The sequence below is a fragment of the Xylocopa sonorina genome, chromosome 10 (assembly GCF_050948175.1).
Source record: "Xylocopa sonorina isolate GNS202 chromosome 10, iyXylSono1_principal, whole genome shotgun sequence".
In the NCBI taxonomy this organism is placed as follows: Eukaryota; Metazoa; Arthropoda; class Insecta; order Hymenoptera; family Apidae; genus Xylocopa; species Xylocopa sonorina.
Genome location: NC_135202.1, coordinates 9,115,656 through 9,217,993, shown reverse-complemented (window position 1 = coordinate 9,217,993; position 102,338 = coordinate 9,115,656). Strand labels below are relative to the sequence as shown.

General features: G+C 46.3%; 6 protein-coding genes and 1 long non-coding RNA gene across 10 annotated transcripts; 2 read left to right on the top strand and 5 right to left on the bottom strand.

Annotated features, from left to right (window-relative positions):
• Positions 1-619: 619 nt before the first annotated feature.
• Positions 620-45,942, top strand: LOC143428019 (uncharacterized). Its single transcript, XR_013102386.1, has 3 exons — positions 620-725; positions 18,452-18,558; positions 45,702-45,942. It is a non-coding gene; the product is annotated as an uncharacterized LOC143428019 (long non-coding RNA).
• A 2,416-nt stretch (positions 45,943-48,358) lies between these two features.
• Positions 48,359-58,312, top strand: Oamb (Octopamine receptor in mushroom bodies). Of its 3 annotated transcripts, none has more exons than XM_076902589.1 (10): positions 48,359-48,549; positions 49,776-50,104; positions 52,692-52,829; positions 53,254-53,352; positions 53,440-53,567; positions 55,554-55,691; positions 56,135-56,417; positions 56,958-57,119; positions 57,285-57,595; positions 57,990-58,312. In XM_076902589.1, the coding sequence occupies exons 2-10, from the start codon at positions 49,844-49,846 to the stop codon at positions 58,105-58,107; spliced, it is 1,638 nt and encodes a 545-aa protein (XP_076758704.1). In that variant the 5' UTR covers positions 48,359-48,549; positions 49,776-49,843; the 3' UTR covers positions 58,108-58,312. The 3 variants fall into 3 exon arrangements, with proteins under 3 accessions (XP_076758704.1, XP_076758703.1, XP_076758702.1); XM_076902588.1 differs by having other exon boundaries at positions 48,359-48,667; XM_076902587.1 differs by lacking the exon at positions 48,359-48,549 and having other exon boundaries at positions 49,013-50,104.
• Positions 58,313-60,786: 2,474 nt separating this feature from the next.
• LOC143428212 (uncharacterized) lies at positions 60,787-76,968 on the bottom strand. The gene is made up of 6 exons (XM_076902934.1): positions 76,841-76,968; positions 75,103-76,104; positions 74,866-75,021; positions 63,433-63,625; positions 62,056-62,363; positions 60,787-61,315 (listed from the first exon to the last, which is right to left on the bottom strand). Exons 1-6 carry the CDS (start codon positions 76,850-76,852, stop codon positions 60,833-60,835), a joined length of 2,154 nt encoding a protein of 717 aa, XP_076759049.1. The 5' UTR covers positions 76,853-76,968; the 3' UTR covers positions 60,787-60,832.
• A 3,449-nt stretch (positions 76,969-80,417) lies between these two features.
• Htra2 (HTRA2-related serine protease) lies at positions 80,418-82,227 on the bottom strand. The gene is made up of 7 exons (XM_076903239.1): positions 81,810-82,227; positions 81,609-81,732; positions 81,464-81,550; positions 81,207-81,401; positions 80,991-81,141; positions 80,739-80,907; positions 80,418-80,655 (listed from the first exon to the last, which is right to left on the bottom strand). The coding sequence occupies exons 1-7, from the start codon at positions 82,208-82,210 to the stop codon at positions 80,493-80,495; spliced, it is 1,290 nt and encodes a 429-aa protein (XP_076759354.1). The 5' UTR covers positions 82,211-82,227; the 3' UTR covers positions 80,418-80,492.
• Positions 82,228-83,090: 863 nt separating this feature from the next.
• On the bottom strand, positions 83,091-85,059 carry LOC143428211 (rRNA N(6)-adenosine-methyltransferase ZCCHC4). Its single transcript, XM_076902932.1, has 4 exons — positions 84,926-85,059; positions 84,280-84,833; positions 83,502-84,201; positions 83,091-83,419 (listed from the first exon to the last, which is right to left on the bottom strand). The coding sequence occupies exons 1-4, from the start codon at positions 84,972-84,974 to the stop codon at positions 83,091-83,093; spliced, it is 1,632 nt and encodes a 543-aa protein (XP_076759047.1). The 5' UTR covers positions 84,975-85,059.
• A 920-nt stretch (positions 85,060-85,979) lies between these two features.
• Positions 85,980-93,486, bottom strand: Sp3 (phosphatidylinositide phosphatase spermathreecae). Of its 2 annotated transcripts, XM_076902251.1 has the most exons (12): positions 93,265-93,486; positions 92,452-92,828; positions 92,114-92,377; positions 91,882-92,036; positions 91,627-91,799; positions 91,370-91,562; positions 90,952-91,279; positions 90,495-90,565; positions 89,946-90,170; positions 89,347-89,568; positions 88,950-89,263; positions 85,980-88,880 (listed from the first exon to the last, which is right to left on the bottom strand). In XM_076902251.1, the coding sequence occupies exons 1-12, from the start codon at positions 93,359-93,361 to the stop codon at positions 87,715-87,717; spliced, it is 3,585 nt and encodes a 1,194-aa protein (XP_076758366.1). In that variant the 5' UTR covers positions 93,362-93,486; the 3' UTR covers positions 85,980-87,714. The 2 variants fall into 2 exon arrangements, with proteins under 2 accessions (XP_076758366.1, XP_076758367.1); XM_076902252.1 differs by lacking the exon at positions 89,946-90,170 and having other exon boundaries at positions 93,265-93,485.
• A 350-nt stretch (positions 93,487-93,836) lies between these two features.
• On the bottom strand, positions 93,837-95,614 carry Ublcp1 (Ubiquitin-like domain-containing C-terminal domain phosphatase 1). The gene is made up of 2 exons (XM_076902993.1): positions 95,304-95,614; positions 93,837-95,020 (listed from the first exon to the last, which is right to left on the bottom strand). Exons 1-2 carry the CDS (start codon positions 95,461-95,463, stop codon positions 94,188-94,190), a joined length of 993 nt encoding a protein of 330 aa, XP_076759108.1. The 5' UTR covers positions 95,464-95,614; the 3' UTR covers positions 93,837-94,187.
• Positions 95,615-102,338: the final 6,724 nt, after the last annotated feature.

Sequence of the window (102,338 nt, the reverse complement as noted above, 5' to 3'; positions counted from 1 at the left end):
TGCGGGCCAAATCCCGCGTAGCCCCGGGGACGGGTCGTGCAAATTGCGAGCACCCTGGTTGCGCAACGAAAAGACGGGGTGGTGGACAGAAAAAAGGAAGAGAAAGAAAGGAACGAGATAAAAAGGGGTCACGGAGTAGCGATCTCTCGCTGGCTCGTCTCTAGCGTTTCGTAGCGAGAACTAAACAGGCTACTTTGTATTGCGCTCGCCCGGTTCTTCCGAGACAAATGGCTTCACCCTTCTACCCTTCCTACTCTTTCGTCTTTCCACAGGTCCCCTTCCTTTTCGTTCGCTTTTTTTTCTTCTAAATCTCCACCCCTCTTCCCTTGTGTGTGGTTCGCGAGAGAAAAAAAACGGGGCAAGTAGAACGCGAAGGTAATGCTCAGGCGGCCTAGTAATTATTTTCTCAACCGTCTTGGCGGAGGGGTTGAAAATGGCCTCGGTTTCGGCTCGTGGCGGTCACGCGGTTCAACAAATATTTCTCGTTTCTAAACCTTTTTCCTTTTAAGTATTATTAAACTAATATGCATCAATAACAATGCCCTGTTCGATAATACTTCATTTTATTTTTTAATTTTATGTTTCAGAAGGTAAGAATAAACTCGTCCAGATCCATTCACCCCGCTTTGGTACCCTCGCACCAGCAGACGCTCGTTTCCAATGGCGCGAGACAACCAAGGTGTGGCTGGAGGAAAAAAAGGGGAGAATCGGCCGAGGGAAAGAAGGTGAACGACTGAAGAACGTTAGGGGATGGTTTACGCGGTCCCAGTCCACGGTGCGAGCAGTGCATTCGATAGTCCTCTTAATTGCCGCCTAAATTATCCTTCATTAGCAAAATCAGGAGTGTGGCATGCAGCCCGCACGCCTACGTGGCTTCTCCATTATCGAAATCAAATCTACCCGAGACTGCGTTGCTCCATTAACAGATGATTCCGCTCGATGATAGATCGAAACGAGTGTCTCTCCTTTCCGCGGATGCGGGATCGATCGTTCGATTAAATCGAGTTCCACGTTCCCAGAAATCTGATCTGAACGCCTCGAAGTTTCGTTTCGAAGTCACGTTCACGTTAAAAAGGTGTATTAGTAGCCGTCGTCGATTCGTAGAATTTTCGACATGGAAAAGATCGTCAGAATTCACGGTAAATTCGTTTAAGGGAAGTTTGTTGAAAGCGACCGCTGGGCCATTCGTAGCGCATCGAAGGTATTCTCGCAGGAGCGTGGCGAGGAACGAGAGAAAGAGAGGAAGGTATACAGCGGACTGTCTTAGGACGAAAACAGAGCTCTGGAAAACAATGGAACTAGGTGAAAAAGGAAAGTTTCCGCGAACTACCCTCGCTGACTTCTTTCTTTCGCTTCCTCCTCGCTTACTTGTCTCTTCGTGTAGCCACGAAAAGTCTGTCCAACGACGAGAGAAAGCACGTAGACCGTTTGGAAAATTTTATTTTTCCGCGCAGCTTCTTTCTCCCACGCTTAATCGGGGCACTGATATCCCTCGAAGGAAATTCTTGCGACAGAGAAAGGGGAAGTGTCTCGTCCCTTCAGTGTTTCTTTTCAAGTAAAAATACAATCCCAGGTCTTTGAATAATATTTGAAACTTTGATCGGTTAAAAAATCTTGAATAAATTTCGTTTTCAAAACTCGACTCCCCGGCAGAGACGAGTGAGAATAGAAAATCCAATAAAGAAACTCTCTTGAGTGATCGTAGAAATAGTGCAGTCGAAGAGAAAAAAAAGATGGAAAAGATAATTTCATTCGATTCGACGCCGAAATGTTACAATTTATCCGAGCGACTCCTTGAACGAGGAGAAATCCAAGAAACTAGTGCAGGCTCAAAGGGAACGAGAGGAATCGGATCAGACGGAATGAGGAACGTCGACGTGGCGAAGGGAACGGAAGCGTGAAAGTGTTGGAAAAGCAGCAGACGAAAGGGGTGGAAATCGGTAGAGCAAGGCGAGAGGAAGGCGGCAGGCCTGGAAAATACCCTTTTATTCCGCCTCTTTAATACTCCTCTCCGCTTCATTTTTCTTTTTATCATTTCCTCTTGATTTTTCGAGCTGTTCTCCCCCTGCTGGACGTTCTCACCGTAGTCGACGCCATTAAAGCTCGCACGAAGCAGCTAGACACGCGTTGCTGCTCGAAGGATCGAAGAGACATTTGCAATCGAGGCGCTTTCGAACGGAAAAGCCTCCACTCTTCCGGTTTAACAAGTGTTCCCTTTGGCGGAAATTATTACGACTGGATGCTCATCGTTTGAAATTTGTTATTTCTCTTCGATATGATCGTCGATTCGATTAACGAACGCTTCGAAAAGCTAAGAGCAGGGGTTGAAATCCTTGCTATCTCCACTGTTATTGCTTGAAGCGAACTGTAATCTCGAACAATCGACTCTAGCACAGTTGTGGCGTAATATCCTCCCCTAATTTCTTCGGATGCGTTTCTGCGATCGACCATTTCTGCGATTAGCCGGGGTCCGAGCTTATCGCGCGTCAAAGCGTCTTCCGGTTGCGGTCAGAGCCACCTGCCTGGTCCTTGATGGCGCGTATTCACCTTGCCAGAACCGAATCCTCCGTATCTCGAAGATAAACAGATTTGGGAGACCGTGTGGTCCCGGGTCGCGTAATGGCGACCAGTAGTTAGGTGTGCGAACAATTCTAATGCATGCTATCTTCCTAACGTGATGATCGATAGGCTTGCACAACGAACTCGACAAACTCCAGGGACTACGATCACCACGTCCTCGCCTGTTGTTCTTGTCTGATAGTCCTTGGAGACTCTGGTGTGGACTGTCATTGGCTACTGACCGGTTTAAAGCGTTTACTGTGCGCTTCAATTCGAGGATGCTGCAATTCTAGATATTCAGATCGTCTGGGTATTTCAGAATTGAGATCGAAAGTTGGAGCTAATTTTTTGGAAGAAATAGGACATCATCGAAGCGATCTTGACGTTTTTAAATTTGTCCAATCGTTAGGGTATTTGTAAAGTTCTTTATCAAGTTAGTTGGACAATATTTTGTCCACGTTTCGGTTGTTAAATCGTAGTGACCGATTCGAAGAAAAGCACGGAGCACAGCGAAGGGTAGATAACACGAGACTCGATTAGGGTTCGTTGTTTGTCAAACAAAGGTATCACATGGTTAACTAATGAAAGAGGAAGTCGCCTGTGTACCTACGCGGGGTTCTAACGCAATCTAATTCCTCGAAACCGCGTTCACCCCATACACGTACAGATATCCTAGATATTCCACGTGCATTGTTCCGCGAGTCAAAACGATAATTCTAAAATACTTAAAAATATCAATAAAAATCCACTCTTCGTTGTCTAAAAAATCCTTAAAGAAATCTAACCTAATTATTCCAGTTCTTTTATAAGCCAACAAAAGAAACCAAGGATCCCATTTCATCCCCTCGATTCCAAGGAAGAGGAAAACCAGTCTCAACTAGCAGTCCCTCGATGCATATTCACACGAAGTCGTAGACACTTGGCGTAAAACGGAAACTACCGCATGGATGGTCGAACAGTCGGTGGAGTCGCCATTGCGATAGCTCCAGGGGCGCGGTATCGCGTTTCGATCGTTCGATGAAGATCGGTGCGTCGACACCGATAGCCGCGCGTACGTTGCGTGCAGCACAAGGAGGCGCGTCAATATTGGCTGGCAAACAATCGTGACGGATGATGATTCGCGATCAATCGCGGTATTGTTTCGTTTGCGATGCCGATGCCGCGCGTCGACGATGATACAGCGACGCAGGACGTGGACACAGCCCCGGGTGAACGCAAACGCCGGGTTCGCACCGTTGATTTAACAGCAGCGCTCGACGTTTAATTCGAAGAGGGAATCGGTCGCGTTTAATAAGTTTAATTAGAATCGCGTGAACGCCCGGGCTCGTCATTTGGGGGTTGTTTCTGATAACAACAAATGGGATTGCGGTTTGTCGATTACAGTATAAATAATCGGGGAACGAGAGTGAAGAGGTAATCGTCTGAAAATGGGAAATCGGGATATTGTTTTATTTAATATTGTTATCGACAATATATGGAGTATGTATCGTGGTGATTAAGTTAATTTTATCGCGCGCGGTCGTCGCAAGCGTTGCCTGCAATTTTAAGGGAAAGTATTTCCTCTTCCAGATCAATTTTTTTGGATCGAGTTAGCTCTGTAAATTAATAGTAATCGTAACCCCCGTGTTAATAGGTATTTAGCTTTATCAGGGAAGTCACGAAAAAGTGGGCACATTATCTCCCTTGGTAGTCTAATACTGTTAAAAGTCCTAATGCACCCTTTTAGCCAAAGTGCCTGCTCATCGATCCACCCTTCAACCGTCCGGTATCGACGCAATTTATCAGAAAAAGTGGCAACCATATGCACTGGCAGGCACATAAATTGCCATTCCGGCAATTGGTATTCCTTTAAAGAATCTTATTTTTAAAAGGGTTTCGAAAAGTGGTTTCTCTCATCGATCTTTCTTTTTTTTCTCCCTCGTTCTTCCCTGGCACCCTTCAGAGGGTAACCGAGTGGTCACGAGCTCCACTGAAAGTTTCGAATAGCTGCCCGAGGGTAAAAGTTCCGGCACGGACAAATGCGTCTGCGGAATTTTGGCGATTTCGCGTGCTACAGGACACGGGGATGGGATAAACTGTAAAATTTGTCGAATAGCATCGGCCCTTTGGGACGACTCCTCTCTTTGTTTCGTCGTTGCCTGTGACACGTAAATTGGAGTTTTCTTATCGTTCTGACAAAAATACGATCCTTTTTATTTCGGACAAATATTCCTCTATGACATTAATCGTAAAATTCTGGTGAAACATCGCGAATAACTCCTCGCATTTCGTACAATTTTGACAGCTTTTTTCTGCTATATTATGATATAAAAAGGAATCGAAGAAATTTATGCTTAAAAGCATCGAAACATATATTACGCGAAGGAATCCGTCTCGAGTATGGTTGTACCGTTCGCAGAGATCGAGCGACAGAGAAATTCCACCCCAATCGCGAGCGTCCCGCGACGTTCGAACGCGGCTAGGAAAATATTCTACGACGGGGCAGCAATTTTTCTTCCGACGTCATCTCTTTTTACGCAACACGGTCATAATTCACGCGAATTAACGGTAAACTCGTCGCGATCACCGTTCCTCGTTTTCTCGCTAATGCATCGCGGGGGTGGCGCGCCCCGAGCGACGTGGAAATTTTTTATTCCTCGAGCTCGCGGCTCTTTGAGGGCTGGAGTATCGAGTAACCTTCCAGTCGACGTTGTTATGGGTTTCCATCGTTCGCGAGGATTTTTTATTTTGCCCTGATTAGAGTCTCCTGTGGTGACTCGACTATTTATAACTTCTTGCCTGTGGAATACGGGGTATGATATTTTTCTTCAGGGAGACACGGAGGAGGATTTTACACGAATCTCGTTTAGGATAAGGGTGAACTCTGATGCAGGAGGATCTTTTCATATTTTAACGCTTTAATGTTTACTTGGGTTATGGGGATGTTTAGCTTATCTGATAGGCAAGCCTGATGCTCGACATATTCGACGAAAATATCATCTCAGTATTTATCTTATTATATTAAAAAATAATTCTCTGAGAGAATTGAGACTTTATTTTTTAATCGTTGAAAACGTTTCTGGCATGGAGCAGCCCTTATTTTCTCCTCACTTTCGCTGTCCGTCGAGAGACTTAGTCTTCATAGTCTGGTTACAAGGTGAACTCGGTATAAAAGTGGATCCCACCGTGTGGTAAATTGCAGAACGAAAGTGAAATGATCGATACGCGAGAACATTGCGTGGACGGCGCTCTTCAATTGTCTGTTATGTTCTATTAAAGGGGACAACTGCTTTCCGGTGGTAAAAACCAAGGGAGGCTAACTCGCGAGAGTCCTGTTTCATCGAAGCGAGCATACTCCTTTACCTCCGGTAAACTTTGGCAAAAGGTGATAAAACGGAACGAGAAGATGGAAAGAAAACTAAGTGGCTTTCAGAAAATCGACTTTTCGCTTATCCCTTATTTCTGGGCCCTCCTTTGTGTTTTAATGTTGCCTTTGACCTCCCTTTCCCCTGACCGTCCGTCGTTTTAAATCTATCCTCGCTCAATTTTTCACTTTCCTCTGGTTCTTTACACCCCTTACATAATTGAAGTTTTTTTTTTTCTGGAACCTCGAAATATTTTTCAACGATAAAATAAATTACGCGCAGTTGGTATACAGAGTCTGTTTCATTTCGAGGGATAAACAGAGTTGTTCGCACGAGCAAAGATACGAAGGGTATAAAAGAGCGTTGGGGAAGGTAAGAAGGGGTTGGTTACACGCAGTTGCGCGTGAACTGCGGCGGGGCAGACGTTAAAGGGGTTGGCGTGGGCAAATGAACATTTTTGTTCCGAATCACGTTCCCGTTAGTGCAAGGAACAGTGGCAGGATCGTTTGCGATCACGTTCCTGGTACAGCACGAAGCAATTGCGGCGTTGTTGAATAATCCCGTCACGTGGCCAACCCGAAACCCCTGGAAACCTCGACGCCACACGTTATTATTTCTTTGTTACGCAATCCACCGCGTCGTCTTCCCTAAAAGCCTCCCCAGGGATGATTTCGTCGCGTTCTAACACCAGAGTTTCACCTGCAAATGTTATCTCGCTATATTCCTCCCGGCGGGATACATTTTTATTTACTCGATACGCGCTGCGATTGTCTTAACTCCCGCCTTTTTATGTCCGACTGCTTTCCCCTTTTTATTTTAGCAGAGAAATATTTTTCATCGAAGCGGCTGCCTCGCAATGTTTCCTTTGCCACAATATTTTTCATTATAATACTCCCAAATTTTATTATAAATAATCTCTTTTAGTCCCTTCTGTTCAAAATGCAAGAAGGAACATCCCTACAAAGAAACGCTGCTATCTACCACCCTTATTTATTTCTACCATTCTAAAATACTCCATCAGCAGCAGCGAAGTACTACCCGAAATGTTGGGAAATCGAGAAACTCCACCTGCTAACCCGAACCACGAACCCTCCGCAGCGATAAGCCCGCACGATACTCGGTATCTCCGGCGATATCCACGAAATCACCCCCCCAAAACGTCTTCTAACGTCTCGATCAACCCCGAACCAGCCCGGGACAATACTATATCGCGACACCGCGTTTCCACTCGACTTTTCACGTCGATTCAACGGCCGTTCTCCTCGGGAAAAATCCTCTCCCTCGTTATCAACGCTCTTCGTCACGTTTATCGCGGGCAACGAAGGGGGCGGGCGTAGTTTCAGCGATCGTTTCTTTCTGTCTGCGCCGTTGATACCGTGTTTCCCGATCGTGGCGCTGACAAAAGACGAGGACGACGAGGAGGGAACGCTGGGACCACGGTCGCGTTACCAGTCGTGGAAGAGGAAAGAACGAACCAGGAACGCGGTGGAGGGTGGGCTCGGTGAAATGGGACGGAGGGGTTGGAATCGACTCTTTCCAGTGGTTGACGGCGTGGAAACGGCTGGGACGATGGAAATTGTTGCGTTGCACTGGTTCGAGGAGATTTTCAAGGGATAGTCTACCGTGGAGGACAGCGGGGCGGTTAAGGTGCTAGCATCCCCTCGCGAAACACTTTGTCCTCGTAAACGGGAACGCTTATGGTCGGCGAGATTGAATTTCGCCTCGTTCCCGGTTCGAGGAACGGTGAGGACCGTTTATGAGATCGTTGGCAGGGAATGGCAGGTGGTTTCGCCGGTTGGATGGGCCGCCCTTCACTTCCGCCTCTTTTTTCCATGCGTTCCTTTGGGAAATTTTTGCGGAGATCGCGTAGGCGTTCGTACGATTTCTTGAATACGCTACTCCTTTTCGTTCCTCTGCTATCCCGTTTCCTTTCTTTATTTCTAACCAGCGACCGAGCTGGACGATTCTCCTTTTCACTTACCACCGTTTTTTTCACATCGTGTTTATTCAGCGTTCGCGTGGATTCGTGTAAAACGTTAATTACCAAGATGTTTTGTTGCCGCAACGGAGCGTCGAGTTGAAACGCGCGGTGTAAGTGAAACAGCGAACCGGAAAGACTTTTTCTCTGGTTAAAGGATTAGGAACGCGGCTCCATTTGTATAAAGCTCATCCAATTGCGAAAATTCCAGCCGACCTTGCGCGGCTGCTTAAGGTCTCTCCTAAATGGAAAAGCTTTTACCTCCGTGAATTTTCGAGGCACCGTGTTCGAGTGTCCGGATAAAAGTTATAGGAACACAAATAAAATAGCGCGGTCGAGAGTGGACAGTGGTAGAGTCAGCGGAAGTAGCGGAGAACCGTGTGTGGTCAGACGCACGGTGCACTCCTTACGCCGTTCCTTGTGTCTCTAACTTTTCCTCTGCGCGCTGTTTTCGAAATTTCCTCGTATAAAACCCTTCGCGGAACGAACCACCGGAATAACGTTCCACGCGGAACACAATTTAACGCGAAATAAAACATGGAGATCGAAAGGTTCGACGCAACAACGCTCAGAATGGAACGGAGCGAGATACGTGGAACACGATGCAATTATAATGGAACGAAGCACGATTTACGTGGCAAATAGAATTAATAGCTCCTCCTGGTGATAATAATTTCTACATTCGCATTAAATAAAATACGCGGTACACAACGAGACGTAGATCAAATAGTAACGCGCGCGAGCTTTAATGTAAAATAGGGGATAATATATACGGGGACGAAAATTGAATACCAAAATGGAATACGATCGGAGCACAATGTAATACGGAATTATGTACGATACCGGGGACAATCGAACGCAAATTGATACATGGCGTAGAACGAAGTACAATATCCGGTATCACGCGACGCGTGAACTTAACTCGTTTAAACTATGCAGATTAATTGTCAACACCGTTGCAAAGCCTCAAAAGCGGGAACCGCCATCGATTGCTCTCGCCCCTTTGGAATTTATTCCCCTCGAGATCGACGAGGCGATTCGAACGATAGAATTTCTACGGGAATCATCGACAATAGGCAAACCGCGGCGGTCGCGAGAACCGGAGGAACGAGTCGCATCCGGGGAGACGAATGTGGCAGCCGTAAAGCACAATCATCGACGAGTTACGGCCGTTCCCGGTGTTTACTGTCCGTTGTTCACCAGGCGAGGAAATATGGGTCGAGTGGCGCGTGGTACGGTTCGTTCTTCCTTCTCTCTTTCTGAATCATCGTCCGCGGCTGCGGCGAACTTTTGCGGCGGACGCGTCTCTTCCATCGGACAGAAGGCAGAGGCAAAAATTCTACGCGAAGGATAAAGGATGTTGAACGTGCGTTACCTGCCGTCCCGTTGAAAGTGAAACGCGTTACAGCAAAGACTCCAGGAGGGATGAAAAGCGGAGAACCCGGGAGATGCGATAACGATAATAGCGCAGGGTAGTTTCACCTTCACAAAAGGAAAACCATTAAGCAACGGTGGGTGAAACGGCGCAAAAAGTGGGGCAACCACAACAGAAAAATTGAAAAGGACGAGGGAAAAAGACGATGGAAGGTAGAGAGGAGAATGGACAGAGGATGTCAGGAAAAGGGGAATGTGAGAGGAAGATAACGAATAGAGAGATCCAAGAAAAATGAGAACGCAAAGGTAATCGAAGGGGAACAGGACGCGAAACGCAAGAGATTTTTCTTATCCGTACGATTTTTTGAAAGAACGGTTGCGGAAGAGAGAGGAACGACGGCGTCCGCTATTCGAGAGGGCGTTGAATGGACGCGAACCATGACATTTCCGGGTGGAACACGGGCTTACTCGTAGAACACGGGGTAGAAACTCATCCGCGGGTAATTTCATATCCGGGAAGTTGTTTCCGTCGCGCGCAAATAAATTCTAATGTCTCCGCGCGTGTCGCGGCGACGCGCAGTGCGCCGGATGGCGCTTCCTTGTCCACCTAGATTGGCCATCCGGCACACCGTGATGCCGCGGCGTGGCGATAAATCGGCAGAGACGCCAGAGAATGTGGAACTACTCGTGGAAGCGAACTTACCAAACGTGAAACTACATTATTCACTACTTACATGCAAAAGAATACCGTAACGCAATAGTTTATTGGTATCGAGAAAATGCAGATCGATTTACGCGAGAACAATTATGTTCTGTTTCAATAAATGGACGATAAGGGATTGTAGAAGTTTATAATTTTATTATATAGGAGAGTAAGGGACTTGGGGAATTACATACATATAAAATATATAAAAGTATCTATAACTATAATCGAGAACGTAAACTTGACTTAACTTACACTATAATTTAACTAATAATACAATTTCCAATCCAACTGAAAGTTTCAAAGTCCTGAAAAGGACTTGGAAACTTTCAACTGAGTTGCAAATGACTTAAATCTAGGCACGTAGTCCTTAGCATGATATCGTTTTCGAGAGACCGGTCTCTCGGAAACGCTACCAAGTGTCCAGGTCCACCCCGTGGAGGTGACTACGCAGGGACCCATCCCTATGTCCCTAATCCCATCCACCCTCCATTACATATGTGTGTTCTCGGCACAGAAGGTGCCGAGGACCGACTCTACTTCTGAATTTCAAACAACCGGGATCCATAATGCATTCTCCAAAATCTAACATAGATTTTAGAAATTGCAGTACGGACTTTTGCGAAGGGGATGACGAGAAATGCCATTATCTTACACAAAGTGAAATTTCTAAGATGACTCTACAAACACTTTAGAGAAATTAAAGTGTTTCGCAAAGGGGTCTACGGTACGATACACTAAACTTAATTTAACTATTTACTGACTCGAAAAAATTATGATTGAAAGTTAATCCAATCAAAGTTAAAGAAAACTAATAGAAGCAAAATTGAAAATAAAATTCGCGACGCGACCGAAACGAATAAGTACCAATGAACCTGCGTTACATCCTCGCGAGAGAATTCTAACCCGATGGTTCAGCACTAGCCACTAGGCGAACCGTACCCGACGCGAATCGCGAACAAGTTATGTCACGACTTACGTCGAAACAATCGAAACCACGCTCTCCCCAATGGTGAATGCGGGTACCACCAAGAATTCAGCGAGACTTAGCAGTAGGACGCATTGCCCAACGACAAGAACGAACTTCGCAGACCGCCCCAAGTCGTCTTACAGCAGGTCCGAAGACCCCAGCGACACGGGGTAGGAGCTACTCGGAACGAACCCGCGTGAGCGCGTCCAATGTGCTAAGCCTATACCCAAGTCGAGTACCCAACGGGCGTACCAATCGACAAGGGCTGCGAAATCTCAATGGGCACCGAAAACCACATCAGTTTGATTGAGTCTCGTCTGTTTCGTTGCGTGACGATGGAAGACGGAAATTCGAGTGAATAGAAGAGAAAAGGAAAGCTACGTGAAGCGATTGCACGCAGCGGAAAACTAGAATGCTCAAGGGAGTGTGTAACGCATTTTCATTGGTACAGACTAAACGCGAACCGATTTAAGTTAGAACAATTTGTTCTACTTTGATAGATGTACGGTGACGGATTGGGGAAGTGGTTGTTTCTCACTTTGGATAAGAGAATGTATTTCTTTACAATTTTATTATGTAGGAGTTACATATAATATACAAAAATAATTAAAACTAAGTATCGCACGCATCCATCGGCGAGAACGCAAACTTAACTTAACTTAAACTCTACCTTAAATAACTATACAATTTACAATCAAGTACAAAGCTTACAACTAACTCGACGTTAGAACTACCCGCACTAAAAGTATTTTAATTTCATGCGAACAAAGTAGAGTGATAGTTGTGCGAAAAAGTAAAGATACTCGAAAAGGAGAGCAAGGAATAGAAAATAGAAAGTGAGAAGCAAATTTAAGTTAATGGAATATTATAGAAAATTCTAAAAATTAATTGTATAAGGTCTATATAAGACAATCAGTTTAAATGCTTTGGTAGTTCTAACATCGAGTTTACAATTATACTTATGTCTACGTGCGTAGTCCTTCGCATGATATCGTTTTCGAGAGGGCAATCTCTCGAAAACGTTACCAAGGGCCCAGGTCCACCTCGTGGAGGTGACTACGCAGGGACCCATCCCTAATTTCCCTAATCCCATCCACCCTCCATTACATCTGTGTGTTCTCGGTACAGAAGGTACCGAGGACTGACTCTACTTCTCAATCTCAAATAACCGGAATCCATAATACATTTTCCAAAATCTAACATAGATTTTAGAAATTGCAGTATGGACTTTAGCGAAGGGGATGACGAGGAATGCCATTATCTTACACAAAGTGAAATTTCTAATATGACTCTACAAACACTTTAGAAGAATTAAAGTGCTTCGCAAGGGGGTCTACGATACGATATACTAAACTCTATAATTCTATTGTAAGAAAAATTGATAAGAATCATAGTAAAAATGGAAGCAAAATTAAGTTAAACTAAAGTTAAGCAAAGAAATAGACTAAATAAAATTCGCGACGCGATCAAAACGAACAAGTACCAAATAAACCTGCGTTAGATTCTCGCGAGAGTATTCTAACCCGATGGTTCTACACTAGTCACTAGGTGAACCGTACCCGACGCGAATCGCGAGCAAATTAAGTTTATGCCACGTCTTACATCGAAACAGCTGATACCACGCTCTCCCCAATGGTGAATGCGGCTACCATCAAGAATTCAGCGAGACTTAGCAGTAGGACGCATTGCCCAACGACAAGAACGAACTTCGCAGACCGCCCCAAGTCGTCTTACAGCAGGTCCGAAGACTCCAGCGACACGGGGTAGGAGCTACTCGGAACGAACCCGCGTGAGCGCGTCCAATGTGCTAAGCCTATACCCAAGTCGAGTACCCAACGGGCGTACCAATCGACAAGGGCTGCGAAATCTCAATGGGCTCCGAAAACCACATCAGTTTGATTGAGCATCGACTATTTCGTTGCGTGGCGATGGAAGATGAGATTTCGAGCGAACAGAGAAGAAAAGAAAAGAAAAGAAAAGCTACGTGAAACGATTTCACGCAGTAGATACTTAGAATGCTCAAGGAAGAATGTAACGCATGTTTACCGGTACTGACTACACGCGATTGTAGAAATGGCTATTTCTCACTTTGCATAGGAGAATGGAATTCTTTACAATTTTGTTACAATTGAGTTACAATTGAATTACTTAAATCTAAGCGCTTATAACTAAGGACGCACGCATCCCACGGCGATCCAACGGCGATCCAACGGCGATCCAACGGCGATCCAGCTGTGATCCAGCGTCGAACGTAGAAATTGAAATGAATAAGGAACGAAATGGATATCAAACCATCGAATGACGAGAAAAACACAACATTTACGTGAAACAAATCTTGGAAAATGTTAAACTCCAACGCCGTATTCAGCAGAAATGCTATTTTCTTGTTTCCAAATGAAAAGAGAATAGTGAAACTGCTTTACAGAACAACCCTCCGTTGAGAACAAACACCACAGAGAGAAAAATAATGAAAATGATACCCAATGAACTGATTAACGACGACCATAATCATACTCGATTGAGATAAATTAGGGAAGACAGGACAGAAGGGATTCAGGTTACACAGTTATAATATTATATTATGTGAGTGTACAAATATGTTCGTTAAAACTAACTTATACTATTTGCAATCCAGCTTAAAGTTTCAAAGTCCTGGAAAGGACATGAAAGATTTAAGTTGTACTGCAAAAGACTCGATACTAAAAGTACCAGTGATTAAATTATTCTAATCTACTGCAAAATTAATGAAATAATAGTTGGATAATAAAATAAATCAATGAAATAATAGTTGGATAATGAAATAAATCAATGAAATAATAGTTGGATAATAAAATAAATCACTGAAATAATGAAAGTAAATCTATGAACTCTTTACACAAGACAGAAGTTACAAATCGTAATCGTTTAACTGATTCTGGTACTTTTAATATCGAGTTTACAATTATACTTATGTCTACGTGCGTAGTCCTTAGCATGATATCGTTTTCGAGAGACCGGTCTCTCGAAAACGTTACCAAGGGCCCAGGCCCACCCCGTGGAGGTGACTACGCAGGGACCCAATAACGCATTTCAGAATAGTTAAATCTTTCATTTGTTCACTCACCAATCGTCAGGCAAAAGTCGTTGTCATCACTGTCCACTATTGTTCACAATCATCCATTAGTGTTCACTATCCTTGACTTCTTCACCAGTGTCCACCATGGTCCACTAGCCTTCACAGTCATCCACTAGTGTCCACAGTCATCCACAAGTGTCCACAGTCATCCACTAGTGTCCACAATCATCCACTAGTGACCACAGTCATCCACTAGTGTCCACAGTCATCCACTAGTGTCCACAGTCATCCACTAGTGTCCACAGTCATCCACTAGTGTCCACAGTCATCCACTAGTGTCCACAATCATCCACTAGTGACCACATCATCCACTAGTGTCCACATCATCCACAAGTGTCCACAGTCATCCACTAGTGTCCACAGTCATCCACTAGTATCCACAGTCATCCACTAGTGTCCATAATCGTCCACCAGTGTCCACTACCCTTGGCTCCTCCACCACTGTCCACTGTCATCGACCACCATCCACAGTCATCCACCAGTGTCCACTACCCTTGGCTCGTCCACAGGTAGCCACCAGCAGCAACCATTCTCGTTTCCACCCTGACCTTATCGCCTCGACGTCCAAACAGCCAAAAGGCCCTTGACAGTCTAGGACGCCTTTTATACACCCCTTCCCACTATCATCACTCTCCCACTCCTTTGCAGGTGACGAGTTGTCATAATCAATTTTCATAGTATATCAGCCCGGAATTTTTTAATTTTTACGTTTTTATTGTAAATTTACTCTCTTCGCGACTTATCGCAGTAGTGCACATCATTTTTTTATAATTTTTTTACAAATTAAACCTACGTTTATACAGTTACAAGGTAAATTTCTATCAATCGTCGAGTATTTCACTGAAAATTGTATCGTTCCACTCTGTGCTCTTACCAATCAATTAGCTATCGATCATATTAATCCAATTAACATTAAAATACTATATTAAAATATACATTTTGTCATGTTCACATACTTATTCTTCAACTACAGCATACGTAGTCCAGTTTCAACTTTCATATATCGCGTCGTTATCCGAATTTTCACTCGTGCTTAATCTTAATTAAAACAAACGTTAGCGTATCCTCGAAAGAAGCGGAACGCGTAATGCCAAGTGTCCCATACGCGGAAAGCCGGCGGCTAATATCATCCGGGACGCGAGCAGGATTTCAACGAGCACGGTCCCGCGCGAGAAATATCCCATGAAGCGTTATGGCGGGCGGCGCGATTCCGCGAACGCGGCTCTGCTCGGTGACACGGTTCGAGGCCGCAGTTTCCGGCACGCTTGCCGCCACGTGCCTCGGATCCCGTTCACGGCGCCGGAGCGCATCCCCGTTTTCCGACAGCGGGAGACGCGAGAGAGGCTTGAATTTACGAGCGTTCTACCAAGCGCGTGCACGCGCGGTAACCTCGTGACCCGACCAGAGGGCGAGCTTAATAAATTACTGCCTTGTTCCAGAAAAGAAAAAAAAAAGAAAAACGAGAAACACACGGACGACGAGCGTTTCCATTCACCCCGCGAGCCGTTCGCTTTTTCGCCCTACCGTTCGCGAGTTCCTCCTCGCGTGGGTCGCAATATCATCGCGACCCCGCGAATTTCCGCGACGAATATTGCTGCCAGTTGAAATTACGAGCGATGCATGGCGCGCTAGGGGTTGCCTCGAATTTTAGGGGCGGAAATATCGCCGATGGACAGAATTAGAAGAGAAGTTGACTCTCTGACCGTGGTTCAGGGTAGTTTATGGGGTTGGAAAGTGGTCTTTTTTGGTGCGAACAGTGGAATTGATTGGGGAGATTGATTAGAGGATCGTAATGGGGTTGAGTTGGTGTTCAGATAGGGTAGGAGAATAAATATGAAATTGGTTTGGAATGAAATTCACTCAGTGATGAAATACATGATTTATTTATGAGGACAAGAGATACAAAAGTTTCCAGAAATAATTTATTCATTTTCTAAATAGACACAATTATTTCATCCTGCTGCTTTGAAAAGGAAAGCTGACGTGTCATCAAGCTGACGTACAGGTGGGTGAGGATGCAAGATCGGTCGTTTGCGGATTCCCTTTGGTCAAAAGCGAAGGTATCTCTGTTCTCAGCGAGGGGATTGATGAATTTCTGGCGTGAGCGAAATCGTGCAGATCTCCGTGGCTAAATAAGCCATGGCGGGCTGGCTGGTATTCGTGCTGTTAATTAAGCGGGGAATTAGTCGGTCGTGAAATTCCGTGGACCTTGCGGAATTTCTGCTTCGTTCTCTTGTCCGAGTTCACCATCGACTCCGTTCTTTCACCCTTAAGCTTGTCTTCTTACTCGATCTTGACTCTTTACGGACATATTTTCCGTTTCTGCTATCAGTTTTATCTCTCTGCTTAGCTTTCTGAAGATGGATCGACTGATTTACTAATTACAGAAGAAACGATCGTCTACGCAAAGTAATGGCACGCGCGAGATAAATATCTCGAATAGCGTGGACCATCCGTTCCACTGTATCTTATCCCATATCCATAACGCCATGAAAGTCGTGGCTCGTAATTCACGATCTTCCAGAGCGACGCAAGAAACAGTATCGACGCATGTAAACGCGATCGAAGGGTGGCGGATAGGAGCGTTTGAAAATTCAACGGCGAGGCGAGCTCCCGTTGGCCGGTCTCTAATTTACGAGACTGCCGTGACGGGCATCCACCGGGAAAGAGTTTACAGAACGTGTCTTTTGATCTGCCTCGCCTTTCGCCGTGTATACAGACTTCGTCTATTTCCTCTCCAATTTCCGTTTCCTTGTTTGCCGTTTGCCGTCCTCCGATGACGGTTCGATAAATATTTTACGTGTCGTCCATACCGTCGAACGCCGATTTCCCTGCACACCACGGGGACCTACGATGAAAAATGACGGATACGAAGGGCTCTGTAAACTTTTCGAAGGGAGGAGCTCGGCTATTTCCTTCTCGATGTAAAGTTCTACCGTTTCTGCTCTTACGTATCTTTTTACAAACGAGCGCTATTTTTTATTCAGACTCGGTTCGTTTGCAGAAATTGTTTGCTTCGTTAATGGGTATAGTTTGATTTAGGGGATGACTTACAAAAGTTTCGCGTTTATTCCACAGAGTCTCTCTTAGAATCGAGATACTCCTTTACATTGGAAATTTCATTCTACTTTGCGATATAAATTATTTCATGAAAATTACCTTGTATATCTTAGCATCTTTTGATTGACTACTAAATTAATCTACCTTTGAAGGGTCTACATTTACTTTGCCTACGAGTTGCTCGAGGAGATCTCCTCGCGGGGACTTGAAATGCCAAAGGAAGCTTTCCAGGCAATTTCCCGAATTTTCTACCCCAGCTTTGTCGCAAACAGTAATTTAAATTTCGAAAACTTTCCGCGTCACTGTAAATTATTTTCTCCCTAGAAGTTGCCCGGAATTTCTTCCGTTTAAGAAACTTCTGCGTATCAAAGCAAACTTCCCGAACGATTTCCCATATTTTTCATCGGAAGGGGAAACAGTGCGGTCTTAATTAAAAAAAAAAAGACAAAAATAAGAAACAAGTGGTCGAGAACTATCTTAGAACGATTAATTTCTCGTTTCCACCCGAACGAAAATGCGAAGAGGAAGGAAAAGAATCGCCACGGATGGAAAGTTTGGAGTTGCCCGTAATAATTGCAAGTGTTTCGCAGAAGTTGCGACGGAAAGTTTAATCTCCGAAATGGCAGGGAGACCACGTTAGCGGTAACCGTCTTTAGCACGGCAGGGGTGGCTCGAGTGTGTCGTGCGGGACCAGCGAAGGGATTGGGAATCGAGGGTGCTTAGCACGCGACTTTGCAAGGCCGCTACGTGGGAGGCCATTTTATAACCAATTAGTTTCCCTCTTTAAGAAACTGCCTACGGAAGTAGCACTCCACCGTCCTTCGCCTCGGTCGAAGTGGCTGACCAGAATAGAAAATCATTCGACCGGCGATGACTTCGCGGGCAGGATTTGTCACGGACGAAAAACCGGGAGAACAATGCCTGCCGGTTATCGCGATCGTCGATCGGAGATTAGACCCGAGTGATTCCTTTAATTAATTCCGTTTAACCCCTCGGAGACTCCTCCCGTTTCCACGCGAGATCCAATAGAAATTCAGGGCTGAATGTTCCATTTGCCCGTTTCTTCTTTTTCTTTTTTTTTTTTAAATAACAAATTGCTGCTTTTTGATAGGATTCTAACGTGCACTGGTATCTCGAATGTAACAGGGAACCGTGAAATGGTACGCGAGAATTCTACCCCTAATGGAGTGGAAACGAATTTTAATCGGGGGTTGGAAAAATAAAAGCTCGCCGTTAGAATAGGGGATAATTGTAATTGATCGATTCGAACGGCGCGATGGGAGGGGTAAAAAAAAATTCTCGCAGCGAATTGAATTCGATTTAATCAAGTCTCTTAACCTTCTTTCAGATCCCTGACCGCAGGAAAAAATCAAACGCCGGCAGTTTCGTTCGATCGCCGCTGGATTATCCTGTCCTGTCGTTCCAGGGATCCGATTTTAATGAAAGCCTTCTTCGGTAAGTCCATTCACCAGCCTCGAATTCACTGACGATCATGGACGAGCAATTATCGAGAACAGAAAAAAAAAAGGAAATCTCACATCTCGTCCGGTTTTCGAGTAGAAAAAAATTCGCGATGGTCGAGGAATTCCACGATCGATATCAACGGCTTGAAAATCAAATCGTTTCGAGCTTCTCGAGAAAGAATCAACCCTCTCGTCGAGCATTTCAGCGGATCCGTTCGAGTTAATTGAACATAACAGCGAAGACAAACTGGTGAACGAGTTAAGAACCCGTGGTGATCGATCCCCGGGGTGCAAAGAGGGGCTGGCTGGAGGATCCTCCCTCGACGTTTCTCGCCGCGTGTACCTGCAATCTGGTACGCGATACTCCCTTATCCCGCGTGTCTGGTCGAATTCGTGTCGGTAGGGAGAAATATTCTCGTATTCAGCGTCTTCCGTGCTCCCGCGTGGTAAAAACACGCACGGAATCCACGATGTTGCAACCCTCTCTCGAGCTTATGCTCGATGATAGATACGAGGGTAGCTCGAAATCAGGACCACAATACGGACGGAGATCGAGGTTCGCGGGGTGGCTGCCGCCACGACTCGGATCTATGCATCCTCCAATTTACCAGGGCGGCTCTATTTGTGAAGAGGAAACGCTCGTTTAACGAACCGCGTGTATACTCTTCTCATTTCCCCCGCCTCGCTCCCTTTCCAACACGATCACTCGTTCATCGCTCGCGATTCGCCAGCGTGGCTGATCAATGACCGACTCGTATCACTTAATCCCGTTACGATACTCGTGGACGTCCCGCGCATTACGTAAAACGAGGGCAATTTATTAAATCGCCCCAGGGTTGTCGCGTCGCGTATCCTCGTCGTCGACGATCCTCCGTAACAGAGGGTTAATTAACATCGATGAGAGAAGAATTTCACACGTCGAAATTTTCGACGAACGAGTTATCGCAGGTCTTGATAACTTCTAGTTTACCCCTTTGCGAGCCTGGTTTATAGAGAGTCTAGGTAAAGACGATCGACAGAAGGCAGGGAATCTCGAAAGAGAATTGCGGCACACAGAGTCGAGGAACGTTCGAACGACGTTAGAAAAACAGCGAGCGATTTAGCACGGGTCGACGATTCGAAACAATGGGGCGGCGGGACAGGGTGCGGGACAGTGGAAACGGTATATACGTGTTCAGACGAATCCAGGCCAGATACTGATAATCCGTGAAGGGATCTCCGAGCGATTTGTCCTAGTCCCTCGATCCACGCTTCCTCTCCGCCCTTGCTTAGTTATCTGCCGTTAGTCCCGCCCTTCTGTTCTGTTTCTACGGTTCACGGTATTATCGGTGACGGTAACGAATCGCTTGTCATTCCTGTCGGCGAATACGTAATGCGCGACATAATTTACGGCCCCGACAGTCGCTCGAATAATCGAATTAATTTGATCGTCCGCCGCTATGATTGCCCTAAATTAATTCCGTCTCTGCCTCTCCCGCGGAACCGATATATTTTCTGCCTTTAATGGGTTCGTTTCGCGCACCTCCGGCTGAGCAATCGATGGATTTCATTTCCTAATCGTTCGTAATTACTTTAGCGTTAAATTCGTTGCCTTCGCGAGCGAAGGATTCCAGTTACAAACGACTAGAAGCGTACGCGGTGCTTTTTATTGAGTCGCACTACTTGCATCGACTCGAAGACGCTTATGGTTTATCTCTACTACTTGAACAATCTTTCTTCGTCGATTTCTATGCTTTTCTATTTGAGAACTGAATCGGGGAGATTGTTTTATGTATTTTGCGTGAAATTACTTTCGTTTCACTCGGACAGTGACTAATTAATCGTAATTATGCTCTAGAAACGATGGTTTAAACGCTCGAAGAACTTCTCGCTTCAATTGCGAGTTTCCTGACGGATTCTTCCGCAGAAATTTTTCGTCCAGTCTACTTTACTATCCTCCACCGCGAGAAAATAATGAAACTTGCTCGATTAGTCAGAAAGTTCGTAAACGAGACTGGCCTGCTGGCCAACCGACACGGGGATGTCGCTTAAACCGAAGAAAACGACAGGAGGGACAAAGAAGTTATAATAATTCAGACCATCGACCTAATTTCGTGATCTCCCGGATTTCCCACGTAATCCTAGGCTCAATCAAAACTTGGCCTAAGTGTCCTGATCCCGATTACATCCGGAAATTGTCGTTCCGGAAACTTTCCGAGAGGATTTCGACGCCCGTGGAGTCTGACCGTGCGACCTTTCACGGTGTTTCGCCAAGTTAATGCAACCCAGAGGTTAGATCGCTGCCTGCGTTCTTCCTGTATATTTCTATCCACCATGGCGTCCCTCCTCGGGTGCCGGAAGTGCCTTCTGAAACCTCCCTCGAACATCGTTCGAAGGTACCATCGCTATCGATATCTTTTTTTCTAAATTCTGAAGGTACAAGTTTAATATCCAAAATAAAATCTTCTACGTTGCTTAAATTTGAAGGAAGGACGATGCTTCGAACGAAATTAAAGTAGAAAGTTCTCGCGATTACAGAATAATCTGTTTGCTCTCGTGTCTCGCAGTTGCAAGGGACAAAATGATCGTTCGCTCGGCGAGCAAAGCTCGAAGGCTGAAGGGAACGTTCCTCGAGGCAGGGCCACTCGAGTCGGTCGAGTGATTTCTAGGGGGTGGGAATTTTTTTTTTTTTAGAGGCGACGGTCTTCGCGCGATTCCACCGCGGCGGAACAATGGCCTCCTCGACGAGCGTCGCCCTCCGTTCGAACCCGCTGGCCCCTTTTGTACCGGAAACAATGGAGCCCTCGGTTGAAAGAAGCCACCTCTCGTCCCCGCCGCGACTTCCGTCGCTCCTTTCGCGTGCACTCTGTCCTGACCCGCGCGGAACTCCCTTCGAGACCGCTTAATTCCATTCGCGGTCGAACAATCGACCGCTCGCCGACCAGGGAACCGCGATTTCGATCCCGCGACTCGAGCGTTCTCCACCGCCGCGAAAAGTTCGCGGTTACGGAATTTCGCGGGGGATGCGCTGCAAGTGTCGTGGGTTGATCGCGTGTCCTCACGTTGCTTTCATTTCGAGGGTTGTTTCTACCACGTTGAAGAAGTCGCGCGTCGAATCAATGGAAATTGACGGGGTGGTTTACGAAAAGGTTGAGGAAAGTTTTGAGGTCTCAAGTTTTACCGTGAAAGGGTTGTGCCAATCCCAAATCTCGACAAGTTCGCGGTTACGGAAATTCGCGGGGGATGCGCTGCAAGTGTCGAGGGTTGATCGCGTGTCCTCACGTTGCTTTAATTTCGAGGGTTGTTTCTGCCACGTTGAAGAAGTCGCGCGTCGAATCAATGAAAATTGACAGGACGGTTTACGAAAAGGTTGAGGAAAGTTTTGAGGTCTCAAGTTTTACCGTGAAAGGGTTGTGCCAATCCCAAATCTCGACAATTTCGCGGTTATGGAAATTCGCGGGGGATGCGCTGCAAGTGTCGAGGGTTGATCGCGTGTCCTCACGTTGCTTTGATTTCGAAGGTTGTTTCTGCCACGTTGAAGAAGTCGCGCGTCGAATCAATGGAAATTGACGGGGTGGTTTACGAAAAGGGGAAAGTTTCGAGGTCTCAAGTTTTGCCATGAAAGGGCTGTGTCAACTACGAATCTCGACGCGAAACAATGGTGAAATCGATCGAAAAACCTCGTTCGATCCGTTTGAATAATTTCGAGGGCTGTCAACGCGGAGGGACGCCACCCCTTCGCGTTTGACTTACGATTTCCAATCGATGGCCGGTGGATAATTAGCCTAATGACAAAACGTGACGCGCGACGAATAAACGAGAGATTCGGGCTGTCGTGCGCGTTATTTCCGACGAATTACGCCATTTGATCGCAGCCTGGAAACGTTTATGGAGCCTGTCCGCGGCCCGTTTCACGTTTCCCCTCTCTCTGGGCCAATATCCGGTGATTACAGGCTCGCGGTTTAAGATCAACTAACCGAAACGCGAGCCGTGTCGTCCCGTTTCTGCTGCTGGACATTGTTTCCATATTTTCGTTTCCTCTCTCTATCGATTTTACAATTGCGTTTAACCTTTTTGGTGAAGGTGATCGTGATAAAAGTTTGAAGCTTTTTTTGGAGGTGATTCATTTATTTAGAATTAATCGAAATGTTGTTTGATCAAATTTAATTAGTTCTCGGTTGCGATGCGGTAATCCTGTTGATTAGTTAAGGAAATTGTACCCACAGAGACTATTAATTATGCTCTCTAACGTAAAACACCCCAATCGCGTCCATATAATCACCGACTTTCTACCTGGCTAAATTTGTCACCCTTGGATTTCGATCCCCATGAAGCCCATCCTACGAGGCATAAGCTTCGACTAATTTGCGCTAATTTCCCACTGCGACACATCTTACGAGAACCACCCACGCGTGTACGTATCGAGAACGTCCTACGCCAGGAGTGTTCTAATTTTATCGCTTTTCCATCGAACCTGCTACCGATTCTAAAGTTTCCTCATCTTCGATTCTCGAACATTTTCCGCCTAGATTCAAAATTAGAAAGACAAATCCCGCGCTAATAAAGTCTCACGTCTCCCATAATTTAATCCACCACCACCCTTCGCATCAATCTCCACTATCTTCCAATTCAACCCCATCATAGATCGCAATTTGGAGTAGCAAAATTTTACCACCAATCTCTCCAAGCCTGCAAACATTTAGTCGAGAGTATCTCTGAATCCCGCACTCCGCGGAGCTTAATTAACGAGACACAACACCCGTCGTGGCAGCGTCAATTTTCAGCCGCGGATCAGCTGGTCGGATCCACGAGATGCTCGCGTCGGGTGGCGATAAAACTCGTCTCGGTTTCGGGTGTCCACTTTTGACCGTCGATCCGTGCTTATTGCTTCCGTCTGTCCACGCGAATTGTTCATCAGCGTCGATCCACTCCAGCCTTATAACCGAGGAAGGGTTAACGAGGCCGTGGGACGCGATTGGACCCGGTTCGTAACCGGTTATCGAGCGGGCCAGCGCGGCAAAGTAGCCGCGCGGATTTTTCCGCCGCGACCACCGCGTGCATTACCGCTCGCCCCCGTCGATAACGAACCATAATGGCGGCGGTGTATCCGATTAAACCTGGCGAGGAGGGCTCCAATCCGGGGAATTTGTTCGCGCGTCACCGCTCGAGCGAAAATCCGCGCCCTCGCGGCTGGCTAACGTAATGGAACGGGGGTGGCTCGAGGGGGTGGAAATAACGCGACCGCGCTCGGGAATCTTCCTGTGCGGAGACCTTTCTGACCTGCGTTTCGCGAATAGAGGGATGAATGGTGGATAACTAGGCTAGGGATGTTTATGCATTCATGAGAAATTTAGATGCGCTGAAAGCGCGGCGTGCATCATGTGTGCAGGGGTGTGTGAAACGTCCGACCGGTGACGTGCGAGTTGAACGAATGTATTTGGTTTTGGGTATCGTTTTTTTTACTTTTCTCAGTTCTCTGCGTGGGATCGTACGAGCGTCCGATCGATTAGTCCATCGTGAGTCGGTAGATTCGATGCGACTGATATTGATTTAGAGGATCGTTGCACGTGTTGAAATTTCAATTGCGAGAGTCGTGTAGGAGACTTACGCGTGGTCGACAGTGACGAAGGACTGCGATATCAATCTTCGACGCCACCGTTCACCTTCCAAGAGGTATCCTAAAAAGCATTGGGAGGACGTGCAATTTTTGTGTAAAATTAGTTAGATGATGTCGTTTGTAATCAGAGGGAGAACCGCAAGGATTGGTATTTAAGCGGATTTGCCTTCTCTGATCGTTCATATGCGTCGATGCACAATTAGAGCTCGTCGTTTATGGGATTCATCGAAATTAATTAACAAGGAAAGGACACGTTTAACCAGTGGATAATTCTAGTTACGGCCAGACAAAGAGTCTGACCGTTGCCACGATTGGTAATTAAACTACTTTCTCTTTGTGACCGCCCCCGCGTGTTCCACGGTAGAGATGGACAAACAGAGACAGACAAGAGGGAGAAGACCGGCTCTGAATGCCAATGAAGCATATTAAAGTCAATACCAAGCGTACAGACTGTGTTTGCAGCGTGCTTCCGGGTAACGTGGACGCGCGAGGGGTGAGAATGGGGAGGAAAGGAGCCGCGGCATTTTCGTTCGTTAATTTACCAGTCTGTCCATCGTCTGCTTCGTTTTTCTCAAATTTTTTTCTAATTTCCACGAGCATTCGTCGAATTTTAAAAATCTCCGCCTATGCGAACGTCACATCCGCGATGACGTCTACCCTTTTTTTTTTTAATAGCTTTGACGACGAGTTTTTCAGTTTTACTTCGGGTTTCCCTTTGTCGGTCTGAATTTTAGTGGAAAGTGGTTTTTTGATCAAATTTCAGGAACAATGAACCAGCATTACCTTTCGAGTAATTTCATGCAGAAATTCGTTCCATTTTTCATTTCGCGACTGCGTGGCAGATCGAAACTTGTCGCTCTTTATGAAGAGCATTTGAAATCATAAATATTCGTAATATAATTTCTCGTTATAATTCTTCCATTAAAAATTCGTAGATCCGTTTCATCCCGTTCGTTAGTAGAATCATAATCGGCGGAAGCTTCCGTTTCCTCTCGCGTGCCGTTCAATTTACCATTCAGTCATCAGACTCGCCGTAGTTGCATCGAATTTAATTAATGTAATCGGCGCACGAGTGGAAATTAATTAAATTAACGGTTGATTAAATTGATCGAGTCGTCCATTTCTGTATTGCAGTACTTAATCGAGAGGTACGACGGGTTACCGTTTTTTTAATACACTTAAAGGGACTGCCTTTCTGATCAATTAGAAGAACGTAGGGGCGCTGTCGAAGGGTTGAATTTTTTTAGGAATACCTACGATGAAACGTTTGATTCGATGTTACTTCTTTTACATATAGATCGAATTCGTGTTATTTGGCAGGGAACTCGACATTTTCTTACGCTCTTATGCTAACGCAGACTCTACCCGGGGGACGCTTCCCTGCGGGACCGTGAAATATCGCGTTCGTTGGGTACCCGAGATTCGTTTAACTTTTGTTGGGGATACGTGTTCCATAAAGGCTTCTGTGCATCAATATTTTAACAAACACTTCTTATCGTGCTACAAGTTGCGAAATTTCTCCGCTTTGCAAATTCTCAAGAAACAGAATTCTGAAAAAGGGAACACGATCTCGCTCTCCAATTATCTCGAAACGCAAAATCCACTGTCAAGTAAAAAAAATTGATGCAGTTCAAGCGGCAAATACGAAGAAAAGTCTGTAAAGGCCATTGTCAAAAGTAATTCGTTGAGAGGAAGAATAAAGGGGATAGAAACGAAAGAGGTTTCGGTCGCGAAACGAATCAGAAGGCGGAAGGTCCTCGCGCGGGGGTTGGATCCTCGCGAAGGGTGGTCGCTTCCGGTGGGACGGCGCGTGAACGCGTAATTATGGCGGCGCACGAAGCACGAACGCGTGCACGCAATCACAGGGCCGGCTATTGCTGTTTGGCCATTGACAAATATTGACATTCGAGTGACGTCCCGTGTTAGGACCACGTACAGGCTAACTCGAGTCAATTGGGTTAATTGAATCGCAGCGCGGCGCTGGAAAACGCGCTCGGGACAATCCGCAAATTGTCGCGCCGCCCCATCGGTCGATTCGTCGATTCCGTTCACCGCCAGAAAGAAATTTCCCGTTCTCATACCCGAGGCTCGACGATCAAGATTAAATTGCGCTCCTCGCGTTTCAACCCCCTTCGATTTTTTCGTGAAATATTATTTTTTATGAACATCGCTCAATCGCGAGTACGGCAACGAGAAGGGAACCAGGTCAGGTTTGCTTTCGCGGATGGAATTTTCCGAAAAATCGAGGGAAACTCGCGGGAGATTTCTGAAAACGTAGCGACCTGAGATAAAAATAGTGTCTGAAGGATGTCCCAAGAAGCATTGGACTAGTTTCCGAAGCAAACACCACGAATGGTCGTTTCTCGATGGCGTGGTGGCCCTCCATGATCGTCTAGAACGTTGGCGCCGTATAACTTATAATGCCCGCGCTCTCATGGCGGCGAATCGTTCGAAAGAGACGACGGGACCGAGAAAATCATACGAAATCGTGCGTCACGTTGACGTTGACGAAGAATCCTCCCGCGTGGACGGCGAATTTACGTTTGCAAGGTCGGCGCCGCGCGTGTTATGCCACCGTGGCTCGTAATAGTAAAATCTGAGATGACTGCGGCCAGTCCCAGGATCCCGACGACGTTTATCGGTCTCTGCGTTTGTTCAACACTTTTATAGCTTAATTGCAAACTGAATTCTTGGACCGTACAGTGGGAACGATATTTTTTAACTTGCATGTGACTTTCGAATACCTCTCCATGGTTTAAAAGAATTAATCGCGACGATCGAACCCAAGAAGACGAGGCGCTTCCGTAGCAGAAGAAAGAGGGTAGTTTCGTACAATTTCTGAATAAACTCGGACGACAAGGAAAGGTCTAAATTAGCCAACGATATTTCTTAACTTGCACATGACTTTTAAATACTCTTCCGTCGTTTAAAAAATTAATCTCGACGATTGAAGCCAAGAAGACGGACTTCCGGTAGCGAAAGAAAGAGGGCAGTTTCGTACAATTTCTGAGTAAACTCGGACGATAATTAAAGGTCTAAATTAGCCATGGTCCGTAGTAGCCGTTCATCAGCGGATTCCATGGAAATTCGCGGTTTCGCGAAACGAAACAAACGCGATTATTAGGGTCGAGCACGGGGGTGGTCTTGGCCGCAACGAGGGGTGGAAATCTTCTTCCGTATCTGCTTGGGCCCGGCGCCGGCGAACTTCTCCGCAGACGTACCGTAGTTAATAATACCTTGTTAAGTGGCTGGCCTTGTTCGGTGCACTTAAGTCATGCATACTGTATGCGGGGAAGCGTGCAATGTACAGGCTCGAAATTACAGCCCTGATTTACGTCAATATTATCGTCCGCGTGCGGGGAAACACGAGCAACGAAAGTTCCGCGCTCCCAGAAACCAGACGGAACGTAGAAATTGGATCGAGAGGAATCCCTGTGTGATTTTAGCCGGTGAATTTTCCGAAATTATTCGTTTCTCGTGCCAATTGCCGATAATGGTCCTCGAGTTGACGTTGCTCCTGGCAAAATTGGAATTATTTGGAAATTAGTATTATTCGCAGTGGTAATTTTTATTCGATCACGCATACTCCTCACGTTCTCGTTATTCAATTGTAATTTTTGCATACTTCGTACGGTTCGCTTTATCGTTAAATGTCTCGGATAGTTCGCCGTCAAAATTCAACGACGGTTACGTCGCGATGACTTCATCTCCTGCACGCGTTCCATCTACGAGCAACATTCCCCGTTTCCGTCGGATCCACCGCTGGCAACCCTTTTGTTCCACCGAAGGAAATTGCATTCTTAAAGCCGCTGAAGGAGCGTGCGCGTGTACGTACGTATATATCAACGAGGGGTGCACCGCCGCGTCTTTTGTCTTCGCTCGCCAGGCTTTAATCGTTTGCGCTTGAATTATTTCCCTCGCTGGAGGACCGTCTCGACTCGGACACGACGGAACGCGTGACCATCTTATCCGAAAACCGTTTTTCGTCCCCTCGAGAGACGGAGAGTCCGTCAGACAGTCAAATATTTGGACGACGCCATTGAAAAAATGTCGAATCAGAGCGATAAAGCTTGGGTAAAGGATATTTTTCAGGCAGAGAAGATTGCAGGGTTTCACAAACATTCATCAGAGAATATCAATCAGAAGACTTAAGAGAATGTTGAACGATTGAACGTATCTCGAAGATTGTTGTTAAAAATGAGATACACGAATTTGCAGGAGGGTGTAGTCCTCGTAGGCAAAGGGACAGACTGAATCCACGAAATGAACCAGCTCGATTCAATTATGCCTTAATTTAACTCGCTCTGTAGATCTATTCGAAACATCACTATCATCCCCAACGGCGACGATTGACCCGTGAACTTCGTATTCGTAACTCGACGCGAGCGCAGACGTAATACCGTGGGCTGCCAGGGTTCGCATCCAAACAGAGAGTAACCGCCCTAATGAAACCGAAATTGCTCGCAGCTTGTTTGAGTCAGACTGTCGCCTGAAGGGGGTTCAAGCTCGCACCGTTTCTCACCCCCCGTGAACTTCCGTTTCTTCGAACGTCCTCGGTCGATCGACGTCCGATCGAACTCTGACAACTCGACGCCTAATTTCGCGAGCATTCCTACTTTAATGTTCCAGCTAAACGTTTGCATTCGAGGAGCCAATTAAAATTAATTTTCGATTAGCAAACCCTCGAGTTGCGTGAAAATATTTACTCGCGATATTCACTGGCGAGTTTATTAAAGAAAAATGCGTGGATCGCTCCAGAACGAACCGGATTTCCGGCATATTTTTCGGGGAACCTGCGAACTGGCTTGGAGGGGAATTTTTAGTAAGAGCGGTTGCGTGTTATCGCGACGAATCGCGGGGCTAAATAGAGTGAAACGCTCGTTTCAAAGGAAGAGCCAGACAGAAAAGGAACGACGGCCAGACAGTTTTTTCCCGCGACTCTAATGGTTTACCCGGGCACCGGAAGTGGTGCTTGTGCGAGTTGCGCGCGATGTGGGCAAGCTTGATTAAAGCCCGCTACGGGGTAAATAGAAATTTCCTTTTTTTTTCCACCCTCGCTAATTTCATATCAGACGCATGGTAATTCGCTGTTAAAAAAAAATCCACCATATTCTGCTATACCGTTGAGCGCTTTCCCCTATTTACACGCGTAAAGTGTATACGTAAAAATGGCAGTGAAACGAATATTCCTCGTAAACAGTATTTCTCAACTATCGTGTATCTGACACGAATCGCTACTATTCTCAGAGTTTCAATTATCCACAGCGTTCCATCGATTGATTTCGAGTCCGTTGACCGCGATCGATTCCAATGTCCACTCGTTTCATCGAAGAACCATACCACCCTCTCGAGGAACGTTGCGTTTTATGGTCACCATACGTTCGTCGTTCCTTCAGCAATCATAAACTTCTCGAATCATGGTCAGGTGAAATATAAACGGCAACAGAAGACTCGAATAGCCTTCACCCAAAAGCTGATCGGCCAATTAGCGTTAACGAACACGCTTTTTCCCCGTTGGCGAACGCGGGACGATCAAAGGGTTTCTTCTCTGCGGTTCTCTTTTTTCCCCCAGCCGACAAGAGGAATAAAATGTTTGCGATCCGCGGACGATGAAGGGAGAGTAATAACTGGCCAGCTTAATAACCGACATCGTAGCCGATTAATGAAAAGGTCGGTGGAGCCTTTTGCTACTTCGTTGCGCCGGCTCGTCCCGCGGCCATTGTGCGATCCATGCCTCCATTATGAGGGCCCCGCAAAGATCAACCGCAATTTCTGCCTGCTTGATCGTCCGGCTCGAGACGATGCCGTAAAATTAACCAAACGGAATGGTAGTTAGCTTTTTCGTCCGACAATAGGGTGAGACAGGGGTTGGCGATGGCGAAATGTGGTTTGGATCTGTCGCGCAAGGGCTGCTCTCGAGGATCGCTTGGGTTTACATCCACTCACTTCGCGGTGCTGATGTTTTTAGTTCATTTTCTCTGTACCTCCAGCAGATATCGATTTTATAACACGATGCTGAGTGGATTAAAAAAAAATGTCTCTGATAAAAACACACGAAATGTGTGTAGTCTCTCGATTTTGTTGAAAATTGGAATTTCGAAGAAAAGTAGCGGCAAAGTAGCGGCTAACCGCGTCGCGTAACCCGTCGGGGTTGATCTAATCGTCGGAAACAATATTGCCACAAGCGTTGGCCGCGTTTTGCCGCGAGCACGCGACTGTTTCCTTGACAAAATGCGCGGCGTAATCGCGCCGGATCGCTGCTGCTACCTCCTGTAACGTAAATATTAACGTAGCACAGAGAACAAACTGGAGATCGGTGTTTACGGACCCAGTGTGCCACCACGGCTTCCTGGACACGGATCGATCACGCGGATCGCGCTGCCATCCACCACAGGCGACGATCCTCCGGATTCTTCGCCTGGGTTTCATCTCGACAGAAGGGGTTGTAACGCGAGGTAACGATTTTAGAAATCGAGATCCGGATTCGTTTCTATTTCGACGAGATGTAATTTCATTCCACAACTGGTACGAATAATTTATATATTTTTTTTTTTTGGAGAACGAATCGAATTGTAGTTTGAGTTTGTTCCTCGGACAGGATCAATTTTATTTCGCGCGGTTGGAAGAAACCTCAGCCTTCACTGCGAGATGAAATAATCTTTCGAATATCGTTCGGAAAAATTGTTTCGCTCGTCTCTTTGATATTCATGAATATTTTTCCATCTATGCTTCAGACATTGAAATATCTGCTTACCCAGATTCATGGATGCGATGCGTTCGGAATAGCACCAGCCTTACGTCACTTCCAACGATAGATCGTAGAGTGCAACTCGACGAGACCGCTTTAGTCGACTTCCTTAATTAAACTTAACTCTATCCGATACCGTTTTGACTTAATAAAAAAAAAGTATGTAATCCAAGGTACAAGATCATTAACTCGCGAAATTGTACACTTTCATTAATCATTATAAGCGCCAGCGTGTTATCGTTGGAAGAAAAACCCACTATCTCCCCATCAGAGTTACCAAGCAAATGCCACCCTAACGAGGGTCGATGGAAAATTCAACGGCATAATGAGAGTCGTGGAGCACAGCCGAAAGAGGAGTGTGTCATTAAAGAAATCCAGGTCTCTGGACATTTTTCCACGCTTTTTGGACACTCTTCGATGGGTGTCGCGCAGAAGGGGTGGGTGACAATTCAAGGGGACGACGCGAGGAATTTCTCTCGACCGTGGACGTAAATTTTGTATCCACCGCCACGCGAGAAGAAAACAGCTGGAGGTCTCTAAAAAATTCTCAGCCTGCAGGCTAAACCAACGCGCGACCGGGTGAATCGAAAGTTTCGCGTGATCACGAGTGCCAGCCAATTTACGTTCGCGTCGTCGTTGTTTCAGCCCACGTTTAGGCACCTTTGACATTTCTTCCGCCCCGTCCCTTCGATTTAACCGGATCCTTCCCAGCCAACTTTCTCGCAACGGTTGTTATCGAAGTTCCCGAACGTGTTGGCGGCGAAGGAGGGGCAGAAAAAAAAGAGAAATTTGCCTTCGATGATTTGTACGGCGGTGCGATCGAGTGGTGGGCGGATTTTAAACGTCAGAATAAACCGAGGGTAGGAGACAACGTTTACTTGTAACGCGCTTGGTTCTCGAGGAAATTGAACCCAGAGATTGCTCCTATAGACGCTCGTTTCGCTGTCTGGCTACTTCAACTCTCGGCTCCGTATCTACTTGCGCGATACCATCTCTCTTTAATCAGATCGAAGCGTTTCCCTTTCAAACAATTTAAACTTCTCCTCATCTCGAACATTTTTTTTTTTAACGTATTAACCCTTATCCTTTAAAGTGATCTTATTACACAATTTCTGTCCCACTTTTGCCCCTCGTGGAAGAATATTCCTCCGACTAAAAGCAATCGTTATTACCTTCCGAAAGATCTTTTTAATTACACTGTTCCTCGTTATTTCTCTCGGTCAATTAAGTCGCTCAGTCTCCTCGTTATTTTTTCGTTATTCCTCGAGAAGCGAGAAGGGGGGACGCGATAGAGGGCCGCGTCGTTCGTTACCATCGAGCGAACCGTGTTCCTCGCCGTCAGGACTGACGCGGTTCCTCAAAGGCAGCCGCGAGCAGTGAGCCCTCACGGCAGGGTTAACACACCGTTCGAGCCGTTCTTTATTCGCGGATCGTGGCTCGAAGACGAAACAGAGATGTGACCGATATTCAGTGGGGCGCGTGGGACGCTGCTGCGGGGGTGTGCGCTCGCGGCGCACGAGCGAGCGCTCCGCACGGGGGTGGAACGCGAACGCGCAGCGACGGCAAAGCGGAGGATACACACGGGACGGAGATGCGAACAGGATGGATCGAGCGTGGGGAAAATAAATAGACACCCTGGATGCGGTAATGATGAAACTGTTCGGCTCTAGTTAATGCGCGATACCGTGGGGCTTTTCAAAGGGAAATATTTGTGGGAGATTTGTTGATTGGAAATAGACGCGATTAACTCGTAAATACGAGCCTGCACGCTCGAGCGAACCCGAATCGGAACGCTGGTATTCGCCGGGAACATTGTCGAGCTGCGTTCCGCGCGATACTTAAAATCGCGCCGGATTTCGTTTGTTTGATTGATGACAGAGGCGTGTAGTTGATACTAATTATCGTCGAATGATACAGAGATATGCTCGTGACGTTCGGATATGAGAAATGAGATTTTGATGACGGTTAAATTTGACTCGCGGTAGCGATCGAGGAAGAGTTGGGGGTGGGTCGAGCGAGAGGGGAGCTCGATTGAATCCTACTGAAAGGTAGAAGTGACCGTCCGCTCGCGACGAACACCTCGAATGTCTCCTAAGGCCTCCTACACTCATTCCCAACATAGTTTCTCCCACGCAGTTTGCATTCTCGAGACACACGACGTTACAGTCGTGCCCGTGCCGATCTTCCAGCCTGCATCCCTCTCGATGGCCAGACATGTCGATATCGCGTACCAAAAGGAACCCTCGTCACGTGTTATTGATTCTTGCAAACGTTCCACCTAACGATCCGCACAAAAAGATATTACAACCCCAAATTTCTCCACCCTAAATCTCCTCGAACGCATCTCCTCTCTGACTGCTCGAATTTTTCGAAACACCACCGCCACGATCGTCTCCACGCTGACGTTTAAATCTCCGCCAGACGGTCGAAAGGAACCAGGCGCGGCCGAAACCCGCGTCGAGCCACCCTCGGACCGCGTTAGCTTTACCACCCCCTCGCGTCTTCGCGAGCTGGGATTTAAAAGCTGCGTAAAATGCGGATAAATTGGAGTGAAATGAATAGAAAAAGGGAAAGAGCGAGTGTGGGAGGCACGGTGGGTGCCTCCGGAAGGGCGAGAGGGGAACCAGAGGGAGAGAGGACGCGAGTTCCGACGGCGAGGCGCGCATGCGGGTGCAGCGGTGTCGCGCGCCCGGACCCTCAGTGCGCTCCTCACTCGCGACGCGTCCAGGACGATTCTCTCGGCCCTCCCGGGAGTCCCGAGGGACTCCGGGCATTCCTCGCGATCGCGACTCCCTCCTCGACCGCGGTTTCGACCAATCGCGCGCGGATAGTGCCGCGGATCTGCCACCAGAGAATCTGCTCCACGAGACCGTCAGGGATAGACGCAGGACATGTGCGATTCGACGACGATCGCGGACGAATTTTACGGTGAGGGATTGTGGAGCTATCGGTGAGATCGATGATCGAGATCGATGCAGGGATATCTGCTTCGAATTTTCCCTGCTCGACGAGTTCTCTCCGTCCCTGCGATTTTTCGATCATCCGTTTGTGGAAAGTATCGAGCCTGGATCGTATCGATGTACGATTTATAGTATGAATCGTGTAAAATGATCTATCGTGGTTTTCTGAGGAAGGAGTATTGTAAGTGCTTGCGAACAATGTATTTCAAATATCTGTCACATGTCAGTCCACCGGAAAATTCATTATTCCTAGGCTGATTTAATCATTCTAAGTTGCGTCCTTTCAAAGATAACTTCCAACTGCAGATACAAGCAAACAAAAAAAAATTAGAAAGGAAGAATAATCAAAGGTCTCGCCAAAGAGCTTCACCTATTCCCACGTCGAGCGTGGTTCTCCAATTGTTCCCCTTAAAAACGAACGATTGTTAGCGGAGAGCCCTCGAGTATTCGAACGCCGTTTGTGGGGCGGCCTTAAGCCCTTTTGTTACAAATAATTACACCGCGGAGGAAGCGAAAGGGGGACGCGTGATCCACGGCCATTAACGTTTAATCCAGCCGCGGCACTCGTTTGTTATTACTTTGTTTCTGTTCGAACGTTATCGTCGAACGTTCGTCGCCGATCGTGCACGCAACGCGAGCCCCTGAATCGGAATTAAAAACGACGTCGATTGCCGGTCGTACGCGACGATGCTTAACTCGCTGCCATCGTTCGACGTTGAATTATTCATCGACTGTTTCCCCTGCTCTATGCTGGCTGATACCAGTTGATACCCGACTCTTTTCCGCTCGCTTCGCCGCGGTTCTTTCGCGTCTCGTCGCGCACGCGGTGGATTCGCCCTCGAGAGTTCCGGAAGACGCCGTCTTCCGTCGTCTCGCGACTGGTAGCCCTTCGAACGATCCAGTTCAAGAGACGAGGATAGAAAAGATAGTTTTCTTCGACAGATTTTGTCGAGATTCACCATTTTCAGCTGATGTTGATATCTAAAGTTCAAGTGGGAGTTGAGTTTCCATCTTGAATAAGGGTTGAAACTAATATCGAACTTCCATTCACAGGATTCTGCTAATTTCTCTTCAGCCAAGGCGAAGCATGTTATATTACTATTAACGCGTTGAAGCCAACTGAAAATCGAAACGAACCATCTTGGGATAAACGGGAGGAAAGGGAACAGGAAATTGTAGACACTATTCGTAGAGGAAAGAAACGAATCCCAGAATTGTTACGAGGCGAGCATACGAAATGGTAAATCGAACGCAAAACTGGCATCCGTTATTTGCCATAAATCGACTGATAATACGGATTTATTGGTAGTATAATATCCGACCTTTCGCGACGGCGAATCGAGCGCGATTCGATTAGGGGAAGTGGGAGAGAAACGGTACCCTATAACCTTTCGCGGCAGAAGCGGAACGTTAAATACCGAGTATCGAATGGGACTGAGGGATGTTTCGACAGTTAATTTTGTAACAACAAGATCCGGTAACCAGATAAAAATAATTGGCAAAAAATACGTGGCGCGAGTTACTAGGCGATGCACCAGGGGGATGAAACGGGGGTGGAACGTGACGAATAATCGAACGAGCGCAAGGATTAAAATCGCGCGTCGTTTAATTAGCCGTTCCGTGATCGCTGTGTAACGATCCAAGTGGTGTTAATTAAAAAAAAAGAAAACAATCGTTCTTGTTTATTAACACCTGTCTGTAATTTTTATCAACGCAGAAATCTTTTAATTGGTCCGCAGCGAAATCGACGATTCGATGTATCGAGAACAGTTTCAATTTAAATATGTTCTCCAAAGGAACGCGTAAAAGTAATTCTTATTAAGTTTATATTTCGAGATAGCCAGAATTCGAAACGCTTGAAATTTTTAGGGTTGCTCGCATGGTGGGCTGTTAAAATTCTAGGCACTCCTAGTCCTCCATCTTTCAACGTCGATACGCGCCCTCGAAGGGCGCGTTGCTCCTAAAATTAGCTCGAAATTAAGGGACCCCTGATAATTTCATTCGAGATCGATCGAGACAATATCACGCGAAACAAAAGCTGATACGTTCCGAAACGTCATTAGCGGCGTGCCTTCGTCTCGATCGAACGGATCACGTGTAATCGCGATCTCGATCGGACCGTGGAAAATAACCCTTAACCCAGTCCCAACGAACAATGATATCGAGCTGTTGTATCAGCACCTTCTTTATCTATCCGCGAATCCTCGAGACGAGCCGAATATACATCGTTTTGTTCGATGACTTCGGTTGAAATACCATCGACGAACATACTTTCGAGCATGTCCAATCAGAGCTCATTCCCCCTCGACTTCTAAAATAATTCATGAACTATAAAATGGAACCGTATCCAACTCCTTCGAGCAATCTATAAATTTTCATTTTCGAGTTACGAAAAAATATCTCGAACACCTGTAGCGTCTCTTCTTAATCGAATTTCGAGTTGTTCGAGTTTCGTTTAGGGAAGCTGAAAAAATAGCACGATCTCCCGGAAGACTGGATAGAAATTTGCCCAAAATTGGATGTTGGGAAGAAATTGGAGCGGGCGAACACGCGCGGGTAGAATGGATCACGCGAGGTTAATATCGCGAGTTAAAAGACACTTTGCAGACGGCTGATGCGGAATCCATCGCTGGTAATTGACGGATTCGACAGCTGCCTGCGCTTTCGATTCGAGCAAATATTTTCCCAGCCGTAACCGGCCGCACGGAGGCAGCCCCGCTTCATCCCCTGGCTGGGGATCACGTGGCGAACGCTGGATACGCGCGATCCTCGTTTCCGTTTTATTTACCGCCCCTACGCCCGGCACATTACGCCGCGAATATTTCTCACCTGGCATCTGGAGATTCTCTACCGAAGATTGATACGGTAAACGATGTCTGCGCGGAAAATGGGAATTTTCGTTTCACCAACGACGCGCACCCGTTCGATCCTCCACGCTGGATTATTTATCGCGCTCGCGCGAGCATCGGAAAAATTTGGATCTCGATTCGACGCGAGGAGACGTATCCACGGCTGAAATTCTGTTTCAGCGTCTCGCGTCATTTCGACGATCGTTTAGCTCGCGATTAATCGCGCGGCTTCCTCGCAGCGGAATCCCCTCGCGATGGGAGCTCGCGTTCCAAGAAAATCGCTGTCCGGTCGGTTCTGTTTGCTCATTCACGCCGCTCGTAAAAATCCATGGAGCCGTTGCGTGGCGCGCGGGAACCAGGGGTGTTTTAACGATAAATGTTCCGATTCGTTTAACGAGGCCTGGTGTGTTTCCGTTGTTATTACCGGACGCAACGAGGCTACCGGATCGGTTTTAATGGGGACGAGGGGAAATGACGAACGAGGCGAGAGATTAAAGAAATTGAAGTAAAGACTGTAAAATGGTGAACGGGGGTGTATTAAAAGGGGGAAACAGGAAGTGCGAGCTGTTGACTGTGCGATTTCTATTATACTTTCTCGTTGGTTCCAGTATTTTATTCTTAGTCTTGCTCTTGTCGTTAGTATTATTATTTTTACTACTATTGCTGATTTTATTCTGGTTCCTCTATTGTACATCATTTTTTCAATTTTCCACGCCATCTTTGTTATGCTTTTTCTTTGCCTTTCTTGTGTTCTTATTTTTTCGCGATATTTATCGCCCATTGTATTCTTATATTATCCCCTCGATCGTACCCTTTTCCTTTTCTCTTTGCGCGTCGCCATCTGCAAGGTACCTTCGCTTCGCGGGTAAAAAATGGGCTTCGACCGTTTCGTTGAAAAGGGCACGATACACGAGTTTCGTGGAGATCGCCGATTTACACGCACACCGGAGAAAATAGTCTCGAAACAGGCTCTTGGAGCGAATGGAGAATCCGGATTCTTCGAGTCAACGGTAATTTCCGTTAAAATAATCAATTACGGAATCCAATCGCATTCCAATCAGAGTGATCTGTTTATGAAAGGGACTTCCGTTATCCTCTGGGGACGATCCTAAAGCCTGCGGAGAGACTCCTCGATAATTTCTCGAAATTATATAATTATACGAAACGGATAACTTCTCAACTCTACAAATTACTACGATCTCCCTGTTACGATAATTCTCCCATTCAAAGAGAAAAGTTTCCAGCTTCCCTCGTGGTCCCCATTACCCGCCGCGGTATTAACAAGATTTATACCCCGTGAATTAACAAGATCCATCTGAAACGATAATACTCGGGGCTGAAACGGGTTGTCGTATAATTCGAACGCGTTAATGGGTGGCGTCAATAGACGTAGCTTGAAACCGCGACCTCAAAGGCGCCTATGGAACCAGCCATCTCTGCACCCACCCCTTTGCCACCCTTTTTAAGGAGCCCAGTTTCGACGACTTCGAGGGACGCGCCTGCCCCGTCGCCTGATCGAGTCGCATCGACGCGCTAATCGACAATACCGTTTAATGGGAGTAACGATTATAACTGCGCCTGTAATTAACGAGTACGATAATTAACGCTCGAGCGTGCGCGGCGCTGATTACAATTTCGACGGCCGTCCTGCGGGAAATCGCGCGTCAAAATCGAACCGAAACGCGCGTCTCAGACGGGCCACGTTCTCCGTGGTAATTTGCGTAATTAACGCCACGCCAGCCTCGCTACAAACCTGGTTCTCGTCTGCGTCGTGGGATCGTTTTTACGCGGACGAGGAAATTGCGAGTTTTTTACCTGCTCGCGATCGACGCGGACAAATGTGTGGCGTTTAAACGGAGATTAAACGGGGTTTAGCGAGATTCGAGTAGAACCAGAGACGGTACCCTGGTAGACACGGTTCGAAATATATTCAGAAGAGTAATGAGACTTACTTAAAGTTCAGTCGCGCACATTTCGAGGGCATTTTCTCTGGTTTATCGCCAGTAATAAGTGGAACAGTAGTATAATTGGTCGGACGTTCGCGAAGAAGTATCGATAGCTTGGTTAAATCCTGGGAAGCTTTAATTATTCGCTTAGTGGAATGAGAGAATATTTAGTCAGATGTACATAAACCACATCAAAGATTCGTATAAATCAACAAAATTCACAAATAAATTTTAATTATCCATGTATCGAGACTACTTTTCATTGCACGTCGATGTTGCGAGTAGAACAGCTCCCTATATAATCAGACACGAATGCAAATATATTCAAAGTCATCGAAGACGATGGAGATGCATGTCTGCTTGGAATACACGTAATTCAGTAACTAGAATGGGTACGTCCATGGTCATTCTCGAAATGAAATGCCCAATGGAAGCAAAATACAATAGGGAAGCGTTCGCCATAATGGCCTGAACGGACGCTTACGCTGCTATACCGTGTATTTGATCCTGAAGGGGATGAAGATCCTCAGCGATCGGACGGAAGGCACGGAACATTCCTCGATGGTATTCGAACGGAAAAATATTCGTATCTGTTTCAGCTTTCCAGCTGCGCGTCTCTCGATTGTCAGGAATTTTCATCGTATAAACATTATCGAATCCCAGTTCGATATTTCACGGTGAAAAAGCAGGAAAACAGGACCGTTTTATCTGGTCGGAAGTATATCGAAGTTTCGAAAGAATAACTCGCTGAAACTCGATTCCAGCGGGAACTTTGTCGACTCCGCAGCTTTTCCGGGATTCTATTTACGTAAGAGTAACTCAGCATAATGATTCGTTGCCCCGATCACGTGATCCTCGTCTTCCGGTGTTAAGGCGAGGATTCTTTGCCCAGCGAGGCGGCTGCGAGGCGGGACGAGGCAAATATTAAGTTAAGACGTCGGCGGAAAAAGTTTCGCCAGCTCCAGAGGGGGTGGGTGGGGTTAATTTAAAGTCACCTTTGGAAATTGATAAGCTCCTCGCCCGATTCCCGTTTAATTGCTGCTTGTTTCGCAGCTACGAGACTGCCTCGTCGTTTCCAGTCGCGTCCCTCTCTTTCGCCATCTGTGTTCCGCTCGTCTCGTTCGACCAAGTTCTGCCTTAAATTAAGCAGCTTCTTTGGAAAGGGAAAAACTGTCCTCGACGAGACTCCCCTCGAAAGTCGAACGAACTTTCTCGTACCGTTTCCAGGAGATTTGCAGACGGGGAAAAAATTAATATTCATTGCCGATGTTACCGGGAAATATATTGACTCTGGCATTCCGCCTGCTGGTGCAAAACGGACCCGCCAGGCGGACTGTTGATTTTCTTTGGAATTTCTTCGGCTCCCGTTGAATCGTAAATACACTCCCCTCGAGATTCCTCGAGTTTCGCGAATTATAATAACGACGCGGTTTAATTAGCGTTTTCTCAATCGTTGCCTCTGTAAACTCGCGATTGTTTATCAGAGCCTGTTGGAACGTTCGCCACCTTCGTTTAAAAACCGCAAAATTCCAGCTAAATCAACGCCGCTGTGTTCCTATCTCTGGATTCCAGAGAGAGAGAGAGAGAGAGGAAACTACCATCCCGACCTCGCTGGAATTACACACCGCGTCTTTCCAAACACGAAATCTCTCTTAAACAAACCTGGCTGTCAACCTGGCCGCGAAATTTCGGGACCCTTTGTCCGCGATTGCCACGAGAGTTTCCTGCGGGACGTTCTCAGCCAGAAAATTATCCGCTAATCAACGTCCTGTTTTCCTGCGGCGGAAAAGTTGCGCGCGAGATCCGCGCGAAGGCAGCCTCGTTACCCTCGCGGCCTAAAATCCCCAAGAATCGACCGTCTAATTGCTCTGGAACTTTGGCCAGCTCCTGTCCAAACACAAAATCTCGCCCAAACTAACCCTCTCCGCGGGGATCGAAGTTTCGAAAGCCGGCAGCGAGAACAACGTCGTCGAGAACCCACAATTTCCTCCGATGGATCGCGTTGGGTACACCCTGGAACTTGGTTGCTACCCCGCGAGTCAACATCCTCCATCATCAACGCCGCTGGTCAAAGAACCGCCACTCATTGCGCGGTGTTTATTATTGCAACGAGTATCACTTTGGGGTGGGAAGCGAAGAAAAGGGTCGCGCGGTCAACAGAGCCATCCCTCCATCGCATCGTTTTCCTTCTCGTTTCCTCTGTTGGAGCTGAGAAGCTGAGGAAGAAGGGTAGACCTTGAGCTTGCTCGTCTGACGAAGCTTCCAATGGCGACCAACGCGTATCGTTGATATACTAATGCAACGGAGAACGCTATGAGGGTGGAATTTGGGGTAGTTGCGACTCGAGGGGTTGAAATGTATTTTTTTCTTATTTTTCAGGGGAAGATATCGTCTAATGGCGTAAAGAATAAATAACTTGCTGTAAAATCTTGTTCCCAATCGAACGTGTACGATGGAACCAGCGATGTCCGACTTTACGCTGACTGTTCTACTTACTCGGTTCTAACTATGGATCCCCCCACTTCGGTTTAATTCAATTCAGCCGTAGAATTTGGAATTTCTTAACCCTCTGAATTAGATCCTCCGCGTGGATCCAAATTAGATATCCTTGTAACAGTTCTAGGAAGCGAGGAAAGTAGAACAGTCCGCGTATAGTCGGACATTCGGAGTTCTGTTAACTTCCACGATCGAAAACAAGATTCTGCGGATAAATTTTAGCGATATTATTCTCGAACGCTCTCCGTTCTCTTAGATCGATCAATTCTCAGCAGAAAACAGGTTCGCGAGTGTACAGATTTTTTCCATAAATCGTCTAAATCTTGGAGAGCAACGCGTTCTCCGTCGCTGCTCGCCATTATCGCGCGATATTTCACGCCCGCCAGCCCTCGTGGGACGAAAACAAAGCCAGTGCCTGCTAAAAAGATACGTCCCGACATTGAGAACGTCTCATTGTCAGCATCGCATCAAGCGTGAGACAGCTCTGCCCGCATTACGACGCGCGCGATGCATCGCGCTACATTTTCCGCGAGAGGATCCCCCTTTTTTCCCACCGCGATGGCAGCTCGCGGGGTTTCTGATACGCGCGTGCACACCAGAAGAGGGTCTCGCGTGGTCGCAGCTATATTATAAAACGCGCCAACGGCGTTCTCATCTGCTCTCGCCATCGAAATCATCGATCAGAGACACGGCTGCCTTTTCAGGACGAAATCAACAGCCTGGCTGAACGGTTTCCCTCTTTTTCCACGGCAGAGACAGCCAGGCGGGGGGAAAAATCGACGCTGCGGCTGCGAACTCGAGTGGTGTAGCCTTGAATGGGAGCCTCGAGTGGTCTGTCGAGTCGAACGGAAGAAATTAATAAGTAAAACCCCCTTTCTGATCGTCCTTCGCGTGTTTCTCGAATCGCTTCTTGGCAGCAGCAATTTCGTAGCCGAATTTTCTCCTGTCTCCCCGCGCGGTTCATTCGAATGTTCGTTCAATTAAGTAGGCAAATTTCTGCCGTGTACACGCGGCAAGTTTTAATTTCGATTAAAGTTTTAATCAGACGAACCGCGTCCCGTGAATGCACAAGCGTTTAACTCCACGGACGGTTCGGAACTTGGACTCTCTTTGAGCGTTAGAAAAAAAATTGTGGACCGGAATAAGAATATGAGGGCCATGAATCATGGCGTATATATTTCCTCCGCAACTTCTCCCGCTGTATCGAAACTTTTTAATTGGGCTAACTTCGCTCCGCGTACTCTCAAACTATTTTCCCGCGAGTTAGCGTTTTTTAATTCCTGCGAGACGGCTTGGAGGAGGTTTCAAACAAATCTTTATTCGTAATTGAATTAAAGGCGCGGGGGAAAGTTCATCGATGGCGAAACAGGTGTGGAGAGAAGAACACTGCAAGGGTTCGATCTAGAAACGTGCATTTCCGTCGCGGTTGAGGACGCTGAAATCCAGTCTCGTGTGTCGTCGACGATTTCGAGCGTTGACAGAGCCGGATAAATGCGAGCATCGTCCAGCCCAGCGGATTTATCGCGGCATTTATATTAATGTCGAATAATGCTGGCCCCCGAAGGAAGGCGATCGCATAAATATTGACTCCGTTCGATGCTCGGCTCTGTCTGCTGGCGCATCGAACGACGCTGAAAACAGGCTGATTTACGATCCAGGAAGCTCCAGCGAAGTTTCAACAAAATTTGTATTTTATACCGCCAGATGGATTAAAGGTATTATAAAACAACGGATACTCTTAACAACCTCTAGATACAATATTTTATTCATATCGTAAACGTTACAGGATTATCTCTTGACATTCGCGATTTAATTAATTTTTAATTAATTAAATCGCGAGTTCCATGAAAAAGCTCCCATAATCCCACTGCGAGTCAAAGAGTTCCAATTAGTACCGTGGACAGGACTACAAAGCATGAAACGACGAAACACAATAGATCTGAACCCCCATCGATTTCTCGATCAGTGTAAAAGCGCAATTCCTCGTAAAATAAAGTCGTCAGAAGCGCAGAAGCTCGCAACCCCCGCGATTCATCGCTATAGAAACGCGAGGGCAGCGAAAACCAGCCAGCTCGAAACGACACCCCCTGAAACTGCCCTCGCGTCGCGAAAAACCATGGCGCGCTCGACTCGATGGGAAATGTCAACGGGCACCACCGCGTGGTCGACATTTAATCCAACGGAAACTCGTAATAAGCTCTGGTGCATCGACGGGTGTGCCTGTTGGCTGGCGCAGCGAAACAATTCGTTGGCCAACTCTCCTCCGCGCAACCCTTTACGCGGGCGCGTCGCCGCGCGGCTGGATAAGCTAATTAATAGTCGGAATGCTTTCACGCCGCCGTGAACCCGGCGAAAGGGTGCTTTGTCGTCTTTGTGAATGCGTCCGCGCGAGCGCGTGTCAGCCTGCCCACGGGTTTACATATTTCGACAGAAGCGAGGCCTTTTACCCTCCATTGTTCCACGGTGAATGAAAATCCTTCGTCCATCCTTTGCCCCTTTGGGTGGATCGCGGTTTTTCCAGCCAGAAACACTCTACGCGCCACCCCACGAGCCTCTCTGCGGTTTTTAATATCGACGGGGTTAGTCTCGCGCGCTGCTCCTCTCTTCCACCGAAATTGGCTTTCCCTGGTTCCCTGCGCCCTTTGCGCGGCCGCCTAAGTGGTTCATTTAGGGAAACAAACGTCCGTCGTTTAGTGCGTACAATGGCGGATATCGTGTAGGTGTTCCTCTCGTCCTTCGTTTCTCGCGATCGTGCTATTTGGAGATTCCGAGAATTGAAAAATATTTTCACTGTACTCGCGCGTGTGCCGTTTAGGAAAATGTCGATGGAGGAATGGCTGGTCTTTGCAAGCTTTTATATGGAGTTCCACGAAATTTGCCCTTTCGATGAAGGGTAACGCGTTCCATCAGGATTCTACAGGCCTAATCTCGAGGAACGATCGACACGGGGGGTGAGAAACGCGACGAGCGCGGATGGAATCACGGATTTACACGGATAACGATCTGTCCTGGGATTTTTCCAGTTTTCAGCCCAGCTTTTATTCCCGGTCGAATGATTCCGAGTCGCTCCCGTGAATCGACTCGCGATTTTAACGCGGAATCCCTGCTGGGAAATGGGGGGAGGTTTGTAACACAGCGATGAATTTTGTCACACGTTTCTGTATTTTTATTAAAAAAAATTGTCTACGGAGAATGAAAAATACATATTCTGTATGTTGGATTGGAAATTTTGATTTTAATGGGTTCGTAATGCACAAGATGGCGCAATTTTTGCAGCGCAATTGCAATGCGACGCTAACCTATGAAAGGTGCAAGTAGAATAGATCCGCGTTCGGTCAGACGACATTTCTCGTTCAATTTACGTGTTGTCGCGAGGATTCTCAACGAAAAAAAAGATCGCAATGGACTCAAAAGCAATCAATTTATCCCATTTACGATCAAAATTGGAGCGACGGCGCTCGATTCGAATGAAACAGTCGATTAAATAAAACCAGTTCGGATCGACTGTTTTTAATCACGTGAAAACGGGCCGTTTTCAATCGCGAGATAAAAAAAAAAAGGGCAAAGGGACGGAGAGGGTATTATCTTTTGAGCGCAATCGCGTCGACGATTTTCGTCAACGCGGTCGAACGAAGCCAGAGGGCTGGTGTGGCGCGGGGAACGAAGAAAAGTGGTCGTGAAGACAAAAGCTGGACATACACCGGTGAACGAAAATGGCGTGCCTTAATTCGTCGAGCTCAGCCTCGCGTGAATTCGCATTTCACCGATCCTTGTCCATTTTCCCAGCGCTGTTTCCGGTTGCCGCGTGAAACGAAATCATCCTTCGACCGCTGGCTGCACGCTGGGCTGGTCCTCAAAACAATTCGTTCGAATTATGGCGGAACGTAGACCCGGTCACTCTCGGATTTTTCACAATTTCCCGTTTCTCTTTCACTCGCTTTAAATGTTCCCTCGTTCCGACACACCGCGTTTCATTTTAATATTTGTACGAATTTCAGTTACTTGTGCCCGTCTCGTCTGGATTAATTAAAAGATTGATACATGGAACCATTTTAATTCCTAAAAAAAAATTGTATTTCAACGTATCCATAATCGTAATTAACACGTTCACGCCGGCGTGACCCACCGGTGGGTCACACTTGACTGTTCCGTGGGGCGGCGTGACCCACCGGTGGGTCACACTTGACTGCTCCGTGGGGCGGCGTGACCCACCGGTGGGTCACGCGTTTTCAGAAAATTAGTCGTTTCTTCAGACGAACCACTTTCCTCCAGATCCATTTTATCTATTATTTATAAGGGCAAAAATTCAAATATATTCTAACCGCCTCTGTAGAAGAAAAGATAATTTTACCTTCGCAATAAGCGAGTTCAAATTCGCAACGATATTGCCCCGCCCCACGAAGCTTAACGCGATGAGACAGTCCCGCCTCACGCGGAGAAACGTAGATTTTCGCCCCGGCGTGAACGTGTTAAATATCAGTTGCTATACGGTTTCATGGTATATTCATTGGCTCACTTTGTATCGCCATTTATTTTCCAGACGAAGACACCCCCGCAACGTGGTCCCACGCGAAGGCAGCACCGGAAGAGCCGCTGGTCCCCACGAAATAATGCGAGCAAAGCGCATCGAGGAGGAGACGCGTTTCAGACTGCTGAGGTACACGCATCGCGCCAAGTGTCGGAAGATCATTTAGTCGATCGTCGAGTCGCCTCCCCGCGCAGAAGAGGACACCCTCGAGATCCAAATCATCGATCCTGGCCGTGATCTCTCAGGCGAGCCTCGCGAGAAGCAAGAACGCGTCTTCGCGTGCACGCGTGCGGGTGTTCAGTGATCGCTGGTACCGGAAGTCGAGGCTGGGAAGCGGAGTACGCCTCGCGATTGTAAACTACGCGGCTATCGATCGTTACGCGGGGAACGTCGCCCAATAGGAGTCGTTCTTCGAGGGACACCTGGTCGTGCTGGATGCTGGATGTTCGGTTCTGCGAAATTTCCGTTCGACGCTTCGAACGCCAGAAGAACTGACGTCGATATTCTCCGAGCAATAAAATAAACGCTGTTAAACATCGAATCGTGGCACGCGTTTTCGATTTTTCGAATGGTTGTGATGAAATTAACGAGGAAACCTTTGTCGGGGCGCAGTCGAAATTGCCGCTCGAAGGTTTCGCTCGATCGTTACGTTTAATTGAGACACGGTGGGATAGCGTCGAATCGAGAATTCCCGTTCGAGCGGTCGTCGCGAGGACGGTCTGGCGTTTCCTAAATAGCCAGCGATCCGACCGAGAATCACGAGGGAGAATAATTTATTAGCAGGAATTCGTGGACTCGACGATCACGCTGAGAGCTTTCGAGGAGCTTGAAAAGTTAGCCAGACGAGAGGACGCCGCGCTGGGAACGGTGGATTCGCTGGAAGAGTAGATTTACGGGTTCTCCGCGGCGAAAAGACGCGCGAGCTCGCGACGGACCCGGAAGGAGCTGAGGAATTCCCGGACGCGTGGCCGGGGAGCCGTGAAATTCGCGCGGAAAAGCACCGAGGAGACGAGTTTACCGTCGCTGACGTCGAAACACGCCGTGAAACCGGCGAAACGGTAACCAGAAACGTGGCCAGTTCGCCTTGAAACAAGAACGATGGACCGGATTCTCGCTGGGAGCAACGATAAAAGCGGCGCCGCTCGGAACGCTCGAGTAATCGTCGAGCTTTCGCATCCTGTTGAAGTTTAAACAAGGATTGATTGAATAAAATTAGCCGTAGCTCGGTAACTGAGCGAAGGAACTCGAGGAGGAAGTTGAAAGAGTAATAAGGAAGGTTGGCAACTTTTTTTCAGTCGGAAAAATAGCTTTGGAAATTTCGTACGGTGGGGGATTATTGATTTAAAATTCCTCCGGCTATCATAAATGTTATTCCTCGGACGGAATCACCGTTCGAGGGAAGAAAATATCAGGAAACGATAACAGAATTATAATAATATTAATATTTGTGAACACCAAGCGTTCTCTGCCAGTAAAAGAATACTTTCGATAGAAATGGACATCGGAGGTGATCGATTTCGACGACAGTAGTGGTGAAGGTTAATCGCTAATAAAATCCTACGAATACTAATTGTTCCTAATCAGTGAAACTATTGATAGAAAACAAAAATAATTACGAAACTCTAGCATATAGTAAATAAGAAATTGAAGTTTGAACTGCTGCTGACGTGAATCAAGTTGATCAGTGGAAATCAATTCCGCGTTAAAAGAGAGGAACCGAGATCGTAAAAGGAACTGCACGTAGAACCGTACCAAATACACAGACCAAACGAAGGCGCTCGATACGTTGGAAATATGAGGGTGGCCAAGGGTGGACGTCGAAACCAGAAACGTCAGCGTGGCCCAACCGCTTTCTGGCCACGATAAAATCACGACAGGCCAATGGGGCGCTCGTGTTCCCTTGGAGGCGTACGATGAACGACTTGCCGGACAGGGTGCACCGGAAGTGGACGTCCGGCGGTTGAAAGAGGGGAAGAAAACTCGAGGAGCCAACCGAGAATCAGTGATTCCTTCGACGAAGGGCGATGAAACTTAAGCGGGGAGCTTGTTAAAGCGTTCGAGGCGTGGAAAAGTCGATCTGGAGGGGGTCGCGGGGGGTTGGTCGGAGGAATTAGCGTCGAAGAGGGAGGCACTGGATGAAAAGTCGATGGAATAATTGTACCGGAGTCGCGCTCGAAGTGGAAAAGTCGAGGAGAGGGCGGGCCTGGGGTAGAATTTCAATTTGAAAGGGTTCGAGGCCGTCGATGGAACTTTCACCCCCTCCGCCCACCTTCTTTTTTTCCAGCCCAGCGTTCGAACGCGTCCGCTAAGTAGCAGCGGCTGTAATTTATTCGCGTTCGAACTTGGAGCGAGGAAAAATTTGAATTTTACCGCGAGAGTGTGCCTCCGGCGCGCTCGCTGTTGGTGATCGCGAAGTGAACATCGAACGACTTCCGGTCGACTTTGCCCGTCGAACCTGAATAATTGAACGAGTGACTGTGTTTGTTCTGCCTCCTGTGAATTAAAGTTACGCGAGGTGAATTCTGAGGATGTGAAACGGTGTAAAGTGAACGGAGTTTCTTATGCTCGACTTCCGGTCGCGAGTTCCTTTCATCGACTTGCAGTGAGTCCTCGACGAGCGGACCTTGCGCGGTTCCCTGTTCTCGTTAGAAAGACAAAAAGCAGAAAAAACAGCCGGACAAGGGAGCGGAACGGTTCCATTAAGGGAATTCCCTGGTCGAAACAGTAGGAGGTAATTAAATCGATCGATCAGAGCCGATCCTGTAAATGGCGACAGGCTGATCCGTTTACAGCTGGGGATCGGTAGGGTGGGTCGCGCGCGGAACTAGCCAACTGGACGAGCCTGAACGAGCTGAACGAGGTGAGAGACAATAGGGGAGATCAGCGTCGAAGAACGAAGAGGAAACTGCGCGATCGTCAAGGGAAGGGTGGAACGGGTCGGGATACCCGTCGAAGGAAGTTCCGTTAGGGGTTCAATGGTAAATCCCGAGGACGGAAACGGCTTTAACCGTACTTTCTTGCGACAACCTGTCAGGGAAACGAGATTTGCGTTAAATATTGACGGCAGACGGTTCTTCAACGGACTATCGTTTTATTGTTGTTAACGAGAGGACGTAAGCGCACACGAACGTAACATTTAAGAAAAAATTTGGGAAAATTCCCGCGATTCGAGTGAATTAAAATACCGAAAGGATCACACCCGCGGACTCGTCGTTCCTCTGCTTTCGATAATTATATTTTTCCAACATCCAACTATCAATCGGTCGCTAATTAAACGAACGGAAGCGAAGTAAGGAAAAATAACACGACACACATCGAAGGAATGCGTAACAAATTGAAAACAGTAGAGGAACACACTCACCCGACGCATTCAATAATTAACCTCTAATTAATTTCGATACAAAAGAAATAACAAATTACGAGTCCTCCTGAACAGAGAACGAAGTATCGCAACTGGAGGTACCTCCTCCTCTTCAAGCTCGAACGCTTAAAGCACCGAATAATCAGTCCCTAATTAAAAATTAAATCGATCCCGAAAGAACAGGGGAAGCTCGAAGGAAGGCGAAGCATTCATCCCCAGCGCTAACACCGTTCCCCAAAGTAGCCAATAATTAAAGAATCGAAAGATCAAACGGGACCGAGGAAAGATAAAAGGGGCGCCTGCGATTCTTCCCCTTTCGACGTTAACCCTCTCTGTCCAATTAATCGCTTAAAAATTGAACCAATCTCGCAAGAAACGAAACGATAGCGTGCCCTCGAAAGATCAAACACGACTGAAGAGACATAAAACGAGGACCCACGATTCCTCCCTTCACTAACCCTCTTTCAAAGCATCCGATCACCCGTAAAAAGCAAAAAAAAGAAAAAAAAAATTGAAGAATTCTCAAACCTCTCGAAATATTAAGAACAGCCGATCGAAATCGAGGAGAATCGATCGAAGCTCGCGCAAGGAACGATGAATATCGGCTTGGAACGAGCGATGATCGGAAGACGGTGACCGATCGATCGTATCTCGCGCGTCGCGATGGAGGCCCGGGCTTACGCGTGGCTTACTCGTAGTAAAGTCGTTCGTGGGCCCTTGTTCAGGGCTCCAACCAGCCCGTGGTGGTCCGTGGTGGTTCGAGAGGACGCGGCGCGACAGCTTGCCAACTAAAATGCGAGAGCTGAACGCGACCGCATGCGCCGCCCTGTACGATCGCGTCGAGTGGTCCAGCCCGTTGATCCTGGTTACACTGATCGTGCTCGCGATCGTCAACGTGATGGTCGTTCTGGGCAACGTGCTGGTGATCCTGGCCGTCCATCACACCAGCAAGCTGCGTAACGTCACGAATATGTTCATCGTTAGCCTGGCAGTCGCCGATCTGATGGTTGGCCTGGCGGTGCTGCCCTTCAGCGCCACTTGGGAGGTCTTCAAGGTGAGAAGATCACGGTTTTTCTTCCTCTTTTTCTATTTTTTCCATAGTTTCTGAAAGATATGTAGGTCTCGTTCGATGTAAATAATTTTGTGTGACTTTAGTAGGTTTTTTTGGGTGTGCAAGGTATGGAGATCGAATGAAAAGGGACGAGACCTTTGAAAGCGAGTCGGAAACGGCGGCTTTGCACCGCGATTTTTCATCGTTCGCCAACGACTCTCGTACCGCGTGTGTCACCCTTTGATCTCTCGTCCGTTCCGTGAATCACCCACCAATCGATCATCCCCCTCTGTTTCTCGCCCACCCACCCCTGGTTTCGGTCGTTTTTCCCGGTTCGCGGAAGGAGACGAGTATAATGGCGTCAATCGAGGCGGAGCGACGACGATGAGTTGGCGAGTTCCTACAACGAGTCCTGGAGTTTCCAGTGCTCTCCAACGAGCCAACCTGCGGCGTAAATTCGAAACTTCGCGACGTGCGGAATATCGAGGCGGAAACCGGTAAACGTTCGTGCCACGTTCCGCGGTTCCCTGTCGATCTTCAGAGAATTAAAGAGAAGATACTACATAAATTAAACAGAAATCGAAACAACAAGTTTTATGAGAAAACAAGAAAATTCCTCTGCAGTTTTTTCACGCACGAAACTACCCCTCAAATTAATCAACGAAGCGAGAGCATACGTCAGAGAAGGGACCAGAGAAAATCACCCCTTTATCTCTCGCGTGACAACGAAATCGTCCTCGAGACTGCGACTAAAAACACGAAACACTTACGACGAGAGAAACTATTTATCCCCCTGCGTTTATTGTTCGCGCGAGAAGGTTGGTCTAAAAATATCCGTGGACAATTATCCCGGTTATTAGAGCAGCCTGCGCTCGGTGGACTCGATGTATTCAACGTGGCACCATCGCGAGGGTCGAAGAATTCGTGGCAAAAACCGTGCGAGCGAAATAACCACGGTCGAGGGGTGGGTTAGGCGCAACAGTTTGCTGGCTTTCGTCCTTGGTTTCTTCCTGGCTGGCCTCCGTGGTTCCGTCTGGGGAAGATGAACGTTTCTCCGCGATGGGATGGGTTGGAAATCTCTGGGAAGATCGTTGCGTCTGGTACGACAGACCAAAGTTGCTTTTTCACGCTCGAGAGGCGTAATTCGCGTAATGAAATAACACGGAGAGAAACTCTTCCTGCTGGGGTTGCAATAATTAACTCGTACCATCGATCGATTCATCGATTACCGTGCTCGCGCGAAGGCAATAAAGATTCCAAGCTTAATTACCGTGGAACGATCAATGGCGAACGATCGCGAAATTAATTAGCGCCAACACGCAGCGGTATTAACGAACGCAAACGCTGAATCCGATGGCATCAACCCCTAAACCTGAACCCCGAGCGGAGGCAACGATGCTCGTTCCGCGTCGAAACAAACCGGAAGCACGTGTAATCGATACGAAACACGAGCAGTGAGTCCAATTACGACTACCCCATGACGAACGAAGAGTAGATGTTATTGCAGCATCGTGCCACGGTTATCTCCAAATATTGCAGCGGTCGGTATTAATAACAAACGCGCGTTATTAGGGGGCGGAAGGGTTGCAGGGGTGGGTTGAATAATCGAATCGAACAACGGCGCGGACAGGAGTCGTGGCCAATTCGAAACAGGTGGTTGCAGCGGCCACCAGCGCGCGTACGGTCCCTCGCACAACCCCCTTATCAACCCCCTCGGTTTTGCACCTGCTGCGCGCACTCATGCGGCTCGCATTATGCGTAACAAACGCGTCGCGAGCCCCTCGATCGACGTGTCGTCGCGAGTTCCCGTCTTCGCACCGTATAATTTCTCTGGAAACGCTCGCGATAATGGTTGGCTGATGGACTTCCGGTAATTGAGTCCGCGGGGGTGGCGCTCGACTCTCGCGTCGTCGATCGAAACGATCCTTCGACGACGTTCCTCGCGAATGGCCGTTGATATGGTGGACGCGTTCGAACGGCGGTTCGAATCGAAATTTATGTCCCATCGTCGACGCATAAAATGAAGCCTTTGGACGACGCGTTTTATCTTCGAATATCATCGAAATATAAACGCGAGCCGTTCGATAGAGCCAGACGGAAGGCTCGCTAACGCAAATTCGTGTTTACCTCAGCGATACCGGGCAACTTTCTCGAGTCAGCTTACCTCGTCGATGGGATATACGCGGAGGGTATTGGTTTCGGTGCTCGAGACCTAGACGAGATTGAAACGGTGAATGGGAGATGGATGAAGGAATTGCTCCGCGCGGAGGACGTATCGTTGAGACGTGGATCCAGTAGCGTGGACTGTATAACTCAGCCTACTGCGAAACGGAAAGAACGGGAACGAATAACGGCAAACCATAAAGCCATCGGGTCGTGAGAAATTCATACGCGCCAGGATCGAATACAAATCGTACGAGCGGAGAAACATTACGGATTTTACGATTTTTTTCGTTCAATCTTGCTCGCGTTTACTGCGAGATGTACCTTTTTTCGAAAAGCTGACAAGTTTCTATTTCGAAACGAGAGGGAACGCAGTGACCATTCCGCGACTAATCAGTGACTAATCAGCGACTTTCACCCTTCGAAGGTCTGGATATTCGGTGATCTATGGTGTTCCGTCTGGCTGGCCGTGGACGTGTGGATGTGCACCGCGTCGATATTGAATTTGTGCGCCATCAGCCTGGATAGATACTTAGCGGTAACCAGGCCAGTCAGTTATCCTCAGGCAAGTACCATTTACCGATTATTCGATTTCACGGAACAGGTGTACCTACAAGCCGGAGAACGCTCGATGAAGCTATTTGTCTCTCCGCTTTCTCCATGTCCTGCCTCTTTCTCTCCTCATCTCTCTCTCTTTTCCATTCGAATATCCTGCGCGCGTTCCTCCACTCCATACATCGTTTCTGTTTTTATTGAAAATTCCAAAGCGATTTCACGGTTACTAAAATTTCCCGATTATATTTCCATACAATTTCGCATCGATAAAATATTTTTTACATCCCCTGTCTTTGATGGATTAATAATTCCAATCGATGAAAATTGTCGAGTTAAGCCACGATGTAAATTCCTATCGAACATGCCTTTTTTTCTTCACACGCTCGTTCCATCAATTCATGAGTCGATAATTTGGTTCTATCCTTCTAATCCAGATCATGTCACCGAGAAGAGCTAGGCTGCTGGTCGCCACCGTCTGGATCATGAGCTTCGTCATCTGCTTCCCACCCCTGGTCGGCTGGAAAGACAAACGGGTAACTATTAGCACTGTCGACAGTTTGTCCGCTCGTTACACGGTCTCTCTCTCTCTCTCTCTCTACTTTCTCACCCTCGTTCCACAGTCTCACCCCACGTACAACGTGACGTACGCTCAGAACGGCCCCTTCAACACCACCACCATCTTGGTCCCGATAAAACCGTGTCCGTGGATCTGCGAGCTTACCAACGACGCCGGCTACGTCGTCTACAGGTGAGTAAAAAGTGGAAGAATAACGAGAGAGTAATTCTGAACGCTTCTTCAATCCTCTGGATCGAGATGTTTTTTAGAAATTTCGGGTACCAGTAGGAAATTAAATAAGAAATCAAATTCTATGGTTCCACGTGGTCTCAGCGTCTCGACATCTCGATCTTGTACATTTTAGAAGTCGAGGAACAGTGTTACTTCAAAGTCGTTCCATCTCGACATCCGGAAGTTCAAATTTTCGGACGAGTTAACTTTCTCGACGGAAGTTGTCGCGACAAACATCCCTGGCAGTTAAATCGCACGCGCGAAACACGGCGAATCTAAATTATTCGCGTAATCGAGCCGCAGCAGGCACGGTTCGCCGCGAAAACAGGAATCATTAGGACGTCGAGGGGATGGAAACGAGAGAGGAGGAGGATCCGAATTTCTGGCAAGCGCCGCGTCTATTCTTACCGTGTTATCGCGATCGGCTTCCGCATCAATCCGCGCCGGTTTATGCCCCGACGTTGCATCTAAATCAACCACTGAGTAGACGGTTAATGTTCCATCCGTGCGCGCTGCCGGATTTACGATCGCACCCGCCTCGATGCGTTATCATTTTCACTTTGCCCGCGATATTTCAGTTCCCGTTTTCGTCGTCCTCCGCGTTTGCTTGTTTCTCGCGAGAGGGGTTCCTTTCTCGCGGAGCACGCGTCGAACGGAAGCGGATACAACGGGGCGATGTATCAACATGGACGCGCGATCGATGCAGCGATGCGAGAGAAAAATGGCGTGGTTATTACACGGGGAATCGAGCGTTTTTTTGTTCCCGTCGGAACGTATTTTCGTGCTCGAGTATTTGTTACTCGCCCGGCATTCAATTTCCCAGGTATTTGCCAAAACTTTGCTTTTTTTTTTTATACTCCAATCGTACGGGAATCGTACGAAGTTATGAAATCGCAGAAACGTAGGTGGAATATTCGAAACGTATAAAAATTGATTTCGCCGTTACAAAGCGTGCGTACGTGTACACGACTTTCCAGATCGGCTGTTCATAATGTCCGCCGCTATCAGATGCAGCGGCACGAAATTTCATAGCCGACGTTCGTCCCGTTTTTCCGGCGTCGTCGCAGGGGCGATCGGTAGATAGAAGATAAAACGCTCTCTATTCATCAGTGTCTATTGTGCCAGTGTCAACAAAGGGACAGAAGTTGATCCCTTATCTGATACAAAGCGCAATACTGTAGACAAACAGCAGCTTTATCCGTAGACACGAAGTTTACAAGGCTATCTGCGAACCGAGCCGGCCGACCGTTTCGTATCTTGCCGCGTATAGAAAAAGATACGTCAAAGCGAGGCTGAAATTCAATGAACGCCACGCCGTCCGCCTCTTTCCGTGCTGACGTCCTTCCCCTCTGTATAATCTCTCCGATTCAGTCGCGATCTTTCAACGAGCACGTCGTAAACCGAGCCCGTGGAAAATAATTTGTTTAATGGAACACGTCCGTTCGAAATTATCGCCGTCGATCTCGAGTGTGCTGGATTCCCTTTAGAAACGTAACGGTGGTGTCTCTCCTCGAATCGAAACGTATGCAAAATCGTTAAATGAAATCTCTGAAATTTCTTAAACGCGATTCACCGGCTCCGTTCGCTGTTCGAGCTTCGAAGCGCGCCTCCTGAAAATATAATTCCATTCGAACGAAAATAACAGCGACGACTTAATTAAGAAACAAGGAGAGGAAAGGAAAGAAAAAACAAGATTGCTTCAGAATGAATTCCATCGAGCCGAAGAGGTGAAACGAGACGTAACGAAAAGAGGAACTTAACAGGTGGCTCCATTAAACGCGATCCGCTCCGTTCGAGAACCGCCCCGAGGGTGAGGCGAGGGACAGCACCCTCCTCTTCGCGTGGAACGAAATTATCCCTCTTCACCCGACGCTTCCACCCTTCCTACCCGTCACAATGCTCCTCCACCACCGCCTGCAGTGGCATTAAAAACGTGTCATTTTCCAGCGCCCTCGGCTCCTTCTACATACCGATGCTGGTGATGCTGTTTTTCTACTGGCGGATCTACAACGCGGCCGTCTCGACAACGAAGGCGATTAATCAAGGCTTCCGCACGACAAAGGGCTCGAAGATGCTCGGATCCAGGTAAACGCAAACTGTTTGCACGAACGCGAAGGGGTAGGAGAAGACGGTCGTGGCAGAGGTATTGTCGCAGGGAATCCTTTTCGATCGTTTCGAAGCCAGCGTCGATCGTCGCGCGTTCTCCCCTGGGTTTTTAACGAGCTCGTCGAAAGGGGTTGCTTTTGTCGGTCGCCCCGTTGCTTTCTTCGCGCGTCTCAGACCAGCTTCGAGACGGTTTCTCTTTACCAGTTTCATCGTTCTCGCTACTCTGTTCCTTTGAGTCGATTGTAAGTCGTGGTGACATATATAACGTATTACCCCTAAAATTAGAGGGAGTTTAAGTCATCGTTTAGCTGAAATCGTTTTGAAACTGAACAATTTTCAAGAACCATTCTGTTGGCGATAAGTTCGAACGATCGATCGTTGAATTAAGAGGCTGAGAATATTCTCGAGGATCTTTTCCATAGATTCGACGAACAGAGGTTGACCTTGAGGATCCACAGAGGTCGCGGGAGCCTCCACAACGGCAGCAACAACGGTAGCCCCAGGAGCCCGGAGTCGAATAGCCGTAGCTCGGTGAAAAGGGAGAAGATCAAGATCTCGGTCTCGTATCCAAGCACGGAGACGTTGAATACCAAGTGTAACACCCTCGAGAGGACGCCCTCGAGGTGCTCCCAAACGTCCGTGCACTACAGCAACGGGCAGACGCACAGTCAACTATGCCCCACTCCCAAAAGCACCCATCTCAAGGTAATTCGTCGATCCTCGATTCGCAGGGCGACGTGGTTTCGATTCTTTTTATTCTCGAATCGACGAATAGTCAAACGGATGCTTCTTGTCGATGATTATAATCGTTTCTCTCCTCTGGCTTGCAATGAAATTATCCGAAATGTAAATCGCGTCGCGCGAACGAGGCGACCCTGGGACGTTTACAGACCTCGATGAATATGCATCAGCGGCTACGAGAGCCTCGAGATCCGCGACTATGGACAAGCTACTCGACCGCAAGAGACAGGATCCACGCGTCGTTACCTTAAAATTCATAATTAATCCCTGGTGGGGTATCTCGTAGTCTGTCCTCGCGAAAGGAACCCGTTGAACATCCCTCAACCCCCTGATCGTGGAATCAATACGATCCGCGGCAGAATCCCCGCTAACAGCGGCGGAAAACTCGATTTTACGGTCGGGTTTACGAGCCGTGAAATCGTAAAGTCTCGGGGTTGACACGTTCGCGTGTTCAACGAGAGGGAACGGTGTCGTTAAAACGTTGGCTCGATGCATTCGCGACAGGTGAGCGGCGTCAACAGGGTAGACAGCACCAGGAGGCCCAGCAGACGGAACAGCTGCGAGAATCAAATGATTGGGGACGACGTTTCGCTGCGAGAGCTCACTCAGGGCACCGAGGAGAAGCCCAGGGTGATGAAAATGGGCAAGAGGAATATCAAAGCCCAGGTATCGCATCGTTTTGTAGTTCAAAGTCGAATTCAGCTCGCTGAGAAAGGGTTTCTTTAATTTTTCACTGTCTTTATTGTACGAAATACTCTTTTTGGTATAAAGCAGGAAGAATTCTAATAGAAAAAAAAATAGATATTAAGATACGTGATTGTGGACGAGCAGGTGAAAAGATTTCGCATGGAGACGAAGGCGGCGAAGACGCTGGGCATAATCGTGGGCGGGTTCATCCTCTGCTGGCTTCCGTTCTTCACGATGTACCTGGTGCGCGCGTTCTGCCCGAACTGCATCCACCGCACGGTGTTTAGCGTGCTGTTCTGGCTGGGCTACTGCAACTCGGCGATCAACCCGTGCATCTACGCGCTGTTCAGCAAGGACTTCCGGTTCGCGTTCAAGAGGATCATCTGCAAGTGCTTCTGCAAGCGGCGCGCGAACACTTTGAGACGCGGCAGCGATGGGAGCCAATTAGCGATGAGGTGAGCGCCGCTTGACATCGCCTCGAGAACGTCAACGCGAGAAGCGTCGCTTCTCGCGCGGCTTCCATTAACATTTCATCCAACGCTTCGAAATTCCTCGCCATTTATCCAAACATGAACTCGAATCCCTTATCCTCGTCTACGATCCAGTAGACTAATGTCTTCAGTGTTCAGACAAATCGAAACTCTACGTTCACCAACGACAGCGTCGCAGCATCCTCCTCGAGTCTTCCTCGTCGCTATATATCCTACTCTAAGCAAACTAAGTGTCCATCGAATGACTCCGTTAACAGACCTCGAACGAAACTCTCTCCTCCTCTGGTCCCATCTCTCACGCGTTTCCACGCAGCGTCAGAATCCATCAGCTACAAGCCAGACCTCCGTCTGCTCGCAGAAACGACCGGAGTCCCAGCTACTCGATGCAGGTGCCCCAGCAGGGCGCGTCGATCGACGACTCGGACCACGATCCCAGCTCGGAGCCAACGGTCCACTCGCAGAGCGAGTCGAGATGACTGTAGCGCGCCAGGTGTGGCGCTCAGCGCGTCACCTTCGACCCGAGGACCTCGAAAGTGAGGATCCAGTCCTTCTGAGGGGGCGGGCACCGCGCAACTTGTTCCGCGAGGCGATCCGTGCCGCGCAATCGAGCACGATCGATCGTCCCGTTCGCGTCGGACTCGTGGTAAAACAGTCGAGCTTCTAATCGGTGTCTTATTTCGTTCCGCTGGTCGCGTCCGACGCGGAGGCGTATTACGAGGAACGAATCCGCTCAAACTAGTCGTAGCTCGAGAAACGGAAGGCGAGCCTCCGCGTCCAGGAGTAGAGGATACCGGGCGTTGCGAGGAGATACGGGGGAAATGAACGGACGAGGGCGGAGTTAACGATCCAAAGTTCACTTTACCGCTCACCAAGTGAAACTACCGTGCGTTTCAGCGGTCGCAACTTCGTTAAACTATATACATAGCTAAGGATTACGTTCTCGCGGGTCTTGGGGTTTGCGCGCGCGAGGACCTGCGGCGATATCGCGTCCGCCGTTCGACGAGGACGACGCGTTGGTGAGGAAACGGCGGGCGCTGGTTTAGTTAGGGACGCCAATTAAATACGTAAACGTAAATGCGTGTCGATATCTATGTGTACCATGACCTATGTTAAGCTAGGTTTTGGTTATCTTCCGTAGCCAGCAGCCGTTGTCTGGCGATCGAAGTTCCCTCTGGCCTCTCAGCTAACCGCCATTGTTGCCGCCACATTGTTTCCGTAGATTTTTTACCGTTCCTCGTTGGTTATTTGTGATAATAGCGTAAACGATCGCCTTTGCTGAGCCGCGCGATATCGGTTGTGTCGCCGCTGGTTGCTTCTCAGAGATCATCAATTGTTGATTAAAAGAAAAAATGAAACAAAAAAAAAAAAAAAATGAAAAAGAGGATACGCAAGCGAAGACTGTCTGGATGACGGCTGTGAGAATGGACGATGGGGTTCGAGGGGTGTGAGTGAGTTTTTTTTTTTTTTAAGGGGCGTCTCGTAGCACGCGTAACGGGGACACGGATGTGATGGTGCGCGCAAGGTGGAAATTTAAGAATGCGAGTGGGTGCTGTTTCAAGAAGGGGGTGGTTTCGTGGCGAGAGAGTTTGGCGAGGGTCCCGTGTTGCACGATTCTTTGTTGGAACGCTCTCTAACGTCTTAAGGGAGGGACAGAGGGACGTAGGAAATCGGCGTGGTTCATTGTATTATGTGATATACCGTCTACAATACGTAACGAAACGAATGGAAGAATAAATATGCGAATAAATCCATGATCGTTGATCCGTTCTGGGGAATGATTACTCGCTGGACGTCCCGTAGACATTCGTTCCCTCTTAGAATACTGAAATCGGGAACGAGTTCGGGAGAATTTCCAAATAGAGTAGTCTAGATCAATTTCAAGCTTCCAGCTGATGGCATGGCCGTTATCAATCGCAGGTACGTATTAGTTATAGACAGAACCAGCGATATTTTTATCTACATTTAAAAATATCGCCTTCTCTAACGCCTACAGATTTAAGCTATTGTCGCGTGTCGACTCATCGCGTCATTTAACGTGCAAACGTCTCGAAATGGAAATTTATGTCGAGTCGAGCAGGTATAGAAAAATCAGAGCAAAAATCTAATCGGTTAATTCGTTGTTACACAAATCGCTGCACGTTGTCCAAGACGAGAGAACAGAGCTCGTTGGTTAATTACTCGTGATCGCACGGCACGATGCGATACCAAAGCAAGTTGTCCGTTTCGCTCATTGTGTTCAGGCGAGGCATCCGCGCAAACAGTACCCAAGGCTCTCTCGTCGTTCCATTAAATTTTCAGATCGGACCTCAAAGCCGGCTGGTTTCGAGGGCTCTGGCCACGTGATCCCATCGATGGTGGCCCGCAAGGGGCGGCGGGAAACCCGCTGTTGAGTAAATTAACGAATTCACCGAGTCAAAGGGTGGCCTGCTTTTATAAAACAGCCCCCTCGACGCTCCGATGGGAATTGCGCCTGTGAATGCAACCCGGTCAAACGGACGGCCGATGTCTTTACGCGCGTAACTCACCCTTTCACCTGGAAGGCTAAATTTTAGTTTCGACCGCGAGCCACGTGATTTCCCTCGAATTTCAATTAGCAAACGTAGCAAAGCGTAAATTTCGATTTTCTGTTTTCTGTTCAATTAAAATTAGAGGGGGTATAGTAGAGGGATACGTCTCGTCGTATATGAAATAATTTATTCGCATTGTAAATTGGCTTACTCAGAGAGAGAGAGAGAGAGAGAGAGAGGGAGAGAGAGAGAAGAGAGGAAGAAAAAACGAGTAATACGAATGCGAATTAAGTACGTTCCCTTTAGTTCAGCGGACCTGGGGCCGCGCGGAACGAACTCGAGAGGCATTCAGAAAGTTTGATTACCCCCTCACCAGCCAACTACCCCCCGCGATAAGAAATTCGCGATCTGACAACGCGAAACGGAATTTATCGAGCACCTTTGATCGTCCCACGACGAGCTGGTATGGAAAACGGCGGCTTCCAATCATTGCCAGACGAACGAGAAAACTTCCACCGTCGCGGACTACTATTTTCCACGCTAGGTCTAAAGATAATCTCCGTAAGAGCTTGAAAGTGAAAGAAACGAAACCGATTACAATTTCTCGAGTCCCTTTTCCCATTTCACGGGGGCGAAAATTCATCCAGCCTCGAGCCTCTGAGAAACAATCTCGCACGATCGGATATTCGTTCGTCTACTTGGCTTCCGGCAGATTGGTGGCCATCACCCTGAAGCCATTATGGTCCGCCACGTAATGAACTTGCTGGAGGACGCCGTTCGGGTCGATGTAACTGTAAGCACCCCTGGTGGTCCCGTCCAACGATCTGGACTCGGTCTTCGCGCTCGAATCGCCTGTGTAAGTGTAATCGTATTGTCCCAGGGAGTCTTGGGTGTGATGAAGGGCGCTGTGCAACAGTCTGTACGGCAGAACCGGAACTGAGTAGGGTGCAGACACGGTCACGGGCCTTTGAACGCTGCCCAGGGACACTAGCTTGCCCAATGGCAACGAATTCCCTTGTGACGGCTGTCCATCGTGGTTCTGCTGTTGGCTGGTTCGAGTCGACGAGGGGGACGCGGTTGTTGGGGGTTTTATTTTCGAGAGGCTGGGGTCTGGCTTTGGTACTTCGATCCTCTCCGCCTCGGAACTTGGCAGTAGAAATGGGTTCTTGGTGGTTTGCTGAAAGAAACGAACGGTTTCATTTCATTTTTCGACTTTTCGAGGGTAATTAGAATGTTTCGAGGATTGGGTTTCTTTGGATATTCCCAGTTGAAAATTGTAATACTTTCATTTCTTCGTTTCTGAATGATATTAGAAATTTTGGTGATAATTAGCGGATTTCTTAATTCGATAGTGGTTCGAGCGTAACGTCGATGCTCTTCGAGGATATCGCCAGAGGTTTCTGGGCAATCAATAGTGGTTCGTTTTTGGAGAATTAAGCGGAGGGGAAAATTCCACGCGACAAACAGGAAACTCGATACGTGGCGAGGGTCCCGAAATTCGTATTCACCGCAATGTTAATAAAATGTCGAACGCGTGCGCGGGTTAAATAGGAATTTGCGGGCACGAGCGGAAACCACCCTCCGCGGACCGATTCCGCTCGAGCGTGCACACGAGCGCACATATGTACATACATATATATATAAAACAACGCGAGTGCTGTTTCCTGCAAGTGGTTGCACGTTAATAAAGTCGAATTTCATTCGGACGGATGACTTTGAAGTGGCTCTGCGCCGTATGTGAATTTTGTTCCTCTGTGAAACGCGAGAATTGAGGAAAAATATAATAACCTCTCAGCTAGGAACGTTCCTTCTTTTTTCACGATTTACTTTCTCTATTCTTAATTATCAATAATTCTGATAGGCTTGGTATCTTTAATTAAACTGTGGAAAATGATATCTCCTTGCAACAGCACTTACAGCGATTTCTCGAACAGCCAAATTCTTCTCGCCATCCTTCCCCAGTTGCGCGAAACTGTAGTACAAGGGTAGTATCTTGTAAGAGAGAATATTCGATTGGTAGTTGGAGCGATCCCTCAGCTGCGACTTCTGCAACTCCTCCAGGTGATCCTTCTTAGCCGCAGCCACTTCTGGCGTGTCCTGGATCGTTTGTAGATCGTTCTTCGGCGGCTGGGGTAAATTACTCGCGCTCACTCTGAACCCATTCTGATCGTCCGCTGTGTAGGTCACTGTCTGCAGCACCCCATTAGCGTCTATATACGAGTAACCTAAGAAACCAATAAAAAAAACGCTACTAAAATCCGTAAAACTTCAATACCTTTTACGCGCACTTCAAATTATATTATTTTTCCAAAAGGAAAAAGTCTTTATGAATAATATAAAAATCACAAACGCAGTAAAGTAAAGTCGTTTGATATTTTTCGAACAGCAGATCGACGAAGAGACGAATAAAGCTAGAGTGATGTTTGCGTTATGCGGGTCTCCGTTTCGCAAACGATGAATCAAACATCAATCGTTGGTAGCGGCGGAGACACGCGTAGTACATACACGGTGACAAGAAGGTGAAAAGGACAGGGGAAAGGAACGAGGCATGCATTGTTCACGAGTCCTCGAATGGCGAAGATGGATCTATCGCAGGGGCGTTCGTTGCGTCACATCGATCATCGGTTTCTAAAGTGGTCGCGGACGGACGTGGGCAGCCCTCTCTCTATCTCGGGACGTACGCGCGTATACGAAAGGTATGTGTGCCATTCGCGTGGTTTTACGAGTCATCCGAGAGATATGCGGCCAGGCTATGAACTTGTCGATTTTCGTTTCAACGCTGGGCACCTTTCCGCCCTTTATAGTCGACAACAATTTTCGGGAATTGATCGATACCCCGCCGTTCCATAATAATTAATCAAGAGAAAACATTATTCTCCTTAATATCTCGGTTTTTCATTCGAATCGGGAAGATTGATTGGTTCCGCGGGAATTTCGCAAAAAAATGTATCCGCACGCAGGTATACGCGAATGTAATCAAGGTAAACGTCACTCACTCTCTTTTTCGACGCCATCGATTCCCTTTGCACCCGCCCGTTGAGCGGGTGGAATTCGCGAAAAAGTAATTTCATTCGTTTCTCTGACACTTCGTTAAATAATTTCCACAAAGGGGATCGTAGGGAAATTGGAAAAAAAGTGTGGAAGTAATATTGAAGGGTATTACGCGATTAAATTTAAACCGACCATAGCTTTCATCCCCCCGTGCGCGCGTCGAGGAGATTCACGGGTGGTGGCGAACCACGGATTTCCCATGAAGAATTCAAACGCTTTGGGCGAGTAATTGCGGCGACTTACCACCTTGCGTGATTCCGTTTAAACTGGACTCCGATTTCGCGTGATGCGGTCCAGTGAATGAATAACGATATCCACCAGATCCGTCCTGTACGTGGTATTGCCTTAATGGTGTCAGCGATCCTACAGGACTCAGCCAAACGTTCGCGATCGGCGTGCAGATTATCTCTCCGCACAGAGCAGCTAACAGAATCACCTTAAAAAAGAGAGAAGCTTAATTATTCCTGCGTCGATCTCGTGTAATTGCTCGATCGATAAAACTGGACCATGGTAAAAATAATTAAGAACGTATACGCGGCGAGAAATTGACCAGAGGAAACTTGCGTGTCCATTCAAGCGGAAGAAACCACGAGCAATCAATTAAACGGTTCGATAATCGATAGTTAACGAGCGATACAAGGTTGAATGGACCGCGAGCATTCCACGAAAGCGTTTACCAGCATTAACAGCGCGTCCCGCGCGAAACTTCCGTTCAGTCGAGGAACTTCCGCCCGAATCGTCCCCGTGGTAGTCGACGACGGCCAAGTTTCACGCTTTCGTCGATTACTTCGCAGATTATTCGAGATCGTCCCTCACGCCACTGAACTTTAGCAAAGCGTGAAGTCTCTCGAGAACACTGGAGAACCCGCCACTTCCGTTCTGGACGTTTAACCGTTCCACGACTCGAAAGAGATCAGATTAATTCGAAGTAAAGTCGAAACATTTGCTACCAGTGAATTGAAATTTTTAGTCGTTTCGAGAGTAACTGTGGGTTCAACTAGAATCGATTAGAAGTGGAGGAACGATTCGAGGAAAGTGAAAGGGCAGAATCGAAGAAAGTGAGGTAACGAAGTGAAGCTACGAGGGATTTCAGACAGAGACGAGGTGCGATATGTGCGAGCAACGGGACACAAACGGGATGGGGGCAGGTTTAAAAGTTCCCCCGAGTTCGAAGGCCGATTCACGCGGACTAATTGAGATTGCATCTTGCAGGGAGCAGCTTCGTAAAACTTGGAAATTAGATGACAACCGTGACAAGGCCGGATTAAACTTCCCTTATTTACGCCTCGTCGCAGCCGCGCCTCGCCTCGCACGCGCCCCTTGTAAACTACTTTCGAATTGCGAATCCACCCCTTGGCGTTCAGAGTTTCGCGCCGCTTAAAATTGCCTCTCGATCCAATTGTCCGCACTATTTCCCCAGACGATTCGTTCGTTATTAAACCCATCGTTTCAAAAGCTACGATCGAAAAAAAAGAAACTCTCGAATAAATCGATCCGTTGAAAAGAACCGACACAATACATAATCCACTCACGATTATCATGTTCGCCATCGTGACCAGTCGATACCTTCCGTACGCCATGGATATCTCTCGATGCGTTCTGAAACGTTTCCCGCGCTAGTTTTCCCTGTCCTCGCGTCGGATAATCCCAGTGTGCCTTCGCTAACGATTATGAGAGTGTGAGCTCTCCAGTACGCCCTCTTATATAGCGTGGCGTACGTACGCGGCCCCCCCTCCATCGCAGTGGTTGGCGGGCCCTACGGGGCCCTGTGGGGCACCCGCGAGAGCCACCACGGAGGATCGCGCGGCGGATCACAAATCACCCCGAGTTCGATTTCCAGGCCGATAAATCAATGTTTATTGGCCGTGGTACCGGGCGTCGATCCGAGGGGCCATTCCAGCCTGGGGATGCTCGTTTTCTGCTCCGGACACGCCGTCCCGTCGCCACCTCTGAACCCGAGTCGACTCGCGTTTCCTTCGACACGAAGGGAGCGGCAGTCGTTAATCCATGCTCGACGGTTCTGGCTGACGGTAGGTGGATGGTCGCGGCTGGACAATGGTCGATGGATCCTTGTGCGCTCGCGGAAAAATATTAAGGAATGTTATGGTTTGGGAGTCGCGCGTCGATTGTTGCGTTTCGCGCGAACGACGGGGATACACGTTGATTCATTGTCGATGGCTGCGAGTAGATTTTTTTAGAAGATTTATATTTCAAATTGTTAGTTCAATAGTATGTTCAATTAGTGATCGGTTTGAGAGAAGGTACTTTGTTGGCGTGCGACGAGGTGTGATTCACTTTTTGAGAATCTTCTTGGATAGCACACCCACAGGAATCTTGCAATAGTACAATGAGGGATTGCGACATTCTTTTAGTTTACTTGGATTTCCTTTCACAGGATGCGAAGATTATCACTACTTGTCACTAGAGAAATATTCTACTCTATGGAATCTTGGAACCGTACATGGATTCAGCTTATGGAATGAAGCTTCTCTAATAGAAGACGTTACCAATCGCACTTCAGGTTTGAACAAACTTCAGACATCGATCGCTCGAGAATCACGTGTTCGCATTCACAGTTTCTACTTTCAGAGAACAGGCACATTTACCACGGCGTTCATTCTCAGAAGACACCCTCGATCTCCTCGTCTCTCTGTCTGCCTCTCTTCCTCGCGAACAGCCACGCACGACGGAATGCTCCAACTTTATTTAAGCGACCCGCGGGGCGCCCAGCTGGAGCGAGGCTCCCAGAGCGCGAGGACGAATCCGCGAGGCGTCCACGCGGTTTCTACTTGCCGCTGGAACGACCGTTCCCGCGGTGCTCGTAAACGGGGCACACCGCGTTTACTGGCGAGGTGAAAAGCGTCGCGAGCCGCCCACGTGGCCAACGGGGTGGATGAAAAATCCTCGCGGACGGCGACTTGTTGCGCGTCCTCAGCGAGACGCCGATGGAATTGATCAACTCGTTACGCTCGCGAGCCTTACGCTCGTCGTATCAACTTCCCGGCCTTCGAGAGCATCTTGCGTCGCTCGTATGCCACGAAGATCGCCGATTTTTCTCGGTTCTTCTTCCCCTTTTTCTCGTTTCTTCTCTTTACGCTCGTCGTATCAACTTCCCTGCCTTCGAGAGCATCTTGCGTCGCTCGTACGCCACGAAGATCGTTGATTTTTCTTGGTCCTTCATCCTCTTTTTCTTGTTCCTTCTCTTCTATCGCGTCGATGTTTTCACGATAGAGAAATACACATAGGGTAGATTAAATTTCTGAACGACATCCTTTTTACAGGAGACAAAGTTTGTCTTATCTATTTTAATTTGTTCAACGATTTTTAGCAAGATCTTGTAATCCGTAGGTGAAGTAGTTACAAATGAGATTCGCATCGTTCGAGATCGAAAGAAGATTAATCTTCGCTGGGGAAGTTAAATATAATTGGATTAGCTGGCGTCGTTCTGCAACGCGATCTCAATTAGCGCAGACGCAGCGGTAATTGTCCTCTTAAGCGGGCCTCGAAATTACGAGCTTGCAAAGGTCCGAACCGACGTCTTTATTGCGCGTCAATAAGCGTTCCGCTCGTAAAACTCCTCTGCCAGAAATAATCCCTTCGCTGCGTGCCTCTTAACGATATTTTTTCGTAACCTGTCGGTCTATCTGTTGCCTTCCTCTCTTCCCTCGCGGTGCCTCGTACGCGGACACGAACCCACGTGGGCACGCGTGCATACAACGTTGCGCAAAAGTCTTCGATGTTCGCGTCGAGAGTTCGCCATTTCCGTCGAACGACAGTGATTAATCCACGCTCCTCTCGTATTTAAGTAGACAAGCTTGCATTTGCGTCAGACATGAAGTATAAAGGTAAACTTTCATTTAACGACTGCGTTGGACCAAGGGAAAGAGTCTATAAAGTCGATGAGATTTAAAGGGAAGAAGCTTAAAGATTGTAGTACGTTGGGTATAAAAAAAATAGCTCGAAGGAACGCTAAAAATCGCTCGCTACAAGACTTTGATAGCCACGTTAAATCGTGGAACATCTGCGTCGCTCGTACAGGCTCGAGACTTTTGCGCGTCGCTGTATATGGAACTGTAGGCCAGCTCGCGATCCTCCAGTCGAATCGGCACCGGGTATATCGTAAAGAAAAATTCGCCAGGTGAAAATTACGAGCGGCCCTCGTAAAAGCTTGGCATAAATCGTACGACGCCGTGGCGTAAGGGCGAGCGCGTGGTTCGAGTGGCGAACAAAGGCAAAGGGATGGAGAACGTCGGTAGCTCGGTCCCGTCGAACGTAATTCGCCGCCATTGTTGCCGATTCTGGGACGATTTCGCTCGAAAACTCCAACGTCCCTCTCGAGCGTCGCAATTTTTGGAATCACGCGCGATACGAGGGGGTCGTTAAAAATGCAGAACGATCGAGCGCCAGTGATTACGAGGGACATGAAAAATTTCTGGGAATTCCGCGAAACTTCTTAGTGCCCGGTACCTGTTGGAGCGTAACAGGAAAAAGCTGAGAACTCAGCAGCGAGGCAGGATATACTTTCTTCGGAAGTGCATAACACGATTTCATATCGGAACGTTCCGACTCCGAACCTTTGCCTGAAATATAGAAATATTTCCTGACTTTGCCTTCAGAGCCAGTAAACCTCGACTTTGCTCGAATCGTATAAAATTCCGTATAAAATACAAGTTCCTCCGTCCTCTGGAATACTTCTCGCGTGATATACCTGGGACCCTCTAAAACATTTTTCAATAAGAAACTACAAATTACAACGTACCTCTTGAACTGAAAATAAATAAAAAGAATCGACTAGAAGGAATTTTTCCAGACGCGAAACTGCTTGGAAAACCCTCGAGTCTTCCTTTAGAGACTATTTGAAACAAGCCAAGGAACGATGCAGGGGCTCGAATCGAAAAAATGGAAGGCAATGCGAAAAATTGTGGAACAACAGCGGGGAAGGGCCATTCGCGGCCCTTTTCCAGCGTTCACGCAGCGCGTTACCGCTGGAAAAAATGGGCATACTTACAAGAGAGCCGCGCGAGCGAGCGGGGACCATTATTCGGTCGCGGTGGAATCGTCCGAGCGTGGCGTGGCCTTCTATGGCGTCCAAGATTTTTCTTGCGAGCCCCTCCGCCACGGAAGAAACCAACGCGAGCATTTCGAGCGGTCGAACGCGGAATCGATCAGCGGTTCCGTGCACGGAAGTCGACTGGTTCCGTCGAAAAACCCGCGGCTGTTGATTTACAGAGAGAACGTCCGCCAAAACGAATATTTTTCGCCCGCCAGCGCCCTCCGCGTCCCGAACCACCCCTTCTCGCGCTCACCCCCGATGATTTACGATTATTTCGAATAATACGCCATAAATTCGGACGTTTCGCAGCTCGATAAGGACAGCGAACGTGCGCGAGACTGATAGAAGGATCGATCGCCAGGCTGTTTAGCGGTTTGTTCAGTTTTCTGGCCGATTTTCAACGCAGCTGAGGTTTGGGGGTGGCGGTACAGGTGATTTGATGGATGGTCATTCGGTGAACGAAAAGGTTCGCCGCTTTTTTTACGGATCTGTTTATCGATTGGACTCTGCTGCCTTCTTTCAGCGTTATTTTCATCGTTCTGTTTGATTTCTCGATGAAGGATCGGGTTCTCTCGACGAGCTTTAATCCCCTTACTTTAATCGAACTCGTGGAAGGTTCTGCGAGCGGGGTGGTGAATACATCTTAATCGACGCTTCGAAGAATCGAACCGTTCCAAAGACTCTAACGAGACTCTAACTTCTATTTGTAGAAATTTACATTCGGAGTAGTTCTTATCGCGGGGCGGCAGAAAAATTCTTGCCTCCTCGATACCTGACCTCGTCCTCTCTATCTGCATAATTCCTATTTATTCCTATTCTCCTACTCGCCTCTCGCCTAGAAATTTACTTTTCATTCCCATCGCCTCGATTCCTCCGCGTATCCGCCAGCGAAGTTTATTTCATATTTCGCTGGAACTTCCTCGAAACGCTTCCCGTCGAACGTTCGAAAACCAGATTACCTCCTCCATTATGCGCGATCCTCATCAAATCTCCCTTTGGAACAGAATCCAACCAACCATCTTTGGAACTTCTCTCTATCTCGCGAGGTCGATTGAAAAAGACGATTTCCAGCTGAATCTTCCGCAGAGGGTGAAAAGTAGAGGAAAAAAGGAAAAAATGTTCGCTTGGCTACGATCGATCTTAATTGTTCCGCGGTCGTGGCTGGTAACCTTGCGGTTTATCGCGTACGGATGCCTCTTCGTGGGCGTCAGCGGAGAAAAGTTCGCGCGGCCAGTCGGCCAATCAGCAAATGGAATCGTTAGTTAGCCCCCCGTTGTAATCGCGGATCGGCCGTTCGTTCTTCCTTGTACTACACACGATCGTACACGGGGGGTGGCAACGATCGTGATTCACGAGCCGGTTCACGGGAATCGTGGATTCGCGCTGTTTATCGATCGATTGCGACCTACCGGTTGCGCCTAATTAGGGACCCCATTGTAATTGCCTGGCTGATTCACGCGAATTAAATATACGCAGCGAACGCTACGTACAGTTCTTGTATTTCTACGAAATGCCACCTTTTTCTGTAAAAAGGATTTCAAGTGAACATTCGCGCGATACATCTTCACGTTCGAGGATGTCGAAAAGTGTTCGATCCTCGGGTAACGTATCGATGCGTCCCCTCGTAAGACGCGCGAATACCCTGGTGAATGCACTTTTGTGAAACGTATGATGTAGTGGTTTCCTCGAGCCCCACACTGTCGAGATCTCGAGGAAACGTTCGCGTTTTTTTGGTCCCGGAATGGAACGCTTTTTCTCGAGCGATTCAAAGAAAAACTCGATGCTTCGAATGGGTCTCGACGTACCTTTGGGATCGTTTTATTGCTCGCGCTGCCCTTGAACGATCCTCCGGAAGTCGTCGAACTTCAATCGAAGCGTCGAATATTATACTTGTTCCTTTTTTCGAAGAAAAATGAAGACGTTCGTTCAGAGCGACATTTTCGTGCGATTATCTTGCAATTCCGACCTGATACTCGCCAGAGAAGCGAGAAGGAAGTTCGAGAACGAGAAGCCAGATCAGTTTCGCGATATGTTAACGAGGCGTCGTCCTCGAGGAAACTTAGGTGCGACCCGATTGACAAAACAGTTCACGCGCCGCCATCCCCTATTCGCGTGGGCGTCGCTATCGCGCGAGAGAGGCACGGACACGACTTTACAGCTAATTTTCATTCACCGATAATGGATTAATTGCGAGAGCAACCGTGGATCAAGCTTCCTGGTTCGCTCTATCGTCCCACGAGAACCCAGAACCGCTCGAATCCACGTTCAAGCGACGCTGAAACCAACGAGACACATAAAACTTCATTTCCATCTCTCCCTGATCTAACGAAAAAATATACACCATCCCTGAAACGCAACGAGAGCATCGAGGGGGAACGTGGATCTCGTAAAAGGGTGCAGCGCGACAGAATTCCCGTTCGCATTCACACTTTACAATTCCAATTCCATCGTTGTACCCGGCTCTAAAAACAGCTGGGAATACAAAGCGCTCGTTGCCAGGCTAAAAACAGTGGACTGGTCGTCCGTTTAAATAAGACAACTTCGTAAAAGGATATACATTGACTGGTAGAAAAAATGGCTGTGGCGATAAATGCGACTTTAGAGCGGTGATTTAAGGCGAGTCTGCGAGCACGAGGATACGAATCGAAAAAGGGTTCACAGTATCCGGGAGCAGGATCGTGGAATTCGAATTTTTGCCCCCCGAAATCGTTGTTACGCTTCCTGTTATCGAGGCGATGAACTATCGCCACGCGTTCTCGTAACGCACGCCCCTGGTTTTATCGGCGTGGCACGTCGGACGTATCTATTATCGCGAATCGTCGTTCCTTTCCGCCTTCGTCGTCTTGGCCAGACCCAGCAGTATCATTCGCGGGCCCCGTAAAGTAACAGTAACCGGTCGGAGAAAAATGGGGGCCCGTGGAGACACGCGCACCTAACCTTCTCAATGCCGCGGACCTCGCCACGGGAATTTCAAGTGTCGCGCTACAGTTCCTCTCAAAGATCGCAGACCATCGAATTCCCTTCGAAATTGGAATAATCGCGAGAATCACGTGGAACATTGATACACGATATGAATGGAGGCTTTTTTTTTCTTAAGTGGATCCGAGTAACGCGTCGAATGAACCCTGAGGAGCCATGATGGAGCTACAAGTGCGAGATGGACCTGGAGAATTGAAGCAGTGACCATCGAATTCCTTTCGAAACTAGAATAATCGCGAGAATCACGTGGAACATTAATACACGATATGAATAAGGACTTTTTTTTCTCAAGTGGATCCAAGTAACGCGTCGAATGAACCCTGAGGAACCATGATGGAGCTACGAGTGTGAGATGGACTTGTAGAATTGAAGCAGTGACCATCGAATTCCCTTTGAAACTAGAATAATCGCGAGAATCGCGTGGAACATTGATACACGATATGAATGGAGATTTTTTTTTCTTAAATGGATCGAAGTAACGCGTCGAATGAACCCTGAGGAGCCATCATGGAGCTACGAGTGCGAAATGGACCTGTAGAATTGAAGCAGTCTGTACATCACGTGAACGTAAATTACTCGCAATTAGGCGTAATTTTATTTCGCCGCGGGATAACGACGCGAAATATCGCCAGGATTATTTCCCGGAACAGGATCGACGATTTTCACAGAACAGAACTGCCGGTCGTACTACATTTTTCGATTTTATTACCCATTACAGTCTTATTCCTCGCCATTTATACCTCTCTGGTTCGCGTTCGCGATACTCGAAACTCAGATTCCACTTTCGTTTCAATTGGAAAACTTAAAATAACACCCACGATACAATCCACGATTATCTAATGAATTCTTCGAACTCGAAAACGCCAGATAATCTACAGCGATATTATCAAAAACTGTAGTCGTTCGAAAAAATGAAAACCGCGGTATCGAAAGCGATAGGGGGCGCGAGAAGGGGGTTGGGCAGATCGCTCGATAACGAGACGATTTTTATCGATCCTTGGGCACGATCCATAAGGGTTTCCGCGGCTCGTCCATCACGGCACGCCCACGCGGCTCGCGCGGTGGAAACGGGTTCCGTTCGAGCGGCGTGTCGAACGCGCGCGCGGACAACCGCGACCGCGAGCTTCGACGCGTATTAAGAGATACGCCGCGCGGATACCGCGGCTTAATCGCGGCTCTCATCTGGCCCGAGTTCCTTCACCTCGTGCACTTGACTTGGCTGGAAGGTGATCCGGATTCTTCGGCCTTTTCCCGCCGCCTCCTCGCGCCGCGAAGGTTTCCCGGACGGTGCGCCAAGCTCGAGACTGTGTTTCGTAACTTCTGAGTGACGTCCAACCGCTGAGTAAGGTCGTTCGGTTCTGCTCAATGGACGAGGGCCAGTTACGACGGTCCTTTCCCTCCCCTTTTACGTTAACCGCGACGAGACAGTCGGATCGAGAAGATTTTTCATTTTCCTCTCAGCAACCAGGAATTTTAAATTAATCGCGTACGACGCGAGATGGGATTTCGAAAGTTCGCCTGTAGCTGCTGGGGGATATCTCCTTACCGAGACGAAGCTTGGAAATAGTTTCGTGGCAGTTTCACGGAAGTGACGCCAGGTCTCTGTTCAGCGTCTAACTCTTGTTCGAAGGGTGTTTTTAATTTCGTTAACGGGGTGGATTGGACTTTTGGTCTCGACGATGAGTTATGTCGCAGTAATCGAGGGATGGTTCAGAGTTTCGACGGAGGGGTTTTACAATCTAATACGGGGGAATGGATTTTCTTTAATTTTCCAGAAGAGTTTCGCATTGAAGTTGCCGATGATCTTTTTAGTTTCCCCTCTTTGCTGAGGGAAAGTTTCGAATCTTGTTATTGGAAGGGAGAATCTTGGTCCCTTAGTTTTATCGATGGGGCGAGTTCAACAGTTTATCGCAGCGTGTGATTAAATGTTCTTCTAGAAAAGAGAATTTAAAAATTCATACGCAAACGCATTGTACCGTACGTCAATATCACTAAGTATGCGTGTGCGCGATTGACGTCGTCCTGGATACCTCGTTTAGCGGAATTGACTTGGAAGTAGTTCGACGTTAAGCTTCTTATTTCCAGAACTTCAATTTTCCTGCCAAGGTACACGGTGTCCCGATTTGATTATTCGCTGAACTCTGATACCCTCGCGAAGAAAGTTTCGAGGCGAGGAACTCGCGGATCACGTTCCACTTCTCGGATACCAGACAGTACGCGTTCATTTGTCCCCCATCTCTAAATAATCTCTAAACACATACTGTACATATATTTCACGCACTGAAAATACACGAACCACCCCAAATTCCTAAAAACCAACCCTTGAAATAGCCCAAATCGATCGTGATGCAAACACCAACGTTCGCGCCCATGAAACACGCTGCAATCCCACGAGGGCGATCATTAAACCGCAGATTCACTCCTGCAGAATCCGGAACCGTACGAGGAAGATCCCTCGTCAACTGGCGGATCGAAAGCGATCCTCGCGTGGAAAAGAGAGAGCCGCGACTAATCCACGACCTCTCCTCGGACACGCGCGCTTTAATGTCGTAATATATTCCGGGATAATGGGCGGTCGAACGGCGTTCAAGGTCAAGGGTGCGCGGCGCGCTTCCCACGGGAAGCCTGGCGAACGGCGAGCGTCGAGCCGCCCCGTTGGAAACTCTCGTCAAAAACGAGCAAACCGGAGACGCGTGCCAGGTGAACGCGAAGAATGGACGCTGGACGATTGGCGAACGTTATCCAACCGGTCGACGAACCCTCGTACGAGGGACTTAAACGGCAAAAACGGCTGTTCTAATGAACGGTGTGCATAATTTTGACGAGCCTCGAGCCCTGGCTATCGAGAGACTGACGGCTCGCGTTTCTTATCGTCGTGGTTGTCGGATGAAGCCGCTATTCGAATAGTAGAGGATGGTTCTGGGTATCCAGGAATTTTTATGGACTTTGTTAATTGAGAATACCGTGGGGGGTCTTTCTCGCGGTTCTATGCAAGTTTCTGAGGAATGTTATCGAGTGATTTCGTTGTGTTTCCCTCGAGGATTGTATTTTTATATGTATGTTCTATGGAGAGTTGAATAGAGGATGCTAGTAACTAAGGATGAAGATTATCCATAGAAGCATGCGAGCTCGAGGAATTTTCATCGTGCTCGCGAGACAATGGCGAAAAATGATTTCCAAGAGCAACCCCTCGACGCCCCTCGGTTGGCCCCATAAACTCAATTAAACTAGACCACTCGCAGGATGGATAAGGATCAGCCACACGCTTGGTTCCGCGGAAAAATCAGTTTTATTGTCGAGCATGAACAATAAGCAATAATTTAGCGAGAGTCAAATCGATTCTCGATGCAAAGAACGAAGGGGCGACGAAGTGTAGGAGAAAAAAGAAGGACGCGCGCCAGTGGGGCGAGCTATCGACCCGATCTCCGATCGAGACTCGCGCCGATTGCTCGCTAACACCGAGGCGACCGATCATCCCGATGAACCAGCTCTCGAAAGAAGCGTTTCTATCTGGACGAGGGGTCGCTGCTATCCTCGCAGTTTCTACTCATCTCGCGGACTAATTCGTCATCCAAAAGACGCGTATAACGTGTCCAAAAATCCTCAATCAGAATTGTCCATTAAACTCCGTGTGTCTGGAGAACATAAAAGGGTACGTTGTAAATCGGACGCAGCTGTGCGATGGGTGCAGTCTTGATCAGCAACGTTGGATCGATGTTCAGCTTCGAGTTTCCATGAATTTGACTGACCCCATGGCTGGAGATCGACGTGGTCACCGTGGCTGTTCCAATTTTGGCTACCTCGTTACCGAGTGGTACCAGTTGCAAGGATTGCTTGATGACTGCTGGCGTTGCGATGGGTATCTGCTTCTTCTCCACGGCTATGGGGATGCTCTGCTTAGCGATGACACCAGGTATGACCGTCACAGCTTCCTTGGCGACGGCGGATGGTCCGTGAATCTGGCTGACGCCGTGGCTGGAGATCGAGATGGTCGACGAAGCTGAATGAGCAGCTGGGATGACGGACAGGGTTTTCTGGGCAATCACAGGCTGAGGTATCTCTTGAGCGATAACAGTAGAAGCGACTGGAAGAGCCGTGGGTGAGGGTTGGACGATGGTCAGTGGCTCAGGGTCTATCTTGACAGCGTCTTTGGGTTTAGGTCCCTCGATGCCCAGCTCCTTGTGCAATTCTATACGGTTCTCGTGGTAGGTGGGCGATCGTGACAGTAGGGGCAGATCTCCCAATACAGCTTGCAGAGGCAGTATCGGCTGCAGTTCGAGCAGCTTCCCCTTGGCCTCGTATTTCTCCAGATCCAGCGCTCGCGGATCCACCAGTCTGTACGCTGCATTTTGGATCGCGTCGCTCTGAGGAACTTCGCTGGTCGAAGAGGGAGTTTGAGTGGTAGAGGCTTCCGTTGAAGTCTGTTCTTCGCGTTTTTCACGATTCTCAGTCTCTTGCCCCGTTTGAGCGACGGAATCCTCCAAACTACGCCTCCTGCGACTGAGGTTCGCGTTCTCCGCTTCCTTCGCGTTCTCCACGGGGTTCGCGCTTCTGGCGAGCAAGATGTGAGCTCCTTCCGCCTCCACGTTGCTGTCTGAAGGGATATTCGTGGCTGCTACCCGGAAACCGCCATCGTCCGCGACGTAGAAGGCCGATTGGAGCAGTCCATTCGCGTCTATGTAGCTGTAGGAGCCTCGTAGAACACCGTCGGCGGTTTTGATTTCTTCTTTCGCGGATGGGCCGCCAGCGTAACTGAACGCGTGCTCGCCTGTCCTCGTGTTCTGGAACTGGTTGTACACCGAAAGCGGGCTCGACAGGTACGCGTACGGGAGCAGGTTCAATTCGCCGCCTGAGGCTAGGCTTAAAGCCATGAGAAGTGGAATCTGGAAGCAGAACGATGGTCTTTAATCGCTTACTCTTAACTAGAGGTAGTTACGAGCTAACTTTTGCTGTCTACGAGCAGCTACGAGATTAGAACAATATCGTTTAGCTATTTTGTGCTTCGTTTTTATAGTCGAGATGAAATTTCAGTTTAGAGGATGAAAATTTATCGGTCAAAATCTTTTTCTCGACGATGAAACCGTGGAGGAACGCGTCAGTTTCGACGTCTCGAGGAAATGGTACGGAGAACCTTTCAAGGTTGACGATCCGACGGATCGTCGGTCGAATTTTACGAACGTATTCCGGTCGCGTCGAAGGGGGTGAGTTTATACTTGCATGAGACCGGGTATCTCTTTACGATCCAATAAGAAACGAACGAGTGGCCGCGAGTGGTGGCTGTTAGAGGTCCGCAAGGACGCGGTCGAGCAGCGCGTGAAGATGAAAACGTCGCTTTTAGAGCCTCCGCGTTCTCCCTGGCATTGATTCCGAGCCGTGAAGACGGACATCCGACTTTCAAGGCGATGGGACCACGGGTTCGAATCGCACATTTCGAAGAGATCCGTCCTACGATCATTTTCCTCGACCTGCTGTGACCGCAGAATTCGAATAGTTCTCCGTTCTTCGCGAGAAATAATCGAGAACCCAGCCTGGTTAACCGAACTAGACGAACTGTTCTAAATGTTACACGATCTACTGTTCAACTCGAGTATAGAATCAATGTTGAAGTGTGTCGCTCACCAGTTGCTGCATCGTGCGATCGTTTAGCGTGTATTCCCGCGAACCTCCTTGCTCGACGAAGGACTGTTCGGCCTGTGCACCTTGCTTCCGATCTGGTTTTGACTTATATAGATGGCGGAGGGGCCGTGCCAGGAGGACTGGTCGAAGGACAGGCGGATCCGTTCACCGAATACTCGGGTCGAATACGCGGTACCTTCGATCCGGGATCCGGCATCCACTCGCTACGCCCTCCGCTTCTTCTTTGTCCTCCATCATCGTCGAGTTTCACTTCTTTTTCGCCGTTTTCTCCACTTCTTTCCCTCCGCTGATTTTCCCGCTGCCTCGCGTCTTCCCCGGAACTAGGTCCGTGTTTTCTGTAATGAGATACACCGTATACCAGTTCCAGGAGGAACATCTCGAAAGAATCGAATTGGCTGGGGAGGATGAAACGGTCTTCGTAATGGTACTCGATGGTCTTCGACTCCTCTTTTAACGCGCGCTGTTTCCGTGTTCAGAGGACGGTAAATAACTTCGATTCGAGCTTCGAGACGGATAGAAGGGATTGCGAATTTTTTAATTGCTATTAGATGGAACTGTGGTATTTCTGCAGTGTTTTCTCTGCTTCGACAAGCATCGACTGATCGGATAGAAAGTTTATCTCTTATCTTTCGTTGTATCGGAGAACACATTTAGCGAGTATTCTCAAGAAAGAAAGTGTTCTCTCTACTTCGACAAGTATCGACTGATCAGATACACGATTTATCTCTTATCCTTAAGTTGTAATGGAGAACATATTTAGCGAGTATTTCCTAAGAATCCAACAAAGAATATACCACAATTCCACCAATTGCACTTAACGGTCCCTCTTAATATAATGTAATTATCGCAGCTGCTCGTAAAACCCAATGGAGCAGCTTAAGTAAGTAATCGTAGCGGCGATTAACGCCACTAAATTGATCCTGTTCCTTTATCCTGTCAATGCCACGCGGGGAACACGAGTTCGCGCGGCACTCGAGACATCCTCCCTTTCACGGATCCCCCATGGGTCCCCGTGCACAATGGGACGAGTGATTGCGTCGCTGGTCGCCGTACGCGGCAACAATTCGACCGGCCTTGGTCGTGTCCCGCTGAAATTGTTCGGCTGCCGGAACCTTTTTTCGCCCGACTGCGGCACCCTTGGCGCGGCGAAACGACCGCGACGAAGGCCGCGAAGCTCCCGGACGTGATCGCTCGAATGATCGAGCTGGCAATCATTGTCTCTGTTCCGCGAGCGTAATGACGACGAGGCGCTGGTGGAATTATTTGTCAGTGTCATCCGGGACATGCGTTGTCGGCCGGGTACAGAGTGTCTCGTGGTGCTTTTCGTGGCGCGGATCGCTCGCATCGCGCGGTGGTTAAGTGGATTCTCCGGTTCTGGGTGGTTGCTTTCTTTGCCGTCTCTTTGAGGCGCGAGACAGAGGGTTTTTAGAAACTAGATGCGTGCAGGCTCGTAGAAGACTTAATGCAAGATGGATAGAAGTGAATCGCAGTTTCTTTGGAGACTTTTGAGGAACTCTCATCGAACGCTACGCAAGATTTTATATGACGTTACCACAAATTTTACATCGAGACCAATCGAGTAATTTCTTTAGATAATAGTGACCATTTTTTGTTAATGTTTCTACTCTACAGAATACATTGGGATACTGCCTTCGATGAGTCCGCGTAATCTCTCCGTGTAAGTCCAGTCTGTATTGAGAAGCGTGGCACGTCCCCTCGAAACGATGTTGCCGGTCGCTTAAGGAGATTCCTGGTGCCGCTGGTCATCGTCCTGCGGGAAGTTAGCGTGTAACTTCGCGTAGGCGAGGGACGCTGGCCGCGAGATATCGAGCCCCGATCACCTTGATGGCCGTTTGTTCTCCAGCTACCGAGAATCGCCAGGCACGCACGTAGGAAGTGACACAACACGCTCCCTCGTAAGCGAGCTTCGCCCGGCAAAAGCGTGGATAATCAGGGAATAGATTGTTGTCCGCGCAAGGAACTTGCGCGCGTCTATGGAAAAGAAGATAAATAGAGGAAAAAGGAGTGGGATAATGTAGAGGCGTGATAATCGTCGAAGCTGCAGCCACGAGGCGACGCGGATGGCCGACGCGTTCTCCAAAATGGTTCTAACAGAGGTAACTCTGAAATTGAACGAACGAATGTGCTGGGAAATGAAAAATATTAAAGGGTCCAGCAATTTACGTTACGCTCTGCTCCTTTTACGAGTAATTTAAACCGCTTTTCGAATTATGCTCGCACCGTGGCGATATTAATCGTCAAAAGAGCTGAATTTTAATAGCAGCTGGATGACTCGTTAGCTTTTGGTTTTATCACCTTCGACCCTTTCGACTACGGAAAAATGCTAATTGCAATTTATCGCCAGCGTGCGTAAAATTGTGAAAATTACCGACCAGGTGTACGCGTGTTCTGCTTTAAGTGCGTGCGAAGGGGATCGTCAAACCGTCTTGTTTCATGGATCTCTCGGTGGAATAATGCACAACGCCGTGTCTTGACAGGGCGACCTTTTAGGGTGCATTCATACCGCTACGCTGTCTCTCGTTTAAATAGCAGAAGACATTAATCTCTTTCCAACAAATACTCTTTCACCTTTCACCTTACTCGAGAACCCTGTTCGACATCCGAATAAGGGGATACAGAGAAGATGAAGAAATGCCACGTAACGTGGAAAACAAGTAGAGTAATATAAAGTAACGACGATGAAACTTGATATTCGTAATATTACTCCTCGCGTTCTCCGGGATCCACAGTGTCGTCAAACTAAAAAAGATATCCAACTGTAGTAAATTCAGTGGGCTATATAAATTTGATTACTCAAACCAGAGGAACAATTTAAATCTCGCGTTTCTGCTCGTCGCGACATTACGAAGGCAATGGTACTCGCATGGCCAGTTGCGTCGGTGCGAACAGAGCTTAGAATTCCAACGTGACTCCGCGGCTGGTAAAGCGCTTTCGGAAAAAATGCTGGAAACCACTCGGACCACACCCACGCTCTCTAAGATCCGGCCACATATTTGCGGAGGTCGTCTTGCGTCGTAAACAACATAAACATAACGCAGTCGTACCGATGGACCACACCCGGCGCACACACGCGCGCACACGCACGCGAAGGGGAGTCCCCTATCGTAACAAGGGTCCGCGACGCGACATCAGTCTTCGTGGCAGCCTGTGGAAACGGAATAAAGAAAAAATAGCGGAGAAATAATCGACCCTTCGATAAGTTCGCCGATCGAAATAAATCTAGCGAGATACCAGCGGTTTTCCTCTTTTTATCCGGTGGACGTTCGCCTCTAGCGTTTGAAACATGGACGGTCCGCGCAGACAAGCGTGTTTCGCACTACGCGTGCATTTGTCGCGCGAACGTTTCAATGTTGCAAAAATGCACGCGACAAACGCTCGCGCGTGTACGACATACCTCTCTGCATTAAGCGTGATACGATACTGGATCGTCGCGTTGTAAAACTGGTGTCCTATATTTTTAAACGTCGCGCTTGGACGAACTGCGAAAAATATAGACTTTCATACGTAGTAAGGATTTATGCAAATAAATTGTCGATTAACGTGTTACTTGTTAAGAATGTATTTCGAGGAATATGTTTCGTTTTAGTTTCGACGTTGAAATAAATTCGGCGATTTAGATCTCTTCCGGTTCGATTCGGAGGTGTAATACTTCTGTTTCTCTGATTACCGTCATTCTCAATATTTTAGACGTTTCCACGGCCTTGTAAATGGTGGCGGAAGACACAACTGGTTCGTCGTTCACGTGGGTTACGATATCGCCTGCGTGTAAACCTCCTCTGAAATGAAACAAAAATATATGATTTTTATAATGATCGATACCTGGATGATGGAAAGAATAGTTATGATCGTCTAAACGTACAAATGAGCTGGCGATCCGACGATTACTTTATAGATAAGAACTCCGTGCCTGATGTTGTGTGGAATTCCTTTCAATTTCTTTTGCAGTTCATAAAAGAGATCTGGTGTAAGGGTGAGCATCGTGACACCGATGTACTGATTTCTAGGTGCTTCCGATGCGATTCGTATACCTATGCGAATGTAAAATCGGCCAATTTTACGACTCTCGCGCGTTTGATATTTCTCATTCTATTTTAAAGAAATCTTCCTTTACCTTTTCCTTTCCTGCGCATTTCTGCTCTCTTTAAGAAATCCTTCGCGTAGTCTATAGGTATGGCGAACGAGATGCCAGACGTTACTTTCATCGCGTTTATACCAATCGCTTCGCCATTTAAATTGACCAACGGTCCACCTGAGTTTCCAAACTAGAATGATAAAGAATTTATAAATTATGGACAAAATTAGGATATCAATAGAAAGAGATACTAACAGTGATCGCAGCATCAGTTTGAATGTAAGCCATCTGCTTATTGTGTAGGCCAAGTTCTTGACTCTGTCTATTCACACTGCTTATTACTCCGCTTGTTATCGTGTTACTTAAAGCTAGTGGAGATCCAATAGCAACCACGAACTCCCCTGGCCTAAGGTTCGCTGAAGAACCAAGCTTCATTACTGGCAAATTTTTCTGCACGAAAAAGAAATAATCTTCAAGTATAAAGATAAGCATTCACTGAAATCTACACGAACCTTGTTAATTCGCACAGTTGCAAGATCACTGTGCACATCAATGTCCTCCACGACACCGGTATAAGTATTCCCATCGTGAAGCCGTACCTATAAAATAGATCACATAAGAATTTTCTAGGGATAAAACATTTATTATAATTGTTACCTTCACAGTTGTGTTGGGCTTGTTGGTAACGACGTGAGCATTTGTTAATATTAGCCCATCCGATTCTACAATGAAACCAGACCCATTGCTTATATTGAACGGTTTACCTGTATGAAAATCGAGTCTATTTTATGATTAATGATTGCTGAAGGAGAAGATTATTTTAATTGTCGCAGTGTCACAGATATAATCCACATTTACCTTCTGTTGTTCTGAATCTCAATGTAGACCACCGCTGGGGCTGATATCTCCACTACGTCAGCTATAAAATTATACTTATTTCTGTTATTATTATTATTATCATTACCGTCCCAAGAGAGGGTTTTAGCATGTACAATGAACAAAGAATTTATCAGGTTCCTAAATCGGTTCTCATAGTCATCTTTGCATTTGTAGAAAATATAACCAAACCCGGAGAAGAAAACGGTGTACAGTACGACATTTCGAATTGTCTTGTCGAACGATCGAGGCTTTTGGTCCTGCGTGTAAGAATTTTTGTATCGCGAGAAATGATGCACATACAGGGGTGCTAAAAATTGTTTGCACTGGAGCTGATTTCTATTCAAAACTGTCCAAGATACACGCGTCAAGAAGCCAGCCATTTTTCGATCGCCCAATCAGAGGCCTTTCCCTTCAGTCTGCTTCCGAATACGAATCTCGCGCGGAACGAACGCGTCGCTCGAAAATTTCCGCAATCGTAAGTTCTACAAGAAAATGACAAATAATATATTGAAGAAAGCAATAAATTTGCTATTATAATAGTCCCTATTTCACCCTAAAACTCGAAAACGGGTGGAGTAATAAAATTTTAAACTTATCTCAGAAGGCAAAATTTGTAAATTACGAAAACTTTGATCTTCTATTTAAGTAATTATTTCTAGATTTGAAGAACAGCAAATTTCACAGAAACTTCTTCATTCATTAAGCTTTCTGATGATATAATCAGTTTTTTATTCCGTCAAATGGAAGCAAAGAAATTTTGCGTGAAACGGTGAGAACTGCAGTTTAAACTTACTGGGTTTATTTTAATTTCTCGTACATTTGCCGCTTTAGAAGTGAGAGAGAGAAAGATATATACGAAAGCTATAAGAAAGAATGAGACAGATGATACCACCTCTCTTCTGGAACTGCTGGCGCCATCTCTGTGAAAAGTGCTCAAACTGGTCGCTCAGCGTTATCGACAGCGAAGTGAACTACTGAAACACTAGCGCCATCTGTCGAACAAACGCTGAAACTAGTCAGCAATTAATTCCAGTACTTTCCACAGAAATGGCGCTAGTAGTTGTTCAGTGGTTTACTTCGCTGTCAGTAATTGTGTGCGACCAGTTTGAGCACTTTTTACAGAGATGACGCCAGGGATTCTTTAGTAGGGTAGGTAACATCTGTCTCACTCTTTCTTGTATATCGTTCTCTTTATTACCTCAAAAGTGGGAGATATAAATTGTCTGACTCTTTCTATTCAATGAAAATAAAGGAATTTATTTACTTCGTATTTACACTTCCGTTCGTTTGCTTGCGCAGTTTCATCTTGCTACGCATTTTCAACTGTCGTGGATTCTTCAAGGTCTTCACTTTGTGTTTTGATGTAATCTTCTTATTTGTCCCTTTCTTCTTCAATGTTTCAGGTGCCTTGCTGCTACTTTTGATTACTGATGCGTTTGTTTGTTCTTCGTTAGATTCTCGTGAATCGTCTACTTTCCTCTTTTTCACACTTTTAATCATTTCTTTTTCAGCACTAGCCTTACGTTTCTTAGCTTTCTTCATTTTTGTATGCTTCTCCCTATTGGCATCACATTCTTTTTCAGTGTGACCTATAAATGAGAGAAGTACGTCATTATGGTATAATAATCGAAGGAATCAAAGTTGAAATTATTATAAAAAAATTAAAATTACCAAGTTCATTGCACTTGAAACATTTCCCAGTTATTTTTGGCTTCTGGCCACACGAATGATTCACTGCTACGCATCGTTTGCATGTTTCGCAATGCTCCCAGTTTGGTTTTACGCATCGCTCGCATATATCACAGTGTTTGTAAGTGAATCCGTTCTTCGAGGTACACTCCTTACATACTTTACAATGTTTATTTTCCTTGGCGATCCATTTCTTACATTTCTTACAATACTTATAGCCCTGCGATTTAGGAAGCTCAACCAGATTCAAAGATATGTTTGTGAATATCCTAATAGGCGATGGCAACTTGGCAGTCTTGTTATCTGTTCTGAATAATGCGTGATTGTCGTAAGATACTTTGTAATCGGTCATTTTCAAGTCCTTCAAGCCTCCCGATATACCAGGCGGATTGCTTTTCTGTTTTATTATAGATTCCATGAAATATGGAAAGATAAATATAATCTTTAAACGATCATCCTCGTCTTCTATGTTGTTCCATTTTTTATGAAGATCAGAAATCCTTTTTATAGTCCAAGATATCGGTTCCACTCTGCTACCAAACGGTGGATCGCATATTAGATATGTGTCTTTTCCATTATTTTGCATGATAAAATCTTTAAACACATGCATAGAGTCTTGATGGAAGAAATGATTATTTAGTAGATTGTACCAACAATAATTTAGGGGTCCAAAAAAGTTGTGCTACAAATGGAAAAGCATAAAATTTATAGTAATTTCAATGTATTTAATTTCATTTATTGTATTCTCGAACGAACTTACAAATCTTCCATCCAGATCTAGTAAAAGCGAAGATATTTTATCTTCATGATTCTCTAAGACGTATTCATGGATTTTTGGAGTGCCAATACAAAGAAGTTGTTTTGCACCAAGTTTTACAAGAATATTCACTATATCTTCTGTCGATTGTTTTGTAAAGAAATACTGAGCTTCCTGTTTAGAGTTCTCCAAAGGTTTCAAGATTTCTGTGGGATGTTTCATCTGATAGTCTGTTAGCCCTTCCTTTAGATGATGATTTTCATGTTTGTCTAATGCATATCCTTCGTTTTTGAGCATCAATTGATCGCAAGTGAAACAATAAAGTCTTCTATCCGCTGGCGCACCCATTACTTCATTAAATCGTATATATAATGACCTATGATTATAACGAGACGCATATTTCTTCCTCTCTTGCTCCCATTTCGCTGTTTGCTGTTTTGTTAATTTTTCTCCCTCTTTCAAATAAAATTTACATATTTTTCTCTCACGACAAGCAGCACATGCGTAGAATTTCTCTAAATTCCCATTCTTGTATTTACCAAATAACAAAGTTGGTCCTATATGAATACAGTGTTATCGTTAATATTTTTACATATTCTTTTATTATATCTTTATGTCATAGAACGACGAATTTTATTGAAAATGTTACCATGTGGACACTGAGGATGTTTAGTCGGATCGGACCAGAAACATTCCATGTTCGATAATTATTCATTTATCTTAATGCTAGCAAAATTATCGAACAATTTGGGGACGATTATTTACATCGATCTTCTGAATAAAGGATCAAGCGTACTTATAAAAATCTTTTATTTATTCTTTAGTAATTCACTTCAGAAACTTCTATTTGTTTGCAAAACAAAGTATACCACGTGGATTCCTCAACGTGAAGTTGGCCAATTCTCGAGACGATTCGAGTGCTGCTTGCGATTCTCGAATCTAGTTTGAACGCGCCCTCGGTAGTTCAAATGTATCGCGACCGCGAGTGGTGAAGTGCATTTGGATTACTTTTCAATGGATTAACCGGATTAATTGGGCAAAGGATATTACAAAATGGATTGGACTAACGTGGAACAGCTGCTGTTTTAAAGTACGTACGAAATTTGCAAGGAAACACACGAATTTATGAACATTATTTCATTGGAGTTGAAGTAGGACACGGCGATACTAACTTTCAAATTCGATTGATAAATGTTTGCGAAATTTCTATAAATTCAAACGAAAATCAACTCTTTAATGAAATAACAAGTCGTCGATTCAAGTTCATTGCGTTTTATTATAATATCCTTCTACAATCACTATGTTGCTTGTTTTATCACATGTATATTTATATACATATACATATATGTTTTCGAAAATGTAACTGCTAATATGCATATATAAGGCAATTTAAGCCTCTACAGGCTATAAACATCTTCGTGCGTTGTTTTCTCATGATTGGTTTTGATGTCCTATCGTACAAATACAGATAATAATACATTATATTACAATATACTCGGATGCTCATCTTTAATTGGACCATAGGTACACGTTGATACGAAAAAGGGAACAAAAAAATATATGTATGTATAAGTATCATTCTTCTTCGGTAATTTTCGTAATACTGTATCGATAAATAAATAATTTCGAGAGCGTTTAAAATTATAGTAAAAGTAAGCTGGTTTTATGTGTGTATATATATATAGGGTGATTTAAAACGAGTTGAGTTTCACAAGAGCGGGCGATTAACAGATTTGTCTTTTGTATTCTTTTCTTCGTTTTCGTTTAAAAGCATCTCTAGATCATCTATACAGAATTGACACACCTCTCCTCTTATTCCTAAATTCATCTCTTCGAGTCGTTTCGTTAGGCTGTGCTCACACATTCCGCTAGATTATATATATCACAGACTATCCATTTGCAATTGGGAAAAAACATTCACTAGAAAATCTCTTATCTTGCAAATACTTCTACCACGTGACGGTGCATCTATTTGCTATGTTTACAGAATAATTATGATTATAAATTAAGTCACTCGTATATGTATATACAAGGGATTAGCGATATTTAGAGCTGTAACCGGTGTCATTTAGTCTAAACCGTCGCACATACATAGAATATTAAATAACAACGTGTATCTTCTTTCAGTAATCTATATATGGAGTACACAATACATAAATCTCTCTTTTCTATCGTCGGTTAAATATAATATACATAATACTGCAACTGTGCAAGTGTATGAATATTGTGATTGTTCCTCAGTTTTCTGTCGGAATTTTATTTCACGGAAACGAATATGCGTCAGAAAAAGAAAGCACTTTCCTCTTTTCCTTTTTGTATATATCCAAAATAATTCACGAACTTCGTCCTGTTTTCTCCTCATCTAAATTTCATAATAATTACTGGTTCGCACATTGTACATATCTTCATAGAGAAAGTTTCCTCAATGGAAACCATCTTGCCATTATACTTTGTATATATCTGTTTTAACCAACAATATTTGTGTTATTCGTTAGACTACTACGTTTAAATAATTCTTTGTATATACATAATTGACTACAAAGCCTCTTCGTCAAGCCTGCTGCATAAACAGATTCTCAGTCTAACGTTCAGAAGCATCGAAACGTGTACAGGTAAATCTAGAAATTTACAAAATAAAAAACCGTAACATATGCTACAATTAACTAAAATCTTAAGTAATACAAAAAATTTGTTTGTGCAGCAAGCAGTAGAGTTTCAGAGAACATTAGGATTAAATTTCATTGTATAAGCACGTCTTTTTTCTTTTTTTTTTCCTTTTTTAGTAAGTTCACAATATTTTTCTCCATTTCTAACGGCTAAATGCAACGCTAAATAGGATTCGTTTTAGTAAAATCCGTACAAATATCGTTGACTCGATGAAAATTTCGTATAAACACGCCGAAAGCATTTTTTTTTTGCGAAGATATTCAGTTCGTATCGGTGCCAAGAACACGTTGCCTTGATCGATGTAGATGTGATAGAAAATTTGTTAAATAGACACACAAGCTAATTAGACCTGCTGTAGATTAAATATTGACCATATTGTACTTTGGGAAGTAATCTTACTTTTTTTTTTCGTGTGAAAGAGTGTATATAGAAAGGATCTTATCGGTTAAGCATTTTTTGTTGCACGAAATTTTCTGTTAACGAGATGGCAGTAATCGAAATTTGAAAGATAAGCAAACGTACGCTGTGTGCACTGCGATTCTATCAACGTAATTCTATCGATTAGAAAATGGAAATTAGAAGATAGATCGAAAGTAATAAAATTTGCTATGCAAAATTATCTCTAAGTTGTATAGTTTTCAGTAGGGGTAGAATACAAAGTTTAATATTTCTTAGCGTCGACGACTTAAAAATCAAGGTTTAACCCACCTCTAACTTCTAATCGTTCATCAATTATTAGACACATAAAGATTTTAAATTATCTCGAGAAAATTACAAAGCTATCAGCTTCGATTGACACGACTTCCATCTCTCCTGCAATTTCCTACGTTGTTCTACGTGATGGTCCGAGAGATTCCTCGACATTCCCACCTGGCCTGTTTTCAGCTTCCTAGGATCCAGATTCGCCCCCAAAGTTTGCACGCCTTTCGCGAACTTCGAGAAAGGCGACAGAATATCTTTGGCAGTAGACGCTACAGGGCTCGTGACGTTCATCACGTTGGTCTTTATCGATTTTAAAGCGGATTCACTCTGAGAGGACGTAATATTCAGCGTCAAGTCCTGCTCAGACGTGGATCTCTTCTTATCTTGAAGTCTATTCTCCGTTTGCAATCTGTTCCCACTCATGTCGCTGAGTATTAATTTGCTATCGACCTCCCCAGTGGAGTGGCTGATGTTCCTTGAAAAATTTAACGTCGACGACGAAAATATCCTTTCCTTGTCATCCGTCACGTTTTGTATAGTTATCTCTGGTGTCTTTTGAGGGGAAGTACTCAAGGTGCTAGTGCCAGAGCCAGTCAGTGGTACGTTCAATGCTTCTCTGTCAGAACCCTGCTCGGATAGCTTGTTGGGTCCTATAGATAAGTTTTGGTTCTCGTTGTTCCCATTAGTGTCCACCACGCCTGCATTCTTTACGCCCATTATGATACCAATGGAGGGAGTATAGGCTTCCATCAGGTTCTTATTATGAGTGAAATTCTCTGGTTTCTCCAGAGGAACTGGCGGAATACCAATATCCTCGTCGTCACTGCTGCTGCTGCTGCTACCGCGTTTCCCTTGAACCACGCCAGAGATATCTCTGCTGCCAACAGTGAAAGTGGGCTTGGTAGGCACCTCAGGCTTTCTACCTATGCTCTTCGCTAAGTCGATTGGCTTTCTGGCGCTGAAGCTATGACCTAATTTATTCAGTTTGCTAAACTGCTCGGACATGTTGCTCAGAGCTTTCGTTCCTGCGCTTTTCAGCGCCAACAACTGCGTCTCTGAGACGTTCCTGGTCAGTTCTGGGAACGACGAGATGTCCAGCAAACCCGTGGACCCTTTGCTATTCACTAACTTACTCTTTCGTCTATCTAAAGTGACGTTCATCGCTATAGGAATCTTTGGTAGATTGGCTATCTCCATTGCCACAGAGATGGCTTCGCAGATCGACCTTAAAGACTCTGGAATTAAATGCAAATTAAATGGTATAATCAGCCTTGATTGAGAGACACGAGAAAATGATATCCTACCGATACTTTCTTCCTCGGTCTTTATAACAACCGCCATATTGTTAAAAAACCGTAAATTTGTACTACGGAACATGTGAAAGTAACCGTACTCGTTGGCCACTTTGTAATTTATCCTAATGCAGTGGAAATGCTTATTCTTAAAAATGGAGACCATGCTCTCCGGCTGGCCGAACTCGACCAGCACGATATCCTCAAGTGGAACTCTTTGGTAGTTTGTTACTTTGTCGATTTGGTCGTCATAATCGGCAACGTAGTAGCTATCGCGTGTTAGTATAAGAATAGTATCCATTTCTGTTTCCGTTAAGTCGCCAGTCCTATGGAAATAAATGAAATGATAAGAAATGGTTCCCTCCTTGAATTCAAAAGTTTTAAAGCAAAAAATCAAAGTGTAGCGTACACAGGATCAGCATCTATGAGGCCCCAGCTGCCTAAAATAATTTCTGGGTCGGGTATAAGCATCTTCTTGCAGTCCTCTATCAGTAATTTCACGTGAATCGCCGTAGCAGCGTTGTCCTCCTCTTCTGTACGTTCTTGAAAAACCTCCTCGCTCACCGAGTTCCCTAACATCATATCGATCGTGGCTTGCCTATAGACATCCTTGAAGCGATTTAAATAGTATCTGAAAGAACAAAGGTCTTTTAAGCGTATGCCTCGAAGCTGGCAAGCTACGTTAAAAAAGAGAATGAAATAAAAAATGAATACAGGAGATACTGTTGCGGAGGAAAGTGGATCGGAGCTATTTGTTTCTATCGTGAATGTAAAGGTCGAACCGAAAGTCAGGCAAACTCTCATGCAAAAGAAAGAAAAGAATCACGTGCAACGTAAAAATAGAATCGTGTTACAGACACGTGGAGTCGCAGTTCCGTTTAGAGTTCTGGTTCTTGTCTGAATAAAAGAAGCAACAACTGGTTTCAGATTTTCAACGTCACACGTTTTATTTATCGTTTATTTCTGGTTCGAGTGACAAAAATTTCCAACCCAAAGCCTAGAACAAACCTTGCCAAATGATAGATAGCAGTGACATAAAGAATGTCGGGATAGGTGGCGAGTTGAAGCTCTATGTTTGGTGGTTTCGCGGGTATTAGCTCAAGGCAGCAATTATCAAGGATGTCTAAATAGTGCGACCAATCGGTATTCAGTTGATTAACGTCGATGGAGTTCCCTAGCAAGGTATCTATCGCCGCTTGACGTATGTCATCCATAAAGTGTTGCTGAAAATATCTATGGGAAAATGAAAGGGTAGTGTCAGGGATCTATATGTATGTATAGACTATATCAGTATTTAAGCGATGATTGTGGTTTGTTAAAAGAGAAGAGAATGAAAAAAAAAAAGGTATCGTTAAGTGTTGTCGGTGTCTAATGACGATACGAATAATGTGTAGCAATTTATTCGTTTTAAAAAATGTTACAACACCTAACAGATTATATATCCGCGGAATATCTTGCACGATAGCATTTGAAGTGATGTATCGTGTAGGATGTGTGAATGAGAATGACGTTCGATTGCAATGCAGGTCGTGTGTCATAATTGTAGTCCAATTGTACCTGTTCGCAGAATTCATGCCATCTTTCATTAAACCGGTAAATTTTCTTTCCCCTGTTCTTGTGTAATCACCCTATAAGGAATAAAATAAACTAGTATCATAGAAGTTCAGCCATGTTCCAATCGAGGTTTTGCTTAAGATCTTTAATCGGGTTAGAGTAGACCTGTGCAACTGTGTAACACACGCATATGTTGTAAATGCTCAGTCGTACACACGAGGGGTTAATGGAATCATCGAGCTTCTCAAAGCAAAACTTGCCTCGAATGGTCTAACTCGTGAACTCGGGAATAATTTAGAGTTCTCGGTAGGCCAAGTGGTTTCAAATACCAGACATGATTTCCCCCTACGCAGATTGCTCCACTTTAGGGCCATACCACGCGAAGGGAAATCCACGCGCAGATTCCACCTGCACAGGCCTGAATTAGAGCAAAACCAGCGTGTTTCTACGTGGTACGAACCTTCAGAGCGTTTGTACCGGCGTACTGTTTACTGATAATGTCGCCGTTATTCGCCCAAAGCAATTGAAATGTTTGTCTGATGTTCGTCGGTAACGTTCCGTCTGGCGGTATCAATCCTAGCTTCGAAAATTGCATTTCCATCACGGCTTTACCCAAAGCGGTTTGCACCACGTTCGTTCTATCTAGACAATCTATACAATTCACCCGAAACACTCCCTTCTGCATGCAAATTGTGCCTTGCTTATCGCGCCAACAGTAACCCATGTCTGTCAATACGGTAGCTAATGCGTTGATCAGGATAGACACATTCTCAAAATGCATTCCTCGACTGCGTGTTAGATACAAAAAAAAAAAACAGTTTAGCGACAATTCAAGAGGGTAAATTCGTGTTCAGCTGAAACCCCGAGCGACTGCTTACCAGTATTCGTGGAAATCGAATGTCGTGTACGTTATGTCCGGATGATTGTAATTTATCAGATGGTTGCTGTACGCCTCCCAAATTACCTTCTCCTTCCCGGTTTGTTCTACGAGATTCACGATACAAATTGGGCCGTACAAGCTCAATTCTTCTGTGAAATGTTTCTCAAACGCAACCTGCGTCTCTGCCTCGTCTAAACGATGAGAAATTAGTATCGTGGAAAGTGTCGCTCATGTAATATTCTTTTTATCGATTACCTTTGTCTATACGTGGGGGTGGTTTATACTTATAGCCTGGTTGAGACCAATATACAGGTACACTGCCTCGCACTTGAACAAACGATACTTGGTGATCGTGATACCAAACCAACTGCTCCGTTTCCACGTAGTTCGCGCATTTCCCTTCGTCGTCAACACCGCGTCGCTTATACCTTCGCGGCGGCGAAAAAATCGATTTTCGTATAAACAAATTTATAATTCAAGCAACGATAGAATGATAAAAAATATAATTACCTTGTTCCTGCACGGAACCTACTTCTTCTAGATATAATTGCCAGATTGAAGGTTTCATGCTGTGGCTGATCATCAATGCCCACTTCTACTTTGCACTTCTCTATTTGTACATACCCTTGAATAACCGGTAATATCCAACAATTTGCTTTGTCTGTCTACAAAATTGAAATATTTTTGTAACAATGAGCACCTTGTGAAATGATTAAGTCAACTAATTCAGAAGGACCCTAACTTTTAAGTTAATTATGTCCTGTAACATGTGTTTGTTCCAAAAGAACCTATCATCCACCCTTTGCCAAAGTGGCTTGGTTTGTTCATCCTTGTCCCTCTCTGATTCTGAGACACAAAGCCTCTGTAGACTATTGGTAATGTCGCCAGTTTGACAAAAATAAAAGGAATCAGTTTCTGTGAAAATTTTGATCAATTCATCCAAGATTCTCTTCTCAAATCTCTCTTTATCTTTGACAATGCTCCTCTTACTGACCGTAGACTTCACCTGTGAATATTTTTGTCCGCATTGCAAACTTTTCACTACATCAATTTCTTCCTAAACGAATTGAACAAATTTACCTGAGATGTTGCAAGTGCAGCTGCCTGTTGAGTAGTATGTTTTATAGTGTTTGTAGCACTCTTGATGGTTCCCCATGTTTTGGCTAAGGCTGCCTTCTGTGGCACATCGAACAGGCTACTTTGACTTTTCTTCTTTGGCAAATTCTGATGCTTCTTGCAAGGCAATAGCCCAATGTCATGGTTTTCATTGCCAAGATGTAAGAATGCAATTGATTTGATCTTATATATAATATGACCCCCGTACAACTCTCCGGCTGGTGCGATTTCTTTGATCAACATTAAACGAGGCTCTAACACGCATGGTTGTTCTATTTTGCCAACAATTCCATAAAATATTCCAAGGCATTCCAATTCCTTCGGAGATGCCCATTCCCAATCTGGAAAAGATTCTATTGCTGGTAAAAAAATTCTCCAAGAATATCAACATTAGAAATTAGACTTTCTAAAGCATGAATAATTTTATCCATTAGCTAATTCCACTAATTATAACAGAACTCTCGCGTATTTACATAATTCATGAACTATAGCGATTGCAAAATCACACGTATACAATTGCCTTTTAAGGCGGTTCTCTCGTATTGTATTATCTGAATAACGTTAATTCGATTACAATTTAATGTAACATTCCCGTCTGATTAAGCAAGATCGTGTAACGCGATTAATGAATGAAAATTGCGTGGAACAACATAGATTACGTTCCACGGGAAATCGAACGTACCCCAAACAGGAACAATGAACCGAGTATCGCAACGTGTATCCTACTTGATACGGATGTTCATACCGTTCTGTCAAACCCTGAATCCGAATACCCACCTGATTTCGCGGAGAACTCCCCCGTGTATTTGTCACACCACAGGCTGTATCTCTCTTTCACGAAAATAAAATGTGTGTCGGTACGGAGCAGTTCCATGCTGCCGACTTTTCCACTGAACGGCGATTTCTACGCTGCATGTGGAACGTTAGCTCTCCCGACTGTCCTATCACGGACAATTCGCCATCTTGCGTGCACATAAGACCAACAACGAGCCCGTTTCGCTGACTGTGCTATAATGCGCGATCAAGAGAATAGATGGCGAACAAATAAGGAATTAATAATCGTTAGACCGCGAACGTTCATGCGTTTACGAGGATTTTAAACGTGAGAAACTCGCAACGCTCGATTAACTTTTACGATGTAACATCAGCGCGGTTTTAAGTTGCTTAAGGGAGGGATAGAGAAGGTGAAAATATATAATTATTCGTTTATTATACTTGGAGATGTTTCTAGTAATGAATAAAACATCTCTTACAGTTTTTGCGGAAGGTATACAAAGTTCCCGAAATTTTGTCGAACGTTTCGCATAGTTTTTTTACTCGATACAAGAGCGAATGATAAATACTTACTATTTGAAATACATAAGATTTATTTAGATAATCTGTGATTACATATATTGTATATGTTTCACAATAACTGATAAGTACATCATAAATACAAAGAAGCGTGTGAAAATATGCAAATAACGATTAGTTAATGTTATCATTAATATCATCGTACGTCCACGTTCATGGAGAATATTTTAAAAAGATGAACCTTTTATACACGTGTTTCTCTATTGAAAGAATTTAGATCGTTTCCGCGGCGAATTTACGACAGTCGATAGGTGGTATTCGAAACGTATCTTCCTCAGTAATTAGAAAATTCATAAAATTTAACAAGCATTTTTAACATTCTTAAAAAAAAGAATAAAAAAACCCGTTTACTCGCTCCTCCCCTCGTTTGTTTCCTTGTTCCTTTTTTCTTCTTTGGTTTTATCAATTATATACTCCTGCCATTTTCTGTGATTAAGTGTTTGAAAGTCATCCACTTTGGCTATCAATTTCAAATACTGGGACAATTTCAGCAGCTCCTTGTCTTTCCTTCTGGTGATGTGGGCGTGTTTGAACGGTTTTATCTTCAAACCCGATTGTGGATTCATAATGAAGTTCCTTCTGATGTCATCGAACATTATCGTGTTCTTAGCGGAGAACTGTTTAAATTTACCCCAGATGATAGCCAGAGGTTTAGCCTTGATGGTGCCATACCTCGACGTATGGACATTGATCATGGCGTTCAAGTCTAGGTGGCACGCTACCTTGTAATAAGGATTGTTAGACACACCGAGCACTTTCATCTTCTCGTTTATCCATTTCATACTCGTCGCCGACCAGATCACTATATCGTAATTTAGGTAAGCCAAAGTTAGAAACTGATGGAGAAACGGACGCATCAACTCCGCACCCCATTCCGCCGTCGATTTGTGATCGAATATCGTGTAGTCTATATCGAGCACCAACAGTTTCTTTCCTTCCCTGAACGGATTTAATTCTACAAACCTGTAGTAGTCAATTCTACATTGGATTTGAAACAGACACAACTTAACATTCTCTATTTCCTCTTCCTCAGTCTTAAAGTCATTAATTACATCGGGTAAGTCTTTGGGCGCGTGACACGCCATGGCGATGTCCTCCTCGCGGGAGCCCATCAGCATCAGCTTGAAGCCAGGCTTCATGCCCAAGTTCCTTAGGATCTCCTCATCTTGAGATGCTTTGTCTGGTGAAAAGAAAGATTCTATAGACACTCGACGGTGTTTACCAACGGTACTGTAAAAACGCATCAAACGTAACAACAGGACAATGGTTTGAAATCAAAGGGTGAGCGTAGAAGTTATTCCAATCAATTATAGTATGCGAAAATTTTATTGGAATACTAACTGTTATTTTATGGAAACTTTAGGTGTCGATAAAAACTGAAACGATGCGTGTCGACGGGAAAGCGGGAAGGTAAATACAGCAAAGGGGGGTGGGAAGGTCGTGAGAACAGTTCAAAACATAACCTTTGGTTCGAAGGTTCAACAGTTTCTGACGTTCCGGAAGGATGTCAGTCTCCTTGTGTATCCGTTCTTTCAGACCGCGAACGGTATCGCCCAGGTTCACATCGGGAATCTCGATTTTTTTCCTGCCCCATACTATAATGATCTTCCCTACATTCTCCATTTTTTTCTCGAAAATAATGACGCGACACCAGGCGATGTATACTATGAAGTAGCCGAACCTGCACACACTCCCATTAAATGTACACGTATACGAAGGCCATCGTGGAATAAGGTGCACGGATTGTACTTTTGTGTCAATACTGTAATGCGAGGTTTATTGTCTACTTAGATGACGCTTCGATAGTTAGATTGGGTCAGGATGGTGCTGCCACGCACCCTGATGTTACCATTTTCGAGTCACCCGCTAAATTACCAGCTTAAGGCACGGTAGGATTGCAACGCGCGATAAAGAAGAACTTTACTGTGACAATCTATAGAAATTTCTGATTTTAAATTTCTTCTATGCATCCGAATCACGCGCTGCAAACGTTTTACAATGTTTCATTAAATATTTTATAATATCGCATCGATCAAGATGAGAAAGTTGCTACGAAATTTCATTCGACGGAAACGCGCAGCGTTTATTTGCTCTTTTCATGTGAATTTTAAATTTATAGGGCAACTTCGCTCTCGTCTCAAGAGGCAGTTTCTAAATGTCGTTCGCGTTATTTCTGCGGCGTTTGATTTATGTTCGCTCCTTTCTGTCAGATGAATTTTCATCTCTCAACTTCGTAAACCATCTCTTTCCACGGTAAAAAAATATATCAGTAGGCGAGGCACATGGAAATTACGAGCGTAAAATAGCGTGGACCCTGACGCGTTTCTATCGCGTCTTCCTCTCGCAACAGTTGAAACTTCGAGCGTATACGTTCGGAACAATTTTTCCAGGTGAACTTGAGGGAGCCGTTTCTTTGTCTTTCGCATCCTTACATGCCTTTCTATTCATTGTTTGGCGAGAATACACGCGTATAAAAGGGAACGTGACACGCAAGATATACTCGGTCCCTTTATCCGCAGAAGGGAAACAAATTCACGAAAAGGTTTTCATTTGGTCGCCGTAAAAATGCAAATATCGCTTGTATGGCGTGTTGCATCTTCAGACGCCTCTCTTGGAAAATAAAGTTTTGGTCGCGGGGTTTTCCTTCTGGCGAACCTGGTCGTTTTTACGCGCGAAAGGTCGCGAGAGAAGGGGTGAGAATGCAAAGTGGCTAAGTTTTATATTACGTTCGTTTCGTTTACGAGCCAAAGCGAGTCATCAGCCGGCTGGCGACTGAAAAACGGTAGCGACGTATCCGCGATTTTAAAGGCGTGAGAACGCAACTGCGATGCCTCGTTTATGGCGCAACGCGGAATCCGCGCCATAAATGAGCGCCCCGTTCGCAATTGCAGCGCAGTAATTAAATTTTCCCAACCATTCTTCTTCTTCTTTTCTATTTTATTTTCATTTCCCGCGATACGAGCAGCGGCTCGTGAAATTGCGCCTGCGGATGCAACGCGTCGAACTCCGCGACGTAGTGCTGGTGTCGGTCATTATGGGGCGAAACGACCCTCGTTTGTAATGGCGCCTCAACTCCAATTTGTGAACGCATTTGCACTGATCGCGTGAAATTATACATTCTCTTTTTACGTGCTCTTTTAATAGGATTATAATAATTCTTGCAGCGTATTCAATCGTTAAATTCAACCGTACAAGATGAAGTACCATTTAAGACATTACGCGAGCGATAAAACGTGAAATATCCGTTTTCATCTATCCATTGTGCGATGTTCCTTGCAGTGTCCTTTTGTTTCAGAAGAATACGCACGCCTTTCACAAATATTATTAACGAGTTTCACGGACGAGAACATAAAGCATTACTTGGAGTATTTCGCTTGAGAATTTCCTAACCATCGTAATACGCAATCTTCCCCCAATTGTCTCTAATTTCACGACTTTCGCCACAAACGATAGATTCCACGGGGCCGTCGGGGGGTGATAATCGCCATAACACTATAGGAGCGGTTGAATTTTCTCACCGTCCAGCGAATGGGTTAATATCAATGATTAAGCAAGACGTGGATGGCCTTTATTACCGTGGAGCGGTTTTAGGACCGCCACGATGAGTTATATCGGTTGGGCAGTTTGTAAACCGGCCACTTCGATAAAGTGGACTCGACTTTAATATCCGACTGGTATCCTAGCTACCCTCTCGTTATTAAGGGGATAGATCTGTCTCCAGAGATTACTTCTTATTTGTGTATCGCTCGATTTATCGTTTCGAAGGTGTTTCAACACGTGTTACGTTGTATCTCATCATTTTTTGTTCCCTTTGGATGCTTTCTCCTGGTTCAAGGGGTGTGCTTAACCCTTGCGCAGTGCGCCATCGTAAGTCTTGCATCGAAACTGTTAAAAATTGAACATATATCTAAATATACAATTTACGATGACTGAAATCCAGATTCAGAGGGAGAATTATAGAAAGAGGGAGGGATAGGTGAACGTGACGAAGTTAATCAGGAATATGGAATTGCGTACGCTGAAAGAAGCGTCCTTCGCACCCTTGCCAACGCGAGGGGTTCCTCTGTATTGGAGCGAAGGGTCGAAAGGGTCAGTGTCGCTTTCTTTCGACTTTTCTTCATGCGATCCAATGCCGCGCTCTTTTAATTGGAAGCAGATACAAGTCGACGGTCATGTGGGTCATTGCGAGGGGGGAGAGAAGTGGAAGAAGAGAATGGCGAACGGGAGTTCGGGGTAGGTCGGTCACGATAAGTTCACCGACAGAAAGGGACGAGGGCTGTTGCTGTTTGTTGGAATGCTGCGAGGCATTTCGCCGTGGAATTCTATAGGAGGCTCAAAGTGGCATCGAGCGTGCCGTTACCATTCTCACGATCCCCCTTTTCTTCCGTTCCTTCCAATCGATCCTGTCTCGTTCCTTTTATTATCTATTTTCCACTCTTTCTTGTACTCTCACGTACCGCGGATAGTTTCTTCTTCTTTTTTTTCATTCGATAGAACAGGAACAACTTGACTTCGCAACTCAAGTATGATTATTGAATCCCAGAGAACCGTTCCCTCCCATAAAAGAAGGAAAAATAATAGAATTATGGAGACAAACAATTCCCTCTGTAAATTTAATGTTTCTCCAGAAAATTGTTCACTCATTCGTTTCACTCGAGACAGCAACCTGCAGGGTTTCAACGTCTCGAGATATATTTTCACTAAATGGTAATAAAATCGACGGGAACTTTTCCCATAAATTTGCTCGCCACTCGCGCAGCTATCGAGCAGCTCTATTACACGGAGTAGGTGAGTGCAACCTTAGCGTTTAAGTACGAGGTGCAGCTCTAGGATAGCAAGCAACGTGCCTCACCTCGAACAACTCGGCGAACTGGATATTTTACGACACAACCGTCGCGCAATTACGCGATATTATCGGCAGCGTGCGCGTCGAGCAAGCACGTGGACTTGGTACAATCGCCGGACTCGCGACAATCGTCGTTCCGTTCGACCCCGTTTTTACTGCCTCGATCCAACGCGCGGCCAATCAAATAAAAACGTCACGCCATCCAGGGAAATATAAACGCCGCCTTAGCATTTTTCTTCGGGTCCCGCTATCGGGACGCGAACCGTTACCTCGCGCGACACGATCCCCCAGGGGTGGTGGAAAAACCGTCCAAGTTAAATTGCACCTTCGCCAATGAACGGAAACGAAAGTTTGTAATATGCACGAAACACGTTCGACCGCTGTTTCTTTCGAACGTTTCCCGGGTCAGAACGTTTCGAAACGACGCTCGAGCAGGATATCGTCCGCTCGCAATTTGTAGATTGACCTTTTGGATCAATATCTCGAAGCGACAGGAAGCGAGAGTCGTTCCTGTGATTTTATTTCACGAAAGGTCGAGCAACGATGGACGAATTTTTTTCAGGGAACACGGTGGACGGAATGGAGACAACGATCGAAAATGGCACCTCCTTCTCGCGAATTAATCACATCACCCGGAGCGAATCCGACTGGGTTTGACCTGGTCAAACAGGCCCGTTCGCAAATGTTTGCCGAGGTTTCATCCCCGTGGCACTGAAAATATTTTTCGTCCACCGGAATATTCATGCTCGTCGAAAGTGCGCCGTTAATTAGCTGTTCGTAGAGAGATACGTGAACTTTCATTAATAATCCGATCCGTGGTTCGATGTTTAAGCTGTATCGCGAAACGGAACGGAGACCTCCCTCGTGGGAAGCTCGAGGATCTCTTTTTATTCCATCGACCGTTCGACGGAACAAAAACGACTGGCATTACGTGTATAGAAGCGTTATTGCGGTCTTGTTCCTTCTCCATTGTTGTCCAGCATCGCGTTGTTTGACGTTCTGGCAGAAGAAAAATGAATCGCGTTCACCAGGAAGGAATTAGTCTGCTTGGGAACCGGAGTCAATGGGTTTTTAATTCAAAGTTCGGTATTGTAATGGACTGTTATTAGGAACAGATTTTCAGCCTTGTATTCTTGTTTTTGAGCGTAGCCTCTGTGCGTATCGAATTGTTTTCTGAGAAGTGAACAGAATGGAGATGCTATTCTTGATCGTTGGGATGAATGTTGTAATCGTTTAAAGGGAAATTAGAGGAAGAGAGGAGTTTTAACGAAATAAGACGTAGGAGGTGCCTCCGGGCCATTTCCAGAATTCCGCGACTCTCATTCGATATTCCGAAGGTTACGAAATTTCATTCGAAACATCCATCTTGTCGGAGTCGACGCGAAATGGCGCATGAAGCAAACTGCAGCGTCGACGAAACTTTGTAACACTTTCTCAAAAAGACACAACTTCTGTCCTCAATAACATGGCTACCATGCATGCGAGAAAGGAAGACTCTTACGCCTTTCCATTTGTACGATCACCTCATCAATCTCGTGTCCCCGTACTGAAAGAATATACAAAACCTCGAATTTTGTTAATCTTCCAATAAGAACCTAACATCTTTGCAACTAATATCTTTGAAAATTTCACGTGTGTCGTTACATACACAAAATATTCGTAGAAGCACCCTCCTTTCGCAGAAGTATACTGAAAGAATAAATTCGAGAACAAACGAGAGCCGTATTTTCCATCCATTGTTCAGAAACGCGAATTACATTAGCGTTACATTGTTCGTTCCCTTGAGAATCTACCTTGCAGATCTCGCAGGGGATCGATTCGCGTTCGGAGGGTGCGTCGAACGCAGAGAAATCTCTGTCCAACCCCCGTCCTGTTCACCTGCAGGAAATCCGATGATTGATGCCGGACTGGCACAATGTTGCCTGCGTATAATGCATAGGCGCGCACCGATAACTGCCGCGTGAATGCACGCTGCAATAACGTTGATGCAACTCGATATGTAAACGCTTCCAAACGCCTCCTGGATATCCACGACGAACGCTGCCCAGGTAGATTAAACGCGTTTTGCGTCCCGAGCCGAAGAAACATGGACCATCGAGAACGATTCACCCCTCGAAACCTCGCTTTTTGCGTTCTTCCCTTCTTCTTTTTAATTTTTTTGCCCCTTTCGTGAAATTGAGAATTGAGAAAGGGTTGCATGTTTTGGTGCGAGTCAAAGGAAAGTCTGTTTGTCGTGTAATTTTTGTACTTTCCTTGTATGTTGTAATTTTGAGAGTCTACACGTATTGGCGTAGAGTCCCTGTTTGATATCAATGAATATTGAAGTTCCCAGTCCCGGAATTTCGTTATTTTCAAAGTGGCTGTAACTATTTTATAAATTCCCGCGATGGCACGCGGCACAGAGCGTCGTTCTAACGAGCGCGACTGATATAACTCCGAGGGAACTCGATAAAATGATGAATAACAGGAAACTCTGGCGCGAGCCGATAAAATGATAATTAAAAAAAACTCGAACGGATAAAGCGTTACAAAGCTAACGTTAAAATATTACACGTCCGTTAAAATATCGCCTCGGCTGAATATCGAGCCGGTAACGATTATTATACAAAGGCGACGGTGTGTGACGAGCGGAGACGTGCCCGGGAAACCTTTCAGGGTTCGAAATCACGTTATGAAATTTAAATACCAGTTAAAGTCACAAGATCGTGTCCGTCGTTTAAAAATATCTACATCAATTATTCCATTTCCGTCCAGCTAATCGATCGACTGCACTTCGTTGATTAAAAGTATAAACTGCAACAAATTTGCATTGTTACCTCGCGGTTTTCCCGTATATATTTCCACGAGATTCGATAAATAAATTCGCAACAGAACCTCTCGCATTCGCAACGCGTAGATACGCGCGTTCGCTATTTTCAGCTGTTAACATAGAAAACGTAAACGTGCGTCTTCGAGCCACGCTCTCAATGTCAAGACGAATGCCACGGCGAGCACGAGCTCGTTAGTATTGCTCGTGCCGTGCGTGCGATAACCTCGCGTCTACCATGCTAAACATTTTTGCATTTGCGTGCCATTTTGCACTCTGCTACTAAAACGTAACAAATCCCAAAGGCCGTGGAAAGGCGATGGAATTTCTAGAAATGTGTAACGCAGTTATAAACTTAAGACAAACTCTGGCGCATCTCTCTAACAACAAACTAGTATCGCTACCCCGCTAACTTATTCCGTTTCCTGTTCAGATGGGGAGCATCGAAGAAAACGTCCAATTCCCAGCGACAGAGGAGGACGCAGGAGGGCGGGCACAGCTGATGGGTGACGCGAAGGAGGCCAGCGTAAGGGGTGCAGGCCGAATTTCCCAGCTCGCATGGCGCACACGTACAGAGAGAGAGGGTTGCAAGCGGGTATACAGCTACAGCCTTGCACACGTTCGAAAATCGGGCGGTACACACAGGTGCGGGAAGATAAGCGCGCGCGACGACGCGGCGCGGCGCGGCGCGTCGCGGCGCGTCGCCACTGCTGCAGCGTATCGCGGAAAGTCAGTTCGACGGCGGCGCCGCACCAGTCGTACGTGTTAGTACGCGCCTTTTCGTTGGCTCACCGATCAAACATCGTCCGCTCGCGATTTCGTGCGCCCCTTTAGTGCCCCGTTACC

Bases quoted from the DNA above. Each gene is read 5' to 3' on its own strand.
- Htra2 (XM_076903239.1), bottom strand. From the start codon at position 82,210: ATGGCTGGCTTCTTGACGCGTGTATCTTGGACAGTTTTGAATAGAAAT. The intron at 81,551-81,608 runs GTAACAATTATA...TCTATTTTATAG, and splicing joins AGCCCAACACAACTGTGAAG to GTACGGCTTCACGATGGGAA. The intron at 81,142-81,206 runs GTTAGTATCTCT...TTATCATTCTAG, and splicing joins AAACTGATGCTGCGATCACT to TTTGGAAACTCAGGTGGACC.
- Ublcp1 (XM_076902993.1), bottom strand. From the start codon at position 95,463: ATGGAGAATGTAGGGAAGATCATTATAGTATGGGGCAGGAAAAAAATC. The intron at 95,021-95,303 runs GTTATGTTTTGA...TCTTTTCACCAG, and splicing joins GTTGAACCTTCGAACCAAAG to ACAAAGCATCTCAAGATGAG.
- Oamb (XM_076902589.1), top strand. From the start codon at position 49,844: ATGCGAGAGCTGAACGCGACCGCATGCGCCGCCCTGTACGATCGCGTC. The intron at 53,353-53,439 runs GTAACTATTAGC...CTCGTTCCACAG, and splicing joins TCGGCTGGAAAGACAAACGG to TCTCACCCCACGTACAACGT. The intron at 53,568-55,553 runs GTGAGTAAAAAG...GTCATTTTCCAG, and splicing joins GCCGGCTACGTCGTCTACAG to CGCCCTCGGCTCCTTCTACA.
- Sp3 (XM_076902251.1), bottom strand. From the start codon at position 93,361: ATGGAACTGCTCCGTACCGACACACATTTTATTTTCGTGAAAGAGAGA. The intron at 91,563-91,626 runs GTAATCGATAAA...CTCATCGTTTAG, and splicing joins ACCCCCACGTATAGACAAAG to ACGAGGCAGAGACGCAGGTT. The intron at 91,280-91,369 runs GTAAGCAGTCGC...TCTAACACGCAG, and splicing joins TTCGATTTCCACGAATACTG to TCGAGGAATGCATTTTGAGA.
- LOC143428211 (XM_076902932.1), bottom strand. From the start codon at position 84,974: ATGGAATGTTTCTGGTCCGATCCGACTAAACATCCTCAGTGTCCACAT. The intron at 84,834-84,925 runs GTAACATTTTCA...GTATTCATATAG, and splicing joins ACATCCTCAGTGTCCACATG to GACCAACTTTGTTATTTGGT. The intron at 83,420-83,501 runs GTAATTTTAATT...TCTCATTTATAG, and splicing joins TTTCAAGTGCAATGAACTTG to GTCACACTGAAAAAGAATGT.
- LOC143428212 (XM_076902934.1), bottom strand. The intron at 75,022-75,102 runs GCCGTGGAGAAG...CTCGGTAACGAG, and splicing joins CTAAGCAGAGCATCCCCATA to GTAGCCAAAATTGGAACAGC. The intron at 61,316-62,055 runs GTAAGTGCTGTT...CGTTTCTTTCAG, and splicing joins TGGCTGTTCGAGAAATCGCT to CAAACCACCAAGAACCCATT.